Here is a 129,515-nt window from a genome sequence, read left to right on the forward strand (position 1 = left end):
TTTTTTTTTTTTTTTTTTATTCCCTTTCCCCCTCCCTCTTCCCCTTTCCCCTTTTTTCCCTTTAGTTGAATTGTTTAATTAATAATAATATTTCCTTAATATTTTTTTTCTCTTTAATTAAATTATCCTTATCTCAGCCTGTGAGTTGTTCTTTCCTTTACTCCTTGCCCTCCTCATCTGAGCGGCAGATGAGGAGAGTTGTGGTGTTCAGCTGCCTAGCACGGTAAAACCACCGCATAAGGTATGAAAACAGCAGCTTCTCCTGCCAGCCCAGAATCCTGTTTCAAAAAGGCATGGTGAAGAGACGTTCAACATTCAATGGATTGTCCGGGTGATGGAGGAAGCAAAAGTAACATAGATTAACAGCATGAGGAGACCTTCCTCTACCAGTAATAACATGTTGCTCTTCCTAACTGACTTTGTTGTGTCATCTTCTTGGACAGCATTTACTGCTAGCTATTAAAAGGCTTTCCTTCCCTTTGATTCTGACATGCAATGTCTTTTAGATAACAGTTTACACCTGCATTTCCTTCCTCTTGTTTCCTCATTATGTTGAGCTCTAAATATGTATAAATTACTGTCAACGCTCTTTCTTCTCAGCATTTCTTCTCCTTTCACTGCACATTTTTGCATTGAGTTTCATTTCCCAATGACATTTCACTTGCCTGTTTCCTCACTGCATATCTAACATTCTAGCTTTTCCAGTTTCCTTCATATCGGTATCTTTATTCTCTCCTATGTTTACATCAGTGTTCTATATAGAATCAGCTAAATGCATGCAATTAAGGTGGTAGTTTCTCACCTGTCAGATAATTGAATTAGTTTTGCTTAGAAATAAGAAATCCATTTAGAAATCCACTGGATTCTGATTTCAGAAAGTGATATGTTTTGACTGCAATCTGTCAGTTTCTGAGGCTGATTTATCAACCAGGTTAGACTGATATTTTTTTTCTTCTTTTTTAAAAAAATGAATATTCATGCCTTTTTTTTTATTTTTTATTTTTTTCCTAGTGCATTTTCTTACCCATTGTTCATTCCTTTTCAGGAAGAGAAGGTGACTTGTAACCACCTGGTGTAATTTCTTTTTATAAAGCTAGGAGTTATTTTTCCCCCAAAAAATAGAAATACTGATTTTAAGATGATCTCTGTGGTTTAAGAGATATTGTGACAATGATTCAGAACTATTTGCTTTGCCAGTTTGCATTTCACATGCCATGAAAGAAGGTTCAAAAATAACTATCCAACAGATATGTGAAAGCCCCCAGGAGTGCCCCTGCAGATAGGCAACTGGGCTGTCTCAGCTTCATATACATTCTGGGGTATGCTTAGCACCTCAGAGAAGATACAGCTCATGTTAACTTCTCTCCCTGTGACAGACTGAGGCAATAGTAATGTCTCAAACTAGAATCTGTGTTTTTTGGCAGTTACTGTTCATGTGTCTCAATGCTGTCAAAGCTTCTCTTGCTGGTAGTATGATGGTACTGTGGGTGATGTGATCTGTGATGGTTTTAGTAGCTGCAATTCTTTTTTTATCTTATTTTTTTTTATGATCCAGTACAGGGAAGAGTGGATATATGTGAAGGTGTAATGACGAACTACAGAGGGAGTAGTTCCATTTGTAGTTACACCAAATTAAATTAGATTTATTATTCCCCTCTAAGTTATGTTTGTCATGGAGATAAAAACACAATATTCTTGATGTCTCTCATTATCTTACAAATAAGACATTAGAGTTAAATAGAAGGGGAAAGTGCAAAACATTGTTTACAAATATATGAACAGCTGTTTTGCAAGCAGAGGATACTGCAGATTCCCATCATTAGTTCTGTGTTCTCACAGAGTGAATGCCTGAGAATTGCCTTATCCTGAGGAAATAGTCATCAATATGATTCTTCTGCCAGTCAGTTTATAGCCCAACTTATTGATACTGAAGTCTATTTTGGCATGATAAGAGAGCGCTGTATGTCAGGCAGGATAGATTTGATACTATATGAAAAGATGGACTTAGGTGGCATCAGCTGTTTATAGAGTGAGATGTAAAGAAAATGGGACTTTTTGCCTTACTGTTCATGTTACATGGTAAATACTATATATATGCCAAATAGTCCATTCAGACATTTAGTAAATTCACTTTGATTTTGTTTGCTAGAAAATGGCATCAGAATCCCAGAAGAGGCAAAAATTATCATGGATATTATTTGCATCGTTTGCCCAATTCTATTATTTTTTACTTTTATTTTCCTACTGGTGATCATTCCAATCCTTTGCATAGTGAAAAAGACAAACACTTTATTAGGACATAAGATGTGAGTGACTTTCATCTACAGACTTTGCTAAAAGTGATTGGAATACCAAATACATAAGGAATGAGAGACTTGGAGACAGAAGATTACTAGAGTCAAGAATTTTAAAAATGGCTAAAATTGCAATGAGTTGGATATTGCCCACACTTGGATATACCCTGCTGAAAAGCAAGTAGAAAGCCATGAATGTTGGGCAAAAAGCCAGAGAAGATGCAAAGCACAAGAGTACGTCTCAAATCTTGCTCCTTTCCAGATGTTAGAAACTGTTCTGCTTACAGGTGCGGAGACTAAAAGCCTTCCCAGGACAGATATATATTGGTGTTTGTTGTGAAAGAATGGAACAGATCTTCCTTCTTTCCATCAAAATGGGATGTGCAATGGAACAGTCTCCAAGTAACCTGTTTTGCCTAATTATCTGCAGTCAGTGCAGACCAGAGGAAACTAAGAAATGCTCTGTAGTCCAGCAATTAAGACCTATACCTTGAGGGGTGGTGAAGGGAGGGAATCTCATTTTCCAGTCCTGCTTTCACAGCCATTTACAGATTTTAGGTTCATTGGCCACTGAGAAGAACCTGAAGATTGTCCTGTAATCATGAACCAGAATCTGGAATTCCCCACCCTATGCTGGTCTCTCTGTTGGTGTCCCAACCACAAGAACATGGACTCAAGTTCCTTATTCTACTCTTCTACTCTCTTCACCTTGTTTGTTTGTTTGTTTGTTTTCCAAATGAAAAGTGAATTCACCTAACTTAGACTGATCACATGATGGCTGGTGACTTCTTTCAAAGAGATGGAAGACAAGCAGGAGATGAAAACAAAATTTCAACATCCTTAGACAAGCATTTGATCAACCAAGGTATTGTTTCTACAAGGAAAACATTGTTTAAAATAAACAAACGAAGCATTTTGTGAAGTGACAGTTTTCCTGACCTGTGTAAGGGATGTGTTGGATCAGTCACTGCCCGTTTTCCACAGTTGAGGTGTAAGTGACAGCCAAATATGCAGGCAAACACCTGAGTTGAGCAGAGCTAAGATCCCAGTGGGAGAGGGCTCCATCAGACCCTGTGGCCTCTTCTTGCTACCTTGCCTCCTGTCCTTGGGGCCCCTGGGGCTCCCCAGTGCTGAATGCGGTGCCTTGATGTGTCACACTGCTGAGCAGGCAGTTCAGTGTAAGCATGGGCCATTGGGAAGCTGTATGGGGGCTTTTGGGCTGTGCTCTCCCTCACCACCCTGGCCTTGCCTCACCAAATGGCTGCCCTGGATCAAGCTGAGGCCAGCCCTGTCGCCACTTGCACCTCGGTCACCATGGCTGGGCCTGCCCAGTTCTCTTCAGTGGCCATGTCCTCTTGCCCTGGACCCTGCACACTACATGGCAGTGCCCTCCAGCTGCTCCCCAGTGGGACCCTCCAAACACTGCAGGGATTGAACTGCTTGAGCGACTGGTGCTGAGGGTGTTTGTAGGTGTCTGAGATGGAAACAGGAAGAAATACCACCCACAAGATGGCAGGTAAGCAAGGAGCAGTTGTGGGCAGCTCAGAGAGCTGCGCTGGCTTAAAGACATCTTTAAAACTGTAAAGCAGGGTTACTTCTGAGGTTCTTTGTTGCTCAAGGAAATAATGCTTTCTCTGTGTGCTTTGCAAATAAGATGTTTTTGGTATTTTTGGCAATATATTTGTCATTTGCATGATCAAGTTATCTTACTGGTTTCAAGAGGGTCCTGAGTACAGATCAGACCGGGAGACGAAAGGGGCTGTATGTGTATTGTTCTTGCAGTGTACAAGATATGATTTAATTTTAACATTGACAACTAGTTTCATGTATAGGTAGGTATTTCCTATATATTTTGTCATACCCATCCAGTTACATAATGATGGCAATAAAATTTCCGAGTCAGGCTGTGAAAATGCGGGTGTGCTTCTGTTCAGTGTGTTTCCAGTGACCATAAACAGTATGAGTATGAAAATGCACCTACACTTTGCCCATGTATACTGCCAAGTCAGCATGTACCAATCTGTGTGCAACACATTCTTCTGTGTACTGTTGTCTTGTCAGACACTGTGTCTTTATTTGCTTCAATTTGTCAAAGCACTTCCTTTACCTACATCCTTTATCTCAGCCTGATTTCTCCAGAGCATCTAAAAACTTTCTGGTGACGGGATGACATTTAAAACTACCTTGTAAGGTATATTTAAATGCTTTGCTGTATCTGAAGCCTAATCCCTTAGGTAGGTACATTAGATTAACCATCTCTACTTATTCATTTACATAATGATACTTCTATTAACTGCAGTACTCTGATTATCTGAGTTCCTCAAGAGTTCAAATAAACTGTTAATTTGGCTTATTTTTAAGAAGTGGTGCTTTTGCCATGGAAGAAAAAAATAACAATGAGCTTTAAGCAGATAAAGTCATCATTATTAGAACCTTTCTCAGGGTTTAACACTTCAAATAAAAGCATCTGGGAGTAAGCTGTGAAAAGTGAAAAATAATGTGTAGGTCAGAACACAACCAGCAAATACATCTCAGAATCTGATTTTGTCAGTTCAGTCAGACTCAGATGGATTCAAAGAGTGAAATTGTCCAGCTTGAATGTTTCTTCTACTTCTGAAACACATGGGTACTAAATGGCAAAATGCATCTTTTTTTCTTGTTGCTCTGAAAGATCATTTCCTCTATGGCTGCAATGAATAGGAATGTCAGTCAGTCCAGGTCAACATTCTTACCTGTTGACTGTCTTCTGTACAATACATAAATGTCTGCAAAACTATGATTTCTAGCATAGTATTTATAATGGATTTTATTATAATGGATTGAGTTATATTTTCTGTCAATTGAACTAACTTATTAAAGCATTTTTATGTCTTACCAACCTTTATTTTACTCAATCTAAAACTCCTTAGCATTTGACATGAGGTTAATTTTTTGTAATTGTTACAACCAATTTTTTCTCCATTTCTCTATTCTTTTAAACGAATAATTTATCTGCCTTATGTTCCTCTGGGTTCACATTAATTCCTGATTTATCTTGGTTGATAAATTTTGAACCAAAGTACATAATGAGCTTCTTTCTAATGGCATGTGGCTGTGATTTCTGTAAGCTGGGAAACAGTTATCCTTGTATCCCTAAACGTAAGTGAAAGAAGTCTTCCTTGTTTCCATGCAAGCCAGTATATTTACAAAAATGCAAGGAAATAACATGCAATTTTAACTTTCTCTTTCTCTCTCTTCCTTTCTCTTTTTTTTTTTTTTTTAAAAAAAAAAAAAGAAATGTGCATTCAGAAACACAGAAGACCTTGCAAATGAAAAACTTAGAGCATGAAATAAGACTTTCTTCAGCTACCTCTTTGCTTTACACTTTACTACTACCTGTTGATTTTTCTGGAGCCTGTCATGTTTAAATATCCCTGTGGTGGTAATACAAATGTTTTTGACTTTCACAACTAAATTTCTCTACATATACATACTTTGTTGTTGTTGTTGTTGTTGTTGTTATTCAACTAATCATACTCAACCTTGTTGATGTAGCAAGCAAAACACCAACAGTAAGTTACCAGGCTGAGTTGATCTTCCCTTCTGATTGCAGTCATAGCTGATAAGCAGGAATCTTATCCTTGGGAACAGCAGCTTCTTTGCAAAGGCAAGAGGGCTTAACTGCAGTATCTCATAAAGTTTCTTGCTGAGTAGACCCATGAAATTTACTCTTCATTGCAGAATCTCACAGGTAGAATTATGAGGTCAATAATACATTATACTGTGTCAATAGTCAATGTCACCTCCTTGCTCTATGTATCATTCTCCTCATTTATACACTAAAAAATCGTATTTATCCTCCTAGCTACAGTCTCATACGTGGGCTTGTTTTCCATTGTTTTTGTAGCATTATGCTCAGTCTGATCTTATTATCTAGCGCTCCTTTGTATTAAATCTATACTGTCTGTCTGTAGAACTGTACTGTAACCTATTGTTTGTTTCACTGTGTCTAGCTTTGTATTTTGGGAGTTCTAAAGTGCATGTTGTTCAGGTGAGCAAGGCAAGGGAGCCAGGTTGGACAGTGTGAGCGTCACCAACTCTGAGCCTTCTCAGTGTTAATAGTTTTACAGAGAGCTTTGACATCATTTGCAGAATTTATCTATTGTTGTCTTTTCATACTTTCTTTTGAAAAAAAAAATAAAAATGAATACAATTGGGCTTTAATATAAGTTTTAATTAAATAGTCTTATCTGTTGTTTTGGTTGTTTGTTTTGTTTTGTTTAATAGGACCAGTGTGGGGGTTAGCATACAGGATGAATGGAGCTCACCATTCATGACCAGTTATTTAATTTTTCAATTTTATCTTCTTCATTCAGTATTTGGCCTTATACTTTATATATTTAAAATTATAAGACCATGGAATGAGGCTGGAATTATTAATTTCCTCATGGAGTCGACTGTAGTACTCAATATAGTGCATTATGCATTTTTTTTTGTGCTTCTGAGGCATTTATTTGAATACATTTTTGACAAACTCCTCTGAAATATATTATGAATATTCCTGTTTTACAAAGAAGGAAATTAGACACAGGGAAACTAAAACTGCAGTTTCAGAAGAAACTAAGCTGAGGTACTATTTGTTTGATTCTGTCATATTCATACCCACCTGTCTCTCCCCCTATATCGTTATGACTTTTCATTACTCAGTTCAACTTGTTATGTAGAAAACTCTTATTTCCCACTTCCCCCCTGCCATAGTAAACTTCCTGGAGTGGTTTGAGGAGAGAAAGCAATGGAGGGAGTGGAGCCCTGTACCTGTCAAGAAAGGTGGGCAGTTAGATCTCTTCCAACCTCATAGCAAGGTTAAGTAAACCATAGACAGAGCTTTTTACAGCCATCACTGAGTGGTAGTTTCCATAAATTTGCTACATTTCAACAACTGAGAATATATTATAATCATAGAATTGCTCAGGTTGGAGGAGACCATAAAGATGATCGAACTCCAACCCCCCTGCCATAGACAGGGATGTCACCTACTAGATCAGGTTGGCCAAAGCACCATCCAGCCTGGCCTTGAATACCTTCAGAGATGGCGCATACACAACTGCTCTTGGCAACCTGTTCCAGTGCCTCACCACCCTTACCATACAGTCATATGGTGCTGTTTAAACATTTTGGTACAGGAGGTAACCTCATGTAGTCTGCATGTTGTCATGTTCCTCTCTGCACTGTGTTTTGAATTTTCACATTCCAAACTTCTGAATGATGTTATTTTTTTTTTTCTCTTTTATTTTCTATTATATATTTATTTATTTATTTTCCCTCCACAGGGGCATAGTACATACCTTGAGAAGCACATGGATTCTTCACTGGCAACTCAGGAGATGTATCAGAGTTAAGAGACTTTTCACAGCATTTTGAATCTTTCCCAGTTACCAGCTAAGGCATGCGGTTTCAGCTACCTCACCCCAAAGTCCCAGGAACAGAAGTTTTTAATACAGAACAGGTGCTTATTAATAAAAAGAGAGAATCAGTCAATATCTGTACTGAGATGCTTCTAAGACTTCCAAGACGTCCAGACTTGCTGATCAGAGGATATTGAGGAGCCCCAAATCTACAGGTGTCCCAGTGATGTGTTTCGTTTATAGTTTGTTCTTGTTGTATCATTTGTAGCTACTTCACTTGCTAACTTATGTATAAACAAATGAATAAAGAAATCAATCATTTTCTCTCTGTAACTTTGTGCTTCTCTTTGCTAATTACCTGTTTGATGAAGGACAGGAGACTCTTAATTGTTCTTTTAACTCCTGATAACCATCAGAGCTTAAGGTTTGTGCCTGATCAGGTACTGGAGTCACCTTGACTGATGAGGTATGTACATCCATGTACCCCAGTCATTAACTTTGGGTTACATGCACCCAGTGACAAACACAGAGCAGCCTCAAATGTTTCTATACTCTGTATATATATATTCTTTGTTTGTTTGTTTTTTTCCTGCCCTCTGTTGACAATGAAGGGGTGAAGTTGAGACTTCAGTGACAGCAAGATTGCTTTGGGGGCCACAGTTTACTTCTCTTCCCATCTGGGAGAACTAGTGCAATTGTCTATTGTGCAAGACAAAACATGGCTAATGACATTTTCAAAGCTCCTTAAGGAGCCATGCTGTGCTGTTGAAAGTGGCCAACTAGAACAGCTTGATCTTCTGTCTTAGCAAATGTACCAGCTCTTCACAGTAAGTTCACAAAATCAGTCAACAGAGTGAATGAGTTCTTTGAGATGTCACCTGTGAATATTACACTTGTGTGAAGAGTGCATGTTTAATTACTACTAGTGAATGATAAAATTGCTACTAATGAAAGGTGAAATTAGTTTAAGTGATTTGCTCCACACCATCTTCAATCTCTCTGGGAGATGCTAGGATAAGATCTACTTCTTCAGAGGGGACCAAATTGTAGGAGTTGCACATTAATTTTTCCTGCTTTTCCTTGTTCATTTTTATATTAACTCTAAAAAAGAAAAGAAACTATACAGATAGAAGCTTTTTCTATGTGCTCCTTACTTATTCTCAGAATGTACTTATGCTCTGAGTGAGAGAAGGTCCTTTGGAGAAAAATAGCCTGCAATCGTAATGAAAGTTGTATTTGTTATTGTCCCTATCCTGCTGAGGTAGGTAGATGTTACCTTGAGTGTTTGGTTTATTGCATCTCATTTTAAGGCTGTGAAAGAGGACAGTTTCTAAGCGAGTTGCCAGCCAACCAGAAAATCTCTTTATAGAAGATCCTAGACAATCCAATGGATTTCTATATAGTGAAAGTCTGGTTATTTATTTGCTACATGAATAAAACCTAATGAAAATGAAACTGTTTTAGATATTTGTCATTTTTGGGTGGTTGTACGATCTAGCTTTATTTAAAAAATGCTTACACTGCTTCAAAAAAGCTAGTGATAATTGCATGTAGATGAGAAAGAGGAACTTTTTGTCTTTGTGCAAATGGTAAATAATATTTTTGGCAGCCTGTTTCTTGGGTATTCAGGAATTAAAAGGAAACCAACAAGAATTTCAATGTGCAGGCAAATGTGAAACATGGGATTAGAAATTAGAGAGTGACTGATTAAGAATAAATATATAGAAAACACTCATTGTTTAATATGTGCTACATTTGTGATGTACTGGGCCTATGCTGCGCCTAGGCCTCCTGATGAGCCCCTGGGGCTCCGAGAACCAGATCAACCTAACCTTATTGTTCAGACTGTGAGCATGGGCTCAAAGATAAGGAGGACTGTTTACAAAGGATAAGATAAACATGCAAGGCCTCAAGATAACAGGAGCCCCACGGCCCCCAGGAACTGGACCAAACCAACTTCATGGCTCAGATTGTGACCAAGGACTCAGGGAGCATGCGCAGGGAGATGAGGTTAAAAGTTCAACTCTGAGGAAGACGTCTTACTTCATCCCGACGACCACCCGGACGACCACCAGAGAATACTACACAAGCGCAGGACTGATAAGATAATTAGCATACAAAGCAGGGCTAGGCAGAGCTAGGAAATGAATATGTATAGGTGTGTTGCAAAACTTAATGCATATGTAATATTTTAGGGGATAAAAGAGAATGCACGAGAGCGAATTGTTGCACACGACTTTGGTGGGACTACACCCTGTGCTATCCAGCTCTGAATAAACATACCTACTTTACAATCTTACTGATTGTGGAGTCAGTTTTCCGTGAGTCAAATGCATTTAACCCATGTCACAAAAATTGCATAAGCTTGGCTACTCCACTCAAGTCCGTCTTCCTGCTGTAGTATTTCTCGTCTAAGCCTCCCAGTACATTGTTTGTGAACGTTAGCAGAGTTAGCTCTAATGTGTCTAACACAACTAAGAAATGACTTTTCCTTTATTAGGTGAAGTTTGACTAGCTAACGAGGAAAAATGAAGAGGGTATATCTTTTGTTAAGTCCATACATCCTCCCTAGTCTTGAAGAATCCTGTTAACCAGCGGTGTTGGTTAGGCTTTTTAGCTGGGTCTCTCAGCTGAAAATTTTGTCCTTGTGTCCTGGGCTGCCAGGCCTGTTAGCACATATGCTGTCATTGCTTAATGTGAGGGGAGAAATGCCTCAAAGATTTTATCAAGGGTTATTAGGTTTTGGTAAGAACAGATCCTCGCTATCCCCAAGGTAAAGCTGCCCATTAATTTTATTAACGTTAGAGACTTCGCAGCAGAAAGAGAAATGAATTAAGTGCTTAAATAAGGAAAAACAAAGACAATTTTCCTTGCAAGCCTGCTGGTGTTGTGGTTTTGTAATTGTTTTGTTTTGTCTTTCATTAAGGAGGAGCATAACAATCTGAAATTGATAAAACCATTTCTGGTAAAATATTTTTACATTCTCTTTAGTTTTCTCTGGGGTGCATGTTTAATAATACTATTTTTTAATGTCTACTTTTTATATCTAGTGTTAGTAATACACTTGCTTTGTGCAGGAGAATTTAATGCTGTAAATGGTTGTCTCCATTAAAGGAGAACCTGGGAAAGCATTCCTTTTTGATGGTAATTTGACATAACCTCTTTCTCTTTTAATTTAGATTGTATTGATTAACACATAGGACAGTTACCTGCCTCCTCCCCACCTCCCCCCTACACTCCAAATCCCATATACCCCATATGTTCCTCTGGAGTATGTAAAAGCCTTCCGGTAGTGTTACTACTAATGCATCTATCTATTGTTGTTTACCCTTCTCATTGTCTTCATGGAAGGCAACTTTTATTTGTAGCTGGTTTCATTTTGATAAAAGGCCTTTGGAAAACAAGTACCATGATTCCCTCTGTCAGGAAGTCATACATCAAAAAAGGTGCTTTGCACTTAGAGAACAGTGAGGTTTGCAGCAGGTTATTTATTTATTTATTTATCTATCTATTTATTTATTTTTCTGAGTTTATTCCAGAAGTTTAAATCTGCCTTGGTGAAAGTTCTAATATGCAGAAATGACTTGGTTTCATGCTAGAAAGTGCCATTTCATCTGGAGTGTGTAAATTCTACACTGGATGAAATGTGCATTGTCTTTTAAAACAAAATGAAAGATAACCTTAATGATTCTATGATAAACAAAACAAAACAAAAAAGTCTAGTAGTATTTTAAATGGTCACCTTTCTCTTTGGACTATAGAAAGAATTTCATATTTCTACCTATTTGTTACTAAGTACACATTTCAGAAATTTCAGAAGACATGAATGGTATAACGCGATTTTTCTGAAATAATTGCAAGCCAGCAATTCCTTCCTAGGACTCTTCCTAGGAAGCTTTATATGAGCTTTCAGGATGCTCAAATTAATCCTCAAAATGGAGATTTCTATAAAGACTCATCTTAGGTAAATAACTCAAATTAGTTGATCTGTGTAAAATATTTCTAGAACCTGTAAGTCAACAGAGCTGGAAAAAAACAGGAGTCAAGCAAGTGTGAAGAATCAACCACATGCTTTAGATTAAGAGTATTATTATTATTTTTTTTTATCATGTTATTTGTGCCTAAATTTAGATGCATCTGTAAAACCAGCCTGATGATTTGAATTTAATTGGCTGCAATAGGAGTGAGGGGTCCTCAAAAGCCAAAATTAGGCATACTGCAATCATATGCATGCACACAGAAAGAGGCTACATTTTGACTTTTAAAGCACTGGGAAGTAGATCTCATGCATTAAAGAGTATTTAGTAAAGAGGATGAAAGCAAAACTAAGACTGTTATTTTGGTCTATTTGGCAATTAAATTATGCATGTATTGGTTTTTCTTCCTACTTGGTTTAGTGGGACTGTGATGAAGAGGGAGTGCATATTTCCACACATTTATTGCATTGCTAATATTCTTACAGGAAAGGATGCAATGTACTATCACTAAATTTTATTCCAAGAAGCAATGACATGACTTTCTTGTCATGGTGAATAGAGGACTTGCTCTCTGCTAAAGAATTGTAGAGATTGCTCCTAATGTTTAGCCACTTACTCTAGGTTCATCAAAGCTGCAAATGCAGGAAACAGTATTTGCACAAATTTTGAACTGGTAAATAAATATATTCTTTATAACTTTAAGTGTTGGCAACCATGTTTTTGGATTAACTTTATTCTCTGTTTACTATAATTCCTTTGTTTCTCTCTGTCCCATCTTGCCCTCCTGCCCCCATCAAATTGAAGTGCGAAGGAAGATACCAATTCTTTGATTGTTGTGGTGTGTAAAGTGTTACCTATGAATTAGGAGGCAGATTTTCATGTGACTCATTGAATGGATAGTGTGTAGTGCTCTTGTTCATTCACCTATGCCATACACAATGCATCATGCTATGCAGTGGCTGACAAATGGGCTGGATTAAATCCCTAGGTTTTCATTTAATTTCCAACTGTCACTAGGCATTGTCTCTAGACATTAAGTTTATTTATTTATTTTTTTGTTCCCAACTACACTTAAAAAGCATGTGTATTTTAATTTTTCTGTTTAGTTTGTAAGACAGCAAAATATTAATGGCTAAGAATATTTTCAGAAAAGTAGTGGTTGCAGTTATTCTAAAAGAAAGTATTGCTAGCCTTATGCATCAAACTTCAGATAACCTTGATAGCAACAGAGAGCAGATCTGAAAAGTACTAATTGAACTCTTATAAGTCATTGAACAGATATGCATATTGGAAGATAATGATCTAGAAAAACACTTAACTCTCCTTAACCTCCTTTACTACACAGGACATGGGCTTTAGTTCTGCTGCCTTTAGCGGAGCATGTGCTCAGAATTAAACCTGTCTGGGTTCCTTGTTCAGTGAAAATCAATTCCAGTACGTGTTTAAATATAATGAGAGGTTTAGTAAGAGGCAAAGTACGGTCAGTTCAGTTGTAAATGGGCTGTATTTTAGTACCGTCAGTGGTCATTGCAAGTTCAGAAAGGTCTTTCATGGAGCTATGAATTGCTGTTTTTTGCTTTCCATCTATTATTCACTTCCTGTTAAACTAATGATCTGTGTGGAAGCATTAATGTTAAATATTAGTAAAGTAGTAGTATGACTATTCAAAGATTCCTGTTTCTAGGTTGCTTTGCTAAATGAAATAATGGTATTAATTGATTTGGTGCTATTTTACAGTGAGGAAAATATCTCTTCAGGAGCTGCATAGATGCTGTGTTTGCATTGGAGGTGGGATGGGGGACATGTCTTCTTTTTATTTATTCTAGGTGTTCCCAAGGAATGGATGCAGAAGGGATCCTGTTATGCAGTTGAAACATTTAGAGGAACTTCCCTAGGGTATTAATACAGCTGTGTGTCCTAAGTATTAATTAAGGCCTCAAATATTAACACAAGATGAATTTCTCAGTAATACTGCTTTTCAGAATTTCCTTCTTTGGATATTTTCCCACATTTCCACAAAGTCTATTTTCCCCAGTGGCACATTTCATATTTTAATTTCCTGTTTTCCCCCTCTATTTATATGACGTCTTTTTAGGCACCTTTTCCTGTTAAGTTTCCCCATTCTTCCTAGTTTCCAAAGTCATATTTTTAAATGAAAGCAAAGGGTGTTGGAGCATAATCAAAAGATAATTTTCTTTACCACCTCCTCCAAATATGTGCATGGCTTTGACAAGTGGGATAGCAAACTTACTTGGCCATGGCACGTAAAATGATGTAGCACAGAATTAATCATTTTTAGCAGCCCCGATGAAGTAGGAGATGTTCTCATATAACTGGAACCATCCACCTGCTTCTCTTCATTACATCAGTGTTACTCTGTTCTCTACTCTGAACTCTGAGAGCTACTAAGCCACCCACATGTTTAATCTATAGAAATCATTCTGAAAATTGTATTCCTTACTGTATATCATTTGATGTTTTTTAACCATTTTACGTCATCAGATAATTCAGATTTATTTATTTTTAATGAGGCCACTTTTCTTAAATCAGAAATATATTCAATGGTCTGGATTGAAGTTGTAAAATTCTGCAAATTCAGATTTGAGTCCGTGCTTTAAATATGGATTTTATATTTTATGTCAGAGATTGTAATTTGGTTTTCAATAGCATGTCATATTTCATTTATTGGATACAGTGTCTTCTTACTATCTTTTAATTATGAAAATACTTTAATCAATTGTAGAAACAAATACTTTCTTAATTTTCTTTTCTCTTGACCTTTTGTAAGGACAACAAAATGAAGTCTTACTATTTCAGAATATTAAATGTGCTTTTAAGAAACACATGACCATTTTGAGATGTACGTGACCATTTTTTGCATTGACTTTTTAGTAAGTATTCATAGATTATTCGTATAACATTTTCCCTGCTCTCTATTTTTAAACAATTTTCCACTTAGCCTATGAAACGCTTCCACACTCTTGTTTGCAGCGAATGTGGTAATCATGGATGTCACTGGTGACAATTCCTGGGAATTAAATGTGTTACCCATCTCTGATGTACCTCTGAGCCAGCATCTGTACTGCTGTCCCTGCAGGCCATCCAGACAACATGTCCATTCCCTAGGGCAAACTCATTCTAACTGGAGCTGCTTTGTCATGGCAGGCAGTCCATATTGTAACCATCCTCCATGGCATGGGAAAATAAGTAAAGCGAGCCTGTTCTAATAAGAATAACAAGAGAGGAAGCTTATCCTGAAGTCAATGCTACAGCTATACTGCTCATACTCCTTGTTTAGCAAATAGGGTATTTCTACATGGAGCATAATCAGGGCAGTTACTAAAGTGCAAACAGTCCTTGACATAGGATGTTATGAAGGTTAAAGGCCTCTGGCATAATTTTGCTGTTGATGCCCTATATACGCTTCTTTCAGAGGGCCTTTTGAACATCAACTTCCCTTGGAGCCTGAAATTTTTTACTCGGATGGACACAAATCTTTTAGGGCAGTCATACTATTTCATATATATATATATATTTTTTCATGTAGTGTAAAAGAGTGAGAGAACGGATGACTATATATTTCCCACTTCCTAATTCAGTGGCTTTTCAGAGGGAAAATGTACCTAGATGTGTTCCCCCCAAGGCATCTAAATAAACAGTTTGGCAACAAAAAGTTGTGGACTGCTGAGCACATCTGGACAATAAGTGTACACATCATAAAAACAATCCTACAACTGCCTTTAATCTGTCCTGTATATGCGCCAAAGGCTTACTTTTTCCTTTGCTAATGTTTTCATAATTCAGGACTGTAATTCACCTGGGGGTCGCTGGTGCTCTGTCAATGTTTAATTGTTCTGATTACTTAATTATCTGCTCTGGTGAAGTGGTAAAGCCTTGACATTTCACATTTTCCCTAGGAATATGCATCTGTAATCTGTTGGATACATCAGTCTCTGTATTTGTTAAATACATGGTAAAATGATTCAGTCTTCTAGTGACAATGAGTTCATCGTCAGTGATTCCTTTTACTGGGCCACTTGGTCACTTTTGTTTTGTTTTATTTATTTATTTATTTATTTATTTTATATATTTTTTTTAGCTTCTACATCTTTGTGAGAGGTTTCCTCTTTAATCTTCTTACCTTTCAATTTGCTGGTGAAACAGAAAGGCTAAAAAGAATATGTTGGGTGAGATTTTTGAAGGCTAATCCAATTAAACTGGAAAGTTGCTTTACGGTGGGTCCCTTTGAAAGATAGGTGAGAAATATGGCCTCATCAAACAAGAAATTTATCTTGTGTATAGACTGTTAATTGTGTATTCAGATATTGTAGCAGTCACTGGTGAGTGACATTTTAGGGAAGAGCTGTAATAGATGATGCGATTAAGGCTTTGTATTTAAAAAGTGTTTTTCCGTAATAAGTTTTTGTATGCACGTTGTCTGATTCTCATTGAAGAAGCAGAGAAAGTAAATCCCAGTCAAACTTTCATGTAGTATATGTTTCTGTAATAAAGAAAAATTGAAGAGATAAAGATCTTAAATGCTATTTACTATTAAGAATTTTCTTAAACATATCTTTTGTTTTTCTCTTACTTATCTAAAACTTGGAAAGAAAATGTTAGTATTTACATAAATGTTTTTATTAGCTGGGCAATGCTAGTTGTTAAATGAAAGGTATTAGAGAAAAATGCCTCAGGACATAGCTATTCCTTCAGTTTTTGAAATTAAAATCACTCTTGGAAAGCTGCAGAAGACATGTTAGCTTTGAGGACAGAAAGAAGAAGATTGGTAGAAGATACTACAGTTTAGTACTAGTAGCAAGATAACGCCTGTACACTTATTGTGATGGGGCCATTTATTCTCCATTTTCTTTTACTGAAGGCAAAGGAAGAAGATCCTTTTATTTCATCAGTAGTATTTACTTGGGTGATAGCATTTGGGAGGGTAGGGGGAGAAGGGGTGGTGCAAAAAGCAGTGCTTTACAAGAAGAAAAAAAAATGTACAAGTTTCTCTGAGTAACTTGGAGAACTTCTGTGACTGTAGCTGTAATTATCAGCATTCATGAAACCAACTCAATAAGCTCTGGAAAACCTGTGTTCCTCCCTGCCATGTGAAGGGCCTGTGATCCTGTTGTAATGATAATTGCAAGTTTTGGCCTCATTTTAGCACCCTCTGTCATCACCTTACTGATGTCTAATAATAATAAATCTACAGGAGCACAATAAAACTTCTTCTTTCTAAAGCTACAGGAGCAGAAGAAAGCTTCTTCTTGCTAAGGGCTTAGTGCAGAAAATTGGTTGATTAACTGGACAGGAGAAATCATATGCAAACAGAATAAGTAATGCCAGAGAAGAAACTGGAAAACATAAAATCCTCCAGCCTCCACCAGCACTGTGATGAATTAGACCTAGGGAATAAGTTTCTTGATGTTAGCTTTAATTTCTATCTTTCTATAAGCGAGTGTGCTTTCTTGATAAAGCTCTGGACTGGGACTTGGTAAACATGCACCAGAAGCTTATCTAAGACACTGAAAGATTTGCTGAGGGATGCTGAAAAAGTCACTCATTCAGTCTATTCTTTATACATATTTTTTTTTTCAATTTATTAAGGCATTATGTATTGAATTGCCTTCTAAAGATAGTGTCTACAGACAAAAAGCCTCTTTTTGTAACATAGATCTTATTATTTCTACAGTTTATTACATTTTAAAGAATATATTTTTGTGCAATTAAGCTATAATAAATTCTACAGGCTATCTGGGTTCCTGACATAAGGCCAGGATTTGTTGTAAGACACAGAGAGGACAAAGAACAAATTTTACTGTTATTGTTTCTAGGCTGGTGAAGCTAGAAATGCATTTAAGCTCTCAGGTCTGGCTACAGCTTGGTCAGGGCAAGTCTTATCAGACACTGGGTCAATCTGGGGAAATTACTTATGGGCTTCCTCCTCAGCTTCCTTACCCTGCATAACGTAGACATGCCTAGAATATGTGGTTTTGTGACACAGCCAAGCCAGTGATACCCTTTGTGACTTCTGAATGAAGCAGTCCACCCCTAACTGCCCTCCTACTGTTGTGCCAATACAGATTCTTGTCTGATCCCACAATATGTCAGTTTAGGGAGTTAAACCAGCATAAAACTATTTATGGTTAACTTGCGTGGTTATTTTTTCTCCTGGTTAATGTTCTCATATTGACTTATCCTTGGAATCCATTTCAACCTGCACCCTGCCAAGAAAAAATGTAGAGAAAAGCAGTAAGCTACATTTCTGCATTCTTTTTATAACAAGATCTGAAAATGAAATTAAAAAAAAAAAAAAGAAGATACTGAGTACAGTTCCATTTAAAATCTTGCACAATCATTTTTTGTGCTTGCCTATTAAAGCAAAACCTATGTGAGAACAACTTTCTACATAATCCATAATGAGACTGTAGATTTGGAAAAATGCTACTGAGAGTGTAGTAGGCCATGTACAAGCCTTGGAAGGCATTTGTCCAACATAAAGTTATTTACCAAGACACTTTCACCTTTGAACTTCCTTAATGCAATCTCATTTCACAGAGTGGAAATGCCTTTCAGAGATCTTATGCTCAGTAATGTGAACACATGGACATGTATCTGATAAAGCAGTGCAATTAAGTACCACTAACATGACACTAACAACCTCATTTTGTTGTTTGCATCCTTCCCGTCTGCCAGGGGTAGGAAAGGAGGAGGACTTCGGAAGTCACAAGTGGGTTTCTGTAGAACAAGCAGAGACTGATATAAAAACTGTAGGCTACCAACAAAACCTGATCTGTTTTCTAACAGTTCTTCCTCCCACACCTTCTGGTGTATTCTTATTACAGTCTGCTTATTTCCATTATCTGTCTAATTTCTTAGGGGGCACTATGCATGGATCTTACAAGGGCAAAGTTTAGTAATACTCTGAAAGTAACATGACTGCTAGAGGGAAGGATCCTTCTCGTATACTGTATACGGAGTAAACTCAAAATAAAGACCTTTTTCTGAAATAAGCAAAAATAGTTTTCACTAAGCCTAGCAACCCTGTACTCCCTGAGAGGATATCAGCAAAATCCACAGAGATTTATTTTATTTTATTTTATTTTATTTTATTTATCTTATTTTATTTTATCTTATTTTATTTTTTTTCCTGAAAAAATGTTCTTTGATAACTAATTATTATTATAGTTTAGTAGCCTTTCTCCTCTCCCTTTCCCCATCTTTGCTTTATTTTTTGCTTTATTTAGAAAATAATACCCTGAGTTTTCTTGCAATATTTTGCGCTAGCAAATTAGCCAACCAAAAACATAGTGGGAATAACTTTAGAAAAAAGATGAATATTCAAAAATGCTGTGACTTAGGGGAGCTGTGGGACTGAATGCCAATGGGTACATTTTTATTTTCCTTTGTGCTGAGTGCAGGAATGATTCATTTCACTGTTGGTTAAAAGTCTGTTTTATACCACCATATAAGACATTTATATATTCACTGGCAGGATTCAACATAGCATCTTGGATATGATTGTGATTTAAGAGCTTGCTTTACAAAATACGAAGTTTGTCACCCTTCAATTGCATGTACTCAGCAAGGCCACTCTAGCAAAAGGGTCAAAAGAAAATCCCAGCTCAGGGTATCCTTATATACATCTTCCCTGTCTCCTGCACAGTTTTTAAATTTGGTATTGCAAATGGCCTCTAGCTTTAGAAAGGAGAAGAAAAACAAATGAGGACCTGAATCAGTAGTATGATCTTATACCAATGCTTTTACATTTCATGATTTGAGAAGCTGGAATTAAAACTACAAGACTAGCTTGTTGATGAAAAAATTATTATATTTAGAAAGCAGTTTTTAATGAGACAACAAAAGAGTTGACATATACTCCACGCTGGCCTACTGGCCCTTGCAGCTAGCAGTGCTATGATATACACTGTCTTCTGTAACAGTGCTGATTTTTATTATATGTGTAGTTTTAGCTTAGTCGGCTAGAAGGAAATTATTTCAATAAATAGGCTCTTTTTATTATGACATTTTCTTTCTTTCCCTTGACATGTAGTTATAGGTTTTATTTTTTATTTTTATTTTTAGGAAGGGTAATGGTTTTGTTAGTTTTAATCTAAATTAGCTATCTTTGCAATTCCTTCAACTATGCCAAAAAATGCTGGATATTCATTATAGATGCAAACAAATCTGTGAGAAAGCAAATGCTTTGGAATAAAGCCTAATTGTTATGGCTTCATCTTGCAAATGAAAGATGTGACTTAAACTCTTCTTTCAAAGCTGAGATTTCCTTTGAAACAGTCTTTCAAAGTGCACAGAACTTGCACACTTAGCAACTGCTTAGATTTCTGGGCATTTGGGCAAAAGGCTCCCCTCGCCTTGGTCTTGCAGATAAATTTGTTTTATATTGCCAAGAAGGGAGCTGCTGAGCCCTCTTAGCATGTGTGCGGATGGGGAATTCTGCAGCACTGTTGAGTAGGTTGTGAATTCCCCATGGCTGTAATTGGGGAATGCAAACACTAAGATGTGTTGCTCTGGGAAAGTGGCAGCACTTCCACAAAGAAAGATACTAGTAGCTGTTTGGGTGAATTTTTATCAGTAAATATAGCAGCTTTAGAAGATCTCTAAGACATGTCAGATGAGAAGAAAATTTTCTCAGATTTATAAAGGCAAATTCTGGTTAGACTTCATTTTATATACTCTGTATGCCTCAGAGTCTCTGTGTGATACTCCATGACTAGTAGCTAGAATTAGTCCCCAATTAAAAAGCATGAAGGTGCTGTTACAGGTTTAACACCTTGTCTACTTCTGATACTGTATCAAACTAATTAGATCAATTCAACTTTGCTTCTTCTGAAAATGTTTGGAAGAATTTAACTTGCTTATCTCCTATTTGTTTTGAAGTTATATTGTCACCACTGGGTACTTCCTTTGGTTTCAATTATAGAACTTAAAAATTAGCAAATGCCTTGAACATGTGGTGGTGTTACCTTACTGGACAGCTAAACTCACCACAACTGCTCTCTCACTCCCCCTTCTCAAAGAAAGAGGAGGAGAAAATATGATGAAAAAGGACTCAAGGGTTGAGATAAGGACTGAGCGATGGAGATTGCTCTACAATTATCATAACAGGCAAAACAGACACAGCAGAGGGAGATTAATGTAGTTTATTGCCTATCACTAGCAGACTAGAAGAGTGAGAAACTAAAAGCAAACTACAAACACCTTCCCCCCATCCACCTTCTTCTACATCCTCTCCCCAAGAGATGCAGAGGACCAGAATGGGGCTGTGGTCAGTCCCTAACGCTTCATCTCCACCTTTTCTTCATGGTCACTCCTGGCTTACTTCATGGCCCCTGCTCCACATGGGGTCCCTCCCACAGGATACTGTCCTTCCCAAACTGATCGTGCATGGGCTTCCCACAGGCAGCAGCACTTCAAGGGCTGCTCCAATATGGCTCCATACCACAGGGTCAATCCATCAGGAGCAAACTGCTCCAGCACAGGTCCCCATGGGCAGCAAATCCCCCCAGACCCCTGCTCCTGCATGGGTTCCTCTCCACAGGCTGCAGCTCTTGCCCCAGGCCTGCTCTTGTGGGGCTCTCCATGGGCCGCAGCCTCCTCCATACCACATCCACCTTCTCCACCAGGGGCTCCTCCATGGGCTGCAGCGTGGAGATCTGCTCCATGTGGGACCCATGGGCTGCAGGGGGACAGCCTGCTCCACCAGGGGCCTCTCCACAGGCAGCAGAGGAATTGCTGCTGCATGCCTGAAGCACCTCCTGCCCTGCTTCTGCACTGACCTTGGGGTCTGCAGGGCTGGTTCTCACTCCTTGCTCTACCAGCTACTGTTGTGTAGCAGTTCTTTTTCCCTTCCTTAAATCTGCTCTCCCAGAGGTCCAACAAGCATTGCTCACTGGCTTGGCTCTGGCCAGCAGTGGGTCCCTTTGGAGCTGGCTGGAGCTGGCTCTGATCTGGCAGGGGCAGCTGCAGGGCTCTGCTCACAGAGGCCACCCCTGCAGTCCTCCTGCTATGAAGACCTTGCCACATAAACCCAGTGCAACTCCATGAATAATTACACTTTTCTGCCCTGTTTTTTTTTTTTTTTTTTTTTTTTTTTTTTTTTATAGTTTGTTTGCAGTGAGCATAGTTCATTTTCTTTATAAAGAAAAAAAAAGCATATTCTTTCTTTTCCTTTAGATAGATGTCCTTCTTTTATTCTATAGGCAGATTCTATTCTATGTCTCTTCTGTTGTTCTATAGGCTCCCCAGGGAAGCAGTCACGGCACTGAGCCAGCTGGAGTTCAACAAGTGTTTGGACAATGCTCTCAGACATGTGGTTTGTTTTTTGGGTGGTCCTGAGTGGAGCCAAGAATTGGACTCGATCCTTGTGGGTCCCTTCCAGCTTAGGATATTCTGTGATTTTGCTTCATTCCATTTTAACAGATCCCCTCTCTTGAATGTCTTTAGCTGATCCAAATGAAAGATTTTAATACGGTATTGAAAGCAAGAAGGTGTGAGAAGGAATTAAAAGGTTGTTAGCATACAGCAAGTCACTAGAACTAAAGATGCTTTGCAATAATTTCCTTTATTGTCCCTTTGGGAAAGAATTGTATCTGCTTGTTTACCTATCATGCTCTTAGCTCATCCCTCTTAGGATTTAGTGGGTATTGAAAACAGCAATGTGTGGAGGCCAGATATATGCTAGAAGGATAAGAATGCCTGCATTTTGCCATGGGAAGGGGAATTATATCTCTATCCTGTGCACAACAAGCTATTTATCATGCTCAGAAAACAGCAGTAAGTAACAAACTTGAAACCTTTGGAGCTAGGAGACCGTTTATATATTCCCAAACATTTTTGTGAAGAAATTATTCTCACCATCATGTTATGTTGTGTTCCAGTTTGTGGTGGAGTGCTTCAGTCATCTTGTATTATATCTTGTTGCACTTGATCTATGCAATTCATGTACAGTTACTGAAAATGAAACAATGCATCTCTGAACTCTTAAGTTTCTCTTTACCTCTGTTTAAGATTGTTTAGTGTTTGTTACAGAATTGTTGACCCTTTTTAGGTGAAAGATACCCAGCCTGCCTGGGAATCAAGTGATTTGTCTTAAAAGTAGATTTGGAGAGTATGAGTATGAGGGATTCTGATCTAAAATACTTATGAGAGACTTTGAAAGACAATATGTCTTTCAAGCAAAAGGCCTTTAGAATGGAATCCTACTGAGCAGGTATTTGGTCTATTGAAAAAATAAAATCTCAGGTTAGGCATGCACTGTCTCATTCTAACATCCAGAATTAAAAGCAAAGCTCTGTAAAAAGATATTTAATCAAAGCCTGTGTGTCATGCCACCAAATCATAGGCTGCAAGAACAGTCAAGGTCACCTAAAATAATGTTCCCCAAATGTTTTTAAAAAAGCTTATTCCAAGGGAGCGGTTGCTTGTAAATTAAATTAAATTAAAATAAATCCTTGTTAAGCATGTAGAAGTAATATGAAATGAAATGAACTTAATGAAATAAGTAAATAAATTTGCCAGCTATATGAAACAGAGAATGCCAAGATAAACATTGATGGGAACAGAATTAATAGAAGCCTTGAGAGATCTGAAGTATGAGCAGGAAATCAATGAGATTCAGTGTGGAAAAATATAGCCTATTGCACCTGTGGCATAATAATTCATAATTTAGAGATTAAAAACAAAGAAACAAAAAACTTAGACCCTTTAATGGATGATAGTAATACCAACAATTAAAGCTGAAAATTGAGGACATGGGAAAATGTTGTATAAAACGTGGTGCCACTCATATATTTATTCTCATGAAATAACCTTAAGATTTTAATCACTGATAAAACTGGGTAGCATGTGGTCATAGAAAATGAATGTATTTGTAGATGATGCCTGAATAAAGTACTACAGGCATTAGATTTGTGAAATTATAGTTTAGGGATCAATACATTTCTAAAAATATGTCGGTGGTAGTATTCTTTGTTTTAATTGGCTTCCATGCAGGATGTTAAGGCTGCATTTAGGTTGACCACTAGAAAGAGGTTTCTAATTGTTGCTTTTATCTGCATGTGGAATAAACTACAGAAGCAAGTCAGTTTTTTAAAAACAACTTGATGAAAGCATTAACAAAATTGTGGACCAAAGGACTTGTAGAACTTTCTTTAATTTGAAGTGTTAGGAACTGCATGTCTTACATTTTGCAGAGTCATAGAATGAGTGTCTAAAGGTCTACTCCAACCTCCACTTCAAATCAGGGAAACTAAAAATTGATCAATTTTTTGAGAAAAGGATGACTTCTCACCTACCCTATTCTTCAGAAAATCTCCAAGGCTGAATTTTCCATAACCTTCCTGGGAACCTTAATCTACTACTTTGCCACACACTATGAAAACTTGTTTGGCTTATATCTAGTTGAAGTTTTCCTTGCTGTAATGTGTGCTTATCACCTCTTTTCCAATTGCTGTGTCCACCTGATGATGAATTATAAGAAGGTAACTGTCTAACAACCCATGGGTTAGCTGAAGGCCACAACTGATTTCTCACTGTCTTCTCTTCATAATGATATTTTGGAAACCTATATTTCCAGTCTTTATGTATTCATCCCTTTTGGTCCATTTCTTTGTGATTTGTCTACCAGGATGCTGTGATAGACTGTGCTAGAAATCTTGCTGACATCAGGATAAATGACATCCATTGCTTTCCACTGTTTTGCAGACCCCGTCACTTCATTGAGGAAGACAGGTTGGTTAGATGCAGCTTACCCTTCGTAAATCCATTCCCTGCCATCTTCTTGTCTTCCATTTGCCTTTGAATGGATTCCATGTTTGCTTGTTCTACAATTTTCTGAGAGACTGAGGTGGAGCTACCTAGTGGCCTGTAGTACCCCAGATCCTCCAGGTTTATTGTTCTGAATATAGGTGTAGTGTTTGACTTTTTCTAGTCATCATGGGCTTCTAGTCATCAAGTATTTTTCCCCTTGTGTTCTGATGAAAATTTGAGTTATTCTTTCTAAAATTGATTTCCCAGAAACTAGTATAATTTCCTATGAATTAATGTAAAAGTGATAGGTCTAGGTTAATTTTAATGTCTTTCTAGCCCAGTGACTGGGACCAGGAATATATATCTAAAAATGAATTTTGTAAAGCATTTGAGTAAGTGTACTTTCCCTGAATATATATCTCAGTTTTGAAGAATTTTTAACTCAGTTCTGTTTTGATCTCTGTATTTCATAGCCCTCAGGAGTTTGTCTAATAGATTTTTGAATCTATCCCCATTTTTAATATCCATAACATCTTGTGGCAAAGTGAATGTTGTTTTATTTCTCTTGGGTTGCTGAAATGTTTCCATTTTTTTTTTTTTTTTTTTTTTTTTTTTAATAAATATATATATATATATATATTATTTCCTGGACTAACTTTCAGCTGGAGCTATGCCTTCTGTGAGACAGTGTGAGTCAGGATGTATACCATCTACTGAACTCTTCCTGAGGAGACTTTGCGATGCATGTTGAGAGATATTTAACTGAGAGACATTGCTTGTAGGGGAAAATGGGAAAGCCAGCATAGTGTATTTATGTTTCCACAGTGAGGTATTGTAGTTTTTAAACAAAGCTGTTGGAGCTTACTTTCCAAACACTCATAAAGATTCCATACTAACCTGGTATCCCTTTTTCTGTTGCTGAGCTGCAAAAGCATATTTGGGGTCCTTTATTTGGACCCTATTGCTAGATTTTGTCCTAAACGTACCTAGATTTGCTTATTTTAATGTTAGAATAGGTACACTTTTGTCTCCGTGACTTACAGTCATAGCTTTGCATTGTAACACTACAATGTGATTACAAACATGAATTTGAGAATTGCTACATCTTAGGCCTAAAGATGTCCCAGTGCTCTTTGGATAAAAATTAAAATAAGTAAAGTAGACCCTTTTCCTCAGATCAGTGTTTTTTTTGTTTTTTTTTTTTTTGTTTGTTTTTTTTCCTTCTCATCTTCTTGCATTCAGAATCTTCATGAAATGAACAAGGAGGAATTTTAAGGTTTCTTCAAAGCAAGGTTCTTGTAGACCATCAAGGGAATATTGATGATCTAGGGAAGTATTTCCCCCTCACCCCCCACTTAGCTGGGAGGGACTTAGAGGCTGATTCCTTGTTCTCTTAAACTTATGTTTCATTCATTAATAACAGAGGGGAGAAACAGTTAATAAAATTCTGTAAATACATATGTGAACTGTGTAAATTACATGCTAAAAATAATGGAGAAGGATTCATATCCTCGCGTTATAGGGCAACAGTTAATTATTTTCCTGTTTTGTTTTTATTATTATTATTATTTGCACAGTTTAGTAGAGTCACTGTCAAGCATTCTCAGTTCTTGACTGTACCATATATAAATATGAAGGGACTGAAGTACATTATTATTGCAGATGTATTTTAATAGCTGTGGTGACAGGTAATAATTCCATTGTATTAGATATGCACAGTTTTGTAAGCATATGGTTTTAATGTTGCTCTAGCCATATTTAGTCAAATAAATGCGTATTTACATATTTGTAAATGAAAAAAACATCGCTTCATAATGTCCTTTTTACATTCTGGAGATGTTTCTGGTTACCAGCTAAACAGTGCCAACCACCACTTCAAATGGAACAAAGTAATTGGAGTTCTTGGTTCTGCCTTGTTCAGAAAAGAAGTTTGCCCAAACTGCTACCCACTGGTGGGTGCAATGTAGTCCTTTCTTTTAAATATCCAGCTACTCCCTCTGAAGTTCTCCTCTTTGTTCTCATTTTGGTATTCGGTAAATGAATATTGATATGTGTCCAAAACATAGAGTTCTACATCTGTTCTTTCTTGCCAAAGGTCAAGAAAAATTTATTGCTATGTGGTATTATCATCATATGGAAACTGGCCATTTCACAGTTCTCAGTTGCTGAATATAGTAACTTCTTGCTTTCCTTTTAGTATCACATGTTCAGAGTGAGGTCACTGTTCCAGGGTGGAATACACTGAACACTGGTATTGTGACTGAATTATATGGGAAATTAAAGGAAGTATTTGGCATATACATATCATTACAAATTATTTTAAATTTGTGTAACATATGCTGACATTAACTCCAATAATTTTCCTTCACAAAATTATCTTCATATTCTTATCACAGTTTTTGAAATCATAAAGCATTGTGAAGTTTCTACTTCTAAGTTGTACAAGAGAAGAAACAGCATATATCAACTACATTTCAAAGCAACACTATCACTGGGCAGAGGAATTTTAAAGTCAAAAGCACTTTGTCAGATTACCTCATTCAAAGGCAAAAGTGTTCTGGTTCATGGAATAAGCATAAAGTATATTTTAAATAAAAACTATATCTTTTTTTTTTTTTTTTTTAACTGTTTGTGAAAAAAGTCTAGTTAGTAGCAATGAAAAAGTGAAGCAATCTTTTTTTATATGTACTTATACTAGCTAACATGTTCTGAATAAGTGCTTGTGGAAGCTTCCAAAGGGGTGGCAATTACAAGCTGAAAATAGTTTCCAGTATACTGTCTTTCATGCAGCTGAAGAACTATCTTCATATATGGCTTATTTTTAGTGTTTTTAAATAATAGATCACATTCTGTAGTAATGCATTTAGTACATATTTTTAGTAATATTTTTCCTTCAGGAGACTCCAGGTACATGTCAGTTGTAAGGTTTAGTTCTTACTGTGTCTTCATTCATAGAATTGGCTCTAGCTGTGTTAGCAGAGTATTGTTTTCTAGCAACTTTTTAATGGTGGCGCTGGTAGCTCTATTAGAAGTGAATAAAAGAAAAAAACAAATGGGTCTATTTTTTTTCCTAACGTAGTTCTTTTGGTCAGCTCAAGAGAGGTCAATTTATTAGGCAATACATAATCAATTTCTAGCAAGTCAAGAAAATGCCCGTTGGTTTTAATTCGTCGTTAGTTATTATTTTAATTGATTTATTTTAGCAGAGATTTCAATCAAAAATCTTAATTACTTATCTTGAAGGCAATTACTTTCTATCAGGTTCTCTTTAATGTTATGTAACTTTCTGTGAATGTATAAAAGTTGATTTATTTTTATTTTATTTTATTTAAATGTTGTGCTTCGTGCTCCAGTAACCTCATTCTTTCCATCTAGCTGTATCTTTACTTGACAACTGCAGGAATGATGTACCCAGAATGAAGAAAAATGGAAATTTAGTTGGATTTTGACAAGAATGGACCAACCAATAGCAAAAATAATTTACTTTCTTTTGACATAAATGTGTCAAATATTGAAAATATTTGACTGCTGCCAAAGCTAGAATGGTATTAAAAACTTCATATTAACTTACACTTTTAGAAAGAAATTCTCTTGAACTTTAATTCTAGGTTTATTTATTCTAGGTTTATCTATGCAGTGCTTTTTTTTCTAGGTCTTGTATTAATGAATTATTTGGCACTATTTTTACATTTGGCTGTAATTTTTCACTGGAAAATATTTTTATACTAAATCTAAGAAAGTGTTTCACTACTTTAGTTATATTGTTACATTTTTTTAACAATTTATTTGCTCAGATTTTTTTTCATAAGCAGTAAAATACAGAGTTAATGTTTTTCACATCAAAATTTGATTTGCTTTAATGAGAACAATTCCTGTTTAGCTCTGTTTCTGGAAGCTAAGACTGAAAAAAGAAAATATCTCCTTAGGTCTTCCAGTTTTACTTCATAAACACATTGGAAGATTTTGGTGCATCTGACTTTTTTTGTGCTTCCACTTGAAATGTTCTGAGTGAGATCTCTGCTGTGGATTCCATATTGAAACATTTACTCAGATGGATATCTTGCTATTTAAGATCTTTCAACTGCATGTTTCCCCGTATTCCTTCCAATTGTTTTTAACTTAGTTACATATATAATTCTCAAGAATGTCACTTAGACTCATCATGGGCCAAATTGCATTTTATTTATCTGAATTAATGTAAATAGGTAGATGCTCATACATCTTTTGTGATATGTATGCAATGCTTGTTATACCACAATCTCAGTAAACATAAACAATTTTAAACTAATTCAGTTGAAAGAAAACCACCAACATTTTGAAGATTTCTGCTGTAAAACTGAAGTCTCCTGATTGGTTAAAGTAGATCTAAATTTGGCCAGGGTGCAAAAAAGTAGTTTTTACATTTCTATCACTTTTCTTCTTTTATTGCTGATGTTAATGAGGTTGAAAAAGTTGCTTCAGCAGAAAAAGATACTGGGTTTGGTCAACTGAATCTGTTCTTTTATCTAACTTACATGTATATGACAAGAGAAGGAGGAGGAAGGAGGATAGGGAAAATCAGAAGTGAGACAGCTGGTACTTTTCTATTTGTCACCACTCAGGTAGGTTTAAAGTGATTCTGAAATTACAGTCTCGCATCCTTCCTTCCTCACGTCCTTCCATCCTTTTCTCAAAGCATATGCCACCCATGTATAAGAATTACCTTTTTATTTACTCACTAGTTCTGGAATAATGCTTCAATAGGGAATGTATCATCATTTCCCTTTCCTTAACATTTTTTTTCCTTAAAAAATAAAACTGTATTTTTATTGTAGCAGCAGGGGGGCTATTGATGAGTAATTTGAAGTAAAAAGCCTAATGATGGTACAGCCTCCAATGGTGTATGAAATAGCAGTGTATATGGGGAATATTTGATCTGTGGCCAAGGAAAGATTACCAGGCATTATTTATTCAACAGGAGTTCTTTATGTTAAAATTAGGTTAACATTGGAACTTGATTCCACAAAATGTGAGAGTCATGCTAATCTGTGTCAAGATAAAATATTCTGCGGAGCAGCCCCATAATTACAGAAGGAATCTTTTGACATTTTTTTTTTCCTGTTTATAAAGGAAAGGTAGTTTTTTGTTGCTGTTTTTTTTTTTTTTTTTTTTTGTATGTTTTTGTTTGCTTGCTTGCTTTTGTTTTAATCAGAAAACATTTCTTTGTTATTTTAAATAGAAGTGTAACCGTCTAATAATCCTCAATCATTTGAGATGACTTATCATTTGCTGAAAGACAGCCGGCAACCTCTGTGGTCACAACAGACAATTACTGATATGAGTGAAGCAATGGTAATATCTCCAAGCAGTAAGCAGGAATCTGTTGATATGACTGCATGTCATACTTGGTACAAAGGTAAGTTTGCTTACTTTTTTCACTCTCCTCCATTCCACATGCTTTTTTAAACATTTTATTTTTTTAATCAGTATAATTCCCCTTCATTAAGTGTGCAGCCTTTGGAGAAACTTTCAGTCTCTCCTGAAGTAGGATCTTATCCCTAATATGTTATCAGGCCAAGAGATAATGGAGAAAGCTATCCAAAGGCATATAAAACTGGGGTATCAGCTGTCAAGATAAAGTTTGTATCCCTACTCTGTGATATTCTAATCACTTCATTCTTGTGGGGAAAGCTCTCTAACTTTTCTAGAATGGTGTAATAGGAGGATTTTGACAGCTGCTTCTTTAACCACTGCTATGAAACTGACCACTGAACTTCTGGTTTCCTGTGCATTCATTGTTGGTCAAAGGTCAACCTAGACATATGGCTAGCCTTCCTTGGTGTAGTTTAACTGGCATTCATTAGCTTGTTCCAGTATAGTCAATCAAATACACGTGCATGCACAGATCCTGAGTTATTCCTAATTTTAATTAACATTTTTATGAGTGATAGGTCACGGAATTTCTGTATTAGCTATTTTAAGAGTGTCTAGGTAGATAGTGCGTTAAGAGACCAAACCAAATTTATTTCAAGTTTCATCTTTGATGCATTTTTCCTGAAGTACAAAAAAAATCCGCTGATTATAGACATTTTATTGACTGTACACAATACTACAAGATATTTGTTGGATGAATGTATAGGTAAAAGAAAATTTTCTTCTTAAAAATGCATGAATTTATAGATCTTTCTTCTGCTTGTGTAGGCAGAATACCTTTTCACCTGATAGCCTAATGTTGCTGGTATTGGTCAGGCCATCCAAAATCACAGTGGCTGAGATGAAGGGAAAATGGAGGAGTTTATTCTGGATAAGATCCTTCTCCAAGGAGTTCTGCTGTTCTTGGCTACCCGCTGCTGCCATATTGCCTTTGGCATTTAAAAAAAATAAAAAAATTATACATCAAAATGCCTTTTTATATTTTGTACTGAGGTGAACATTAATGTCTGGAAAGAAGCAAATTCTCTTCTGTAAAATTCCCCTCAATTGTTCGTGCTGTTTTGTGACTTGCAGTGCTAGTGCACAGTGGTGGAGCATAGGGCTTCCAAGCCTTCAATAGTTTGCTTTTGTTTCTGTGCTGTGAAATCTTATTCAGGTAATTGTCTTATCCTGGAAGAAAAGGAGAGAGAGTGAGAAGCTTTGCCCTGCAAACAGCTCATACATGTAGGAAATACCCACACCTATATACACCTACTTGTATATTGTTAGAGTTGATTTTTTTTGTGTGTGTGTATGTGTGTGAACTGATATGTCCTTGATCCTAAGAAGAGTAGAAGAATGGATTCCACAAGCCATAATTTGGGTACATAACCTGTCTTCTATTTAAATCTCTTATTTAATCTTTTATCCAATTCTTTCTTTAGAAATCTATGTGAATATAAGGATTTGAGCATTAATGAAGATATATACCTATTTGTTTGTTCTTGTTTTCTTTTTTAATGTCCTGGAAAGCAGATTCCTTTGTTTTTCTGATTATTTCCGATATTAAAAGGTTAAATATTCAGAAGAAAATGTAAGTGACCTTAAGTTTTTTTTTTTTTTTTTTTTTTTTTTTTTTTTTTCCCTAGGAATTGATTTTTATTGAGAAATAATCCTTCTGTTTTTCCTCCACATATATCAGGGCTTATGTCTAATCTTGGAATCCAAAGCCTCTAAAATTGCTTTAGATTTATTTTTATTTTTTAATTTTCTTTTGCAGATTGGCATGGCTTTCTAACATCCTACTCAGTATTGCTTAAACTATAGTATTAGCAGTAAACATCTGAGAAAGATGAGTTAAGATGTTTAGAACAATATTTAAGAAAAAAAAAAGTTAACATTAGTTTCCTTCTCTAAATTCATTATTTTGTCCTTATTTGTAGGCTTTGTTTCTATCACTCAATATGGAAGAGGTAACAAGGAAAAGCTGTATTAGGTGATAAGATGGATAACTGAAAATTTTGCAATGTTCATTGTGTACTTTATTCAACTGGGAGTAAACCTTAGCTGAACTCACAGAATTATAATGGACACAAATTAAGAAGGGATCTCTGAATTAAATCCAAGCTTATGATCTTTAAAGCCATAATAGCAGACTTGGCCACATGCTTTAGACTTAGCACACTCCTCCTACTCCTTTGTATTTTCTTCCCTGTTCTGTCACAGTCAGCTGAAACACTAACACCTTCCTGTTTCTCATCGAGGTAGTGTACTAGTTTACACACTCAAGCTGAAGGATTTTCTCTTGTTCTACTATTTTCTTTTTATTTTGTCTCCTGTGAAATACGTAAGCATCCCTGAATACTGAGTAACAGTTGAGAGCTGCAGCTTACATTTACATAATTCTTGTACAGCTTCTGAATAGGGGCTGCACTAACACTGTTCCCAATGCTTTCTAGTGCATGTGTAGGGTCTGAGTGTATCTAGTAGTTAAGTGAAGTCCTTCTTACTGGGCAAGATGATATATTGTCTACCTGATTTTGGTAGAAAAGTCTAAATACTGTTAAATTGAAGTGAATGTGCTGCTACATGCCTTTGGTTCCTTTTCCCTTAATGTAGCCTTTTCCAGTTATGAGTTAAATCGTGTCTACTTTGTATTCACTAATTGTTTTACCTGTTCTCCATCCCCCCCACCAGTTGGTTGGTAGAGACACAGTCCCAGTGATATAAAATGCTTGTCAGCAGAACTGAATGACATCAATTTCAAGCACAGGGAAAGCCATTTAAAAATACACTAGAACACTATCAATCAGAAAGGATTGAGCAAACAAATAAAAATATGTAGTAGTTCCGCTTTGTGCTTTCTTTTCTGAGCCAGTCCATAAATTCACAAGGCTTTAAGTCTAGAAGAGATTATAGAGATCATTTAATCATTAGTACAATCAATATGCTTTGCTTCTACTGGAAAAAGAAATAAAAAATGGACTTGTTTAATAAATGCCAGTGTTGGCCAACACTTGTTTTCTGAGTTTTCAGATAGGCATCTTTAGGCAAAATGTCTGTTTTCAAGTTGGTCCATTAAGCATTAGAGCCTTATGATTTGAGTGATTCATAAACTAGAAGATTAATTGCTTAGTTTATGTCATATCAATTTGTCATCGGTCTAATACAGATCTATACTTTTTGGACAGAATGAGTGAATAGAAGCTATAGAACATGAACTTTATTGAGACACTGTTCTTCTCATGAGGATGTTCTTTATGGCAATTTCCCTCTGCCTGATGGTCAGTGTTTGAGTTCCAGTTTTTGAGCTATTTTCCTCAAATATTTTTCAAATCTATGTGTAGGAAAGCTAATTGCCAATTCCATATAAAACATTCTATTCTTATTGGCAGTAAACCAATGATTACAAACAAGAATGCTCTTCTGTTTTACATTGTGTTTGTTTTTGTTGTTGTTGTTAAATATTACTATAAATGATTCATTTTTGTATGCTAGGATAGAAACAGAGGTAGCAAATAGGAGAAATTCAGCTCCTAATTTACACTCTGAGATTGATCAAATGATGATAAACAACCACCTACCTCCTTTTCTTGTAATGCAGTTCAAGTTCATGGTCAAGATGTGCTGATATTACACTTTCTAGGGAACTTTGAGAACTGGAAAGTCATGAGCAATTAATGACTTTCAGAAGATGGAAGAACTGCAGATATTGCTGGAAATGCTTCCAACAGAAGTTCTTACTTGGATATTTAGAATGACATGTAATGTATCATTTTAGTAAAAGAGCATTCTGGCCTAGCTGTCTGAGGAAGCCATGAGAAGTTCTAAAGAGAGACATGCTGATGAGGCAAAAGTCAACCACCATGTTCTGAAGATCTGGATAACTTTCAACACACACACACAAAATCTTTAAAGTTCTAAATAACAATTCTTAATAACAATAGTTCTAAATAACAGTAATCCTAAATAACAATGCTCAATATCTGATGTTCCTAAGGTTGCACTGAGCTTGATGTGTTTTCACTAGATGAAACCTCAAAGTAAAATTATCACTAAAGATCAGCTCCTTTGGTTATAGACTGTTCTGCAGAGTGTTACTATTGTCATGTTTTGGAAAAAATCTGTCTTAAATTATAGGAATGCCAAACAAAACATCTTGCTATATAGAAACCTGGTGCTATTGATAGAAGGCAACATTTTGGAAAGGGAGTAGAGCTTCCTGTGACCTGATTTTGAAAAAGGCAGCAGGATTTGTAGACCTGTTGTTGTCATCATGTCCATTAGAACTCTGACCATTGTCTTCTGATGATTTTTCAGTCAACAAAATGTTTGCTCTGCAGTATTCAATAAAACAATATTTTCTAACTGTGCAGCAAAAGCACACTATGTATAAACTTCTAAAACATTTTTTTAAATCATATTATTTTTAATTTACTTTGCTATTTATTTTCTGTTAAAATAAATATAGCATATTTAACTTTTACAAAAGGCTTATTCCCATGCTTGGAGATTTGATACTAGATTAACAGTGTTTTGTTTTCTTCTTTCCTGACTTTCTCCAAGTTACAATGGGTAAAGGATAAAAGTGAGGAGGAGAGGAGAATTTAAAAGGAGTCAGCCAGGAAAAAGAAAAAAAAATCTTCCCTGAGACATTTACTTAATTGTTTTCTCAGCAACAACATAGAAAGATTAATACTGTCAGTGTTTAGTTCAGAAACCTTGAACGTTTTGAAATAGAATTTGTGCTGTGTCTCAGCAAAACTCAGGACGTTTTTGCTGGTGGATAGCCAAGACCAAGACCTCTATTTTTTACTACTTCTTGTTCTTTGGATCTATTTGAGTGCTTTAAGCTCAGCAGAGCAGCATGTGCATACGTTCAGTTGCCAGAAATAGTGTCACGCTTCGGAGCTCTTGCTGAACAAGGGCTGGATTTGAGAAAACAGTGCAAGCTGTAAGATTAGCTGGCTAAGTATGATGTGGAGCCTAGCAGGATTCTTAAGATGTACTCTAAAAGGAGAGAGGAAGCTAAAAGTTACTGTTGGTTTAATAGATGAGCAGGTTGGTTTCAATTGATATAGCCTATTATAAGGCTAATGAATTTCAAGGGAAAAGGATTTTGAATTTCAGGAGTAATACTTAGCATGCTCTACGTCCCATGAGAAGACTCATGAGCATGCTCTACGTCCCATGAGAAGAATTGTGAGAAAATATTCTATCCACAACTAAGATAAAAGCTTTAAATTATTTTTTTTAACATTGAAATTAAAATTATTTTGATTCTAGTCAAATGCTTTACTTTTTCCAGGTATTTCCAAAACTTTGGCTTTAATTTTGTCCTCTTGAAACTGTCACAAAATCAAAACACCTGACAATGTTCCTCTTTAATTTAACTAGCAGGTTATTTTTAAGTTTATCTCCCTTTCTATTCTCCAAGCCCAATTCTGAACAGGCTTTCATGGTCGCATGAAGATGAAAGTGGTTGTTCTGTGGAGGACTGTCACTGAAGAAAGAAAGGAAACAGAACTGTTAATTGTTGCCTAAACTGTCTTTGGTTGTTCATCTGAGGTCTCTCTGCAGAATTTCTCTTTAGGCTTGATAAGCTTTGGGAAATCAACTGTTTCAAGTGTAGCACCCAAAATTTCCTCCAAGATCCTAGCAATTTTGCTTTTTCTTATGTGTTATGCTTTGAAAAAGCAAGAGTTTCAGAAAAATTGATTTATTTAGGACATTTCAAATTTGCAAAGAAACATCTGAGACTGTGAAAATTCTTGCTTGAACATTTGGACATCAATATACTTGACAAATGGAAGCAAACCTTAATTACACCCCTTCCCCCCCCATGGTAGGACAGTTAAAGAGTTACAGATCACCTAGTGATGTAAGAGGTTGCTCTCATTTGGATCAGTTTCTGACTACAAGTCAAATAAAGCAAGGGAAAAACTGATTTTTTACTACAGTTTGACCATACACATTTTATTATTGGCACTATTTTTTAAAAAGGCATAAGGAACAGAAGAATTTCTCCAGTCTTTAGTCAGTCAGTTTTCTTAGGTAGCAAACATTCTCAGCAAAATGGTTCTGGAGCTGGCAAGACTTTTTGCTCTGCACTTGTCTTAGATGATTGTGACTCATCAAGAATAAAACATGACAGAAAGAAGTTGATCTTGAGAAAGGCTTTGTTTTTTAAACAAGTTTTAGAAGTTTCATATTTTTGCCTTGAACAGAGGAAATTGCTATAATTTATTTGCTTATTTATTTTTGAATAGAAAGTGGTGATATTTGAAATTAAACATTTGAAAATAATGAAAGAAATAATATTGGTTTGGACTAAAATCAAATGGGATTTAGTTTAAAAAAGTTTTGATCTACTCCAAAATGAGGTTTTTACAAGCTTTTCCATTCATCTGAAAAGAGATTTCCTTTACTTCTTTCTTCCCTCAATGCTATCCTTTATAGCTCTTAATCTTTTTATTGTTTTCAAATCATAAAGTTAATGTGTGTTTCCTAATTTAGCCTAGGAGAACTTCATTTGGGGGTTTGTGCTGACATATGTCTGAAATGAACGAATGAGGAAAAAAAAAACACCCAAAACAGGATAGTTTCCTTTCAGAGACTTTGTCAAATCCCCACAGTGTTAAATACATGCTTTTTCCCAAAATCTTTTGCCTTTTTGTTTGCTAGGTCAAACAAAGTTTACTAAATCAAGTATACTTGAAAGCTCCTATGAAAGGTAAACTTTCACTCAAATGTTGGCTCTAATAAAGAGCTGAAAATCAGGAAGTAGTGGAAATAGGAGAAAACCATCAATAGTGCTTCCTGCAGCTGCTGCAGCCACTTCCATAATTCCAAGCCGTTAATGAGCTATCCTTCTTTATCCTTTTTTTTTTTTCCTTATCTTTTTTTTTTCTGTTTGTGTGTTTTCATTTACTTTTTCAATGTCATTTTTCACATAAAATGTTCTTCCTCCCTGAAGTTTCAGAGAAAATCTTGAATGAAAAGACATCAATAGAATAACTTTCAGTGATGCCCCCACCTGACCTTCCATCAGTCTAGCTTGTAGTATTTGTATGCTTGTAGTATATGTATGTATACTAGTATTTTTCTAGCTTGTAAGCTTGTAGTATATGTATGTATACTAGTATTTTTCTAGCTCAGCCTACATTAATCTAGACCAAAAAGACCTGTTTCTTGTGCTATCTACATCAGGATGATCATCTCATGTTTGGGCTTGAATTCCAGTCTAGGGGGTCACTTACTGGAAATGGAAAGGATTATTTCTCACTTAATGGTTCTTCAAAGTTAAAATCAGAAAACTCTGTTGGCTATTGTTGTGACTGTCTAGATTTATTTATCATCTTTTGTAGCTGTATGGAAAAAATGTGTAAGAGTATATATTTAAAGTGATTCTGAGATTTTACTGCTAGTGTGTGTGTTGGGCAAAGACAGGATTTGCACAGCTCTGATGCTTGAGAACGCTTATATGGGGCATTGATGCTTTTTTCTCAACATACCAGTGTTGCAATCTTTTCTCTGCACCAAAGCTATAGTGCTGAGGACTTGCTGATTGGAGGAATAGTCAAGAGAGGCTGTTTAACCTGAACTGAGAAATAGTTTTTCTGGTGTTTGTGTGAGCTGACTGTTGTCCAATTGAGCCTAATGTCCTACACCTCTAGAAAGAGATCAATTTGACCTGGAGAGTCTATAATGCTGAAAGCCCTTCAGCCAATGCTCTGATATAGTCACTAGAAATAAGACTTTTCAAGTTGTTTGAAATGTACCTTTTAGACTATAAGTCTTTTACATTTCTGGAATGGGCAAGGAACCATTTCTAGTCCTGCAGTACTATAGTATTGTGTTGGTAAGTGATCTGATAAACATATTTTTTGTAGCAAGCATACATACTAAATGTACAGTGGACAAAAGCAGGACTATGTAATCTTGTTTTAGAGTAGGCATGAAAAACCTGTGGTGTGATTATTATGGCACTGACGCTGTGTAGCTACAAAGTACTGAAATACTATATCTCCTGGCCTAAGCATAAGAAACTCCATCAGACAAGCAGGCTGCTTGTATAAAACAAGTGTGTATATTACATGCATACACACCCTTTATTAGACCCTTCTCTGAGAAATCAACTGCAACATATTGTTGTAAGCAGTTATGAAGTAGTGTTGGTCATTCTACATCCCGATGAGGAACAACAAAAACTGATGATTGCAACAATAGTAACTGTCCTTCATATATTTGTCACTGCATCAGTGGACTGCTGACCATGCAGCTGAGTAATGAGGGCTCACTGTATGCAGGGCACTACACACTCATCATGCTAGTTTCCATCATCCCAGTGCATGAAATACCTCAGTGGTTATTAAGGCCAATGTTGGATTTGTTCATCAGCCCACTTGGCCAAACTCCCCTTGTTTTACGTTTAGGTAGAAGGGGATCTCTATATTCCCTTTTATATGTTTGAAGAAGCCACAGAAGTGTTTGTCAAAGCTTAGGACGCTGATAGGAAGAAAAATGGGAAACTGCTACAAAGAAAGGTTATATGATAAAATCTTTGGCTTCTAATCAATTTTCACTTTTATTTCTCAGACATTACTCACTGTTCTTGACTATACTCAGGATCACAAAGCTGAAAGCAAAGCTGGTTTATTTAGCCTTTGGGGCTTTTGTGCCCCCATACTACTTACAAACCAGTCACGATTTGGCCCATAAATTGCTAAGTGCTTTGCACTTTTGGAGGAGTGATTAAGGACACTCTTGTCTACGAATAAGCTATTTGTACTCCACAGTCATCAACAGAACATAGTTAATAGATGCTGTAGTGTTTGGCTTTGACATGACCTTTGCTAAGTTCATATAGTCTGCCATCTGAATCATAGACAGCAGATGCACTGAGGTCTGATCTCCCTGCTATTTGCCAAAACTGAAAAGATATTAAACACAGAGAAAAATAGAACAGACATACCTAGCACTACTGAGGATAGGCCATGTCATTTAGATTTGCCTCGCTAAGATTATATTTTTGTACATAATAGTGGGAAGTTGAGATATTATACAACTATGTTTTTAAGAACAAAACAGATCAAGTCATGAGTGTACATGTGCCTCTTCTGCACATCAAATGCTTTTTGTCAAACTGATAAATATCATATATTGATTTGTGTTGTTTTCTTGGCACTCCTCTTGAATTTGTCAAGTTTAATGGATCTTCTCCATGATGTTTCATTTATCAAGGAATCCATAGTTGTTTTCAAGTGAAATGACAGCTCTTATGATTGAATAGTAACTTCAGCATTAGTCTGGATAAAATTTGCCTGCTATTGATTAAGGTCAGGTGTCTCTATAATTACGGGAGACTGATCTATCACCATTCCCTTTTAAATGATGTGTCAATAGTAATCCCAAATAATAGTTTGTTCATCCTTTAAGGCTTTATAACTAGGCAATGTGGATTGAATTTACACAGCTTGGGTGTATATACCCACTTAACCTCTTGGATACTGGTACATCTTGGCACAAGATTAATAAATACTTTCAAGGAAATTATGTGAAAGGAGTTTGTAATTTCATTCCATTGAAATCCTTCAAGAGGAAAAGACTGCATTTGGGACTGCTTAACAGAGCCTTCATGATTGGACTGAATAAGGAGGAGGAGCTACAGTTACTCTCATCTCACGATTTCCATTGTCAGGGATTAAATATATCTGTAAAGATTTAAAGATTTTTTTATTATTATTATTATTATTATTATTTTTAAATCAGAACTCTAATTTCAAGGAAAGCACCTTAAACATACTTATCTCATTCCAAAATTAATATATGAACCTGAATAATCATAGTTTTGAGCAGATTTGCAAGGTGTTGTCTATTTCTTGTAATGAAATGCTAAGTTATTTAGGAGTGCATGTTGAAAAATACATTTTCTTCCCCTCCTCCCTTCCTTCCTGGCTGGAATATTTAGCCTAACTTAATATGGTTTTATTTTGATCTATATTTGTAGAGGTTTTCTTTTTTAGATAGAACACTGTCACTATTCCTTACACTGAGATAAATATGTGAAGTAGGCAACGGTTTTATATAATTTCTCAGTTTATTTTTATTTAGAAATTTTTGTATGATAACTCTTAAAGGGTCAACTTTAATGCAGCTATCTTAATTTAATGAAGTGTAATGACAAATGTGTAGATGTTTAAAAGGAACCAGTTAACTTTCAGAATCATTTACTTTCTTTTTATGTTACTCTTTGAATTCCAGCTAGTCATCAATACAATACACTTGGTTTGGTTGGTTGGTTTGGATCAAAATAAGGAATATTTTTACTGGTTATATATATATATATATATATTTAGGGGTTTAAAAATGTTACATATGTTACATTAGGATCTGCCCAAAGATATCCTGGCTCTGACAAATTTTAACTTTGCTAAAAATCAGTTTCTTTCCTTTAGATTTACTCAAGTCCTGTTGCGGAGGTGTGACAGTCATTTTATAATGTCAGAGAATATTATGTCAGAGTGGGTGGAACTAAAAGAAGTGAATTCAAAACTTTAATGTGATGAAAGTGTTTGCTGTTCAATCTTTTCAAATATTTCAAAAGTTAACTTTTTTCCTTTTCTTCTGTGTCTTCTTTCACTGTCTTACTTCTCATTTGCCTTCCTCTTGCCCTCTACCCTCTTGCTGCCCTCCTATATCAAGTGTTCTACCCAAAATAGCATAGAATTAACTCACATGTTGAACACTGTGTCTCCAGGGAGGCTTGCACTTCAGGCTCCATCAGTGATCAAGCTGAGTACTACAGTGGGCCCCAGAAATGCCTTTAACAGTAAAAATACGGTTCAAACCAGCCAAGTTACAATTTGACCCACATATTCTACTTGTATAAAACTTCTACAAAATATCCATGACTTTAATGAAGGGAAAAAAAAAAACCAACAAATGGTCTGTGTAACCATATGGACACAGTATATATGTATATATATTTATTTTGCTATCATTAAGAAGACTGATAAATGTCTTTAAAAGGAATGTTTCACTTGCAGCCAGAAATATACGAGTTAATTTAATAGAAAATAATTTAACAGAGGAGCAAAGAGTCCTGTGAAAAAGGCTGAAAACTAAATGCAGTACAGAACTGACAATATCCTTGCAGATACTACAACTCCTCACAAGATGCCCTCAGAAAAGCCTGCTCAGGTATGCATTACCCTAAAAAGCCACTCTTTTCTTTGATTGCTCCATGGTTGAAAATCCCCTTTTAAAACAGCCATGCTGTTTTAAAACAAGCGTCTTGTGAGCACTCAAAGCCATCATCTGATTATTTGTGGCAACTAGTGGCATAGTAAGTTTCCAGTAATGTATTTTCTGTAAAAAGGCCTGTTTCAGGGACTTGCCCTGACTTTATAATAACAGTGACAATTGAGCACCAGAGACAGGAAGGTTTTTGATACACACTGACTAGTCCAGTGCTCTCTTCTTACAACTTGAAATGCCAACAATAGAATGATTTATGATGCACCATAAATAAGAGTCAGTATTTCTACTTTTTTTTTTTCTTTTTTTTAATAATAATTTTATTGTATGTAAGGAACATACCCATCCAGAAAGTTGAGAAAAGGACACAATTCAGGACCTCTTGAAGTTTCACTTACAGTCAAGCTTCCTCTTGGGTCTTTGCATGCCTTTTGCACTGACAGTCAAACTGTAAATGGGCCCAGAGTTGTTCATTAGCCTTGGCTAACACGCTGATAAATTTGGCTGAAATTTTGAGCTAGTAATGAAGCTTGAATGGAGGTATTGCTTTGTGTAGCAGTGACAACCATGTTTTCTGCTTTACAAGGATGTGCAAGGACAACAATCATTCCACAGAGGAATGAGAGCAATGTAGTTAATTCTGTAGTGAGAGAAATGAGGGAAAATAAAATGGGAATATCAAGAGAGCAACAGTGGGAATCCTTGAAGGAGCTCTTAATAGTTCATCCCTGTAAGTGTCTTTTCTAGTCTCTGAGGAAATCTATTGATTCCTGTCTTCTTGTTAAACTTTCCCAGTATTTGAAGTGTTTTACTATAGAACTAACACTGCTTTTCAAGTGTATAATTAACTCCTTCATAAGCTTTATCTGTGTTATCAGCTTTTATAAGTACAAGAGTTTGAAGTGCTCTCCCAAATAAATAAATGTATGATATAAACGTTATAAAATGAACATTGTTTTGTTTTCCTGTTCACTTAGATAGTCTAAGATTTGCTTCTGTTTTGCCTGAAAAACGAAACCAACAAAAAACATGGCTGTGTATATCACTGCATACACAGTGCATATAAACAGAAACAATAGATTTAGGTATCCTATATCTATTTACAGACATGCAGAAAATTAGCAGGAAAGAAAATTAGTTATATATATATATGTATATATATTTGTGTGTGTGTGTGTCGTTTTTGTTGATTTTTGTCAGATCCATAATTCCTTATGTCTATATCTTCCAATATCATAAACTTGCATATTATCCTTACATTATAGTAATCTTACAGAGATTTCAGCTTAAGTTTAAAATAGGATTTTTAGTTTCCTTTTCAGTGTCTTTCTTGGAGTGTAAGATACATTTCTACATAAAAAAACTGTGGCTGCTTTCATTTTGTTATTAGCAAGAAACAACCTCAAAAATCTTTAAGAATTTTTTTCTCTGCTTTTGCTTTGGAGCTGAATATGTTCTGAAAATAAAATTGGTCAATTGCAGCCTAAGCATCACTGACTTTTTAAAAAGATAGTGGTATTCTTACAAATATCATTAGCACAGAAACATTCATAAATGTACACTTCAAACATTCAGAAGTACACACATTTTCTGTGCCTTTTTGAACCAAAACTTTTGCAAGCTGCAATATCAGACTTGATGGACAAGATTCAAAAGTTGATAACTAGATGTACTGGAAAAGAAAGCAACTCTTAAAGAATGTTAAAAGATGCACATTCAGCTAAAAGCTTCATTTCTTGTAAAGAGGGTAAAATGTTCCTTGAAAACTTTCAGCCAGGTCATGAAATAATAGAAAGGTTTCTCATTTTGTGATACCAATCTCAACTTCTAATAATAAGAGTGGCACAGAAACAATTCTACATTTAATTCTACTTTTTATTTGAGCAAGTGTGGGCAGGAACAGTTTATGGACACAGACACTGATAAATGACTTTACTATTAAACTCCTTGTAACTTCTTGCCAGTGGAAACTTCCTTTCTATTAAACTTTATTTTAAAAAAGTTTTAAAAAGTATTCTGTGTTAGTATTCTAAAATAATGTGGTCAGAATATTTTTTTAATATTTCATATTTCAATGAATATTCAGCATATTTACATGAATATTTCCTAGTTCATTTAAATGAATATTCTGCTTCAGTGGGAAACACAAAATGTTAATGTTGTTTATATGCACGAGAGGTGATTTGTCTGAGCAGTTTATCTTTCAGATGTCTTAATTGACACTTTGGGAGAGGATGGTGAGAGGAAGGAAGACCTATAGTCTGCAGACTTGCTATCACTGAATTATAGCTCTAGAATGATTTAGGCTAATGGGAATAGGGGTGGATCTTGAATGTAGCAAAAAGACACATAATGAAGGTAGAGTCACAAGAGGTAGGAACATACACCTTGGATATCTAAAAAGGTAGTCTAAGCAAGCTGTCCAAGGGTTGCTTGGACAGTGCAGGAACAAAAGGGCGCTGATTTGAGTTTTATCTGGCATCTTTTAGACACTGAATTACACCTGAAGATATCTATTCACTAGGAAAGGGAATATGACCTTTGAGCTTTGCCTTGATAGCTTAACTATTTCATCCCAAGTGTGTTAAATGTACTTTAATTGTACACTTGTGACCTGCATGGTGAAAGTTATTTTTAGGTAGTATGCATTATATAGTATGCAGAGAAGGTATTTGTAAAATTCAATGTGAGTTATTTCAGAAGAGTAGTGCTTGCCTTATTCAACTTCTCTGATAATTTGGAATTTTGTGGAGAGAAAGAGACAGATGGGGAAGCAGTGTTTTTGATGGATAGAGAATTTGTCTCCTACAGAGGAGTACTGAAATGTGACAGTGCATTTGATAAAGATATGAAGACCCTTTTTTTTCCCTCCTAACTGATGTTTTAAATGGTCAATTAATACATTAGGACAAAAATTATTAAGGCACATGGTAAGAACACCTTTTGATACTCTGGATAATGAAAAAATGTTTTGTTCAGGTGGCATCTTAGAAAATTGTCATTTGTGAAAACTATTTTGCTTCATTCCATAAAAATCCAGATTAAAAATATACATGTAGCAAATTACAGTTTAAGACCAATAGGAAAGTGAGTGGTTTTGATCCCATGAGAGAGTTATACTTGTAAAACAGGGCCCAAGTGGAATGTCGTACAAGAGGTATCTGTTGTTGGTGTGGCTGATAGATTGTTGATATAGAAATAGTACATAAAATTTCATATTTTTTTTTTTAAGAAATTCACCAAATATTTTCTGAACTCCTGATTAATTTATTACTGTTTGTATAGGTTTGTTTAGTCTTGCTTTTTCCTCTATTATTAGCATGTAATATGAAAACTGACATATTCACGTTTAATATATTAAACCAGTGTTATATTACTGAAGCATCCAAACTGCTCCAGAAGATACACCAAAAATGTATGCTAGGCCTGATTCAGAGCCTTCTCCACATTTTTCCTATGTTTTTGCATTTTTTGCATGAGGAGCCTCATGATAAATTTAGTCCATCTTTTATCAACCTTCATGGAACCATACCATTTTCTGCCATTTGCTGGTGTGGTCCTGTTATGAATAAAAGAGAGAAATTCAGATGTGAATTTGTGGTAGAGGAATAAATTGCATTCAGAAGACAAACAAAGCAAAATGTGTTTCCATGCTTTGTGCCAGTGGGCAAAATTTTTTTTTGCTACTATGTTTGTCTCTAGAATGCAAGGCAATACATGAAGAGCAGATCACAGAAGGAAGAAAACAAACCAGCTGTATTACCATATTGCAAAGCTTGTTGTAGATTTTGTAACGCATAAGACTTTTACATCCAACACCTTGGAGCATTATTTTTTTTCCTGTTAGAGAAATGTGATGTCAGATCAAAACTCTGGAGATTTATTAGCACTGTTTGGTGGGTAGTCACTTTGCAGGTGAGTATCCACACCTGTTAAACTCTGATGTGCCCAGCAGCCAAAGACAGTACTGTTGAATGGCTATGGAGGATGCCATGTAAGTAATTAGATGTATGAATGTTTTCATAAATTACAAACTAGAGAAAATATAACTGGTACTTTTGTTTTGACTTATAGCCATCCAAAATATGTTTTTAAAGTAGTGTGGTCTGCATGTGAGCATTCAGAGACACCAAATCTTTGTAGGTAAATGTAGAATGGTGACTGCTTTCTCCACAGAGGCTGGCTGTTCCATTGGTGTGACTTAAAAATGGTAGGGAAACAAAAGAATCATTGAGTCCAACTCTGCCATTACTGAAGTTACTGAAATTTTCTCATTTACATTTTTGAAATGACTTTTCAAAGGTGACTGAAAAGATATGGAATGTGTGTTCATTCATCCATTGAAGCAATGCAAGCACCAATGTGTGCATTTTAACTTCCTTGTATTGGTGTCAGGCCTCAAGGAATTTTGAAGAGACCTTATAGACAATAGGACAAAAAATGTTCAAGCTGATTACACACAGAAGTTTTCTGTGGTTCACATATCTTGTTTCTTGCCCACAGGTGAGGGACATATTTAGGCAAGACACACAAAATATCCAGGGTAGAGGATGATGCAGATAGCTTTCATTTTGAAACAAATACACACACACAAAAAAAGCAAACAAACACTTCTGTCATTTCTCACCATTCTCTGTATTTATCTTTGCAATGTGGCATCCAGAGACTTATAGTGTTTTCTGCTGTCTTCTCTTTAAGTATTTGACACTTACCTTAACTCTGCAGTGGCTGTTAACCATGCCAGATTTTGGGTGTGCCCCTTCAGGGAAGAGTGATTAGAATGTAAAAACTGTCAGTATACTATAATGAGTGGGTTTGAAAGCCCAGTAAAATATAAATTTCAATTCTGCTCTCTCTGTAACACCTGGTAAATAAGACAAATTACTAATGTGAGTTTTTAAGAGCATAGGATAACACAATATCTAGTAAGGAAAATTTTGTGCTCTGCTTATATGAGGAAAATAATTTAAAGCAGTACAGACTTTCCTTAATAAGGATATTTTGAAGGCTAAAACTAACCAACCCAACTACTGGAAATTAGGTTGTCTTTATGAGGTTTTGTCCTAGTACCGCTCATCTGTTTAGATGGTAATGTACTAACTGTATTCCAACCAAGCTTTAAAGTTGAAATCTAATCCCTGCTGGATGGATAATTGTATTTATCTAGAGCTTCTCTGCTGTCATCTACCTGCAAGTGTGGGGGTAGGGAGAATGGGAGGAGTGGGAACTAAATCTTCTGGTTTGTGTATTAGTTTCTGGAGACTGGATGCCTTTGGAAGATGCTGGAAGTTGTCTGCTTTGTTCTAAACATAGCAATAACAGCCCACACCTCTAGCCTTAGAAACAGAAGAAGTGGAGGAGGCTGGATTATGTATAAAATCCACCAACTCATGCTAGCCTCTGGGCTAGTGTTCTAAGCATAGAACTCTTGTGGGAGAAAGGCTAAGGTGAGCAATCAGTTTTTCAGAATTCAAGACTTGAGTGAAGTCCAACAATTAGGATGTTAGCTGCTATCAGACTTTCCTTAATAGTAAAACTGAAAGAATGTAATTATGTCTCTTAGGTGTATATGCAGGAATACTGCACTAATGTCAGTTATCTGGTCTTTGTTTTCTTTTTTCTTGTTGCTATGGATAATCTGTCAGCAGTCAGAATTTATAGGATTCTAAATTTATGTTTAAATTTATTGAAAATGGAGTGTTTTATTCTGAAAATCTCTTAGTATACCTCTTACTATAAGGTAGAATTTAGCTAAGGCTCAAAACACAGTCTACACTTTAATCATGCTTTGAATGTAGCATAAAGTAGCAGGAGATAAGTATTTACACTTCTTGTTTTCTATGGATCTTTTAACATTTGTTTGGATCAATGAAAGTTGATAGCTGTCAGAAATATCAAACAACTTAGTTCATGATTGTGTTCCTTCATATATAATGCACAACTGTGTTTCTGTGTGTATGAATTGTAGGGAAATATTTACTTAAATAACCCCACTATTCTTCAAATGACTCTGAATAATAATGTTCTTCTAGGTAGGATCTTAAAAAATAAAAAGGTTTAACTTTGTTTTTTGCCATGTAACTTTCAATAATTTCATTAACCTATGGAAGATATTTATAAATTCTCCGGCAATTACTTTACTCCCTTGCCCCTCATATGAGTGTACTCTTAATGAGGATTAGCTCACTACTTTATGCTCTGAGTATCATCTCTTCTAAGTCCTGTTGCCCAGGACTGAAAACAAGTTTTTTACTTTTGATAGATAGTTCAAAGTGCCCTAGCCAACATATGTTCAGTGCTGCTAAAGATTCCTCTTAAGTGGTAGTGGATATAATTGTAAATATAGTCATGTTTGACCTTGCTGGGCAATCTGCTTTCCCCCTTCCCCTTCCCCCTCCTTTCCTCTCTTATCTCCTTTTTTTTTTTTTTTTCCTTTTTCTTTTTTTTCTTTTTTCCTTTCCTTTCTTTTTTTTTTCCTTCTTTTCCTTTTCCTTTCTCCTTCTCCCCTTCCCCTTTTCCCCTTTTCACCTTTCTCCCTCCTCCTTTTATGCGTGTGTGTATATATTCATGCCCAATTTTAAAAAGGTGATATGTATTGTTCTTGTCCTTCACAAACCTATCAGCTCTATTTTTTTATTTTTTTTTCCAAGTCCCAAGTGCTATAGTGGCCTATGCAGTTTTCTTCACACAAGGCTCTGAAGTGTTTCTGGTATATATTTTTTTATATGTATAGAACATTATATATGTATATTCTGACTTTGATCTCCATATGTTTTCTGGCACTTTTTTCCCTTCTTATAGTAGTTTGGAAACTGTCAAGTCTGTCATGTCAGATTGCTGTTAGTTTTCCATAATCATCTGTCCAGTCTGTCTGACACTGGCAGTACAGTGGATTTTTCATATTATTCTTATGGTGTGTGTGTGTGTGCATGTGTATATATATATATATGCACACACCCAGCTGCTCATATTCTGATTCTGATGTACCTGATGTACTAAATCTACTGGTATGGTCATTTTCTGTCTGAATCAAACTTTTTTTTTTTTTTTTTTTTTTTTTTTGTGGTCAGACTGACAAGGCAGTGGAAAATCCATTGTAGGGATTTACCAGGTGATTTATAAACACAGTAAATGATGTAGGGTCTGGCTTTGAACTATATGTGTTTGCCAAACCTGTTGTTTTCAAAGCAATTTAAAAGGTTACAGAAATGAGGAGGCAGATATAAAAATAGAAAGCTAGAGGGAAATACGTACCATGGGGTAGGAAAAAAAATCAGGCATGTATTACATGACTTGACAATACATTATTTTTAAATGATTATGGAGAACACTTTGTTCAATGTTGTCAGCCTTTTTTATTAGCTATTAGTAAAACATCAATTTGCATTCTCCATAGCTTAGCCAGGGTTACAAAAGATATAACTCCTCAGAGACTAAGTAGCATTCTTTCCTTTAACATTTACACTAACTCCTGGAAAGTGCCCTTATGAATTACTCTGTAATTATAATTTGAGGGAGTTGAAATATCAAACTGAGGTTAATTTCTCTTAAGCTGTTAGCTGCACATAAGAATCAGGAATTTAATTTTTTATGTTTATTTATTTATTTTTAGTTCTACATTTCAGTGCCTAATGAAGAAAATAGCTAAAAATGTCTCAAAAAGATTAGAACAGTTGAAAATGAACTTGGGGAGTCTCCAAAATGATGTTGCTGATTAATTAGATTTGCCATAAAAACATCCCACTATTATTCTTTGCCCTAGCTTAAAACTAATAAAATATGAAGACTGATAATATGTTTGAAATGCAATCACAAGGCCTTTGTTCTCAGATCTGTTCAGGTACAGAGAGTTTCTCTCTGCTGTCATCTTTGTTTAATCCTTTATTCACATAGGTTTAACCCTACTAACCTCTGGGATCCAATTAACATCTTGTAATAGGTGTTTGTTATATGTCACGGAGTGCCTTGAAGAGATGGATGGCTCATTAAAGTTGCTTTAATATATTACTGCATGTAGAGAACAGGGAGGACCAGCTGTCTGTCCACAGGCTATTTCTAGCCCCAAATATTTCACCCAGTTTTCTCCTTTTGTGAAGAAGCTGGGAAGGTAGCTTCCAACTTCCCTGGGATACCTGTGGTTCCTCTTGATGATATATACACATTTACACACATTTACACACATTTACACACATTTTCCCCTGCCAACAGTGCCATACAGGGTTGCGTTGTCATTGCTAGCACTCTTAGTCAGGATGGATCCTAGCCTTCATTTGGGTCCCCAGTCAAGAGGACAACTGAAAGATGGATGTTGATCACTGTTAAATGTCTGGAAAGCAGACTTACTGCCTGCTGTGTGTGAGCAAAAGCTTCAGATGCTAGTATAGCTCAGTTGGAGCTATACACATGCAGTTTATGAATGCACTGAATTTACTCTGTATGCATATTAAATTATCCTGTTTTACACAGTTTAGCATCTTGCAGTGGCAGAAAATTGTGCTTTAAAGTTGATGTAGTAGGGAGTTTGGGTCATTTTGGTGCATACTAATAGTAAAGCTACTTGAACATAGTACTTGGCATCTCAGTTACAAGGGTGACGCTGAAATAGTCTAGGCTGATTATGGTGAAATGCATGCTAGGAAATAGGACAGAGGATATAGGTGTGTCATCTTCATACTCCAAGGGATGGCACAACCCCTTTGGTAGACTTATCAGACACTTCAGGAAACTGCAGACTGTCCTGGTTAGACTTGACATAGACATCTAGCTTCACACAAAGTATTACCACCAGGACTAAAAAAGGGGGTTATAATTTTTTTTTTTTTTTTTTTTTTTTTTTTTTTTTCCTCTTTTTCTCAATCAGATGCCTTTACTGACATGTCCAGCTCAGTCTTTTACTTCAGATGTCAGTGCTGCTCACTCACTGGGACTCTTTACACTCAAGGCTTACAGAGTCACAGAGTGGCTGAGGTTTAAAGGGACCTCTGGTCAAACCCCCCTGCTCAGGCAAAGTCACCTAGAGCACATTGTACACGATTGCATCCAAGCAGGCTTTGAATGTCTCCAAAGGAGGCTCCACAACTTCTTCAGGCAACCAGTGCCAGTGCTCTGTCACCCTCACAGTAAAGAAGCTTCTCCTCGTATTCAGATGGAACTTCCTGCATTTCAGTTCATGCCCATTGCCTTTTATCCTGATGCTGGGCACTACTGAAAAGAGTCTGATCCCATCCTCTTGACACCCTCCCTTAAGATATTTGTATACATTGATAAGATCCCCTCTCAGTCTTCTCCAGGGTAAACAGGCCCATATCTTTCAGCCCTTTATAGAATCATAGAATCATCAAGGTTGGAAAAGACCTCCAGGATCATCTGGTCCAAACGTCCCCCTACCATCAATGTCACTCACTAAGCCATGGCCCTAACCGTCACATCCAACCTTTCCTTAAATACCCCCAGGGACGGTGACTCTACCACCTCCCTGGGCAACCCGTTCCAATGTCTGACTACTCTTTCTGAGAAGAAATGTCTCCTGATTTCCAACCTGAACCTCCCCTGGTGCAACTTGAGGCCGTTCCCTCTAGTCCTATCACTGGTTACCTGTGAGAAGTGGCTGACCCCCAACTCCCCAACACTTCCTTTTGGGTAGCTGTAGAGAGCAATAAGGTCACCCCTGAGCCTCCTCTTTTTCAGACTAAACAACCCCAGTTCCCTCAGCTGCTCCTCACAAGACTTGTGTTCCAGGCCCTTCACCAGCTTTATAGCCCTGCTCACCTTCCAGGGCCTCGATGTCCTTCTTGTACCAAGGGGCCCAAAGCTGAACACAGTACTCGAGGTGCAGCCTCACCAGAGTTGAGTACAGGGGAATGATCCCTTCCCTAGTCCTGCTGGCTACACTATTCCTGATCTAAGCCAGGATGTCATTGGCCTTCTTCGCCACCTGAGCACACTGCCAACTCATGTTCAGGCAAGCACTGACCAACACACCCAGATCCTTTCCAGCTTTCCAGCCACTCGTAAGAAAGATTCTTCAGTCCCCTAATCATCTTAGTAGCCCTCTGCTGGACCCTTGCCAGGAGCTCCATGTCTCTCTTGTAGCGGGGAGCCCAGAACTGGACACAGTACTCAGATGTGGTCTCATCATGACTGAATAGATGCAGTTGATAACCTCCTTTGACTTGCTGACAACCCTCCCCCCTGTGTACCCCAGAATGCCATTACCGGCCTGCTTGGACACAAGAGCAAATTGCTGACTCATGGTTAACTTGTCAACCAGGACTCTCAGGTCCTTCTCTGCAGATATTCTTTCCAACAAGGCAGCCCCCAACCTGTGCTGGTGCGTGGGGTTATTCCTCCCTAGGTACAGGAGCCTTCACTTGCTTTTGTTGAACTTAATGAGGTTCTTCTCCACCCAACTCTCCAGCCTGTTCAGGTCTTTCTGGATGGAAGCACATCTCTCTGGTGTATCAGCTACTCCTGCCAGTTTTGTATCATCAGCAAACTTGTTGAGGGTTCACTCTGTCCCTTCATCCAGGTCATTTATGAACAAATTGAACAAGACTGGACTCAGTGCTGACCCCTGGGGGACACTGCTAAATCCAGGCCTCCAAGTAAACTGTGTTGCCGATCACAGTCCAATGAGCTCTGCCATCCATCCAGTTCTCAATCCACCTCACTGTCCATTCATCTAAACGGCAATTCCTGAACTTACCTTTGAGGATGTTGTGGGAGACAGTGTGAAAAAGCCTTACTGAAGTCAAAGTAGACAATATCCACTGCTATGCCCTCATCTACCTAGCCAGTTATTCCATCATAGAAGATCATCAGATTGGTTAAGCATGACTTCCCCTTGGTGAATGCATGCTTACGCCTCCTGATCATCTTTTATCCTCTGTGTGCTTAGGGATTACCTCCAGGATGAGCTGATCCATCACCTTTCCAGAGATGGAGGTGAGGCTGACTGCCCTGTAATTTCCTAGGTCCCTTTTCTTGCCCTTTTTGAAGACTAGAGTGACACTGGCTTCTGTTTTTTTTTTTTTTTTTTTTTTTTTTTTTTCTTTTTTTTTTTTCTTCTTCTCTATGACCTTTCAGAGGTGATCAAGAGTGGCATATATATAATGTCCACCAGCTCCCTCACAACTCGTGGGTGTATCCCATTGGAGCCTCTGGATTTGTGGATGTTCGGTTTGGCTAGGTTTGATCTCTAACCTGATCCTTCTTGACCAAGGGAATCTTCCTTTCTCCAGGCTTTCTCTCTTGTCTCCAGGGTCTGGGATTCCTGAGGGATGTCCTTAGCAGTAAATGCTGAAGCAACGAAGACATTCAGTAACTCTGCCTTCTCTATATCAGTGATCACCAGGGCACCCACACCATTAAGCAGCAGGCCCACTTTTCACTAGCCTTTATTTTGCTACATATATGTTTGAAGAAGCCCTTCTTTTTGTCCTTGACCTTCCTTGCCAGATTTAATTCCAAATGGGCTTTAGCCTTCCCCATTGCATCCCTGCATACTCTGACAATGTTCCTATATTGCTCCCAAGTGGCCTGTCCCTTTTTCCACATTCTGTATACTTACTTTTTCTGTTTTGGCAGGAGCTCCTTCAAGTTATATGGACTTCTACTTAATCAGATATTTTTAATGTCATGTCTGCAATTGAAATTATTCTTCTGCAGATGAAACAATCATTCCAGTAATGTGAGAGTTTTTAGGGCAACAACAGAGTCACTACTTAGCAGAGGATTAACTTCATCATGATTTAGAGGTCTTTTCTGTATATATCTGCACTAAAACTAGCTTAGACTCCTTTACAGGAAGTGAAGAGAAATGAGCACTTCAGGATTCATTTGCCATTTTAGATGAACATTCTTGAGAATGTTCTATTTCTTTTCTATTTGGTATAAAATATCAGGTAGAAATTGGATAGTGAAGGGCATAAATGTCTCCCATATATCTGATTATATGTCATTCCTGTCCCTAGCTGATCTCTATTCTCTTACTTTTTATTTTTATGAAAGTCATACGGAAGAAAAAAACTACCTTTGAATTCTCTTGTTCAGGTTGGTATTTCCCTATTCAAACTGTTAATTAAACATTATACTGTATTTGTGTTTACTAACTGCACTGTTGTGTATTTTTATGTAGGTAGCAGTAGTTATCCAACTTAGTTTGCCTTATCTGCATATGTTTGCACCCTAGACTTGTATTTTATTAAAGATCCTTAATCAAGCCAGATTAAATTTCTCATTGGACATGAAAAAAATCATTAGGAGATTTTTCCAGTCTCTGACTGTGAATCATACAACTGCAGCTACAGAGAGAACTGTTTGATTAAGAAATGCGGTCAAGTGTTATTCCACTAATTTTGCACCCGTTATTTCAGCCCAAGTTTTATTCCAGGTATTATTTACATTTAAACTTGGAGTAATTAACTAAATCAGTGCAATTACTTATGAATTAAAGTACTATCAGCATGAGTAAAGATTGAAAAATCTGGCTGTTCTGGCTGTGTGTCTCCACTTGGTGTATTGAATGGTTCATCAAGGTCTTTTTTTTTTTTTTTTTTTTTTTTTTTTTTAAGCTTATTCAAGTACACAATGTCATTGATTAAGAATGAGAAGATCAAAAGATCAAAAACTTCACCTATTTGTCGAAAATCTGTTTCTGAGAAATTTAAATAGGTATCCAAAGAACAGAAGCTCATGATAATAATAGACTTCAGTTACTGAGGAAAAACAGCAAGACAGGTCACAGCAAGTCTGAATGGCATTGTGAAGCCACACTGATGGGTTTTCTTTAGTTTCAGAAGGTGAAGGAAGTTGTGAATGTGACTATTTTAGATTATGTTCTTTCTCCATAGGGAGAATGCTTGGAGAATTTGAAGTGACCTATTAATTCATTGGAAATGTTCATGAATTAACAATACTTACAACTCTACAGAAAAGAATAGAGTAGCAGAATAAAATTTAAAAACAGGAAAAAGTCAGTCTTTGGGAAAAGGCGAACAGGGTCTGTCAGGAAAATCATCAAAGTAATAAGTAAATAAGTTATGAGAAAATGGACTATGTTAAAACAAACACACAAAACAAAAAACAAACAAGCAACAACAGCAACAACAACAACAAAAAAATTAGCAAGCTATCCTGGTGCAGAAGATGGGATATGAAACATATGGAGAGGTTTGCTTAGTATTTCCCTGGTGCTGCCTGTGGTACTTTTTTTCTCAGTTATATATTTTGTGTGTTATTTTTGAATTCCTGGCAGCTTACTTTTCTCTACCATTTCTCTAATGTAATCACTAATGATTGAAAAGGTACTTCCATTACTTCTGATATGTTCAAGGATAATTTTTCTGCATCAGGGTTGTATTTGAAAGAGGGGTGGAAGAATGGCTATGGACAATAATAAACAGATAGTATAAGCAAACAGATAATAAAGGAAAGCAGGCTAGCCTGTAAAATGCCTAACTGACAAGGAAGATGAAAAGGTTCTAACACAGTCTTGGAAAAGGGGGAGAAATAAAGGAAAGTATAATGTCTCTTCAGACTGGAAAAGTGAATTATGACATTAAAGCTCTTATTTTGGCTTTCAGAATAGAGATACTTTGGAACTGGATATCTAATACATTAATTTTTAATATAAGCACAGAGCATGAAGGAAACAATGGGTTTAAGAGCATTTTATTAACTAGGATGTTTAGGATGTTTTTTAATTTGCAAACTCTAAAATATTTTTTTTTTTTTTTTTTTTTTTTTTTTTTTTCCCTCAAGGGCTTAAAAAAAAAAGAGAGGTACTTTTTGAATCTTTAATTACTTTTGAGAAATTATAGAGGACAGGTTAGATCCTAAGGGACTGAAAAAGAACAAACAGTATATAGCAAATGTACTTCAAGGATGAGGAAAAAATGAGCACAATAGGCAGTACTGGGGGAATTCTAAATGAATTATGAATCAATTTATAAGACCTAGAGGATAATTAAATAAGAAGAAAGAAACCAGATGAATTTGATGAGAACAAATTGTGTCAAACCAATCTGTTTACTTTCTTCAGTGGAAAATCATGTTCTAGTCAATATGAAAGAAAGGGAAAACAGCCTGTAATACCTTACCTTGATAAGGATTTTGATGCCATCCTATGTGACATCAGCAAATGAAATAGGGAAATCATCAGATGAAACTACTATGCAATATATGTGCAACTGGCTGGACTCCTGCCCCCTCCACAACTCCTCTAACTACTTTTTCTCTCAATTGGAAGGGGAATTAAGTAGAGACCTGCAAGTTTTTATTTGGTGCAGCTCTAACATTTTCAAGTTCAGTTTTTGCTGATAAAATAGAGCATATACTTCAAACATTTCTGGATTTCATTGTATTAGGAATATTTTTAATAATACAGAAAATACTGGAATCAGCTTTTTTTTTTTTTTTAAAAAAAATGAAGATGTATAATTGTTCAAACTTAAGAAGAAAAAATGAAATGATTAATAAAAGGAGAAATGATGAGTTGGCTAATCAATGCTACTGCAGTGGAGGATCCTAGGGCTTGTAACAGATGGCTAACCACATCTCTAGAACAAGAAAAAGATCAAATAAACATTTCTTTTTGGTGTAGAATTAAAATCACATATTTTATGCTGAAGTAAAGTAGCAAGAGGTTTTCTTATAAAACATGGGAGTTTATTATTCTTTGATGTGAGTGAAATCCTCAAATTGAATAGTGTATGAAATTTTGAAGCCCTTGAAGTACTGTATAAATAAAGTGAAGGATGTCCAGAAGAAAATGAAAGATCTGGTTTGGAAAACATCAAAAACAGTGAAACGAATCAGATATGATACATTTAAAAAGAGAAAGGTATGACCTCTTTTAATCCCTAATAAAAAGATTACTTCACTATGCCCCAATAATACCAGAAGAAAATAGAAATACTTTGTAGATTATATGAACAAATGAAGAAAATGTTATTAAATGGTGAGACTAGTAAAACAATGGAACAGACTTCCAAGAAAACGTGTGGAACCTCCTTCAGTTCATGCCAAAGGAGGCCAGCAATTTGTATATTGTTTAGAGATGCCTTTCATTTTCTGCTGGAGGGCAGACTTGTAGACTTCTTCTATCTCTACCTTACTGGGATTTTCCTTATTCACAGCTCTAAATATGTTCCTTCCCTTTCGGGATAAGCTCTTCCCTTTTCGGGATAAGTTAAAACTACTAACATATCATTTGTAATGAGAACAGTATGTTCAATAATTCAGAACACAGAATGACTTGTGTGGGATGACTGCAGGTATATAGCCATTGCAGTCAGCATTTACGTAGGAAAATAACTTAACAAAGACTCCATGGAGATATAATAAGAAGCTAATAACTAACTATGTAACTTTATCAGTGGACTAGATAAAGGTAAAATATTCATTAGGTTTAGACTTGACATTTTCCCTCCATTATTATTATCATACTATGAGTAGTATGAAAACTTTGTAAAATGCTTTAATCTATATTTTGTTCTCTTCTTACTGATATCAACTATTTCCACATGAATTTAGGGTGGATAAGTATACAGAAAGGAATAGAACTTAGAAGGTTATCAAACAGTTTTGTGACTATGTTGTGCATAATTTGGTGAGTTTTAACATGTCTGCTCTAGCAGTCTTAAATAAAAATGAAAGTTTCAGGGATGTATTAATCTGTTGCAGTAAAGAGCTGGAAATAAATCCTCACCCATTAACCTTGCTTTTTCCCTTGATATTCCAATTGATTTGGAGTGTGCTGGTGTCAACCAACCAACCAACCAAAAAAAAAAAAAAAAAAAAAAAAAAAAAAAAGCAGCTACTTATGAAAATCCCTCCTCTCCCCCCCAATAAATAAATAAATAAATAAATAAAATAAAATAATCAGGGAAACACCAGAGGTTTACATGGAGGATAAAAAAGGACATATTAAAATTTCAAACAGATTTACAATTCCTGAAATAAAGTGAGGAACTGCATTTTCTGTTAATCTAGTGTTTTTAGTGTTTTTGTACAGGAGATAACATTCTAAGTGACTATTATGAGTACTTATATAAAGTATTTATTCTACAGAAAAATGTAAAAGTTATTGGGCAGTTTTCATATTAAGTATACAGGCCGTGACTGCTTGTATATTTGGATATTATATTACTTTGCAATCAGGACTTGTAAATAATGTTTATGTCTCTACAGAGACAGAGATTGAGAAAGCTCCCTTTTAAGGTGATTTCTTGTTAACCAGTATTTTTCACAATGCTCTTTCCAAATGAATTCAGTCAGATCATACCACTTCACCCTGAGGCTGCCAAATCCACATGGAGATATCTACTTTTTAGGGTCAGTTGTGATGTATAAATCAATAAGAAATCAGTCCAGCTCATTTATTTTCTTCCCTTTGACTCCTCAGCTTTGGGAGGAAAAAAATAAAAAAATCATTTCTTTGCAATCTTAATTTTCAGTACCCTCTCCAAATTATCCTAGAAGACTAAGGTTTGCCTAGAAGTCATCAGTCAATTGACATTCAATGATAACACACTTTTTGGTAACACTTTATGCAAATAAGATTAACAATATTTTCCTCTTTATATATCTAGTGAGCCATTAAGTTTCATGAAAAGTCTGAGGCACCCATGTACGCAGTTCCATGGCTGCAGCTAGCTCACTGGTAGATTGATGTAAGGAAAGGAGCTTGATAATGTAATAATACCTCTGTGTAAAATATCTAATAGAAGCCCTTTTTTAGTTGTGTTGTAAATGTTATCTTCTGAAATGCCTGTGTCTTTGTTATTAGAGATAAGGAGAGAAGCAAATGGGATGTAAAACTTACTTGTAATGAATGTTTGCGATGGAGTGGATCCCAGTTAGCAATTTTTCTTTGTGCTGTGCAGCTTTCATCTTTTAGTGCCCCAACAGATTAGCAAGGTGATTTCCAAAGTGTATAGAGTAGTAGGCTTTTACTCTTGAACAATGCATATACAAGGAAGGAGTTTTTCTCTACAGACTTGTTGTATTGGTACTAATGCATTTAGAAATTGAGGACTTAGTGGGAAGGGTAGTTTTTTAGTTTCTATTAGATGGTTTTATTCATAAAAACTTCAGAAAAACAAAATGACTGTAACCTAGAGAGATGCAAGATGCGTTGCCTTCTCAGTATTTCTGTTAGTGGTGAACTTGCATTGTTGTTATATTTATTTAAGCAGAGCATTTGACTGATAGTGTGTCGTATCTTCTTAGTGATTTATTATTATTATTATTATTATTTTTTTTTTAACGTCTTAGAGAAGTATTTTAGGAAGATGAATTCTGGTTTCTGAGATCCAATTGTAATATCTTAGTAATTTGCAAATTTTCTTCACTGCACCACATCTTTAGAGCTTTGATAGATATTCAACTCTAAGATCTTCATTTGTTGCTATTCTGTATCTTTTCCTGCAATACCATCTTTTTACATTACATTTTCTTTTATTTTTGAGTGGTTCCAAGCTTCTGGTTAATTTAGAGTCTTGGTTCTAACCCTGAAAACAATGAATCAGCCAACATATATAAGAGAATTAATTTTGATTTTGATGTTGCAGAGTAATTGGGCTTTTGCGGAATATACACATATAGTTTTTTTCATGTTACTTTGATTCTGAGGCATTCTCACAGTACTGTGTGATACAGGTTTCCTTTAGACCCATCAACAGCTTCCACTGTAATGGTAATTTTGTAGCAACTGGGATGTTTACATAAATGTAGATCCAAAACAAGCAACTCTCTGCCACCATCTCCATGGAAAATTTGTGTTATATGCAATATATTTTCAGGGAAGTTGATTTAGAACTGAGGACTATTGCAAAGCAATCCTGGTTTAGCATCCTTTAGGGAAACAGTTCCAGACAGAATCATCAGATATCTGCCTAGGACCAATTCGTTACATAACAAGAATTTTTGCCTAAATGGAAATGCAGCAGAGTTAATTACTAAATTACTAAAAACGATTAGTTTTTATTTAATTAATTAATTAAATTACTAAAAACTATTAGGATGACTATTAGTTTTAACCACTTGCTGTAAAGCTTTTAAAAACATTGCATTTTTAATGTCTTTCACTCTGATAGAAATTTTTGAAATCAGCCTCAGAAGATGGTGTTAAAACAAAAACAAACAAACAAAACAATGAATCTACAAAATCTTTGTGCAGAGGAGTGTTATTTACCAAGTAAGCAACAGTTTAAGAAAGTTTTTCATTGCAGAGTAAATGCTACATCAGACATTGTTGGCCAAACATTCTTTTTTGCTGACACTGTGGCATATTGTTATAAATGATTGAATGCATGATTTCTTAAAAACAAACAAAACAACAACAACAACAACAAAAAACACCTCTATGAATGCCTCATAGAATTATTTCATATTCTCTAAGTTTTTGTATTTGTGACAGTTTCTTTTATCTGTGTTCAGATCTGGGCTTTATTTCTTATTGTGCTGCTCCAGTTACAGTTTCAACCTTCTGTTTTGAAAACACATTGTTTTATTTAATTTTCCTCCAGATAGTGACATTCTGCTTTTAGTATTTGCTCCACTGGGACTAAGCTTTGGGAGGTGTCAGTCATGTGTATGTAAGAGCTTAGATTTAAATTACTGTCTCTGAAGTTATTCACTGATAGATTGTTTTCCTTAAAATACACAGATCTTTTCCAATAAAGTTAAGACAGCTGAACACTGTGGATAAGCAGTCTCTACAGAGGATGACTGCCCTCCTCTTGTGTAGTGTGCTGGAGAAAGAAAGAGAAACATTTGGGTGACATGGTTGGCAAGCATGGGCTGGTTTCTTTGATATGCATTGTAATCTGATGCTGGTTGCCATCTTTTGTCTCCCTCCTGTCCCACCACCAGAACCTTTAGGCAGCATTGCTGACTTGCTCGTTGTCTTTCCTCTCTGTGTTTGACTAAGAGCTTCACAACAGTTCCTTATCTTCCTGTCATCATCTCTAAATGACTTTAGTCTGCCCTTTGTTTTAGATTGTCATTTGTTTTCCTACTTACTGGGTGTTACTGAGAAACCATGTGTAGATGTGCTGGGATCTTCATAACAGGTTAGGTGTCATCTAAACCTGCCATCTGTTTCCCCTTTCTCTTCTTATTCCTTCTGGTGTTTCATATACATGTACTCTCTATTCCTAGCAACCTTAACATTTCTATTACAAATCTCTGTGCAAAACCAGAAAAAAAAAGTCTGTTTCCCATGTATTTGCCTGATACACTGTGCAGTCATAATTCTGTACATAGCTTAGCATAAGTAGAATGGAAATTACTAGGATACATCAGTGTTCTCTGAATTTCTTAATTCAGCAACCATAAAAGGAGCCACAGACAGTCCTTTAGCTATTGGATGCATGAGGCCCTAAGAGACAACTTTCTTTGCTGTGCTTTTGGCAGTGTTCTTCTATCACCAGAGAGTGTGTAGAGAGTGATATATGCAACTAACACCCCACGGGAGAACTGCCAAGAGCTGGTGCAAACACAGGAAGCAGCTGCCAGCAGCCTTGTTTTTCTCTCTGTGAAAGAGAGATACCGTGAGGTACCAGGGAATAGAAATCTTTGTCTTCTCAGCCTAGAAACACTTCATGTGCTGGGAGGCAGTAGGACTAGTATTAGGACTTTTTCTCTCTGTCTCTTCCTTTAAGACTCACTTTCCAGGAAAGAAGCAGCAGGAAGCAAGCTCCATAAATAGAAAATGAGAAAGAAACCTGTAGTTTTCAACCCATCCATATTGTAGTGGCTAGTGGCACTAGGAATCTGAAGTGTTGACTTCCTCTTGAAAAACGTTATTGCTTTTGTGGGTCATGTTCACACCTTCAGGTATTCAGCCTCTTCCTCAGAAAGACTGCAGTGTAGAGAAGGACAGAAATAGTAGTAATAATACTAATAAAACAAACAAACAAAAGACTGAAAGGAAAATAGAACAGCTAAATGGCAATAGAACAAAGATACAAAAAGAAAAGAGGGCAGATTGTGGGTACAAGTCATTAAAGAAGAGAAAAGACAAATGTAATGGTGAAGGCAGAAAAGATAGGAAGTGTGCCTGGGTTAATTAACACAATTTTGCCATGACACTGAGGTGCCTGCAGCTAGCTATCTGGTTGACTGCATGTCTGCACAGTGCTGCAGGCTGCATCTGATGAGAGCAAAGGCCAAGGCTGCCTCACCAATCTAACATAAATATAAACAAGAAGACTTGGAGATTGCCTTTCTACAGAGTTTCAGGGGATAAAAAGGAGAAAAAGGAAATAAAAATAAAAGAAGAAGGAAAGCAAATGAGGGAATAGGAGAGTACAAATACCTATGGAGGTTGTGTTCCTGGTGTAAGAAAGAACCAGAGAACATGTGCCTCCCACACATTAGCCTCAACAGCTTGCATACACCTGCCATTTTTTGAACTTGTGCTAAACTTTTGAAGCTGTCTGCTTGTGAAGGGCTTTGCAGTAAATTTAATAAACACTGTGAAGGGGATTGCAGATGATTAACCTGGAGCTGCTCACAGTGGCACAGTTCTTACATTTTGTGTGATATAAACAACTGTTGCTATTTCAAGCTGAATATCACTCTCATTGAAGTTAAAAAGTACAGTGAGTGTTTGATATTTTTAAAATTCTGGTAATATTGAGAGTTACTATGGCCTACTTACCCTGTCTTCTATGGAGAGCAGAGTCAAGACAAGGAGTAGTAAGTGATTTTTTCAAGTTCAGAGCAGAACTGCCAGAGAAACTATTTCATTCCAAACATCTATCTGCTATCTCCTCAGCAGAGATCCATCCAGGCAGTCCTACTCCAACCTAATAATAAAATTCCCAGATAACTTCCACTCTTACATCACAAACTTGATATTCTGCCTAGCACTGTGACTTTCCTTTTCTTGGATGAGTGCTACTGTGGAATTATGTCTTGTCCAGTCTCAATGCCATAGTGAGCTGGAATTGCTGTGGCAGAAGGAAGTTAGCAACATAATTTTGGTGCTGAATTAAATATTCAAATGATTGAAACTTACATACCGTCTGGACTGTCATACATTTTAATATTTAATTCAGAAAGCCCTATTAAAGTTTCTTTGGTTAATCTTGGAGAAATAAAAGACAAAATCAAATGCTGGCCTGGTACAGAAACTTAGGTAATAGCTTGATTCAGAGTTTCTTTCAATTCTGTTGTGAAGAACTCTGCTTCTGAGCTGTAGTTAACAAAGGCTTTTTACTCCTGAAGCCTTAATCTAGGCAAACTGATAAAATATGAGATTTCATTATTTTATTTTATTTTATTATTATTATTACTTTTTTTTTTCACTTTTAATTCATAATTAGTTTATTTTTCCAATGATAGCTATCTCCAGAAGTTTCTGTAAATCACTCCTAGAAGTCCTAGAGTACCAATATTATATGTGAAATACACAGTATTATAGCTGTGAAAATTCAGTGCCAGATTAAAAATAATAAAGATTAATCTGTAAACGTGGGGGGAAATGATATATAATATTACTGAGCAAAACTGAAAAAATAATTTGATTTGAAGTTGAATATTTATGAGAAAATGTAAATTACAATATGTACATATCTATGGCATATTAAAAGAAATCTGCTTTTGATTATTCAGATGAATAGGCAAAAATTGAGACATACTAAATGTACACATGTAATCTTAATTATGCTATTTTTGAGTCCCTCTCCTGTATAATTAATAAGGTGGGGAGCTAATTGTATGTGAATTTGTATCTGAAGATTACATATCAATGTGTCTGTGCAAAGCGTAAAATATCTGGGAAGCATGGGGAATTCTGAAAACAAAAAATAAATGCGTTTTAAGCCTAATTCAGCAGAATTTGTCTAAAATCATAACAGCCTATCACAAGACCTATTTCAGATGAAATTGTATGCTTCACTTGTAAGAGAATATATTTATTGATATAGTGCAGTTATCTAACAAAGCTTAGCCATAAATAAGACTATGACTTAACAAGATTAGAGGCATACTTGATTATTTACTCATAGTGGACAGGGTAACTCAGATGTGACCGGGAGACCCTTCTGTTGAGTCATGAGGCTCAAAGTGGACCTCCTTGCTTTCTAAACTCCTTGAAGTAAAGAGCCTAGGTTTGGCTGCATCTCCTTTTACACCCAGATTTGGTCAATGGATTATGTCTGAGGGTTTGATGAATGCATGTGCACAATCAATCTAAGCTATAACCTTAGTGAAGTTTACAGAGTTTAACAAGTGATAAATCACTTACCGAGGATCTGATATGGAAAATTATCTCTTGCAAAGAATGCAGGATCTCTGTGGCATGACCTTGAGAGATGTCCCAACTCAAGGAGAGATCCTGTCATGCAGCCAGCTGCCCTACAGAAGGGCTTAAAGGGCTCCTGTCAGTTTCTCCACTACCCATCTGAGGTGATTTTGTGGTCACTATCTGCGTGAGCAAGGCCTTGGGGGAATTGGCCACTGTTTGAGCAAAGCAATGGCCAGACTGAAGGCAAGAAGTGCGGAGGCAGGGGAGCATACCATCATGGACCAAAGCTAAAGTTTTCTGCTGGAACTATTTCTTTTCTGTCTCAGAATTTTGTACAAATGTCTCCCTGACTTGTAGTTCTGTACAGTTGTTTCACTTTAGTGAACATGGTCTTATCTACAAACTAGTTGTGAGATACAACTATCTACAGAAATAGGTACATTGGATGCTGCTGGATTGGATTTTACTTGATATGCTTAGAAGTATTTCAGTTAGCTAATCTCATGATATATGAATTACATTTTTCCCTCTTAAACTTTTGTCATGTTTACAAAGCTAAATTTTAGAAGGAAAATAATTTTGAAATAATGTCACCCTGATGCTTTTGGTTCCTGATCCCTTTACTCTCAAAAATAAAGAAGAGCATTTAGTATAGTCAGAGGATCAATGATTTGACAAATAGTCCATGCAATGTACAATTATATCTTGAAAACTGCACCCTGAATGTAATCCTTGTGACATTTTACATGCACACATATTCCAGCTATATATATATATATATATATATATATATTCATCACATATGCATGCAGTGTAGCTTCATTTGAAACCATATCCTTAAGCAAAATCTTTGCTGGTTTCTCCAGCTTGAAATAAAAATCTGCAACAAAGTAAGTGAAAGCAGAGACTGGCCCACAGAAAACTACAGAAAGAAAGGAAACAACTTTTCAACCAAGGCAAGAAGAATAAATGGCACATAGTAGACTTAAAAGCAGTTATAATACCCTTGGGTTTGCAGCTATCAACTAGAGAGAACAATTTACATATTTTTGATAACATGGAGCAGTTGAAACAAAGGACTTTCACCTAAAGCAGGTAGAATTGAAGGATTCAAGCCTTACCTGTTCTCTGAAAGGCACCCTGCTGTTATATAGACAGATGCTTTTTTCTTCATGATGGTTAGGTCATTTGCACAGCCCTACGTTGCATGTCTTCCTCCAGCTTTTAGGGGCATTTGGATTATTGAGCCCTCAGTGTCTTAACCATCAGAGTATTGATTAGCAGTCATTTATTCTACTGAGACGGTTTGTTATGGTGGAGAGAATGCTGAATTACTCAAATGCTCCACTGTTTTGCATATTTTTCTAACATTCTTCGGGTAGGATCTCTTACTCTCTCTCCTCCTCTTATATATATATATATATTTATATATATATAACCTGGATCCTTGTATTTTTTTTTTCAGCCTTTTCCTACCCTTTAATCTGGTCCTAAATGCCTTTTCTCCTTGAGCTGTTACTAACCTTCCCACAGTGCAACAAATTTATGACTAAAATAAATGCTGCAACTTCCCTCAGCTACTGGAACTTTTAGTCTGGCCTTTTTCTTCATTTTCTTCCCCCGCCCCTAACCTCAGGACATACATGGAAGGCAAAATTCCTTCCCAGTTCTGACAGGAAACCTTTGCTACTTGCTGTGAATGAGGTGGAAGGGAATTGACAAATGAGTTACATGTACTAGTATTCAACTCATAGCAAGGACATACAGTAGGAAATAAATGATTTGACTGCAGCAGCTCTAGTGCCCCTGGTCCAGGCATATGAATGGAAAGAGGGAGACCATTTGATCTTGATGATGTTCATCATGTTAGATCCACATCTGTAACCAAGTATGGATTTTGGCATTGATGGTGACTGAGACTCTGTTTATCTACAGTTATATGTGTACATCTCAGTTTGTGAGCCTTATCTGTAACCAATAAATACCTGGTAATCTGATAGGATTCAATAAAAAAAGAGAGGTACAGTTATTTTGCTGATTCATCCTGCCAGCCAGACTGATATAATCCCTTGGCTCCACACCAGGAGACTAAAAAATTACCGAGTTTCTCTCTGGCAAGGAAGACTCCATATGCTTTATGGACAGTAAAGTTCAGGGAGAAGATTATGCCAAGATTTATGTCTGCTGTTATTTAAGTTAATGAGGGAAATCTATCTAGGGGGAATGTACCCATGAAATCCAGTTGAATTAACTGTTTTAAGAGGAGGATAGAAGGCAACCAGTTTGCATATGTTACTAGACTTTTTCTTCTATCGCTTGCAGTGAAAAGCAAAGACCAAAGCATTTACTTTTCGTCCTACTAATCATACTCTTTCTGAAGAAAAGAGAACTTTGACGGTTATGAGAATATGAAGAATTCCTTTTGCTTTAAGATTTTAAAGTTTGAGAGACAAAGAACCTTTGTTATTACAAGTGGGAATGCAGCAGTCAGATGGAGATGTCAATTTACTAGGAAAAATCAGATTTAAAAAATGGAGATGCAAAGTCAGTGTACTTTTAAAATGATGATTAATCATACTAGTGCAGCCCACTGAACATTCCATTTATACTTCAAAATCTTGGCAGGTGGAGGAGTTTTTAATCTGATGGTTTAATATTATTTATTTGTTTGTTTGTTGGTATCAGTTTGCATTCAACAGTGCATCTGTTCTGGGACTCTGTACAGATGCTTGCCTGCTGTCTCATCGCCAAACTGGATGTGGTCCCACCTCAACAGCGTAAGCACTGGGAAAGCAAACAGTCAGGAAAAACTTCTGTTCTCCCAGTCATGGACAGGTACAAAGACAATCACTGAGCTAGCCTGAGGTCTTGTCATTATGTAAAATAACATTTAGTATCTTGGGAGGAAGCAAAAGGATCAAATTTTAATTGTTTACTGTATTCAAATAGTGCACAGTTTCTTATCTGAAATCACAAAGGCAATAGTTAAATATCACTGAGTGAGTAAATGTGTGTGACAATTCCAGAATTTAACCTACTAAAATGATAATATTTCAATAGTGATATGAAGTTGTGTATAGGTGTAATGACAGAAAGTCCCCAGTTAAACTTGGTTTGCTAACTGTTTTTATTAGTAGAGATGTAGCACTGAAAGCATCAGCCAAGATCAGGACTTCTCTGTATTAGGCATTAAGTGTTCCTGTCCTGAGAAATTTCACTGATTATCAGTTATATCACTAGTAATGTTAAACATTTATCTGTTTTCAAGATTGGAGACTTTTACAGCAAGGCATTTATTATTACAGAGTATTGCTGACATAAATTGATGAGATGGACAAATGACATTTTAATGTTCTGATTCAATGAATGAAGATGGAGAGGACACATATCATCCATATGTAGACATCTGTAGTCTTCCTGGATTACAGTTAGTAAGGTCTACACAGTTAATAGATAATGAGAGGGAGGTGTTCTCTATCATCATCTGAAACAGTCTATTTCAGTGCAGGTTCAGCAGAAAGACTAAGTGGTTTGCACAAATCATATCTTATGATATGATCCAGGGCTAAGAGGTAAGATTAGAACTCTTGGGTGAAAGTGGATACAATCTATGCAATGATTTCTAATTGAGAAATATAGTTGTTGTTGTTGTTGTTGTTTTCAATCTATTTTTTTTCTCATTAAGTTGTCCAAACAAACAAACAAACAAAACCCTGAAAAACACACAAAGAACAAAGAAATACCCCCCTCTGAGCCACCCCCAACCATCTAAGCAAAAGAAGACAAACCAGTATGATTGAAATGGTGTGTATTTTGAAAATGTAGAGATGACAGTGCTACAAATATATCTGAATATGTTGAATAGGTATGGAAGATTTTGGGTGGAAGCATAAATATTGCTAATTACTCATTAAGATATTTACACTGAAGCACAAAAAAGAGATGGAAATGCTTCAGACAAAAAACATTTCAGCTGCTTCAAATACAAATTTTAGGTAAATTTTATTAAGATTAACTTTTAAATATTGAAATTTTACCAAAGGAGACTTTCAGAAAAATCAGGATTTTTGTATTACTGATTTGCTCTATTCTCATGTTCCGATCCCACAAGCAAAAATGAACACACACACACGCATGCATGCACACACAGAGCACCTTTTCTTTTATTGTTCTTTCCTTGAACTGAATCACATAGACATTTTGTTAGCCATGGTCATCTTGGTTTAATTATTCTGCTCAGAAGTTAGCATAAAAAGCAATAATCAGAACTCAGGGATTTGGCTTCTGTTTTCAGTGTGTTTCCTGCTAATGTCACCTTCATTAACTTACCTTTTAACTGGAAAACTCTTCAGTGAATTGGTAATGTGCCGGTATTCTGAGCCCCTTTTAGAGCCAATGCTATACTTCGTCTCTTCTCCCTAGAGTCATCACAACTATGTGTGTGTGTATTTCAAGATAAGTTTCACTAGAACTAGTCTGAAGCAGGGTGGGTGAGATGTAGCAGCACTGGAACAAGCATGGAAAGACTTAAAAAAAAAAAAAAAGGAAGAGGAGCGGAAGGGTTGAGATGAAGCAGGTGAGAAGGGAATAAAGGAAAAGAAAACATTGAAAAGTTGGTCAGAAAAAGTCTGTCTCGAGAGATATTGAACTTTGCAGGGGCTGAGGGTAAGAAAGATGTAGGAAACACTCAGAATTATGTTTTTTGTTGTTGTTTGTTTGTATGTTTGTTTTTAGAAATAGTGGTACTATATTCATTCATTTGACCTTTCTAGTAGCAGTAAGATTATAGAGCAAAACTTATTTTTTTAAGCTCATGGTTAAGAGAGTAAGCATGTGGCAGGAAAAGGGCTTCTCAGGCCTTCTTCTCTTCTCATCTCAGCATCGCTTATGGTACTGGCAGATTGTGTGCCCTTGCTTTTCTGCCATGATTACATTCAGTTGTTTACTATTTATTTTTCATGTCTGTTTCCTATTCTGTAACCCTTTACTCTTTTCTAAAATCTTTTTTTTTTTTTTTTTTTTTTTTTTTTCAGTCATCCATCTTGTTTCCCCTCTTCTCTGTTTTTTGATTTCCCTTTTCTGTCCAACTGAAAATTATGTGTTGGTCTGAGTAGAGGGGCAGCCATTGATTGATGTTTTCTTCTGTGTTTTGTCTTATGAGAGCAATGACAACACGTTAGGGCAGTACAAACACTTCTGTGCTGTGTGATCCCATTTAGAATGGCAATAGTGTGTTGTAGAGTAATATCCAATTTGGGAGAGGAGGAGGTGGGTCTGAGCTGGTTTCTCTCATTTCTCTTGAAAATGCCAGTTCTCTGTGCCTTTTTTGGTGCTTTGGCTGCGTACTGCATGTTCTCCAGGGCTTCCAGGTTGAACAACATTTGAGGTGTCCCTACAATAGTGCTTGAGGGAACTAATAATTTTTTTCTTGGAGCCTGTAACTGAAAACCACTCTACAAATTGGCCATTTATTCTGTAGGTCTCTGAAAGAGGGAGAGGAAAGGGGAAGAAGAGAGAGAGAGATGGAGGGGGGAGAGAGAGTGATAAGGCATTTGTTGATGCTTTGCTTTTCTTGGTATGGTTCTCTTTAGAGTCATTTCCAGAACACCTCATGAAACAGAAAATCCTGTGAAAAGGAGTGATTAGTCTGTTGTAGCTTGGGATATACATATACATCTCTCCTCTCCCTGTAGAAGGTAATCTAGGCAGTAAGGAAAAGCAACTACTGGTGAAAATTTCTCACAGTTATTTTTCAGATATATATATTTTTTTTAATTCAGTATAGAAAGCTTTTAGAAAGAATAGCAAACCCGATTCTATTATAAAAATATTGGTGTCTCTCATTTTAAAGATTGTGGGGTGACAGCGTGTTGACTGTGAGAAAACAGAAAATTTATGTTCTAAATTTTTTGTCAAAAATGAAGTGCAGGACAAGAGCAAAGAACAAAACTAAATTGAGCAAAACCAAGGAGAATGAAGAACAGGCTCATGGCCCTAGGCAATGTGTAGCTGATGCATGGAGACAGATGAAGTTTTACTCCCATTCTGAATTCAATGTATGTGTTAAATAAATTAGTAATCTCATCAATATCCTTTTGACTTAATTTACTTTGTACAGCAGGAGCACTTTTGATTCTTTTTTTAGCTCTGTATGCACAGTGCTCAGACAGGACCACTTGCTGACAGAGTGACAGAGAGCGGGGAAGCACCTCAAGGACTTCAGAAAAATGTTGACCTTTAGACAACAGTTAGTGGATATGCAACATATCTTGTTGCTATTTTGGTGTCTGTGCTTCTTAATCTGAAAATTTGGTATATCATTGAAATAATAAGAAATATTGTCCTTGTGCTCTGCTTTTATGCCTTAATGAAACCTGGTAGTGATATTTCTGGTGCAATGATTTCATGGTGTGATGGAAAATCTGAGCTTTAATCTGGGTTTGATTACTTATTCAGAAAAGTTGGCAGAAGCAGTTTTAATTCAATATCTGTGACTATGTGGCCACATTGCATTGTGTTTTCATGTCAGATAGAAAATAAATTAAAATAGCTTATTTCTGCAGGGATCTGAGCCCTGAGATTTCTCTAACAATTTTTTTGTGAGTTTAAACAGGCAAAAACAGAAAATATGGCATACTCAGCTGTATTGTAAAACAAATGGCATGTCTAGGGGGAAACACAGTGCAATATGCTTTGGTGCTGTGATATCCTTCTGTGGTCCTTTTTATGAAGAATCCTCAATAAAATGATTAGAAGTTTCAGGATAAACAGTATTCCTTAAAAGAAAACTTTATCAAATTGTACGACTCGTTAGAATAAACTGGCAGAAATTTTGCAGTTGGAAAGAGAATCACAAGAACTCTGAAATAATGTGAGAACTGAAGTTTAGTGAAAATGCTATAAAATTTATTTTCAGGAACTTTTATGATAGAGGTCCTTATTCACTAGAAAGAAAATTTTGTAAGGAGACTGTAATGAAATAGCATACTACTTCATAAACATGGATAATTAACCTTATTTAAAACAAAGCAAAAACATGAAAACAAAAAGATAAGCATAGAACAGAAGTAGAAAAACACTAGTCAAAGGAAACAGAAAAAAATTAATGTCATCTTAAATATGATTATAGTAAAATGGTACAGTAAAAGAATTAAGTAAAAGGTGCTGCACGTGTTTTGAGGCAATCCTAGACAAGATTACAGACTGGGTGAAGAACTCATTGAGAGCAGCCTTGTAGAGAAGGACTTGGGGGTTCTGGTGGACAAAAAGCTCAACATGAGCCAACAATGAGCTCTTTCAGCCCTGCAGGCCAACTGCATCCTGAGCTGCATCAACAGAGGGGTAGCCAGCATGTCAAGGGAAGAGATTGTCGCCCCTCTGCTCTGCCCTTGTGAGGCCCCACTTGGAGTCCTGTGTCCAGGTCTGGGGCCCCCAGCACAAGAAGGATGTGGGGATGTTGGAGTGGGTCCAGAGGAGGTCCATGAAGATGGTCAGAGGGCTGGAGCACTTCTCCTATGAAGACAGGCTGAGAGAGCTGGGGATATTCATCCTGGAGAGCCGAAGGTCCAGGGAGACCTCATTGTGGCATTTCAGTACTTAAAGGGGACTTATAAAAACATGGAGACCAACTTTTTGCTCAGGCAGATAATGATAAGACAAGGGAGAATGGTTTTAAACTAAAAGAGGGGAGAATGAGATTAAATGTCAGGAGGAAATTCTTCACTCAGAGGGTGATGAGACACTGGCACAGGGTGCCCAGAGAAGCTGTGGGTGCCCCATCCCTGAAACTGTACAAGGGCAGGTTGGATGGGGCTTTGAGCAACCTGTTCTAGTGGGAAGTATCCCTTCCCATGGTAGGGGGATTGGAACTGGATGATCTTTAAGGTCATCTTTAAGGTCCCTTCCATCCCTAACCATTCTGTGATAAAACAGTCCAGAGTCAGCAAAAAGAACAAGCAATACAAAGCATTTTGTTCATTCCCATCAGAAAGCAGTATAACTCTTGGTCCATTTAAGTAAAAAAAAAGTAATCTTAATCCATTCGTTTGTGACCATGAGAATAGCTGTCACAACAGAAAAGGGCAGAAATGGATGGATTTAGGTCATGTATATCTTGAAAAAGGTATGGAAGGAGAAGGTAAAACAGTTCTGTGTGGGCAAAAAGAAGTTGAAGAAAGGTTCATTTTAATGTACAGCTTTATATGATACCTGTGTGAACTGGCAATATTACATACAGGAAAGGCACAGATGTAGAGTGTTCAGTAATAGGACTGGTATAAGAGTCTTAATAAAATTAAATAGATAGAATGTTGTGTCAACTCGCCCCCTAACAAGCCTTTGTTTATTGTATGAATTACAACACCTATGGAACAGAAAAGTACCAGAGTTGTTATCTTTTTAGAGACATGGTTCAGCAAGCAGGAGTTTCTTGGAACAGAGACTATAAATGTGACCTGAGCAAAAGTAGCTCTAGTGCAGAGTAGCCATTTGTACTAAAATGAAGCAACTACTAAGAACAGATTATATAGGTGAAACAGCACCTTGGTAAACTAACCAGTTTGCATCTAACCTGAGTTTGTGCAGAGTGCATAGAAAGAAAGGAGTAGATTATCCATCATTAAGTGTGCAAGGTTGCATAGTAAAAAGTGAGGATCCTCCCCAGAACCTAAAGACTCCACAGACCTTGGTCTCCCCTCTGTGTCAATACTAAAACTCTTCCTCAGGCTTCCCATGGATTATCCCACACATTGTCACCAAGTGTTTCTCTCTTCCTTCCGAGCAGTCTCCTTTTGTTCCTGCAGAAGTATTTTTTTCTCTTGGCTGTATGTTTTTGGACTGTAGTTGCAGTTGTCTAAGGTTCATTCATCTCCCAGATGCCCCTGGTAAGCCCCCTGCTTGTTTCAGGTGTTTGGGTATTGGGATTTCCAGTCAGAGCATGAACATAATCCCAATGGTGTGTTACAGTTTTGTAGGATTAACCTTTTGTTGAGAAATTTGATAAGACACTTCTTATTTTCTCCTCCAATACCCATTACTACAATCTGCTGTTGTTCAAATTGACCAACATGCACTTCAGTCCACTCTGCTGAGTAGTCATTATACCGCATTGAACTCCACCAGATAAAGCTTGGTCCAACCGATCTCTTGGCCTTTAATTTCCAGCTTGATTGTTGGTCCCTCAGATGCTGCATTGACCTATGAGAGGCTGAGCAGATTGAGCAGTTGCAGTGTGTTTGCTTCTGCTGTGCAACAGCAGTAGAAAGATCAGGTGTGACGACAGAAGGCCAAGAGCTGAAACAACCTGCATTACTGTAACAAAATCTAACCATCTGTTAGTGTCCTGACATCAGATATTGCTTGCAATTTATAAAAGTCAGATTATCAATCTGTTCATTATCACATGGTTTAAGAATGAACAAAATCTGCTTTCAACTACAATGTATAGAAAATGTAAAATTTAATGGTACAAATACTGACCATTAGGTAGTAAAAGAATGTGATAGTGTCCATACAGCAATACAAATACACCTGACTTAGGGTGATTTGTGGCAGAGTGACTGTGTGCTGAGCCTAAATCACATATGTAAACTGTCTGGCATTGTAAATGATTTTTGTTACTGGGGAAGCTCTTTGGCCATCTTTTTAATGAGTTGATTTGATGTGAATAACCACATTTACACAAGGAGCTTTAATTCAATTTACTAAGGAGTTGAAGTGAATAACTTATTATTTGCTCAGAGAATTGCTTCTGTATAATGAAATATAAAATATCATAATGACCTTTTGAAAAAGATATTTCCCTTTTGTCTCTTCTTTATATTTGTTCCTTTTCTAGTCTGGGTAAAATTCTAATGAACATAGTCCTAACACTAAATGCATTTTATGTCCTAGCTCTTTTTAAAGTTTTGAAATATTCTTTTCAGTTCCATCATTCAGTCATATTTTGGAAATATTTGCCAAAGACGTCTTAAACATAGACTCAGCTCATTATTTCTGCTTCAAGAAACTTACGAAGGGTGGCGGAGCTTGAATTTCCCCCCATTTCAAAACCTTCGTTTTGATTACTGCTGTGATTTTTAATTGCACTTTGCCTATGTCCTGCACCTTTCAGTTGTTGTCTAAAAAATAAGCTGGGATGGATGGATGGATGGATGGAAGGAAGGAAGGAAGGGAGGGAGGAAGGAGGGAAGGAAGGAGGGAAGGAGGGAAGGAAGGAGGGAAGGAGGGAAGGAAGGAGGGAAGGAAGGAAGGAGAGAGGGAAGGAAGGAGGGAAGGAGGGAAGGAGGGAAGGAGGGAAGGAGGGAAGGAGGGAAGGAAGGAAGGAAGGAAGGAAGGAAGGAAGGAAGAAAGGAAGGAAGGAAGGAAGGAAGGAAAAGAAATACCAGTTACGGAAAGATCACAGCTATGTTGAGCTGTGCTGTCTGGCAGATTAAACAGAAATGATGCTGGGGGGGACCACTGAATGATTCAAGGAACTTTCCTTTCCTGGTGTAGCTTCGGTCTATTGGCTTAGATTCAGTGAAATGCTGTTGTTGATTGTGCCTGTCAGCAGTTCTGGCACTGCTGCTGCTGCTTTACAATAGAAATGCATGAAACATTAGGGACAACATCACAACCTGATGTGGTATTATAGGGTTCCCCTGCAGTCTTCCCTTTTCTAGGGTTTATCACAGTAGCATCATGATGCAAACAGCTCCTAGCAGTCCTTCTCCATCACCAGTTCCTGCTGCTGCCTAATCTGGTTGCTGCCTTTTTAGACCCCCTCCAGGTCTTTTACAGCTTCACCAGTCAATTTGATCTTTGCATTTCTCTTCTTATTCCTGACATTATTGCACTGTAGTATCTCAGCATTATGACTCACGCTTTTACTTTCTCAGGAAGATCTCCTGTGCCCTGGGGCTTTCATCTTCTGTCTTTTCTCCTTGAGATCATCCAACAATGTTTTGCCTATTCTTTTGGCTACTGACATCTAATGTCTTACTTGTTCTTCTCTCTCATTCAAATCCTACTCTGTAATTCCTTGTTACATGTCTAAATATCATCTCTTTTGTGATAAATATCATCTCTTCAGTGATGTCTGAAGTCTCTTCAGTCTATCCCCTTAACCTGCAGCAATTTTGAGATAGCTAAAACTGCACAGGTTCAAGGAGCATTCTTGACTTAAAAGAGATTTTCTACTGTTTTTAAGATTTATCTCTATAAAGCTAACTGCAGGGTTAGCAACTTTAATTACAAGCCTCCAGAGATAAGGACTGTATTATTTTTGTGTGTGTTCTGGAAAAGACATAGTATACTATTTCTGCTTAGTGTTGCTACTTTTACTGCTACCCGTGCTAACCTGGAACATGTGTTTTTCTTGCACATACTGAGATAGACTGAATGGATATCAGAAGTTACATGTGATGTCCACGTGAGTACACAAGAAGAAACAAGATACTTCTTTGAACCAGGGACATGAGACAAGTGAGCATTCTGTCTTTTATGTCCTTGGACACCTTTCGTGTAATAACAAGTCTTGTCGGCCTCAAGATACCGCCTGGTGTCTGAGTGCATAATCAGGAGATACAAATCTGACGTGGTTCACAACTCTGTCTTTCCTTAATGTCTGAGGCTGGATCTGTGTTGAAACAACAAAAAACCTCCGCTGAATGGATACACACTGTCCCATGCATGCAGATTGGAGACCCTGGCCAGACTCAGACTGATTGGTCACTCAACTTGAAGTGAAACCTTGTATCATAGAATAATAGAATCATATAATTTTATATTGTTTTTATATTGCTTCAAGCTTAGTAGCTCAGAGTCAATCACATGTTATTCTGCCCGCATTTTCTCAGAAGCAACCTTATTTATTTATTTATTTATTTATTTTTAAAAAAGACCCCACAGAACTCTCCCTTTGGCAGTACATCCTATTTCCACGCCAGAAGCAACATCTGCATGTTGGATTGTCAGTTAAACAAACTTTTTTGTATTTTCATTTAACTGAGTAACTACTCAGTTATTAGAAATCCTGATACTCCATTGCCTTGTACCACAAGAAATCATTTATGTCTGGGCCGTGCAAGTGTGAAATATAAGTCAGCCAGCACTGGCACCCACAGAAACATTTCCATTTCAAGCATTTGAGTTAGTTGCATTGCTTTCAATGAATTAGCTTGCTTATTGACTATAAACTTTACAAAGCAATGCAAGAACAGCCATCAAGTTTGACTCTTACAGTCTTTTGATTAGTTATTCATCTAGTGCTGTCATCTGTCCTGGAGGAAAGTAGGAATTTTGCCAATGACAAAGAATGGATTATCTGTAACAGAAATGTTTCCTTTAGCAATGTGTTTTTTGCCTACTGGGCAGATCTGTTGATCCTATGTTTGAAAAACATCGAATGTGAACAAATGACAAATGTAATATTACTTTCAAATTTTGTCTTTTTTTTTTTTTTTTTTTTTAGTGTAGTGTCTTCTGTGGGAACTCCTCTTCCCATTTAAACCTTGTTTAATTTGTTTTAATTGGTGCTATCAATTACATATGTAAAATAAAATTCTGAATTTATATCTAAAGTGAAAATTACTTTTACACTTCATATGTAAATATTCATATATGTCTCTCTCTCTCTATTGCACATAGGTCTTTCCCCCCCCCCCGGGTAAATGTTTAATTTGTTAAGGAAAAAAAAAAAAAAAAAAAAAAAGCCTGAACTAGTTGGCTTTATATACTCCATAAGATAAGTCCACAGTTTTTTCTTGTTTAGGCATAAATTGAGTGGAGGCTTGAGTACTGTATTTTCTATGCTTTGTAAAAGAGTTGGTGATATTGGGAAACATGTAATCATGTAATGTTTTAAAACTTCACATGATTATAGAGTTTAATTAACAGAAAGCTTGTTAAACAACTGAGATAACTGAGGAAGTTTGAGATTAATCTGGATAAACATGGATGGTTACTTGTAAAAATACACTGTGAGACCGTGAATACAACTTATCTGAACACTCGTGTTTTCTGTGAATTTCTGTAAAATTTGCAATGTGATTTCAAGGACAATGACTTAAAGGCTTGAGTTCTGCTTTTTAAATTATTATCATTATTATTATTTTTTATCTGTTTATTTATTTTTACCAGAGGATGCATCTTGTTATCTCTTCTTAACAGTTCCCATAATGGCAAAAATAACGTACATAGGAGCATCGTTTTTGCCCCATGAATAAGTTGACAAATGCCTCATTGTGGTGAAGTGACATGGCAAGGATAGTGATGCCCAAAGACACAGACTAAAACTGAAGAACATTTGGTAGGTGTTTGAGCAATCCTACAGTCTGTCAATTATTTAAATTCTCTCTATATATAATTTGGGATGATTTTTTAAGTTCTCCAGTGCCTATAATTTATAGAAGTTTTGAAGACAGTGAGGAATATTGAAAATAATTTATTTCAATAGTTTTTGTAAATAATATTATTCAGGTTCATCAAAATTTCAGCAGGTATTTGTCTGGCTCAAAGAAGAAGATTATGTGAGCAGTGGTTTTTGTCTTTCTCATTCTCTATTACTTTTTTTTCCAGTGGTTTCACCTTTGCAGTTAAAAAGTACAGTACTAAATATCTCTTATGTATATATACATATAGTATTAAATATCTCATGTATATATACATATATATATTTCCTTTCATTTCTTAATGGAGTGAACTTGGGTTTGTGTTTTCAATTCTGAGGCAGAAAAGTATATGTTTGGATTATTCCCACACCTTCTTAATTCTGCATATATTTAAGGTGCTTAGAAGTAAAAGCAAACAGAGAAGATTAAATTTTATGACAGTGACACAAAATGCCTGTGTCATGTTTGATAAATGTGTCACTCCACACAAGGAAACAAGATTCACTGAAAGTCTGCCAAGTATGTTATATTATAGTATATGTAATCTGGACTATTGGACTATTTGAGATCTTTACTAGGCTTTTCAACTAAGATTTAGTGCAAAATTAATTTTATATCAGTACATATAGTTAACTAGTTATAAAATATTCCCATGAATGCTTTACTAGGTAGTCAATTCAATATTCCAAATGGCAGATCACATAGGAGATGAAGTAGTATTTAAAATAGAGTTCCTGACATGTAAATAATTTCTTATACTTTTGTTAGGACTTCTGCAATTTATTATACGGTCCTACACTGAAATAATTTACATAATCATGAAAGTACTTAAAGTCAAGGATTTATTTCCTTTTCCTGTTTATTTTTGACATGCGTGTAAAATATGAAGAAAGCATGGCTAAACTGTAGTATCTTACAGATAGTCCATGCAAACTGGTCTGTATAAAGCCCTTTTAAAGCTGGAGATTCTCAGGTATCCTGGGATTAGGGAACAGTTTCACTATTTATGCCATATAAGACATCGTTTTATCACTCTGTATCCCCCATTAATGACAATATAAGGCTGGTGGTTTCACTGGCATTTTACTGTGTAGAACTGATTAATTAAATCACTACAGAATTATGAAAAACAAGATGGTATGTTGTATATATCTGAAAACATTTTAAACATAGCCTGAGCTTTTCCTTCTGACCTAAAGTATTTTATATGAAACACCAATTAATTTTCATAGGGTTGGCTATGACTGCCTGATCTTTGCATTTTGATATACACACAGGCTTTGTTTTTAAAACTCTCGCACTTACACTTGTTTTGGGTTTTCTGAAATCAGACTCCAGTTTGGCAATTACAGGTAGTTTTTGTTTCTGTAACAACATAATAATATATATTTTTTGTATTTATGTAGAGTTGTGTTTTATCTGAAGACTAAGTTGATATTGCAAACACAACACATTTGTTCTGGCAGTTCCAGGAAAAGCAAGGTACTGACAGCACACTGGGAACAGAATTATGCTATTGCTGGGTAATCGAGACCTTACTCTTGAGCTGCAACTTGGAAGTAGCACAGCTATTATTGCTATTTGTGCAAATCACATTGTTTATTGGTAAAGAAAGGAAAGGAACTGGACCTGACAATAGTCTCTGAGGCAGCACAAAACACTGAAGTGATATGTGTTATTGTACAAATGCTACCATACTGCTGTAAAATAATTTCATTATTGCACTCATTGAGCTCTGGCTGAGGTTCCTGTAAATGTCATTCCCTTGGATCTTCCACCTGAATTGTTGAAGAGGTGGATGTTGGTTATTTACATGACTGGAGTTTTTCCCACTAATTTTTCACATTTTATTTAATTTCCTTTAAGACAAATAAATACTAAAATGAAACTCTGAGCCAAATCTCTGCCCACATTAATACTAGATAAATATATATTTTTTTCAACAACATTACTTTTATTAGTTTTCTCATAGTAGTCATTGTCTTTTATTTTATTTTATTTTAATAGCTATTTAAGTAGACTCATAGAAATAAATTCCATTACTCACATGTTTAAAGCAAAGCAAGTATGAATTCAATCACAGAGACAGTATATAAATGAGGACAGCAAATAGCATGCTGTGAGGAAAATTAATATTTTTGGAAAAGGGCATGGATGATGATAGTGTTTAAAAAGAAGCTTATAAACAAGAACCTCTCCCTTCTATGTCATTCTCTAATGAAAATGAAGATTCCTTGAAAATGAGGATGTCACATATAAAAAGATGTATTTCATTCTCTAGATATAATTATCTGTATTTTTTTTTCTAACACTTTATTTTTGATTGGCATTCCTAGAAATGCATTTTTAGACAATGACAGTAACTCCTTTCATCATATTACTTGTTCTTTAAGAGATTTTTCTTAATGAGGGGAAAATGATATGTAAATATTGAAGGAAAAAAAATGAAAAAAGGAGTAAGAGTACCTGTAACCATCCTTTCCTGTGTATATGTACTTTCCAGTACATATCCAGGTGTATGTGTATTGTGTATTGATATGTGTATTTTTTATCCAGGTGGATAAAATGATATAATAAATCCAGGCTGAAGTGCACTTGAGCCAGCAAATAGTTTATGAATGAAAAAAAAACATTGGTACAACTGACATTTTTATCATAAATTATATGATTTTGTCTTTTTTTTTTTTTTTTTTTTCCTCTCTCCATATTTCCAGGTACCAGAAGAGTTGTGTAAGTCAGATAAATATGGGTAGGTGTTGTGTCAAATTTCCCAAATGGGTATTTATCATATATTTAATTAATCATTTTCTTGCCAGTTAATTGGGATCTCTTTGTTAACAATTAGTCAATATTTTCACAGATCTATGATCATGTAAATGCTGTAAAAATGCCCAGCATTGCTATACTACTGATTAGCTCATAAATATTTGCTAAATATATGCTAACGATAATGTATATGAATATGCATAACTCTAAGTACACTGCTTGAAAATCATGTATATTTAATTTAAAATACATTTTCTTTACAGTAAAGTTTTAGCACGACATTGTAAAATATGTATTCACACTTATCACATGATGTAGATCGATATAACACTCCAGAATATATGTAATTTATGAATAGAATGATTGTAATTTGGTCCTATTTACTATGTCTTGGAATTACAGCCAGATGAAGAAAGCTTATTCTTTATGATCTTACTCTTTGGTGTTAGTGGAAAGCCATATTCTCTCAAACACATTACTTTGTATATAATGCTGTGGTCATGCCTTGGAAGTCAAACTTGAGGTATAGGAAATAGAAGGCTAAAGCAGAACTTTTATGGGTTGCAGATGTCTGTCTAAACCCAAATTCCAGAAACAGTTTCCTCAGTTTGCATTTAAAACCAGAAGCCAATAGTTTCCCAGATGCCAAGTGCTGTTTCTCTAAGTATTTGCAGAACAGTAATCCCAACAATGATGCATAATCAAGCTCCTGATTTATGCCTTAGTCTAACTGGAATCCAGAAACTGTGGGCTTCTTCTCCTAAGTTGTTCATAGGATGCAAAATATGACCAACATGCCATGAACAGCAGGATCACATATGGTGGTTGTGGTTACCTGAAGGGTAGGTATCAATATATTCCTATTAAGTGTTAGTTTTACTCTGGAGAGTGGGAGAAATAAGATGTAGCATGGCCTCTATCTGGAAAGCTTCAGCTCTACTACCTCAATGAATATAAAGACCACCTTGGAACAGGAGAAGGTGGAGATGATTTAACATTCATTTATTTTGGGCTACTCAAGAGTCATGATTGAGTACTCTGTTGTGGATCTGAAATGAGTCTAAAGTGGATCTGAAGTGAAGCTTATGTTTGGTGTGGATTTTCCACTAAGTATAGCCTAAGTTTTAGTACTGGTTACCAGAGTTATCATGGAATATTGTTCTTATTATTTGGGAATAAAAAGGGGTTAAATTTTGAGAAAGATATGTGTACTTTGTTGGCTGAGATCAATCTTAGGAACGAGCAGCAATTATCTGTGTACATTAAAGAAACCCCGAACGCATAAACTGTGGGTAACCCTGAGTAGTACCAGGCAGAAAGCGACCCTTTTACAGGAGGCATTACATATATGTCATATACATACATATAATGTCAAATCAGTGCACCAATTTCCAATTTCTTAAAAATGATTTTCTTGAAAGAGACTGTAAATACAGTAATGATGGTATGATATCAATCATATATATATATATATATACACATTTTTTTTTTTGGGGGGGGGTGGAGAGTTAAATTATCATTTAAAATCCTTAGAGGGGTATAGGAAGCTGTCATGGATGACATGACAGTCAAGAAACACTGAAGGTTTTTTTTTTTTTTTTTTTTTTTTTTTTTTTTTGTACAGAGTAGGAATTATTTTCCACAAGATTATTGTGTGGAAGGAAGGCTGGATTTCTTCTCCATTCTGTCAAAGACTTCTGGAAACAACTTCTTTTTGTTTTCATTACAGATAGGCTTGTGCTGCAATTGGCAGGACAATTTAAATCCAGTTTTAATTGAGCTTTTCTTATAGTAAGAAGGAAAGACACAGAACACAACTCAGCATTGTCTGTGTGTCTGAATAGGAATTCCATGTTTCATGACACTGTTACACTGACACTTTACACTGTTGAACTCCCAAGAATACAGTCAACTTTGACAGTTATATAATTATATATATCTGATTTCAGAGCATATATGCATTGTTGGCAGAAATCAAGAATGGGCATGAAGGGGAGCGAGAGGTGGGCAAAGAACACAAGCAGAAAAGTGCATGATTTTTAGAGGATTTATCAGAGCAAAGAGCAAGTTAGTCTATGAAGTATTGATGCATGCTTCTGATAAGATTTTCAAATGCCCTTGTTGTTGATCTAATGCTACCTCAATTGAAAGTAAGCACTGGCAAATATGGAGCAGTTTGCAGAAACCCAGCACTTATTTACAATGCTCAGAAAGATCCTGCAAGAACTGTCATTCAATAGCATGGTACATGACCTGTAATCATTTTATAGTAGGGCCCTTGACTTGGTCGTTGAAAATAACAAGGAGTTGTTACTGTTGGTTTCTATGGCAGAAATTTCACAGGCAGGTGAACTCTGTGTTTGTTCTCAAAACTGTGAGAGCAACAGTAGTCTGTGAAAGTAGGCTTCATTTATGTAACACAGACGAGATCTTAAATGGAGACTTCTTATTAAAGAACCAAAACACCTTTTTTTTTTTTTTTTTTTTTTTTTCCCCAAGGAAAAAGTCCATTGATGGTCATAGAACATTATCAAATTCTTTGTATTTTGATTGGACTTCTGATTCAAATTCTGAAACATTTTTGTTTTTACTGTGCCAAACACGGTAGACTACTGCTGTCTTTAAAGTTATGTTGTTAGGCTAGAGAGCTTAAAATTTTGTTTACTTAAAGAAGTCATGGAATTAATTTTTTTCTGCCTAAGTAATTTGACAAAAACGTAAGAATTCAAAAAATTATTTTTTTTTTCTGTGAAATTTTCAATTTTCAGTTGTAAAATAGTGTAACAGAAAACACAATCATTTTCCTGATGGCTTGAAAATTTAAATCTCTGGATTCTAGGACTGAATTACTTTATGCTCACTCCTCTTTCTGCTTGTTGTACTTCCAAACCTGAAAATTTTAATGCAATTTTCATTGCTGGACAGCTTTTTACTATTTTTGTCTTTCAACCAATTTTTGGCTTATTAGCTGTTATGCAGGTTGTAATCCTGTTTTTATACTATTTCAAGATAAAACCGTAAAAGCAATTATAGTTCTTAATTATTGCCTGGTTATTTCTGATCAGTTATTAGAAGTCATCATAGTGCTATGCATTTTGTGGGGAAAATGGCACATCTAGTGTTGTTTTGTACTTTAAATTATTTCTGTAATCCCTGTGTCTGTATGGACAGAAGCGATATGAAACTTCCTCTGAATAGCACTTCTACTATTGTGGGTTTATTCCTGTGTGGGTAATACTGTTTTTCAGAGCTCTTAATCTCTCATGCAGTGACTATGAAAGTTTTGTAGGAGGGTAGATCTGCACCAACTTCCTTTTTCCTCCTCCTGTCTTCCTTCTTCCCTCTTCCAGGAAGGAAATACCATTTTAGTTTCCATATTAAATAAGGGACATAATACCAGAACAGATATATTATAAACCTTTAGTCTTTGACTTTTATCTAATGGCTATGACAGATATTTGCTATCTTTAGAAGTGATATTTCACCTCAAATGCCACTGCTAACAAACTAGTGATTTGCACTTGCAACCAGCAAAGTTTAAAAAATGCAGTGAAACATTTATGTTGCAATTCAGTCCTCCTCACTGTAGATTAGAAATGAAGAGAGGTGACTGGGAGGCAAGAATAGACAGGAATGACTATGAACTACATGAAAGTAACTTTCTTTGCCACAAATAACAAACTAATCCTTTTCTTCTATGAGTCTAAGGTTCATTATTTTTGCCCTACTCTCAGTATATATAATTGTGCCTGGGATTTAAGTCAAGAGGAGAAAAGTTATGTGTAAATTGCTTCTTCTTGTTCTGACATACTAGCCAGAACCACAGATTGAGGAGGTAACTATGCAAATACAGTGAGCACGGCGACTACATGAAAGACAAATTGTACAAAAAGTCAGATGGGCTAGAATCTGAGGGTTTGTGTTAATGCAAAGCCCTGTCATGGTGCCTGTAGATTTATTTAAGATTTTGTTTGGCATTTCAGTAATCTTCACAAGAAGATGTGCTCATTTGAGCAACAAACTTACTAGTTTTTCTTAAAGGGGAAAAGCTGTTATAGTAAAGAGGTGATTTTCTTCCATCATTTCTTGCAAGCAGCATGTTTCAAAATTATATTACTAGTGCCTGTGGTTTGATTTGATCTTTAAGAAAGGGAAATGAAGGACGCTTGGTAGCAGCTTTCCATTATATATAATGCCATTATCTTTTGAAGTCAAATATGGCAAAAGCATAGATAAAAGCTATTAGAGTGAATGTCACTACAAAGGAGAATGGAATCAACAGTGTTTGGTTCCCCATCTCTAAACAGCCAGAAAACAGGAGATCAGAGGAATCAAAGGTATAAAAAGAGATACTCATTTAGGACAGGTACTGTATGTACTCAGAGGAGAATTATATTTGGCTACATTGCAATTAACTTTTACTGGTAGAGACTTAAATGCACCCTGTGTCAGGCTAAGTATTCCTGGAGATTAAGGATAAACATTGAAATCAAGTAATAAAAAGATGTGATTCAAAATTAGTCACAAAGTTGAGCTTTGTGACTGGATCAGTAGGGAGGGAAATATCCCCATCAAGGGATGGCTCTGTAATCAGTCAGAAAAAAGGATGTCGTTAAAAACACCCATTGTAGAGAAACACTTAAACAGTGGGTTACAACAGGTTGTGGAAACACATTTAAAATGTCCTGAATATAAAATCAAACTCTAGGTAGTTTTCATGATGATCAAAAATATTTTTTTTGCTGCTGGGTCATAACTGTATTTCAGCTGTTATTTCCTCTTGCTCAATAAAAAATATTGTTCAACATATGTTTATTCTTTCAGAACAATGATATTTCTGTTCTCTGATGGTTTCACTTTCCTACTGTACACTTTTCTCTCTTCTTTGTATCTTTTTTTTTTCCTACATTTTTTCCTGTTCATTTTCTTTATTACAGCAGTATTGATTTTCAGCTGCTACAGGCTTCACACTTAATTATACTGTTATATAATTATTGTATTTATTCCACTAAAATATTTACCGCCAGAATAGCTGTGCTAAAGTAGACACTTTTTGAGCACTAGCATTAGATTTCAGAGACTAAACCCCAAATCAGATCTACGGTCCATACATTTATTTTCCAATGAGACTGGTTAAGCACAAGAAAATTTCCTCAGAAAGGTTATGGCATCTCTGTGTTTAGTGATTTGCGTTTAGTGATCTGTGTTTAGTGAGTTATCAGGAAAAGACCTTGAGCAACCTGAAGCAATTTTGAAGTCAGCTCTACTTTGAGCAGGAGATTGAACATCCAGGTTTTCCTTTCAGCTTAAAATATTGTATGAGTCCGGTGTTTTGTTGTTTTATTTTGGCTAAAAAAAAATAAAAAATAAAATAATTAGAAATATAACAGTTGTTATTGACTGCAGTCAGATCACAGTGGGAAGGTTTGCTCTGCCAGAATCTGTGTAAAAGGAAGCCTGAAGAACCTACAAGAATCAGATTTTTCACTATATGTAGTATATCAGCCATTTGCTATCCTACATCAGATTTACATCTTTGAGGGTGGAAAATGGAAAATGGATGGTTATATTCTAACAGACTAACAACAATATTTTAAATGAATTTAGGGGAGATGTTTATTCAGTTGCCATTATTTTAATTTACTGATCTGTTAATTATTTACTTTTAAAATATTGAGAGAGAGAGAAAGGGAGGATGGAAGAATGGAGACTCCAGAGCAGCTTTTTCTCAGATATGAATCTGCATGGGGAAAAACAAACAAACAACAACAAAATCCAACAAATTATGTTGACAAATTAGAACAGAGATCAATAGCAAAACAGAGGAGCTCTGTTCATCCATTTGTGTCACAAAGGAACGATAAATAATGTTATATTAGCAAAGAAATAGACTGAAGAATCATCCTGTCCAGAAAAAATGAAGTTGGTAGAAATCTTACTGCCAATAAGAAGACCCTCCAGGAACAAATTTATGGCAACTTTCTGAAATCAATTAAAGTTTCTTGATGGTGTTCAAGCAGAGACAGATATTCCCCTACAGAAGCCATATGGAACTGGCAGATTTATTAAAAGAGCTTGTACTAATGCCTGCAATTTGGGCATATTCTGGATTACTAGCGGAGAATGCATTTAGGAAATCTGTTTTGTAATACTACAGCCTCTGTTTGGGAATGAGCAAATTCATAACAGAACAACATAAAGTGATTAATGACCTAAATATTTCAGATATTTAAATTGCTTTAATTTTCCATCTGTTCATCCATTAATAATTTCATAATCATTTTTTAGTAAAAAAGGTATTTTGATAGCATAAGCACCTGAAATAATGAGCATTGAAGTCACATTTATCAGCACAGAGAGTTTTTATGGCCAACTAACTTTTTTTAAAAAAATAAAATAAAATAAAATTTATTAGATATGTGCGTTTGTTGTACTGTAGGTTTTAGAAGCTGCTTGAATAACCATCAGGCTGTTCAGCCTGTGTTAAATTCAGGGAGAGTCACTTTTAGCAAATACCTTGAGTACAGATTTTCAGTTTGGGCATGAGTATATTTACGACCAAGAGAGAGTTTTGCCACCACTTTATGATATTATGCTAAATCATTTCCTCTTGGATGCATACACCATTGGTAAGTAAATCAAATGCGATCCCCTCTTTCTGTACTCATAACAGTAAAATGTTGCTATGCATCTCAGTTCTAAAACAAGGCTACAGACTGCATCACCTCTTAGCAAGAAACTTGCTGACAGTTCCTTGATACCTGTCCCATCACAGATGTGATGATGAGCTCACTTCCAAAATGGTACTGACATAGTCTCTCTCTGTGCAGGACAGGCACTACATTTGGCAGCCTGGCCTGTTCTACATCACCAGGGTACCGACACACACTTTGGATGCTTTAGGTTGGCCAAATAGACTAAAGTGGTTACATGTGTTAAGTAATTATTTTTTACTTCCAGCAGCTCTCACAGGAGATCATACTGCTTTTAAGAGCTCCCTGAGATTGAAAACCTATCACAGCAATGAGGAAGGTAAGCATTAATTGTCAGGTAAATATCAAAGCAGCATACATATAGATAAAGAAAAAAGAGACTGTACATATAGAAGAGAGAACCTTACACAGAAAGGTGGTGTAGGGCGAAAAGTGCTGACTTGTGTTGCTCAGTGTTTTCTTATTTGCATGTGGAAATGTGCATGGAGAGCATGTGACAAAATAGGCAGGATTTATTGCCAATGAGTCCAGATGTGCACATTAGAGGTGACAGAGGTTTGATAGCTTGAATGAAAAGCACAAAAGGGTCGATTGAAACATTTTTCCTTGATTTCTCCTAGGTGTTATTCTACTTTTTGATTTTCCATCATTTTGAGAACGTACAAAAGAATTAGTTGATTTTTTGACTACAGAGTCCATTATTTTTATCACACCTATGAAAATATAGTTGACATCCTTCAGAAATAAGATGACTCTTTTTTATTGGATTGGTGCCACTAACTGAGATTATTCATAGGCTGAAAAAACAACAAACAAAAAACACAACAGTAGTTCGGGTACATAATTCTTTGGACACAGTTCTCTTTTCATAGTCCACAGGTATCCAGCAGACTCACTTTCTGCTAATCTATCATAAAGGTTGCAAAAGGGGTAGGAAATATTTTTGAAAGAGAATTAACTAATAAAAGTATTAGCTATGTGTCTTGCAAATTCTATTTATACTTATGAATTGATAGACAGATAGTATATTGCAGTTTGTAAAATGTTCCCATTGTTTTAAAATGTGAAACTTGTGATTAGTCATTCAAATAAATTGTAATTAAATGGGAACATTATGATTATATTATGCTAATGATATAAATGTGTATTAAATGTTTTCAAGTTATTCAAGAGAATGTATTAGGTAATTAGAAAAAAAATATTTGTGTTTGTTCACTCCAAAGCTATCAAGTGACTTGATTTGCATTAACAATTTTAAAGCTCTGTAGTCTCATTCAAAATAAATTGCTGCTATGTAGGATATATTCCACCAAATGGAGTTTCAGGAAAGACAAAAGAAAGGGCAGAATATCACTGACTTAAGATTATATATAACATAATTACTAAATAAGTCCTTAGAAGCCAAGGGATTTTGACTTTTATGGGAAGTTATTCATTAATGATACAGCATCGTTTCATAGCTGTCATGCAGTTTTTGTATGATCTCCTGTGAGAGCTGCTGGAAGGCCATGATAAACATGGACTGTTATGTTTTCTAGTTTGAAATGTATGAGAAATTTTATGTGTAAATAGCTCACTCTTACAGGTGTATTACAAAGAACAAATTTTACAATGCAACAAAAAAAAAATCAAAAGATGATTTTAAATGTAAAAGATCATGAATTCTGTATAAAATTTTTGAAGAGTAAAAGAAGTAAAAGAAAAAAGGGAATCAAATACATGGTGAAAATAAATGTTATTCTTTTGAAGTAAACATCAGTAAAGAGCAAAGCAAACAACGCCAATATAGATGTGTTTTCAATAGTATTCAAAGTGAGAATACGAGCAGGAATTCTGTAGTTAGACTAAGATTTGGCTTCAAGCCCTCTGAGTTTATTTTATAACTTTTTTTTTTCTTCTTTTTCTAATACATGATTGAAAACAATCTGAGAAGAAAAGCACTGATGTTCTGTATGTATTCTGAAATTTCCACAGACTGCATCTGAAGTAAATATTGGTCTCTGCAGAAATTCTTTTAAAATTAGCTACCTATTAACTATCTATTACTAGCATTTCACAGACAAAAAGAAAGAGAAATCGCTTCTGATTTTCAGGATGTAATATATAATATACAGTAGGAAGGTTCCTTAATCCATAAACCTCCACGTCAGTTTAAAATACAGTTCATTACTGGCATACATCCCTAACTTTTGTGTATACAAAAGCTCAGATGAATGATGACATTTTGGAGAAGTGTGCTATACTATTGGGGAATGTGTTTGAAAAGAGTGTGCTTAGATTTAGATTTGCAACACTACCTAGGAGAGTTGAATTTTTATGTCATTTGGAAACTCCCTGCCCCTCTCCTCCTTCTAAAATTCTATAAAGTATATTTCAGGGCTCATTGCTCTTTTCCTCTGTCTTTGCTAGTTGTTACTCTTTAGTAACTCAGTATTGCTAAGAGTTAGTAGAAATGAGGGAATACCATGTTCTAGATTAAAGCTTCAAGAATTGTGTGAGATAATGTCTCAGCAAGTGAAATGGTTGTGTTGAATGTTGTTTTTCAAAAGTTTAAAAACTTATTTATGAATTTCAATGGAAATATGGCATTGATGACTATGTTCTTAGGTATACAAAATTAGATACAAAGTTAATGTTGCTATCAAACATAAGAATATTGTGTCTGGTAGCTTGACAACCATTCAAGTCAATAGAAATTTGGTTATTCTAATTAAGAAGCCTTGAGCATATTATCTTGAAGACCAGAAAAAGATGCAGGGTGGAGTCCATAGTATTATAGTGTCAGAGTTTTCTGTGGTAGCTCTGTTCCAGTGGATTGAATTATTTATTGCACTGTGTTTGAAATAATATGAAATTGATATATTTAATGAGCCTAATTAGTCCTAACTGTTTGCTTGGGAATAATAATTAAAATCGCTAAAGCATTAATTTATGTCTTTGGGGATTTTTGTTCTACAAATAGAGCTAGGTAGAAGCACTTTCTATTAATCATATTGAGAGGAAATAAAGTAACCTCAAAGTATTTATAGGACACAGGAGATCCAGACTGAATTCCCTGTACTACCTGAATAAGATTATGGGTAAGGATGAAGTACTTACTATCCCACTAAATGTTGTAGTGACCAGATAATAGCTCCTGTCTTCCTGTTAGACTTATATATTGGATATATTAATTTGAGCAATATTTTATACCTGGGTCTTTTCCATCTCTAGCAGATCCCTATGCCACTCTCCTAACATGTCAAAGTTTCTTCATATAACCTGAATATTTATATATAAGAAGTTAATCACCATAGTGTAATTAACTCAGGTATAGATATATCTATATCTACTCTCATTTAACTTGAGTCTGATATCTGGTTTTACTGATTTTACTCACAGGTTACATGGGAAGAAGAAGAAGAAAAAGAGAAAGGAAAAGGTAAGAGAAAAAGGAAGAAGAAAAGGAAAAGAAAAAGGAAAAGGAAAAGAAAAAAGAAGTGTAAGTAGGTGAAATACCAGAATTCAATCTTCATGTGTAAAATTGACTAATGACAAAAGTGTCTCACTTCAAATATTTTGTTTCAACAATGGAAACATTATTGAAAGGTCATGTATCTGCAGCTGGCTTCTCTGAAAAGTTTAATTAATCTATATCAACAATTATAGACTACAAGAACTAATAACAAAAATGATAAAAAGCCCTGTTGTAAAGGAGAAAATTTCATGCTGGAAAAGTTAATTTTCTTATTTACAACATGAAGTACATTACTGACAGGAGTGATTCAAACTTCTTTTCTTGGATTCTACATTTGCTTAGGCTTTGTATATATACTACACACTATGTACTGGTAGATTAGGAGAGAAAATAGTTACACTAATGTTCTATGCTAATGGAAATATCTGTAAAGGACGGCAAACTAATTTTAATCTCGGTATCATATGCACAAACAAATTCTGAGCAATACTGCAGACAGATGCAGTATGCATATTCTTCAGGCTTCTCTTGCACTAACCAATTCACTTCTGTGACTTCAGAGGAAATGACATAATGGCAAAAGGCAATAGAAACTAAAAAACTTTGGGATATAGATTGACTGTATGTCTTTGTATAGCACTCTTCAGTCATCTACACAATTAGTGTTTATAAGATATAATGTGACGTTAGGATTTATCTTTCATGGGAGACAGATTTTAGTAACTTCTAAATTAATAGGCAATGTTAAGGACATAAGGTGTTTGACTGAAACTGTAAGAGATGGCTGTTCAGTTGCATTATATTTGGTGGCAAACATGATTTATTAAGATACTACATTATTTATAAATACTACATTATAAATACTACATTATAAATAATGTAGTATCTGAAAAGGAAATATACTGTGTGGTCACAAGTGTAAGATGACTTGCTCTTTTAATAAACCTTTCAGAGTCCCAAAAGGAAATGCCCAGATAAGCAGAGTATCTGTGAGCTAGACACCCCACAGTGCAGTGGACAAACAATCAAAGGGACTGTCTTTCACTGACATTCGTGTTTTTGAACCCTAAATAATGTCTTAAAAATATTTAATTTGAGATCCTTTCCCAGACCCGTTGCTAATATTGTCTTCAATATATTTCTGCTCCGTGTTTATAATGTAGTGATAACATCCCCCAAACAATTTGAGAAGATAACTGTGAAGATTAATTAGTTTGTGGTATGTGGTGTTCTGAAAATGCAAAATGACACAATTAAGAACTATATTTACCTTATTCATTGTTTTATACTATTAGTACTGCCCAGATAACTGCTTTTTACCTAGTTGGAGAGTCCATCACCTCTTTCCCCATCTGTTCTTTGCTAATGGACTTGTGTGGAAAACATAGGTCCTTAAATTGTAATTTCTTTGCTTTGTGAGTCCTATAACTAGCCTACAATGCAGTACATGAGATTTATCATTCAGAGAAAAGAATTCTTGTACTCTGCCAAACAGCCTCAGAAAACTGTATACATATTACTGTGCTTGTTTTCATTTTTCAAGCATAGCAGATTTTTGATTGAGTGGCTTAGTGGTTTCTTAATGCTTGAAAACTTCTAATAGCACATTTGAGAGAGTTTTTCTGTTAACTTCTAAAGGATTTGGTTGATTGACGACTTTACAGAGTTCACATACAATTATGCTATGGTTTTATGGGATGTTTCATGGTTCATACACTGAATCAATATTCTCTGTATCTGATATTTAATATTGTATTATTAAAATAGAGAATACATTTGAGGCTTTAGATATTTCTGTCTTTCTGTAAGAAAATTACTTAGGTAGGGAGCAAAATGTGTATATAGATCAAAGATTAATTGGATTTCACTCTGAAAGGTGTTATTTCTTTTTGTTGTTTCCAAATTGCTCTTCTGAGACAGTTATGAATCATCATTACTCATTTATTTCTGCCTTAGGGATTTTATAATCTTTAAACGATATCATATGCATCTTCTATGTAGGACTGATAATCTGCTCTGTCTTTTGTGGAGCGAAATAAGCTGTTGCAGTATTCTGCTCTTTGCCACTAGTGAAGGGTGAAAATTCCATTCCAAGACTCTGGTTATGTTTGATTTTGATGTGAAATGTGAAAGAGAATCTTGAATAGTAACTTATTCAGGTAGTGTTTAAATTGGGAATATTAAATATGTTGGACAGTTTTCTGGTACCAAAACGTAAGTTATCTTATTAATTCTGTGAGCTATCCAGCACCTGTAGAAGAGACCTATCTGTAGGATTTTGAGTCTGTTTTCCTTGCATCTCATCGTGGCTTTTACTATTATGTAACCCTATGCTTAGCTTGTTTTTGCCTCTAAATGCAACACTTCCTGGAAAGCTGGTCATATGATTTGTAGAGAACATACAAAATGTGTATAACTTAATGCTGTTCACAGACCATTAAAAAAAATAAAAAAATCACTTTCAAACATGATTTGAATTGACTGCTCCTGATGTAAGCATACTGCTACTTTAGGAATGATCATGATGAACTTAGTCACTTATTCAAGTGACTGAATAATATTTTCTAGGTACTACTTGGATTAAATTAACATGAAATAAGGATCATATGCATTGTAAACCAGTTGTATTATAAAACAGAATGGTCAGTTTTTCTTTTTGATAAGAGAGTAACCACAGTGATACTTTGATGCATTGCCATTGACTCATGTTGTATGGCATGACCTACAGTAGTGGCTGCATATTGCAAAGTAATGGCTGTAGTCCTCATGATAGCTTTATATTGAAACAGTTGTGTTTTTCTTAATTTTAGAAGTAAGAGTCACTGAACCTAATTATTTTTGCCCGTCTTATTCTGTCTCCTTTGCCTGTATTCCTTCATCAGTAGTCTGAAAGTAATTTTAATAAGATTCATTTTCTTTCAGGGAGAACTTGCAGCAATATCTTTTTTGTTTCACTTTACTTTTGCCTCTTTCCTATGGGCTCCTTCCATGATTGACTGTTCTCCAACTTCCACTGTCCCAAGGTTCATTACCATTACTCTCTAATGGGTTTGTAGAATTTCCATTAAATTACTGTAATGTTCTTGAGGTTCCTCAGGATTTTGTAAGTTTTATAAATGCCAGGGTGCAGTTTTGACTTAATAATTACTAGAATACAGCTGAAAAGCATGTACAGGAAACAGGATCAGATGAATTCACACCCCTGTTACAGTAGAGCATAAGGGAATACGTAGAATATATGTGATATAATGACAACAGCTTTGGGCTAAATTCTAGGCCTTTCATATTAAAAAAAAAAAAAAAAAAAAAAAAAAAAAGTACTGCATGTATTATACAACAAATCATTAATCTAACAATGGCATTCTTGAATCCACTTTGAATTTTGCTATCTATATCACACTTTCTAATTTTCTTCATTAGTCTTTTCCTGTGTTTTTCTGCTGAAAAGCTTTTGAAGTCCGTGTAGATTAACTATTCTACTCAGTCCTCTGATCATTTATTGTCATTTCCTTGAAGCTAATTATATTTATCTTGTATTATATCCTTGTCCTAGATCCCCACTAAAAGTTTTGTGTACATTTGAATGTCCTTTTCTTGATAGATTATTTTTTTAAGGTCTAATGCTGTAGGAAACTCATATTTTTTATTTCCTTTTCATATAACAGTGCTACATTATATTACCCCGGTTACCTGAGAGAAAAACAAAACAAAACAGAACAAAAAACAAAAACCACAAACTAAAAGTCCTCTATGATTTTAGAGAAATGTCTGCTCTCAAGAAAACATTATTCTGTCACTACGTATAATACAACAGCATTGACAGGTGTTACTAGCTCAATGCATATGAGACAATATTTTGGAGGTCTTTCACTTAAAAAGAAAAAAAAAAAAAAAGAAAAACAAACAAAAAAAAGTGTATTGTGTTGATTGCTTATTTTTGTCTTCCATGCTGGTTCTTTTTGGTTGCAGAGAATGAGCTCCCCTCAGAAAACCTGAGAAAGACTCCTGCTGCATATGTACATATTTTAGTACCAAAGACGATGCATGACATAGAGAAAAGAATGTCAGTAAGTGTAGAGAAGTCAGAACTGAGTAGGAAGTGGTTTTCCTGTCCTATAAACACCTACATGTTCCTGAAAATACCCACATGAGTTTAAAAGTGTATTATGAGTAATTGTATGAGTGCATAAGAGTCATCCCCTGTTCACTTGATGTGATTGGTGCTCTTCGCCACTTGCTAGAAACTACTTGAAAGCAGTTGGAAGCTCTACAGCTGACCTCAGGGACAGATGACTTAACAGTATAGAAAGACTGAGGAAAGTTTTGCAGGAATAAAGATGTGTGGTTTTGATTAGTTATAGAGAAGGATCTAGGTTTGCCCTAGAAGTCCATGGGAGATAGCTTGCAGGATATATTTTTATTATTTTTCTTTCTGACAGCCTCTTTCTATCTATGTAGATATTCAGGGTCCTGGTGTGAAAGGCCTTGAGGGAGCTGCTACTGTGTTATGAGAGAGCATTTGTTTAGCTACTCTTGAGTGAGGCAGACATCCAAATTAGGCCTTGGTTTCCTCTCTCCTCTCAAGGCTGTGGATTTAAAGCCAGTATTCAAATGAAGCTTTCTATCTTCTCGGTCTCAGACACAAAGCTGAGCTATCACATCTCTTGAGCTGTAAAATAGTCTACTTTCCTATTTAGACCCTGTTGTGTTACTGAGTGGAATGGGCTTATGTGGTGGGGTGGCTGTAGAGTTAGTTTCAGTGAAAAGACACGAGGAACTGTCCCTGTGCTAGACAGACATGATTCTAGACAGCTCTAAAAGGGACATGCAGCTAGTCAAAGCTGAGCCAATGGGTAATGCTGGTGGTGTCAAGAAAAGATATATATATATAATAAAGAGAAAAGGTAAAAAAAAATGCTGTGAAGCAGCTATGTGAGAGAGAAGTGAGGAAAAAATACAATGGGAACAACCCTGCAGACACCAAAGTCAATAAAGAAGGGTGGAGAGGTGTTCCAGGATTTGGAGCAGAGGTCCTGTTGCCTCTGGAGAAGACCATGGTGAAGCAGATTGTCCCCCTGCAGCCCATAGAGGACCATGCTGGAGGAGATACCCACAGTGTCCCATGGGAAGAACCCCACACTGGAGCAGGGGTAAAGGGTAGGTAGGAAGGAGCTGCACAGTGTTATGGACTAATCACAACCCCCCTTCTGTCCTACTGAGGAGGGGGAGTGGGAGTGGCTGGGTGGGCATCTGGTTAACCCACCACACCAAGGCAGGCTTATAATGACAGGTATACTTCTTTTTTGAACAATTATTTTTGTTGGAAAATATGATGCTCTTGCATTGTACTTTCAGTGCAGCCTAATGGTACTCATTTGCATTTAAATATTCTTTCTGGAAAAACTTAATTGATACTTGATTTTATTGTCTGACTAACCAAATTGGACTTGTTGATCAGTGAAGTTCCTGCTTGCACTATTACTAGGAAGAGAAGTTTTCTGCAATGGAAAATCTTTCATCTCTAATTGATGCATGATTTTTTCCCTATAAATGTCTCCTTTTCAAAATCTCTTCATTTCAGGCTTTCTAAAATGTGTGCAGTGATTTTAAAGTTCTTGTCCTTATTTCCAAAGCCCTGAGTAGCCATGGTATTTGACTAATTTTCTGTTCTGCATTTTCTAAGCTGCTAATTACAGTATGAATCATAAGGTTACATTTTTTTTTTTTTCTCTATATACTGTAATTTACTAAGCTGTGAGTCATGAAACTTTTGTAGCTCTACCCTTTTAAAGATATTGCAGGATCCTTTCCTGCTGCCCACTTGGTGTCTTTATTTAAAAATAAGATTGAAGAAGGAAGTCTTTGCTGCTACTTTTAACTCACTAGCTAGTTGTACTTTTTTTTGTGTGTGTGTGTGTGTGTGTGTGTGTGTGTGTGTGTGTGAAGGATATTATGCTTGTTTTTTATTGTTACTGAGTTGCCTAAATTACTATATGATATATAAAATATGTAGAGTAATAATATGTATGTAGTGATAAAGGCAAAATGTTTTATGAAAATCTTTTATTGACAGATTTTTGGGGTGTTATTGTGCAGTAAAATAACAATTTATTTTATTTCCAATCATTACTTTGATTTTGCCAGTATATAACTAATTTTGAATATAACTAATTCAAAGAAAAATCTGTGTGTGAAAGCTATGGGGTTCCTCATAACCCAAGTACCCATCTCTCTTTCACTGCTGAAATTGCTTTGACTATGACATTGAAGCTAAATATTTTTTATTATTCTTTTTTTAAAGAAATTTAATACCTCATTAGCATATCAATGTATTTGATGTCCTGTCATTACTTTTTACTCAGGAAAATATTAGGATATGTTTCCCATTATTAGAGAGTCATTGAGACAACAAGTTAAGAGTTTTGAGCAGCAAGTGCCACAGAGTGCTGAATTTCACATACTTGATTTCTTCCCAACTGAAAGAGGAAATAGGATTGATTACTACTAGAGAATGAAGCAGAGGGACCAACTGATTTATATGAAAGACTTCTGATTAAAAATACACATAAGCTTAAAAAAACAACAAAAAATATAGCTTTCATAACTCATAATTCAAATTACCCTTCTCTTCCATTATTGACTGAAAAAAATAAATAAAATTATTTGCTTTTAACTGTTCAGTAGAAGACTTGTTTTGTGATATTTTCTTCTTATTATGATTCTTATTTATTTATTTAATTTTAATTCTGAATGTTGTCAGACGTTATATTGGTTCTAAGAACAAGGATTTTTTTTTTTTTGCATAATCATGAAATCATGATTAATCATGAAATAATTTAGTTTGGAAAAGGTCTTTAAGACAAACAAATAAAACAAATAATCAATTAGGTGAAACTTGTGAGAACTGTGAAAACTGGCAGCAGTGGAACATGAAAAAACAGGACACATGCATATCTACCTTGCCATAATAATCTCCTTTATTCTTCTTCCATTATTTTAAGCTTCTGTGTATGAACCCACATCTTAGGAACCTGTCTAACATTTTCTTCTGTGAAAGATGTTTCTGTTCCTCTTGAGTAGCTTTGACATTTCCATTATTAGCATCAGGCTTCTTCAATTTGGTGGAGTGAGATGCTGAGGGCTAGAAGTGGAGTGTGCTCTCTTCCTGGGAAGTTCTGCTGGGTTTGACTGAGGACAGAGCCATGTAAACAATTCATTACAGGTTAACAAGGTTATGTGAGTCAGCTGGCCCACAATAACGGTGCATCCTAGCCCAGAGCAAAAGTAAAACAATTTTGATTTCCTTAAGGAAAGATAACTTGATAAAGCATACACACTGGTATATGTTGGCCAACAGTTTGTTGCCTAGTAGACGTGGTTGACTCATTTAGCTATGTAAAATCATTTGTCTGGTTTTAATTTTCTGTCTTGCATTTTCCTCCCAAAGGGACCATGTGTAGAAAATCTCTAAAGAGCTATTCTGCTCTGCTATTTAAATTGCCCAAGTATGTACAAAGTTAGGAATATTTGATAGCTGCTGGAACAGCTCTGATGATCAAGTGGACTGAGCCTCCCCCTCCAGACAGCAGTGTCTCCCCTTAGCCTGTGACTCTTGCACTTCTTAAGTGCGCACTCTGGCATCTTGAGGGAATTAGATTTATGCTGCTGCCAACTGACATGAGTGGTCTCTTGTGTTGTGGTGCTGAATATTTGGCACCCTGCAGGTGCACATGTTAGGTGTTGTAGCTAAAACATGGGAAGATGTTATTGTTTCCATTTTAAGTTATGGTGCATAAGTGATAAGAAAGAATGCAATTAAGTTCTGGGGAAATTTAAAATACCAAAAATAGATAAGTGAGAAGTGTACACTTCTCAATAAGTGTATTGACATTTAAAATTTAAATATTGAGTCAAAAAGCAACAAGAAAAAAAAAAGTAAATTCTGATCAGGCAGAAAAGTAGCATGGCATTCTGGTAGAGGCTAAATAAATAAATAGCTAAATAAATGATAAAAATGTTAGCCTGTTTTAACTTATGCTGTATTACAGAAAACAAAATAAAACAAACAAAACCCAAACCAAACCATTCAAAGAAACAAAAACAAAACACCACATCATGCAAATATTGTGGCTAGAGGAGGCAAGCTAAGTCCAATAATATATTGCCTCATTTGACCTGTTTGTGTTATGGTATTCCTAATGTAAGGCATTGTTGCCTCAAATTCTAATCCAAGTCAGTGACTTGTAAGACACATCGCATGCTTGATAACTTTGTAAAATATTGAGAATGCTATTAGTGACATTACTGAGCATTAAGACTTCACTTAGTTTACCCCATGTAAGATAGAAACAAAAGAAGCAGTAAAATTCCCATGATTCCCTACACAGGACACCAAACAGGAGAAAAACTGTTTCAGGCAGAAACAGTTTAGATTTGTTTTATACTTAAGTATGGCTTGGTAAAAAATAGTTCTGAATGAATCTGGATAGCTGTTGACTGATATTCAGGCAAATGAGTCTTACAAGTGCCATGGAAGATGAAGTTAGGTAATACTCAGCCCTATCTCCATAATATCTTTTGCAGCTCTTGTGATATTGTTTTTTAATAGTTATGGTTGTATGGTTTTCTTTCAACCGTTTCAGTCTCCCTATTGCAAATCTTGAAACTACAATTTTGGAGCTCCACTTATATTTCTTTTGTGAAATTCAGAGGAAGCTATCTTGGGTCTGTACTTGACTACATAACACCTTGTTAAGTTTCAGAAATGCTTCCCTCTTTCAGAAAAAAAGTTATAAATCAAAATGTAGCTTCTTATTTGAAGGTCACACTGTCAAAAATACCTGTAGTTTTCAATGACTGGAATGAACCTTTAAATAATTCATCTTTTTTTTTTTTTTTTTTTTTTTTTTTTTTTTCCCATGGCCAAACTGCTCTCTTCTGTTGATCTAGCAATCTAGCAGCAGCAAAAGTTGTGCAGAAATTTATTCCTAGTTTGGGAGCTCACTCTTGCACAGTGTGGGCTGTCAAGACAGTTGTGCCGAGTTGTCATATACCTTTCTTGTGGAAGGGTAATGTATGCATATGAATAGCATAGGGAATTTACATCCCTCAGAGAAAGAAATCTGCTGCTTGAGGCACATGGGAAGAAAGAAGAGGAAAGGAAAATCTTTGGAAATATCCTCTGGAAAGATCGTGGTACCATATGCAGGAGCAGGAAGAGAGGAAGGTAAAGCAGAGTCTCTATGCCTGAGAAAATGTTGTAAGAAAACAAGCTGCAGCTTCACCCAGGGTTGGCCCTTACCTGTGGTATAAAGGGAAACTGTATGGGAGGAATTGATTTCATCTGAGCCTTATGGAAACCAAATACCCCCCAAAATGAACAAAATGGCTCTGTGCGGTGCAGAAAGACTTTGGATGCAAGAGCAGGCAGCCTGAATGTCTGGCTGTCAATGGAGATCTGGTGGAAAAAAAGGCAGTTAGTAGGGTATTTTGCTAACAGGATTCAAAACATACATGAAAGACAGAGTAAGCTGTGTAGGCAATAGGGATAGATTTTATGCTGCAGAGACCTGATAGTCAAACTGAATTAATGCCTCAGTGAACAACACAGAAATTGTATCCTAAAGGAATCAAGTTAGAGCTAAATCCTTCTTCCAGCACAAAAGCAGCAAAAATCCTTGCAGAGTTTATAGAATTATAGAATGGTTTGGATTGGAAGGGACCTTAAAGATCATCTAATTGGCCATGGGCAGGGACTCCTTCCACTCGATTTTGGGGTAGCCCAAAGCCCCATCCAACCTGGCCTTGAACACTTCCAGGGATGGGGCAGCCACAGCTTCTCTGGGCAACCTGTTCCAGTGCTTCTCCACCCTCACTGTAAACAATTTATTCCCACTATTTAATCTAAAGCCACCTTTTTTTTTAGCTTAAAACCATTACTCCTTGTCCTATCCCTACATTCCCTGACAATGAGTCCCTCCCCAGCTTTCCTGTAAGCCCCCTTTAGGTACTGGAAGGCTGCTATAAGGTCTCCCTGGAGCCTTCTGTTCTCCAGGATGAACAACCCCAACTCCCTCAGTCTGTCTTCATAGGAGAGGTGCTACAGCCCTTTGATTATCTTCATGGCCCTTCTCTGGACTTGTTCTGGAAGTGTTTAAGTCCAAGTTGGATGGGGCTTTCATCATCCTGGTCTAGTGGGAAGTGTCCCTGCCCATGGCAGAGGGGTTGGAATCAGATGATCTTTATCGTCCCTTCCAACACAAACCATTCTATGATTTTATGATAGAGTGCAGCAAGTATAATTCTAATTTAGAAACTCCAGTCCTGTAAGCCTAATATCTGTACCTGGCAAACTAGAAGACAGTACAGTAGAAGATTATTAATACCTGAGTAAACAAAAAATGCTTTGGAAAATAACTTCTGAAAATACAAGCTCATCTTTAAAACTTCTGGTCATTCTTTCAGGAAGTCAACAAGATTGTGGCTAGGGATGATCTGATTGACATAGTCTGTGGCTTTCCAAAAAAACATTGACAAAATTCCTTACCTAAAGCTTGTAAGGCAATTAAACGGCCATGGCACAAGAGGGGGAAAATGACATAGAAAAGAAATAAAGTGAAAAATGGGAAACAGATTTTTATTTTTAATGTTAGTTTGTTTGAAAGATCACTGGTGGTACAAGGGCTCTGTGCTAGGGCAAGCATGTTCACAGATTACCTGAAAAAATTGGTTAGCAGTGAAATTACAAGATCTGATGATGGTACAAGATTTTTTAGGATAGGTAGGATGAGGACCGAGACCAAAATATTGCAGAAAGACACTAGGAAACAGAAAAAATTGGCAATAAAATGGCAGATGAAATACAGTGTGGATCTATATAAAACAGGGCACAACCAGAGAAAGAACCCTGTCTTTAGACAGAAGGGCTCAGTGCTAGTCACCATCACTAGGGAGTGACATCTGAGAAATCTAGTAAGAAGTGGTTCTTCTCACTAGTGTTCATCTGTGCAATACCTTCCCAAAATATGTCACAGAGGTGCAAAGCTTTATGTTTGGCTCAAGGGAGTGACTGAACAAACACTTGGAGTGAGAGATCATTGTGGGTTACTAAATAGAATAATTTCAATATGCTCAGGAAATCTTCTGAACTAAAATTGACCAGAGTACATGAAAGCATAATGAAGAATTGCATAGGTTTACTCTGCTCCTATTCTATCCCTAGATATCTGCTCATGGCTACTAACAGAAGCAGAACAGGCTGAAGACACCCTTGGTTTTATCCTTTTTTTGTTGTTTTGACTTTTGGAGGGTACTTAGAATACTTCATTAGAATAATTTAAGACAGCTTTACCTTGTCCTGCTCTTTTGTCCCAGGATGAACAGAGTATAGCACACACCAGTGCCACACTCTCCCATGCTTGCCATACTAACAAATACTTGAATAGACAAGTGGATGTCACAGAATTGTCTATGTCAAATCTGCTTAGGATACCTTAGACTTGGAAAATGCTTGTGGGCAGGTCTTCTTCAAACAGCACTGGCATTACATGAAAGGTCAGGTATGTTCTCTTGTTTATAAGCCTCTTGTGTTAAAACTCCTTTGCATTTCCCTCAACACCTTTCAGAAAAAAATAAATAAATAAAATCTTGTTGGCAATAGCTCAAATATCTGAAAATTAGGAAAAACAAAATAGTGCAGTTTTTTTTTTCTTTTTTTCTTTTTTTCTTTTTTTTTTTCTTTTTTTTTTTTTTTTCTGAGAAACTGTGGGATTCCACACTAGTTTCCTTTGTTAGAGAAGCTTATTTCTGCCTTAGTTCTGGAGTAGCTATTACACTTAACAAAGTAGAATTATAGAATCATAGAATCATTTAGGTTGTCAAAGACCTCTAAGATCACGAAGTCCAACCTTTAACCTAGCACTGCCACATTCACCATTAAACCATCTCCTTAAGCTCTACATCTACATGTTTTTTGAAGACCTCCAGGGGTGGTGACTCAACTACTTCCCTGGCCAGCCTGTTCCAATACCTCACAAACCTTTCAGTGAAGAATTTTTACCTAATATCCAACCTAAACATCTCCTGGTGGAAATCAAGGCACTCCTCTTGTCTTAGCACTTGGTGCTTGGGAGAAGAGACTGATCCCCACCTCAGAGCATAATAAGATCTCCCCTGAGCGTCCTTTTCTCCACACTAAACAACCCCAGCTCCCTCAGCTGCAGGTCCTAAGACCTGTTCTCTAGACCCTTCACCAGCTTTCTTGCCCTTCTTTGGAAATACTCCAGCACCTCGATGTCCTTGCAGCGAGGGTCCCAAAACTGAACACAGTATTTGAGGTGCAGTCTCACTAAAGCTGAGTGCAAAGGGACGGTCAATTCTCTAGTCCTGCTGGCCACACAAGTCCTGATATAAGCCAAGATGTTGTTGGCCAAGTATGTTATCTTTTGTTATGCTTATCTGAGCTCCAAAGAAAGAATCTGTTACCTTTTATATACAGTTGAGCTAGCAAAGCACTCTGAAGTTGATAATTATTCATATCTAATGGACATCTTTCTGATCAGCTGCACATTTTCACTCATAAATTATTTCACAAGGAGAATAAGATCAGGATTGAAACAATTTCTTAGAACTGCATAATAACTTATCAGTCTTATTGACATGCATTTTGAAAAATAATAGTACTGTACACAGCTTATGTATGAGCAAATTAAATCACTCTTAGCATCTTTTAAGGTTCTTGTCACACACTCTCCCCTCAGTCAAACACAGTTAGCTCACTAATCAATCTACTTGTCAAAAATACTCTTCTTTGGCAGAAGAGACTGAGAAGTTTGACAAAGCACATTAAGTTGGTGATGTTGATTAATGCTTTTCAGTTAGTAGCAGTTTGTTGAACACTATAAATTAAGAATTTTCATGACAGTTGCCTTTTCATAAACTACATACAATTGGGGCTCATCATTGCAATGAAGCAATTTATTTTTCCTTTGTAAGATTTCTCAGGACTCTCTGCTTCATGTGAGTTTCTGTTGAATAATTTCTTTGTTGTTGTTAAAATGTAAATGACAGTTTGAAGTCCATAAGCCTCTTTGCTGAAAAAGAAAGAAGGGAAAGAAGTTTGATGCTGAAGAATGCTGAGCATTCTTAAATGTTGCCAAAGAGCCATAAGCAGAAAACTGAAGTTCCAAGAGGTGTAGGCCTTTTTCTTATTTTCGTGTATCTCAAATGTTTGTCACTTTCAGTGACAGATTTGGTAATGTGAAGTGCTGATATACAAGCAGTAGTCCACGGGAGTTTCTTTAAAGATTATTCTATTAAATTCAGGAAATTTTCTTGCCTTTGACTGTATTCCCTTCAGTGTGCTCTTCAGTGTTCTTGGTAGAAATGACATCCTCAGGGTTCATAAAAATAATCTGGCTCTAGAAATGCCTTATCTGTAAAAACCACAAGACTGTTCTATGATGTTTTCAGAGCACTTTTAAACAGCAGTCATCCAAGTACTTTATAATGCATTTTAGTATTGATAACCTTTCAGACAAGTGTTTTGCAGCAATAGCCAAGGGCAATATATTTATAGTTCTTCTTGATGAACATAATAGCTTAGTTTAAGTACTACCTAGAAACTGGGAAATCTTGAATGCTGCTTCTCTGAATTTTCCCTTAGACTGTATAGGAACAACATGAACAACAACAAAATCTATATTTGGGAAATAGTTACGACTCAATACTTGTAAAAAACATAGGCACAGAATATATACAATAAAAGAGCTTTCATGCACTTGTCTCCATACACTGCACACACCCAGCATCCCTACTTGCATTTAAATAGTTACAAATAATAAATAATCCAAATAGTTCAGAACTAAATCCAGTACTAATAGTGAATTTTCTCATGTCATTTTAAGGAAATAACTCCTAATCGTCTAACTTAGTGAGGTGTGCATTAGGCCTATACATTAAGCCACATGGTAGGTTTGTTTCCTTTTTAATCAAGAAGAGGAGGTAAGTAATACTTTCATCTTTGAACTTTTTACAATTTTAAGTTCTGCTTGTTGGAAATTATGCTAAATTATCAATACACATAATAATGTTTTGCATTAAAAGTATAAAGATTTTCTGCATGCACACAACATAAATTTGTTTGCATATTTTTTTTTCTTTTGTTCATGTTTAAGTCAATAGATTCCCTTCTCTGTTACACTTTAGGTCTGAGTATATGTCTGTTTACTTAATAAGGAGATATTTTGGAGACTACGATTAAAAACACCTGTGCGAAATACTTCTCATACAACCATAGTCTGAAAGCCAGAGAGTGAAAAAACGCATGCATTAAAGATGTTGCTAATGATCTGAGCTCCAAACAGAAGGTAGCAGAATGGTTCATAATAATAACCATAGTTTGGCAGATTTTATTCCCTGAATAAAACAGGTATCCAGAGTGTAAATTCTTATATACATGAATGTTAGTGTTAATAAAAGTGTAACTTAATATAAAGGCTATATTTGATTCACTAACATTTTTTTTACAGAGGAAATTTTACGGTTGTGGGAGGCTGACCTTGGACAGCTGTTCAAACTCACTCCTTTATTCCTGACTCTTCTACCTCCTTCTCTCCATTGTATGGTGCAGGGGAGATGGGGAGTAGGGACTGCAGGCAGTCCTTAAAAGTTTCTCGCTGCCACTAGTTCTCTCCTGCTCTTGTGTGGGCTTTCATGGGCTGCAGTCTTTCACAATAAATCTGCTCCAGTGTGGCTCCTTTCCACAGTCCTTCAGGATAAATCTGATCCAGATTGGGCTGTCTACAGGCTATAGCTCCTTCAGGGAATATCCACCTACTCTGGCATGGAGTCCTGCTGTGGTGTTTTCTGCAATAGCAAGGGTCCTCTCTACAGGCTACAAGAAAATACCTGCTCCATCATGGTCTCCTCCATGGGCTGCAGGGAAATACCTGATCCACCATCATCCTCTCCTCTTGCTGCAGGTTAATATATGCTCTGGTGCTTGAGGCACTTTTTTCCCCTTTTCTTTCTCTGACCTTGGAGTTTGCAGGGTTGTTTCTCATGCATGTATGCATAATTTCCTTCTTCCCTCCCTGTCATTTTTGTCCTTTCTTAAATATGTTTTCCCAGGGGCACCACCAAATAGGCTGATTATCATAGCTGTGTGCTGTGGTGGGCCCATTGCAGAACAGGACACAACCTGGCCTCTTGTCACAGACACCACCCTTACAGCTTCCCACTGCCAAAACCTTGACACCTACAGCCATAACCAATCGGAATGATTTTCAACTTTTTAATAAGCCTATTCAAACAAGAGAGTTATAGCTGTGGATTTAAATTGCCTTTATGTTGATCAAATCAAATTAGGCAACTTTTTTTTTTTTTTTTTTTTTTTTTTTTTATGGGTTACCAAATTACTCTTTGTTGTATGGCTTCATTCATGGTCATTGACATGAACTCTTCTTTAGCACATAAAATAAGTGATAGCTTCTCTAACTGAAACTACAACAGGAATTTAATTAAGCAGAGAGTAATGACTTGAATCCCAGTTTAACACCAAAACTGGGGCTACCACTCCCAGCTAAGCTTTTATTTTGACAAACATTAACAGCCTAGTTTTTCTAACTCATCTAAATTTAAAAGTAGTTTATTATTAAAAGGAGAATGAAGACAATGAAGAAAGAGTGGCAGTGGGTTGCCAGTGTTTCCTTAGTTTTCCTGAACTTACCCATACAGTGGTTTTCTTCCTAAGTACTACTGAAAACAGATACTGCTTTACTTCCAAATGGAGCAATAGAGTTAGAAACCACATCTGTAATGATGTCTACAACTATTATGGTAATCAGACATATCTCCTGTTGAGTCAGTGTGGTACATTCACTGTAAAGTCACCAGCCACATATCTTGACCAATGTTTTTGACTTCATTGTTCGGGCACTGGAAAGGCCTGCGGGTGACATTTTTTCTGACCAAGAAGAGTTCAGTCTGTTGATATTTGTTGCTACTTCCTCCAGCCTACTCCCCCCATTTTGTTTTTATAGCTACTTTACCAGTTATATAGCTGGTGATTTGTATTCTTTTATGGATAAATTAATCATTCAACTTTTCTAGAAGTAAATTGAACATACTCTTCAGAATAATTTAGTGCTTTTACCCTATGCACTTTGTCACCCCAACGTTTGGTTTTGCTTTCATTCCCAGATAGTGTGTCTGGATTCCCAAGGCACAACCTCTCAAGTTTCATGTCATACTGAACTTCACTTTGGTTGTAGGCACAAATATTAATAGAATTGTAAAATGAGTAATTTCTTACCTTTCCCATTCTCTCTCTATTGTGTATTCACAGAATCACAGAATAGTCTAGGTTGGAAGAGACCTCCAAGATCACCGAGTCCAACCTCTGACCCAGCGCTAACAAATCTTCCACTAAACCATATCCCTAAGTTCTACATCTAAACGTCTTTTAAAGACCTCCAGGGATGGTGACTCAACCACTTCTCTGGGCAGCCTATTCCAGTGACTAACAACCCGTTCAGTAAAGTTCTTCCTAATATCCAACCTAAACCTCCCCTGGCGCAACTTTAACCCATTCCCCCTCATCCTGTCACCAGGCACGTGGGAGAATAGACCAACCCCCACCTCGCTACAGCCTCCTTTCAGATACCTGTAGAGTGCAATAAGGTCGCCCCTGAGCCTCCTCTTCTCCAGGCTAAACAGTCCCAGCTCCCTCAGCTGCTCCTTGTAAGACTTGTTCTCCAGACCCTTCACCAGCTCTGTAGCCCTTCTCTGGACTCACTCGAGCACCTCCATGTCCTTCTTGTAGCGAGGGGCCCAAAACGGAACGCAGTACTCGAGGTGTGGCCTCACCAGAGCCGAGTACAGGGGGACAATCACTTCCCTGGACCTGCTGGCCACGCTGTTTCTTATGCAAGCCAGGATTCTGCTGGCCTTCTTGGCCACCTGAGCACACTGCTGGCTCATATTCAGCCGACTATCAACCAATACTCCCAGGTCCTTCTCTGACAGGCAGCTTTCTAACCACACATCTCCCAGCCTGTAGCTCTGTTTGGGGTTGTTGTGCCCCAGGTGCAGGACCCAGCACTTGGCCTTGCTGAACTTCATACTGTTGGCCTCGGCCCATCGGTCCAGCCCATCCAGGTCCTTCTGCAAAGCCTTCCTACCCTCGAGCAGATCAACACATGCACCTAACTTGGTGTCGTCTGCAAACTTGCTGAGGGTGCATTCGATCCCCTCATCCACTCATGTATTGATACATAAAAGCATATGTCTATACTTGTTAAACAGCTTGCATTTGTAGAAATGAAAGCAGACAATACCTCAGGCTGAAGCTTTTTTGCTTCTGCAGAGTAGGAAGAGCACATATGAGGACAGTGCAAGTTTCTTTCTTCTCAAAAGATATATATGTAATCTGTGATGGCTGAACATATTGTTCAGCGTTTAGGGCTGTTGAATCACTGATTTTCCTGTTGTGTCTGTCATCTAGACTGCTAACTTTTTAAAGGTGTTTCATTAGAGGAAACAGACAGATAACATTTTCTTATTTCACATTGACTAACAGAGTAATTGCCATAAAGCTAGATTAAGCCCAGTATTTTAGAGGTAAAAATCTGGTTTACTGCCATTGGTTGTATTACCTCCAGTTTGCTGGAGTTGTGTAATACCTTCCAACTGCCTTTCAAGTACAGGATAAAATGAACAGGAATTAAGAACAAATGATACATGTAATTAAGGCCCCATTGTGATTATTTCCCCCCGTTACAGAATTAAAATACTAATGTAGGTGGCCAAATTAGGTTATTAAGCTTTTTTTTTTTTTTTTTTTTTTTTTTTCCAAATTAGCTACAGAAATGTTTTTGTTCTGTTTCTGTTTATTTATTTATTTATTTTAAACTTTCTTCTAAATTTAATTCTTATCTTTCCCATCTGTTCTATGGGAACAACATTCATGATTTTTATATTCTGAAAACTACAAATTCCTGTAATTTCTTTTACATTGTCACATATTACTTTAGTTAAGTTACCCTAGTTGGGTGCAGTGCTGCAAAAGGTTTTCTCTGTTTTTTTCTGTGCTCTTTTTAGAGACCTATCAGTGAAATGGAGAACAATCCTATAGAAACTACATGGACTTTGTGTTAATGCCAAGAATAACATTAATATTATGCAGATTTAAATGGAAATTAGGCAGCATATTTCAATATGTTACCATTGGCGTGGTGTTAGAAACTGTAAGATCTGTCCAGGAGGCTATCTTGTGAAGACAACCAGAAAGCTAGTATTTATACTATTCCTGACACCCTGGGACCACTAGGTCCCACATAATTACTCATGAAACAGGTGTTCTCTACAGGGCCTTTACATCAAAGTGTGTAAGATACAGAGCTGGCAAGGCTTCAGCCTTTTCAGCAGGTGACCCATTGCGTTCTTTTATGAGGTTGTTTAAAATCAGGATGAACAGAGCGCAAGAGTTCAGAGATTCAGGAGGGGGTAAATGCAGTGTGTGTCAAAATGCCTGAGTTTTATTTGAAATACTATAAAAGAAAGGAAACTTAGGGTCAAACCAGGTAAGAAGTGATAAGTATTTGAGTTCTGGTTAAGAAAATAGTGGAGATGGATAAAGTAGGTTTGACCTGGGTATTGTGGAAGACTTGTCTCATTTTGAAAGAGAGTTGATGATACAATACACATAGTAACTCAGGGGAGCTACTGGAACATCTAAAATTAGCTGTGATGAAGATACTCCTTAAAACATCATTGTTGATGTGTTTGGACTTCAAAGGTTATTCTTTAGAGCTGATGGCTTTTAACCCTTTTACGTTGCAGCAGTCTTCATGATATGATGCATCTGTCTCTGAAGTAAGTAGAATTTAGTTTATCCAAGGAGAGCTTCTCTTGATGCCTCTGAGGTATTTCAAGGAAGTATTAACATAGAAATGGTGGCTTTGTTCATTTTACATTATGGTGAACTTCATCTAAGTGAACACAGAGGCTTCTACCCTGCTAATTAATGGCTAAATATGTAAATTATAGAAAAGCCCAGAGGAACACAGTGGCAGTAATACTGAAGTGTGTTAGATATTTAAAATATGTGATTTGGTTCCTGCCAGGTGGTATTTGCACACTATATGCACCAAACAACCCAGTAGCTATCCCTGCAGAACCTAATTTCTAATTATAATATTGCTGATTACTTTTAAATCTGTTATGTAATTTCTCTGTAGACCCAGACTCAATAAAAGAAATCCATGCATTTCATTAGTACTCCAAAAATATGCACCAGACACTTTTACGATGTGCTAAGCCCAAATACAGTTTACATAAAAGCATATATTTAGAACCAAAACCATGAAAACATACATTTTACTGAAGGAGTACCTACATAATTCTTTGACGTGCAACTTCCCAACATTAGACTCCCAACATTCCATTCTCTGTAGCACCTCTAATTCTGTGCTCTTCTCCCCCCCCCCCTTTTTTTTTTTCCTCCTCTCTCACTTTTCCCTCCCTTTCTCAGATGTGTTAATCTATCTGTGGAATCATAAGTCAATTTTAGAGCATTTTTCTGAAGGTTTATCTTGAGGAAATCTTGTACAGGAGACTATAGCTTGCACAGGAAGTATCATAAATTTGTTACCATAAAATGGAAATTATTATACATTGTGTATGGTGATATAGAAGAGGAATAGGTACTCTGTGTTACTTTCTAAAGTCTTAGTGTTTTCTTCCTGTCCCAGTTCTTAATGATTCATTTTGCTCATCTAGTAGAGCAGCAGAGTATTATCTACATACCAGGGAGATGTAGATGTAGAACTTTATTCGGTCAGCAATTACTGCTCTTATGTTAAATGGGACTGTGTGAAAATAATGAATGCTTTTAAGGAAACCATATACTTATTATTATTATGGAAACCTACTTTGAGAATGGAAAAGCTGATTCAGAGTAGTTTAGATTTGGAAGCAGTTTGGGTGTATCTTAAGGCATGGCTGCAACAGCAGCAGTAAAGTTCTTCCTCCTCCCACTGTCCAGTTTATTTTCTATGTCCTTCATATTTGGATGGAGTGGCAAACAAGATGCGGATGTCCCTTTTCCCCTTTTTGCATTTTAGCTGGATACTGCATTGTCCAGATGATAATATACATCCTTACCTTCCCACTTGCTGGGAGAGACAGCAGCTTCTGGGTATATTCTTGCTGTATTTGTGAGATGACATCAAGCTCTTGGCGCAGCATTTCCTCTTTGAACTGACATTTCTCTTCTCCTCCAGGAAAATGCTGTTGAGCTGACCTGGCTCAGCCAATGAACCCAACTGCTGGCTTAGCATGTCCCACGCAGGGTGCTTTACATCATTATTTGGTGACCTGTTCATTCCCCTTGAACTAGCAGGTCTACTGCAGGATTCTTATATTGATTTATAAAGCCTTCAGTTTGTTAGACCATGTTATCTCCCTGATGAATCTCTTTCCTTGGTAGCATTGATTATCTGACACTGTGTTTCGAGGTTTCTCAAAAGCAAGTTCTATTTTCTGGAAACTTCTCAAAACAAGCTGGTTGGAGTTTCAACCTTCACATATCCATTACAGAAAAAATTTATTCCACACCAGTAACTGTGGAGAAGCATTTCATTTTTTTTATTTTATTTTTCCAAATATAAAGCCCAAAAGATAAAGCTTGAGGCACCCAAAGTTGCTCATTGTGGGTAAATCTCCAAGGAAGAATGGCAATAAAAAAAATAAACATTCATGGCATCTGTGTAAGCAGAAACAAGGAGTGATAAGGATTTGTTCAGGGTTCACCATAAATATGAAATTATATGAAGGTGAAAGTATAGCTAAGAAAACAGCTCACTTTTTTTTTTTTTTTTTTTTTTTTTTTTGGTGGATTTTAAGTAGTTACTGGACACATCAAGGAAGAAATGGACTTCTGAATGATATTCATTGTTTAGCACTAAATTTGGAATTGGACATAGAGGAGGAGAACTGACATTGTAAAATATTAGTGGGCCATAATTCAGGATGAAATATTCAAGTTTATAAAACCAGAGCCAAAACTGAATTCTTTCATGCAGAAAGAGAAAACCTGAGTTTTACACTGCTGCAATTTGCCTCCATTGGCATTTAATTATATGAAGCTATTATAGAGTTTTTACCAGCTGCAGACATCATGGTTATTTACAGAAACTGTGATAGCAGCTAAGAACCTCCTGTTGTGTATTAGGACATCTCTGCAAGACGACAATACCAAACAAAAAAATTCTAATTTCTGGTAGAGAGGAACTCTTTTAGCATAGTACACCTTTTCCAAAAATAATTAGAAGGAACCACAGATAAACATAAATAGTTCCATGCAGTTATCACAAGTGCTAATTGCTGTAAACTACAATATATTCTTGCAAAAAGAAAACTATGGTTTCAGGTTGTTTGGAAGTTCTTTTACCATGGAAAATTAGATCTTCTTGGTATTCACAATACTGAATACAAATTCTAATTAAATATATGGTGACAATCAAGAAATTCCTTTTTCATCAGATATAACTTTGCTGTCTTTAATATTTGGATAAGGATTTTCTAAGCTAGTTTTCTTTCATCTTCCTCTGGGTATCCATTTCCCCATTTTTTTCTTTGCCTTAAAATTCTTTAGCTATGTCAGAGGATAGGGTTAAAAGAAGAATATATTGTTCCAGACATTTCTAAAACAAACAAACAAAAACCTCCTAAACTTGAAAACCCATCCTTTTATTTTCCCGTCAGGGTTATGAGTCTTGTATACTTAATGTTCTAGGAATGTTTCCTAACTCTGATTATTTGCTTGTATGTCTTTTTTTTTTTCCTCTGCCTTTATTCACTGGTGTAGGAAAAATATACAGTACATGTGAACAACTGCAGATGCATATACACTGAGAAAAAAAAAATTAAAAAGTGTTCCCAGCTGATTAATACAGGGGAATGCAAAGCATAAAATGGCACTGATGTTTATAAATGGTGGTGGGAAAATAAACTGCAACCTAGCAATAGCCATTTCCTCCGAGATTGCAACCTCCTGTTTCCATGATGTGATAAAACCAGAGTAATTCATGCTTATTCTCTGTGTTTTTATTTTTATCACATCAGTACCACCTTGTCTGAAATTAATTTAATCATATAAAAAAGACGAATAAGTAAAATGATTTAATTTGTTTATATAATTACAGAGGGAGAATTAGGAGTTTCATAGTGAGGTACTTATCATAATAGATAACCATCATTATACCTGCTGTCATTATAACATTTTAAGGGTATAATAGTATTTCCTTTAAAAGTCACAATTGTGTTATCATCACCTTTCTTATATACAATATAAGCAATTTCACTGAGTTGTTACATGAACTCTTGCTGAGCATGTACAATCAACGTAATTTTGATTTTACTTCCTATGCCGATATATTTCAGTTCCACAGTTCTGCATTCTGTGTCTCAGCAGCAGGGTTAGGGTAGTGAAGCCAGTATGGATGTGGAAAAATGGAGTTGAATTTTCAAAGCGTACCTTAGAAGAGAAGTGCAATTATGTGTTACAAATGCACTCTTGCAGTTCTATGAATGTTCTTGATATGTTCTGTGTGTTCTGTGCAACTTCAGAGAGTTTTGATACTGACAAGACCAAATGGAGAAAGAAAATTGTGAGCTGGTAATCATGAGCGTAATATTTTGGAGGGATTCCAGAGATGACCTGTTACAGAAGGGTTTAGTCAGTAGACTAAAATCCAAGAATATATAAGTTCTGCAAAATGAATTATTTTAATATATGATAAACATCTTAAGAAAAACTGGGTTATGCATCCTGCTTTTACAATGCAAAGTAACTATGAGGACCTATTGCATCTTAGAAAAATGTAACGTACAACTTTTTGTATTCACTGGTCACTGAAACAGATATATTAACATATAAGAAAATATATATATCCATTTGAGACATATTCACGTGTAACCTTTTTTTTTTTTTTTTTTTTTTTTTTTTTTTTTTTTTTTCCCTGTAATCTGAATGGAGCTGCTATGAGAATGATTGTCTTCATAAACAGCAGCACAGACATATGGTGAAAGGGTGTTCTTGACCAACAGCACTGGTGAGGTTGGCACAATTGGAAGAAATAGTGCTTGCTAATGGACTAATTCTGCAGAGGCAACAAAGAGCACAAAGCACTTCTTGTTTCTGTGAGCTCAACAAAATAGAGCAAGAAAGCCTTACTTGGTTTAAATAACACTGCAGTGGGTTAATTAAAAATAAATATGCAATGTCCAGCCAATTCCTTCTATCTCATTCTCCTCTAAGTTCAAAATAATGTTGAAAAAAATCAATGTATTTATATAAACACGTTGATTAAATGCCTTTATACTGCTGCTGGAAGCTAACTAATATGATGGAGTTAAGAAAAATGAGCAGTTAATGAAGGAAAAGAATTTCATCAGTGATGATCTCTGCTCAGAGTCCTCTCTGTTTACAGAGAAGATACTTTTATACTGTGAGTTTTGAAGAAAATGAAAAGCAAAGGGAGACTTTAAGTGCCTCCAGTTTTGGTACTTGAATCTCAGGTCTGGGTAATAAGAAGGATGAAATATCAGAAAGCTGTGACCATGTTACTGCATGAATACAAAGGCCAGGAAGGAATGTCCTTCTCCTTCTCCCCTCTGGAATAACTGCTAAGTTTTAAAATGTCTGATGGACCTAATTGTGCCCTGTGGAATACCTATTCAAATTTACTGGACTCTGAGCCTCTGGAGAAATTAGATGGAGGAGTCTACAACAGATTATCATCTCTTTAGGAAAAACATATCTCTGATATACCACAACGATCGATAAAGTTTCATCTTGAGATGCCTAAGAATCAATGTAATTGATTTTTATTGACAGTTAATATGTCCATGAAAAAGGACTACTAGGACAAAACACATGCATTACTTACACTTGTATAAAGATGTTCTTGACAGTACGAGAACAGCTTAATAGGGAAGTAGCTTTCCTGTAACCTGAAAATCAGATAGCCTGATTGCTTGGTAAGAGTATTTGGTAGCTCAGCAGCCCTACTGCAATTTTCTCTGTAATTTTTCTTTAGCCTCAAAAAAAAAGAGTTTGCTTTTTGTTTGTTTGTTTGTTTTTTACAGGCTGTTATTCAGAAAAAACAGTTAAAAAAAAAAAAAAAAAGTGTGCTTTTAATATTGCAGACTGAACCTGTATGGTTTAGGGCAATCTGGAGTGTTCATTCCACGTGTAAAAGGTGCAGTCTAAATATTATCTGACTTTTTGCAGGGCATTTAATTCAGTACTAGAAAGGCAGCAGTTGGCAGACTGATTCTCTCCTACAATATTATAATTATATTCCTCAAACCAAAATCAAACTGCCAGTTCTAAAAAGACTCTTCTCACAGCAGATAATGCCAATAAAAGTACTGTGAAGTGATGGGAATGGCAGATGTGCCAGATCGGCCACATCATCATCTGAGGGTTGATGCTTTTCAGATTTTGTCGCACTCTCCTTTATTTGACCTCTGATATCAGAGGAGGTGGCTGGCATATCTGCCTCACTAATCATCTCTGACATGTGGCTGGCACTGGCCAATTTACTCAGAAGGATGTGCCTGCTGTGTTCTAGATTGGCCTTCACCCATGGGATGGGAATAAGTGCTGTATATTTTGAATTGGGGATCTGAAAATCTAACAAATGCTTCATGTACTGCTCTGCTTTCTAATTCTGATTTACACAGGAGTCCTGTCTTCATTAGACCAATACACTGTCTACTTGAAGTACTGCAGTAAGTCAGAGTGCTCTTGCAAATGATGCTTTTTCCCTTGTCAAGGTAAGCAAAAGAGATTAATTGATTCAGACAGCATCATCATTTTAGAGTATCCCAAAGTTCCAAAATTTTGCTTTCCCTTCCTACAGAAATATTTACATTTGGGCTGCAGGGGTGAAATCTAGAACTCTTTGAAATCAATATATTTTACTATTAATTTTAACAAAGATGGGAATTTGTTGCTAATCATTCTTCCCTCAATTATTAATTTTCTGAAGAGTTCTATGATTTTTGAATGACATATGTACAGAGAGGACCAAGGAAAAGGATTTGTATATATTCTTTCTTTGTATTGGTTGTGACTTAAAAAGTCCCCTACAGCTAAAGTTCGGAATGAAGAAACAGGTGATCTTTATGGATCATCTAGTGAATTTAGTCAAAATTCAATTTAGTCAAACTGTGTGTTTGTGCCCTGTGGGAGAAGCTTATAATAAACCTTAATAAATCAGTAATCATATGCATGCATTTGCACTTTTGTGGGCTAAGACTAAACAGAGCTGTTTCTCAATTCCCTTTCTGCTAGTGAATCACAGCAAAGATTTGAAAGGGTGAGGGGTTTTCTTTATTCTGTATTAGATAATCATTGAATTCCTTGATTAATGTCTTTTCATTTTATCAATGAATACTTCTCTGAATACTAATTAGGTATTTCCATTGAAACTAAGAAAAAAAGGTGAAATGTTTCAGTGATGATGGTAGTCAAGAGAAATGATGCTTTTACAGGTCAAGTGTCTTGCACACAGAACACAGAAATACTTGCTTTAACAGTATGTTTAATTTATGATTGTTTTGTTAATGTTCATTCATTTCAAGAAGTGAACATGCATTGGCAGATGGCTATATTTTCTGTGCCTAGTTATAATCTTGGCAGGACATTTATGTTAAAAAAAAATCAGCAGCTGCTTGGTTACAGAAGAAGGGGACATTTCAATTGCTACCTCAGAGGTGGAACTGTCCACTTTTTCAGCTGGCTACTTGGTTTGGAAGAGGTTCAAATAATCTGGAATCTTTTCATGGCACAGACTTTTGAAAGTGTACATTCTCCTTTCTGACTAACATTATGCAAGGGCTGAGTCATTGGCACTGAGCGTCTTAGAACAAGAAACATTATCAGTGCCACCTGCATTTTTGGTTAAAAGAGAAAAAGGTAGTTGATGGTTTGTATGATATCAGAAAATGATTTACTGGGGATAAGTTTAATTTGTAATATTGCATTTTTATATTCATTATTTCTGATTAAATCACAAATTCAATATACATCTGTTGGTTAGAAAACAGTTTTTTGTTGTTGTTGTTTTTGTTTTTTATTAGATTTCAGATAAAATGACCTAAAATAATGTGAAGGCTACAGGAAGGGTGGGTAGAGAATCAACAAAACAAAACACTGTATTTCAATGTCACTTCTAATGCCTCATAATGAACTATGTTTTTTATTTTCCCTTTTAGTATGTATGGTTCTTAAGATTTTGAGTTAAATATATCCATTGTAGGTTGGCTGTTGAGTGTGGCTTGCTCTCTTTTCCAGAGGATAAGCATAGGGAAAAAATACTTGTGAGTGCTATGCAGAGATATTCAAGCTCATTCTTAACGTACTGGCTGGAATCTTAGAGAAAAGTTGTGTTTCCTCAGTGCTCTGCTTCACTTAAATTGCCCTGCAGAAGTTGTGCTGTTTCTGGCACAGAGTAAAGTGCTATGAAGAAACATACTCCATGCTTTTGTCAGTCAAAATTCATTTCTAAATGCTCATATGGCTGCATAACCTGCTGCCACTTTGAACCCTACCTTACACTGAAATTTTTCCTAAAACTGGATCTTGCTTAGAGCAATCAGTCCCTGTATCTTGGATGGAGGAATCAATGTAAGAGGTACCTTGTATCCCACTTGGCCTCTAACTAGCTCTGAGAGTCAACAGCTGTCTGGCTATACTAGAGGGCTCTATGTTGACTTCATTTGTGCTCTTTCCATTTTGACTTCGTCCCAGATTCTTAAGATATTGAAGACTGAATTAGTCTCTCTCAGAATTTCTGGTTGAAACTATTTTACTTTATATTAATAATGATTCACTGGGACAGATAAATATAAAGCTCTGCAACTATTGCTGTGGCTTTTAGTCTGAGAGATCTATTTGGGCAATAAAGTTTACTTTTTTATATGCAAGAACCAACTTCATGAGAATTTTTTCCATGGGAATGCTCTGCAGTTTTGTACTCTCCTGGGTTGTAAAATCTGAAATCAAATGCTGTTTCCCATCAAGCAGGAAGGGAGCATTCAGTGTGACCATCTCCAAGGTGAGTACTCTGTTGCCTGTTCTTCATGGGGTGGTCATCTGCATTTCTGTATATATATATATTTTTTTTTTTGGTGTGTGTGTGTGTGTGTGTGTATTTTTGTTGTTGTTGTTTGTTTGTTTTGTTTTGGTTTGGTTTGTTTTTTTTTGGTTGTTGTGTTTTTTGTTTGTTTGTTTTCCTGTTATGGTGTTAGTAGCTCTAGCAGAGCGGGGAGATACTCCAGCAAAGACCTAACACTTGCAAGCATTTATTTCTTTCTTAGCAAGCACAACTGGTTCCCTGCCAGTTTTCTGGGGTTGGGGAAGCCTCTAAGTATCTCCACGGGTGACAACAAATCTACCTTCAGGCTCTGTATTTTGGTTGGTGATAGAGACCCTTTGCAGTTTTAGGTTTTAGTATTTCTCTTGAGTTCCCATTTATAAAACGGGGGAAAACAACATTTTTCACTTTTAGGACTTTTAAGAAAATAAATACATTGAAGCTTGTGTGGTATTCAGATACTAATGCAGTTATGCATAGCTAAATAAAGTAACAGTGAGTCATCAACTATGAATCCTGTATGACTGTTATTTAGCTTTGTGCATTCATACTAACCATCTAGGGGAGAGTCTAAACTACTAATTTGCCATGAGGGAATCATACATCTCTAAATAAAACAGATCCTTCAGCCTGTGTAGATGACAATTTTTGGCTAAAAACATTAATGACAACTCAGTAGGGCACTAGGAAAGTACAATTATTTTATGCTGTAAAAAGATACAACTGATTGTAGAAAATACACATTTTCTATATACAATACACAGAGAATTCAGGGTAAAATATTACAGTTTTATGTTAATGTAGTGGGTTTACATGGCAAGGTTTTGGTAGCAGGGGGCCATAGGGGTGACTTCTGTGAGAAGGATCTAGAAGCTGCCCCATGTTTGGTAAGGGCCCCACTGCTGACCAGAGCTAAGCCAACACGTGATGTTGTTTTGCACCTCTGTGACAGCATATTTAAGACAGCGAAAAAAATGCTGCACCACACAGCAGCTGGGAGAGTGAGAGGAGTGAGAAAAAGCCTTGCAGGTGCCAAGGTCAACAAAGAAGGAAGGGGAGAGGTGCTCCAGGCACTGGAGCAGAAGTCCTCTGCAGCCTGTGGCGAGGACCATGGTGAAGCAGGCTGTCCCCCTGCAGCCCATGGAGTACCACAGTGGAGCAAGTGGACCCACACCAGCGGAGACTGCAGCCTGTGGAAGACCCCTGCTGGAGCAGATTCCGGGCTGGACCTGTAGGCCGTGGAGAGGAGACTACACAGGAGCAGGTGACCTGGCAGGAGCTGCTGCCCGTGGGGGACCCAGGTTGGAGCAGTTTTCTCATGAGGGATGGACCCCGTGGTATGGACCTATATCTGGAGCAGTTCTTGAAGAGCTGCTGCCTGTGGGCAGCCCACACCAGATCAGTTCAGCAAGGACTACATCCCATGGGAGGGACCCCACAGCACAGAGGACAAGAGTGACTGAGAAGGAGCAGCAGAGAAGAAGCGCTATAGACTGACCATAACCCCGGTTTCCCCATTCCCCTGCGCCACTCTCGGGGAGGAGGTGGAAGATGGTGGATGGGGGGAAGGTGCTTTTGGTTTCTTTTCTTTTGTTTCTCACTTCTCTAGCTTGTTAGTAATAGGCAATAAATCTTACTGTCTCCCTATGCTGAGTCTGTTTTGCCCGTCACAATAATTACTGCGTGCTCTTCTTGTCCTTATCTCAACCCTTAAGCCCCTTCCATTGTATTTTCTCCCCGCTCCTCTTTGAAGAGGGGGAGTGAGAGAGCGGTTGTGGTGGAGCTCGGCCGCCCACCTGAGTAAAATCACCACAGCTATTTCGGTTAGCTTCAGGTAATGTATTTTTTTAGTCCATGATTATCTTCAGTACATGCAATAATTTTTGTATTTTTCCCGCAATTTGAGAGATCATGTCCTGCTTCTGAAGTCTCATTATTAATAAAATCTGCTTTCCCTCCTTGTACAGATAATTCTATTGGCTTCAGTAGGTCAATTCATATGAATGAGGCAACAGACTTTGTAGCATTTCTGTTGTTTAGACACTGAGAGAGAAATATTGTCCTGTTGTTCTGGAAGTGTTTAAGGCAAGGTTGGATGGGGTTTTGAGCAACCTGGTTTAGTGGAATGTGTCCCTACCCATGACAGGGGTTTTAGAATTAGGTGATTTTTAAGGTCTCTTCTGACCCAAACTATTCTGTGATTTTATGATTTCTACTCATATACTTCTTCACCAAAAGTGGATATCTTTTCCTTTTTAAAACTGTAAATACAGTTTTATTTTTTTTTTTAATTGTAAATACATAGAACAGATTTCAGGAGACAACTTGAGTTTGAAAGTGAGGAAAAAAGTGGAGATGAATAAGGAAAAAAAAAGTATGTTCAGAATTTGTTGACCTAATACTGATTTCATTTATACCTTTTTAATCTAATTTTAATAAAGTAGATCATTATTTACCATGCATAATTTTTGTGGGTGGTGGTGGTGGTGGTGATGTATAATTTGAGTGGTCAGAGTGCTATATAAAGCTTCACTTTCATCTTAGCATTTCTTGATAGTGTCAGTGTAAACTCTGCCACCCAAGGATTTCCTCATCCTGTGTCATCCAGAATGTCGAGGGATGTCTGTGCCTCAAGAATATAAAGAATTTACCCATATCCAGATATTTCTTGAACACCGAATATGCTGAGATGAGATCACATGTAGTAATTTTTGGCTGTCTTTCAGGTATATCTTAATATAAAAGTTGCTTGTTTCTTTTTTGGCATTGAAGAACTCCAGAACTGCCATCATTTATAACAAGAAAGTAAATAGAATTCTATTATAGCACTTAATCACTGAAATGGTGAAGTTACATTTACCACTGTTACCTAATTTCTACCACTTCTCTTTAAGGAGAAGAAAAATATGCAGGGTAGTAGAAAGGAAGGAAGTGCAATTCTTTATGTGCTGAGTGTTTTTGTTTGTTTGTTTGTTTGTTTGTTTTCATGTTATCTGGTTCTAGAAATTTATGAAGCAGGTTTTCTCATTAACAGTTTTTTCTTTAAAAAAAAAAAAAATGAAATGCAATTTATTAAAATAGTCCCTCCCATCACCCAATATAGTTTGCTGCTTGTTTGTCTATGATGGTAAAACTGCTGCTTTCTTCAGTGTTAGAAAATGATTAGAAACTCCAGTCTACATGAAAATGGTTAAAAAAAGAAAAAAAGTTACTCTAAATAAATGTTACGTAATTATCTTCTACTTAAACTGTGGAGCATGAGGCCTAATTTAAGTTTCTGTTGCACTGGAAGATGGAGAGGTGAATATAATAGGTGATACATATAATCTTCTCGTTAATTACTAAATTGTCTTTCAGGATTGAACACTGTAAGAAGACTACATGTACTATGATTTTCCATCTTTGTAAGAGACTGGTACCTCATAAGAAACTGTTTACCCTCTTCTTAATATATCTAGATCAAGATCATACAGAATTTCACCTCATTAGATGTGTTTCAACCTTTATCCCCACAGGTACTCCCCTCTTGTTCATCATTATTCTCTGAACATAGGAAAAACTGTAGGAGGTTGCCTGAGAAAACTGGATTGAGAAATGAGAAATATCCATTAAAAGAAATGTTAAATTTGGAAGATAGAAGAGAACCGGCAGAGAAGGACATTATAACCAAAATCTAGGAGCATATCCAGCTGGAGGCAGCTCACAGATAAAGGTTAGAGAAGTAAGTTTTAGATTAAAATACTTCATTTGAGACTTTACTGGAAATGTACTGTGGAGCAGATCATCTTAAATGTCATCACATAAAGCACATAGAGGACAACTGAGTGGTAAAATGCAGCCAGCAGGTGTTTATGAAAGGCAGATCCTGCCTGACTAGCCTAATCTCCTTCTATGACAAGATGACTTGCTTAGTAGATGAGGGAAGAGCTGTGGATGTTGTCTATCTGGATTCTAATAAAGCACTTGGCACTGTTTTCCACACTATTCTCCTGGAGGACCTGCCTACTCATGGCTTGGGCAGGTATACAGTTTGCTGTGTGGAAGAACTGGCTGAATGGCTGGTCTCAAAGAGTTGTTATCAATGGAGTTCAATCCCATTGGTGGCCAGTCACCAGTGGTGTTCCTCAGGGCTCTGGATTGGGGCCAGTTTCGTTAAACATTTTCATCAATGATCTATCTGAATGAGGAGATCTGCACCCTCAGTAAGTTTGCAGATGATACCAAATGAAGCAGGACTGCTGATCTGCTTGAAGGTAGAAAGGCTTTGCAGAGGGATCTGGTCAATTGGCCATAACCAACTTCATGACATTCAAGAAGGGTAAGTGGAGCATCCTGACTGCACTTGGGTCATAACTACTGTATGCAGTGGTATAGGTGTGGGGAAGAGTGACTGGAAAGTTGTCCAGCAGAAAAGGTCCTGGAGGTGTTGGTTAAGAGCCAGCTAAGCATGAGCCAGCAGCATGCCCAGATGGCCAAGAAGGCCTGCATCAGAAATAGTGTGGATAGCAGGACGAGGGAAATGATTGTCCCCTTGTGTGTGGTGAGACCACACCTCTAGTATTGTGTTCAGTTTTTAAGCCCCTTACTACAAGAATGCTATTGAGTTGCTTGATCTTGTGCAAAGAACAGTAACAAAGATGTTGAAAGGATTAGAATACGAGTTATCAGGAATGGCTGAGTGAATTGGGGTTGTTTAGTCTGGAGAAATGGAATCTGAAAGGAGGTTGCAGTGAGGAGGGTGTTCTCTTTTCTCAGGTGAGAAGTGGTAGGAAGCGAAGAACAAATCTCAAATTGCACCAGAGGAGATTTAAATTGGATAATAGGAAGAGTTTCTTCACAGAGAGGGTAGTCAAGCATTGGAACAGGCTGCCCAGGGAAGTGGTGGAGTGGTGGAGGTATTTGAGACGTTTGGACAGGGCACTTAGGGACATGGTTTAGTAATGGGACTTGGAGGGTCAGGATGACGTTTAGACTTGACAATCTTGTGTTGAATTAGAGATCTCTTATATTTCTGTTATTCTCCTAACAGTTTCAATGACAGGTTTTAAGGATTTGTTTTGGTGTAGAAGAACCTGGTTATGAGTCAGTTATGCTTTTAAAGAGCATGATAGATCAGACATGGGACTTCATTGGCCAAAGAAACTACATATCATCCTACAATAAGTTCAGTTACTCACAGTGCTTCTCTTCTTCCCCTGGGACTCTTGCTCAGGCTCATTTATGTATGGATAGCCCCATGTGACAATGCACTTCACTGAGTATCTGTACGTTTACATGTACAAGTGCTTTCCAGCATAAGGCACAAAGATTTTTTATTTTATTTTATTTTTTCCCCCAGCTAAAATTACAGAATTAATTTGAATGTAGTGAAGCCTATCCAATTAGCAAGTTCTAAACTGATCTCCACATGATGAAATAAGTACTGGTTTTATATTGATATTAAAAACTATATAAAGTAATATGCATTATTTTTAGAATATACTGCTGTCTTTAAGACACAAAGTAAATGTTTTCACAATTGGATTATATTGCTTTTTGTAGCAGTTGAATTTATTGGTATTAAATCATGCGAACAGAAGGCTTTTGTTCCTTAAAGAAAACAGAAAACTATTGAATAAATACCAAAGTGATTCCTCAGCTAAATTCAAAATATTGAGCTATGTAAAAAATTATCACATGAAAAAAAAATCTTTAATGCTGCATAAAAGATTGTGTTCTGTTCTGTATGGTATTGAATCATCAATATAAATTCTTGCTTTGTTTTCAGTAGAAGGGGAGTGTTGTGGGTAATAACTTATGTGAAAAATATAATACTTCTATTTCAGTATGACAAAAGAAAATAAAGGAATAAATTTTATGAAGACTGATTCAGGAGGGAATTCTGCTACAAAGAGGTGATCAAGAAAAAAAAAAAAGACAAACTCCTTTTTGTTAGTCAGTCTGTGTAGACAGCGATGCACATTTGTATGAAGTATTTTTGTTATAATCACATTTTTTATGCTAATATGTTAGATAAGTCTCTCCGGGAATTTAATATACACAGGAACAGAAAGGAATGTGCCTAGATTTAAGACACGTTAGTTTCATAGATGGCTAAATATCTTGGAAAGTCTAAACTTCATCTGGATGGTTATTAACTGTGCTTGGGAAGTTCCCTTGAAGTGTCCTTTTACTGCAAGGCCACCAAATCAAGCAGTGATACACTGGCCTTGAATCTCTCTAATTGGATGAAGTGAGACCAAAGCTTAGGTGACTTAGCTCGTTTTATCTTGCTTACATTGAATTGCAAGTATTAATAGTCTAGTATGATTTTTGGAAAAAAAAAAATGCATGCTTTTTATTAAACCACAAAACAGAGGAGTGAAAGTAAAAAGATATTACAATGTTATGAATGCTATTATCTGAACAAAGAAACTCTAATAGTTTATACAATAAAATGTAGAAAATACTCTTGAATAGCAATGGTGAACTGCAGGTGGTGAGAGGGTTTTTCTCTTCTCCAGTTGTGGTAGTTTTGCTCATGTGGGCAGTTGAGCTCCACCACAACTGTTCTCTCACTCTCTCTCCTCAAAGGGAAAGGGGAGAAAAAAGGACAAATGGGCTCAAGGGTTGAGACAAGGACAGAGAGATCTCTTAACAATTATTGTCACAGGCAAAACAGACTCAGCATAGGGAGATTAGTGAAATTTATTGCATATTACTAAGCTAGAGAAGTGAGAAACAAAGGAAAGAAACCAAAAATGCCTTCCCCCCATCCACCATCTTCCACCTCCTCCCCCCAAGTGGTGCAGAAGAACAGCGAATGGGTATTGTGGTCAGTCTATAGCACTTTTTCTCCACCACTCCTTCACAGTCACTCCCTGCCCCTGCTCCACATGGGGTCCCTCTCATGGGATGCCGTCCTTCCCAAACTGACCCTGTGCGGGCTTCCCACAGGAAGCAGCTCTTCAAGAACTGCTCCCACATGGCTCCATATCATGGGGTCCATCCCATCCGTCAGGAGAAAACTGCTCCAACATGGATTTCCCACGGGCAGCAGCTTCTGCCAGGTCACCTGCTCTTTCATGGTCCCCTCTCTATGGGCTGGAATCTGCTCCGGCAGGGGTTCTACACAAGCCGCAGCCTCCTCCAGGCCACATCCACCTGCTCCACCAGGGGCTCCATGTGGGATCCATGGGCTGCAGAGGGACAGCCTGCTCCACCAGGGGTCTCTCCACAGAGCACAGGGGAACTTCTGCTCTGGTGCCTGCAGCACCTCCTCCCCCTCCTTTTTTTTTTTTTTTTTTTTTTTTTTTTTTTTTTTTAAACAACATAAACATGCCTTATCGGCTTGGTTCTGGGCAGCAGCAGGTCCTTTGGGACTGGCTGAAAATGGCCTTATTGAACATGGGGCAGCTTCTGGACTCTTCTCACAGAAGACACCACTGCAGCCCCCCTGCTACCAAAATCTTGCCTCATAAACCCACTACACCAATATTTAAAACCCATTCTATAATAAATAAATAAACAATTAAGTGAAAAGTAAATAAGAGCATGTTAGGTCATTGGCTTATTAGATTTACAACTAAATGAAACTCTAGGCATTTTTATACTTTACACAAGCTATTTATTTATTTATTTATTTATTTATTTATTTATTTATTTATTTCCCTTCCTATTTGCTGAGTGAATGAGTTTGTGTGATTCTGTAAGATCCAACTTGAACTCTGGGGATTTGAGCTTATCTATTCTTAAAGTGTAGAGTACTATAGGACTATAGAATACAAGAACACGTAGAAATTTCTTAAACAAAATATATTTACTGCTCTCTCTGAGTTTATATTACAGTATATTTTTGGCAGTCTTTGCATACATGACTGTCATTATCTTCATCTGTAGATAAATTAACAAATTTCACAGTGATAAACTTCTCAGAGCTATCTACCTTCTTACATCTAGCACATACATTTAAAGAATAGCTGTTATAGAAAGTAATTACAGACAATATTTATAGGATATCAGAATTGTGTGAACAATGCTTACCAACCTGAAAAATCAGGAAAAAAAAACACAGTTTCAAGTAGGAGAAAACAAACTTTTCAAGTCTTATCTTTAGGACTGTGAAGTTCACTCTATCCTCAGTGCTGGCACACTTGTTTATTGTGAAACTGTGCTTTAGCCAGCCTGAAGGATTTGCTGTTAGTTATACAGACTGTCCTGGAAAGATACATGGATGATAAAGCAGGGACCCACCAATTTTAGAATGCTCAGAAAAATTTTGCATACTAAATCTATTTTTCTTAATGAATCTAATTTACTTGCTGTAACTGGGGATGACTCACATTAATTTATCGTTCTCTCTCTCTTTTTTTTTTTTTTTTTTTTTTTTTTATCCAAAAACACCCAATGGTACTAATTAACACCACCATGATGATTTACCCATGTAGGTATAAAGAAATAAAAATTAATGAAATGAAAATCAACTTTAAATCAGAAGAACAGAAAAAAATAATCTCTGAATAGGTTTGTAAAGACAGTTCACATATTTATTATGACAAATATATTTAAATTGATAGTAATGTCCTAATGGATGAACGTGTGTGTATAACATATTTCCTAGGTTGCACCTCATCTTTCCTTTTCTATGATTTTTACATCCAGAAATAAGATACTACATCTTATTGCGCTGCCAAAACCCTATTGAATGCTTAAAAAACTGTTAAGATTTTGATTCAACAAAGTACCATCAGAATATTTTACTTTACGTATGCAAAGGCAGACACAAGTTAGCAATTTATAGATATGATAATTGAGTCAGTGATTGTCCAAAATAATTTTCTGTGCTAAACACTAGATGCTATAAGAAAAAGAAATTTGAAGTAAAAGTCACATATAACAACTCTACACATATTATATTTTGCAATGAAAAAATACATGTGAGTGGTAAGAAGGATAAAGTTGTGTTCTCCCATTCTACCATATTTAATGCGTACTTAAATTTATTGAAGAGAATCTCATCACATGTCCATAGAATAGCCCAAGTTTTACTACATCAAGAGTTAAAAGCAAATTTTAGGCATCTGAGTTCAGCCTGTTGGCTGTGACTTGGCTTCTGGCATGAGCGCTGGTAGTCTCTGCCTTGCCACCTTGCATTTTCTATCTACTTGATGGACTTTGTCTGCTTACTTCAGGGAAGTTGTAATCTCCTTTGATATGCATAAAGTCAGTGGACCTAATCTTATTGAAAGCTATTGAATTCCTTAAATAGATACTCTTATACCCATCTACTCTTTTACACAGGGATTAGCATTGTTAGGCTCATGAAATGTGTTTTTAACAACAACAAAATTCTGTAAGCAGCTTAGCTTCATAATGAGAACAGAGCAAGACAGAAATGCTACTCAACAAATATTGATCTGAAAATAGTTTTTCCCATGCAGAAATGATGTCACATGGAAAGAAAAGGAAGGAGAATCTGATTCATAGAGAGTTCATGACTGTGCCAGAAATTGGGCATTTTGTATCAAAACCTAAATAAAAGCAGGGAATATGGTTTTCATAGTCTCTCATAGTACAAACAAGAGTAGTTCAAGGAGTGAATTATGAATAGGACTGAATTATACACATGTATTCTGCCGGTAACAAATAATCAACTTAAAATTCTCATTTTTAAACCTAATGGTTTTTCTTTACTAAGGGGAAAGGGTTTACTAAGGGTTTTTCAGTTACTAAGGGGAATCCATCTAAAAAGCTACTCTTATTATACTCTGGTTAGATTAAGTTTCATTACATGAAATTGAATTAATGAGAAATAACAGCTCGTCTAAATACTTAGAAGACATCTTGTTCAAAATGTGTCTATAAATGAAATTTGTTGTTCAAATCATGGGTTTGTAATATGGGAGTACCTGAATTTTTAATGTGAACACAGAGAGAATTCAGTGCTTGCATGTTCAGGTAACAGAAGAGTCTGCATGTATGGTCATGTCCTCCCAGTTCCAAAAAGGAATGTTAAAAATGAGTATCTGTAATTTATAACCAACAAAATACAGAAACGCAGACATAGTCATTAACACCAGGTTGTTTTTCAGTAGATGAAACTGCAGATAAGGTGTGCGTGACCTTAAGGTTTCATCTTTTGACTTATTCTCTACCTGTTTGCATCACTTTCAAAGACTCCATTAAAAAAAAAAAAAAAAAAAAAAAAAAAAAGATCAGCATATCAGCATCTGTAATTCTGTATGCATAAGCATTTGGGCATGCTGCTTTTGTAATCTATTAGAGGAGAAAAGCTATTTCTAGGATTTATGCACACATACTACCTGGGTGTGCTTAGCATTAATGACACTTATCATTTATCGGAATGACAGTGTATTTTGCAGTCCTATATGAGAGATTTGTGCAAACACAGGTGGTGGCAAAAGGGAAGACTGTATGAAGATACATGTCTAAATGGCTTAAGCTAGCAATGTTGAATGCCCCTGATAATACTAGATATTTCTGAAAGTTTTAGAGTATTTATTTCTAATGACACTTTAAGGATTCTCTTATTGTTTTCCAGCTTCCAGATCTCTCTTGAATATATTTTTAAAGGGTACTCAACCTTAACTTCTACTGTGGGGACACAGATTTATGCCCTGTGAAATACTTGGCCATGCCATTTGGTTTATCTGTATAATGTGTCTGAATATGATCCTCTTTGTTTATAGTTCTCTCCTGCCACATCACAGATGTGTAATCAGCCACATGTTTTGAAGGTTGCAGTTGGCAGGAAGGGCACAGGAATTATAGCCTGAAGCAAAGAGTAGATGAGAAAGTGTGGATAAAATAAACTGTTCTTGTAAGAGAGAAATAATCTACCATTTGTAGTATTTACTTGAAGGAATTTAGAAACTAGCAGGGAGGAAGATTAGAGAGCTTAGAAAGAATTAGAAGCCTGAAAAAAAGATGTAAGAGGATGGATGATGCACCTCAGGAAGAATATGTCTATATTGTAAATTCTAGGAAGACAAACTTACATGGCACTTCATATAGATATGACCATGTCCTAATCAGGTATAAAGTTTATCTGCTTGTATTCCAAGCAATCTGAAAACTCAGATTTGGTACTGGATTAAACTGTGTTGCATCCCAGCTGGAGCTAGCTCTGATATGTCCCAAGGCACCATTTTTATTAGCAGCTTTTTTGGAATAGCAAGCAGTTAGTGAACAATATCTGTGCTTTAAGCCAGCAACGATGAAAACTGGATAATTTTCAGTTATTAAAGTGTGATAATTAATGCATTCTGAAAAAAAAAAGAAAAAAATCACTGATATTTTGTTGGTTTCAAGGATGGAGAGACTTTATTGCCTAGCCCTGACATGTTGATTTGAGAAAAAGGGTATGGCTTCCGACAAGACTTTAAGGATACAGAGAAACAGGAGTTGTAGGCCCACATAGCATTTCCTTGTTTATTAACCAAGTAGTGTTGTTTCTGTGAGATAGATTAATCTGAAATAACCTCTAATAAGGATTCAGAGTTGCTATGTTTCTTGTTATTAACAGAATGTAAAATTTTCAAGTGCCCATTTCAGACTGGCAGACTGTCAGTGAGGCTGCCTACTGATATATCTGGCTCTGCTACTGCTCTTTTGTATGAAATGCAATAAGTCACTTGATGTCCCTCTCCATTAGGGCCAGCAAAAGGAGGATGCCACCACTCTGTATCACTTGAGGGTGCTTAAAAGTCAATTTGTTAGTGTATTTAACCTAGCAGTTACAGTAAAAAAAGTGGATACAGAAAAGCCTAATTACAGTAAAGCTGTTGTGGTTATAATTTTTAGTTATTTTAGTCCAAGAATGTAGAAATGTTCCTTGTATTTGCAAATGGTGTCAGGCCATCTGACAGCAGTCCACATGCCATGATCTGCTTATGCTGATAAGAGCCTAGTTATCTGTTAAAATAAAGGGTCTTTTTGGTAAAGTGTGAGTTTTGCTTTTCCCATTGAAATGTTTGAAAAGTGATTTGGTTGTAAAATGGACACACTAGCAATAGGAAAGCTTGAAAGATTTTATTTATTTATTTATTTATTTATCCTAATTAGTCTGAACATAATGTGCAGTGCATAGCAGAGCATGTCTGATTTTTAGTAGAGGGAAAATGAGAGTGCTCAGCACCTCAGAAATGCCATGCATTAAATAAGCCTTCTATCTTCTAATGTCAGTTAACTGCTGTTGAACAAAAGCTTGAACTATCTCTCTGGGAGCAGCAGCAGGAGGATACCACCAGGCAGCGTGCAGAGACCAGGGAAAGGGAGGCCACAGGGCTGGGACATGGCTGACAAGGGGAGCTGGGGCAGACCATGCTCCAGGCTGCTGAGGGCTGTGCTTGTGCTGAGCTATATACCTGGCAGTGTGGCATGTCATTGTGCCACGTTCAGCCAAATGTGAGCATGGGGGAGCCAGAGCCCAGGAGCGGAGACATGGAGAAGAGCTTGCTGAGCCTGTGGGCTTCCTGAAGCAGGCAAAGGCAGGTTGGGCAGCAGCCAAGGGGAGAGCCTCAGGCCTCAGGCCTCAGGAACCCAGCATGGAAAGCTGTGATGTGGTGTGTGTTCATGTGTACCAACATGATAAATGATGCATTTCCTCACTAGCTCTTTCTAGCTTCTTGGGTGGGTAAGGGATAGGGGGGTTTCCTGCCCCTCCCTGCTTTTTTTTTTTTTTTTTTTTTTTTTTTTTTTTTTTTTTAG

At 36.3% G+C, this 129,515-nt stretch overlaps 1 long non-coding RNA gene across 1 annotated transcript; it reads left to right on the forward strand.

Moving 5' to 3' along the window:
• The first annotated feature begins 8,675 nt into the window (after positions 1 to 8,675).
• LOC118162880 lies at positions 8,676 to 75,074 on the forward strand. The gene is made up of 4 exons (XR_004748696.1): positions 8,676 to 8,939; positions 24,305 to 24,408; positions 74,709 to 74,797; positions 74,945 to 75,074. It is a non-coding gene; the product is annotated as an uncharacterized LOC118162880 (long non-coding RNA).
• The last annotated feature ends 54,441 nt before the right edge of the window (positions 75,075 to 129,515 follow it).

This window comes from Oxyura jamaicensis, chromosome 2, assembly GCF_011077185.1.
Source record: "Oxyura jamaicensis isolate SHBP4307 breed ruddy duck chromosome 2, BPBGC_Ojam_1.0, whole genome shotgun sequence".
Classification (NCBI taxonomy): domain Eukaryota; kingdom Metazoa; phylum Chordata; class Aves; order Anseriformes; family Anatidae; genus Oxyura; species Oxyura jamaicensis.